Genomic DNA, 137,696 nt, shown 5'->3' with positions numbered 1-137,696 from the left:
AAAAAGACTAAAATCATCAAAACAAAAGTAAGAAACTAAGCATCAATAGCAGTTACAGTCCAAAAGCTAACCCAGCAAGTGGAGACTGAGGTTCTGGGTGAGCAGGAAAACGGGCCCTCCCAGAAGACCTCTCTCATCCAGGTAAGCATTCGGGCTGCTGCCTGGCTACAGAGAACCCTGTTGGCCCCAGGCTGTAGAGCAGTGCATGCGTTCTGGGTGATGACCAGTGAAGGACGCTTTCTTAGATCTGTGAGCTGATGCTGGACTCTCCTATCCTATCCCTCGTCTCCATAACTGTTTCTCAGAATGACGGGCCAAAAGGTACGGATTCAGTTTCCCTATCACGTGCAGTTAGGTAGAAATGATTAAGGAGGGTATATTAACATGTAATTAGAGCACAGAATCCCACTCTTAGTTTTTGAAAGGAACACTTACACATGTTACTGTGCAACACCAATGCCTAATGTGCCATAACAGAATAAGTAAACTGAGACAGACATGCTGGACTGGTATCCAATAGTAACAATGACAAACAACAACAATAATAATAGATACCATTTACAAAGCACTATGTGCCAATCATAGGTTGAGCTCTTTATATGCATTACTGAATCTGCACATCTCAGTGACACAGGTAATATTACCATCCCCATTTACCTCTGAGAAAACTGAGGCACAGAACGTTGAGGCCATTTGTTTTAGGTCACATGGCTCATAGAGAATTCATGAAAACAACATACAGAGATCATGGTGCAGTGGAAATAGCTCTGGATTGGAAGTCAAGAGACCCAAGTTCTATTTGTAATTCTAGCTCCTTGGTAAATACTTTTATTTCTCCAAGTTTGTTTATTCGTCTATAAAACCTGGAAAGAATGTGGGCCCTATCTGCCCTGCCACGTTTCCCATGGCCCTCAGATGATGCAGAAATGGTCTCCAGGGGTTCCTGAGGCTCTATGGAAGGAACACAAGACGTAAGAGGGGTAGGCACTCTGAGGCTACCAGGTGGCTGCAGGGGAGCTGGGCAAGGTTGGCGTGTCCCACAGCTGGAGCCAAAGGGAAACATGGCTGCTCCCTGATGGGTTGTGTCAGTGACTGAAGGAGTCAGGGTGAAAGTACCCACCAAAAGCACCCCATGAAAAGCACACACACGCCAGAGATCCCCACATTAGCAAAGCCACCAGCATCAGGCTAAACCAGAGTGAGACCCTAGATGCTTCCCTAAAGCCACATGAGGGCAGTTATATAAGAGCATGTCTAAGAAGACATCTGCAACCCTCTTCCTCCTCTTGCTCTCAGAGCCACAGAAGTTTTAAAAAATATATACAACACTCAGCTGTTACAGCTGGAATAAGTCTGTTCTTATAATCAAATGTAACAAGGAAGTTAAGGAGACACAGCATAATAATACAGTTGAAAGCAATGATGAGAAAAAAAATCCATTTCACATTTACACCCTCAAGAAGTTGAAATCTCTCAGCTTGTACAAAACATCTATGATAAAATAATTAAGAACATGGATAACAGGATGCTGTCAACAGCTCCCAAAGTTGTTCTATCCCTTTCCCACCCTTTTGTCCTTCTTTCCTAAGAACAGCTACCATCAAGTCTTTCTATTTAAAAATAAATATAACAATACTTTTGTTGCAGGACTGCTTTAAGTGTTAAACAGAAAAATATAAATGTTCAATAATGGCAGGTGCTATCAGTATTATCATCCTCCCAATGGAAGCATGATTTCTACATTGCTTCACCTTTTTCTTACATGCCTTCCATTTTAGGAAAATGTATGCGCAGTTTATATGTGGGCAATTAAAATCATATTTTTAAGTTCTCTAGGACAGTGGCTTTCAAAATTATTTTAGTCTTGGCATGATTTGCACAGAAGAAGTCTTGTGTGGAAATCCCATAATAAAACAGATGAAAAGCAAATCTGCTCCAGAAACAGAGGTGGTAGGTATCTTCAATATTTTAATTTAAGTTTAAGGTGAACAAATCTGCTCTCAGGAAGGGAGCAAAAGTTGGGGGGAAATGGAATCTACTAGAGATGATCAAAGAATTGTCTAACAAAATTTCTACTTTGTCTGCATTTATCTGACATTTTTTTTCTTTAGGTCCCTTTGAAAATAATAAGAACTTCAAATATACTCAAACAATACCTCAAATACATTTACAAAGTTTTTAAATTTTAGAGCGCCCATGTACTATTTTATCTTGCCATCAGAACTGCCCCATGAACCAAACAGGAAAGATGTTGTTGTTATTATTATTATTATTAACCCCATATTAAAGATTAGGCAATATAGCCACAATTGAGTTGGGATATTTTTAGAAATATCTGCAGGTAATTATCCAAATAGTTGATTGCATTCATATTTGATCTCATAAAACTGTTTTAGGAATGACAATTCACAATAAATTACTGAAATTATTTAGGTTTATGCCAACTGAATAAAAGAGGGAAAAGTAGGATATTACTTGGATTATAAAAGATTTTAATAACTGTTCCCTTTGCCCATCTCTGAGCTGATTTTGTTTTGCAAAATCACTTACTTGCCTAATATACCCTCAGGAGCTATTCAGTTCTCCTCTTCTGCAACAGCTACTTTATTTTACTTTAGACTCAGATAAAACCAAAATCACCCTTGGGGTTGGATTTACTCTTTGTTTATGCCCGACAGGAAGCCTAGCTAGGAGGAAGTTGAGTGTTGGTTAAGAAGTGTTGATTAAAAATAAGCAGCTAGGGCTTCCCTGGTGGCGCAGTGGTTGAGAGTCCGCCTGCCGATGCAGGGGACGCGGGTTCGTGCCCCGGTCCGGGAAGATCCCACATGCCACGGAGCGGCTGGGCCCGTGAGCCATGCCCGCTGAGCCTGCGCGTCTGGAGCCTGTGCTCCGCGGCGGGAGAGGCCACAACAGTGAGACGCCCGCGTACCACACACACAAAAAAATAATAAGGAGCTAATTACTTCTATGCAAACTACTTATGTATAGTGATTTGGAGACATGCAAGGAGGATCAAGAGAAGCTGAGCCATCTGGAATCCAAAGAACTGAAGGATCTGGGGATCCAGTCCTGCTCTGCACATTCCAAGGTAGACCATTTCTGGAGTGGCCACGTGATACACTCTGCAGACCCACCCCCCAGCAAAACAGCCATAACTGGTAAAAAGCTGTGTAAAAAATAACTACTTAGGGTCCCTGAAAATTGTCCTAATGTCATACAACAAATGAGGAAACATTTATTCAAGAAGATCCATGATATCTTGCTAAGAAAGTGAGTGTGCAGCACTTGAATAATACCTGCTCCCCTTCTCCCCACCCAGAGCTCTGTGTGATGGGAATTCCACTCTGGCGGGTGTGGCAAAGAAGACAAGTCTCCCTCTCCCCCAAGAGAAGCAGGCCATCAGCTCATCCCATTACGCCCAGTTTCATGCTGCGGAGTCTAAATTCAGAAGCTCCCTTCCACCTCATAAGGTGGCTGTTCTACCTCAGGTGTGTTAGGTTGAGGATATAGGGGGTCCCAGTGTCCCTTACCCCAGGCTGCTCACAGTGTGGGGTTCCATGCTGGGTGAGGAAAGCCAAGAAGACCAGAAGTTATGGCCCCTGCCCAGCATCCTTCTCACAAAGCACGGTGACACTCAAAGGACAGGGCATTTGAGCCCAGCTCTGGAGATTCTGCCCAGGGGAAAGACACACCATGAGAACACAGAGCTCCAAAGCTCTCCATAAAGGAACTGTCTTTATTTGGAAGAAGTGTGGGCAAGTGCAAGGCCAAGGCTGTTTTCAGACACAAGGAAGATTTGGTGGATAAGCACTTAAGAGAAGGCTAGTACCTCCCTAAAAACTAGGAGCTAAACCCTAGGGCTTGCTTGTTTACCGGAGAGAATCACAGAAAGAGATGGCTAAGAAAATCCCTCCTGGGGGAACAACGTTAAAGACTGGACTCAAAAAGTACCCCTGCAAAGAGGCACAAATTAAATTGGATGGTGGAACAATTTATGTTGTAGGGCACTGTTGCAGACACTAGAGCAGTCATCTGACAATCAGTGAAGCCTCACATCTGACTATGATGCTAACAGAGGCAGGCAGCCTCTGGGAAAGCCTTAAAGAAAGTGTCAGTGAAAGAGCCCCGCTAAAACCATATTACCCCAGGGTGAGGGTACATGCCCAAGGCTGTGCCTCTGAGGAATGACATTAGAGGTTTTATAACTATCAGTGAATATCACTGAAATAGTCCAAATGAGTTGTTAAACGAATTAACAAGCAAGAAAGAAACCACTGGCAGGGACAACAGTACCCAGAGTTGCTAAACATATGCAAAAAAAAAAACCCATAACACTGAACAGAAACTATCTGTGAGAGAGCACAGATGTTAAATTTAACAAAGACTTCGAAGCAGCCATTATATACATACGTTAGGAGAACTAAAAGAAACCACACTTGCAGAAGAGAAAGGGGTGATGACAAAGTCTCACGACACAGAGAATATCAGAAGGAGACAGAACTTATTTAAAAAATGGAAATTCGGGGCTTCCCTGGTGGCGCAGTGGTTGAGAGTTCACCTGCCGATGCAGGGGACACGGGTTCGTGCCCTGGTCCGGGAAGATCCCACATGCCGTGGAGCGGCTGGGCCCGTGAGCCATGGCCGCTGAGCCTGCGCGTCGGGAGCCTGTGCTCCGCAACGGGAGAGGCCACAACAGTGAGAGGCCCGTGTACCGCAAAAAAAAAAAAAGGAAATTCAAGAATTGAAAGGACAATAATTGAAATGAAAAAATGTACTAAAGGGATTCAACAAAAGGCTGGACTGGCAGAAGAATCAGCAAACTTGAGATAGAGATTATGTAATCCAAAGAACAGAAAGAATAAAGAACAAAGAAAAGAAAAATGAACAGAACTTCAGAGAAATGTGCAACACTATTAAGGAAGCCAACACGTGCAATGAGAGTACCAAAAGGAGAGGAACTAGAGAAGGACCAGAAAACATATTCAAAGAGCTAATGGCTAAAAACTTCCCAAATGTGATTTATAATACACACACACACACACCCCCCCAAGAAGCTCAACGAAAGATAAAGGCAAGGAGAAAATCTTGAAAACAGCTAGAGAAAACTAACTCATTTTGTACTAAGGAGCCCCAACAGATTAATAGCTGACTTATCAGATACAACAGAAGCCAGAAGGCAGCACAATGCCATATTCAAAGTGCTGGAAGGAAAAAAACAAACAAACTATTAAGCGAAAATCTTATTTCCAGAAAGAGTGTCTTTCAAAAATTAAGGTGAAATAAAGATATTCTCAGACAAACAGAAAAAGAGAATCTGTTGCTATCAGGCCCTCCTTGCAAGAACATTAAATATTCAGGCTAAAAGTTATCTCAGACAGTAATTGGAATACACACACAAAGAAGTGAAGAGCATCAGTAAATGTAATTATGTAAGACAGTTTAAATTCATATTTCTTCCCCTTTCTTTTAACTGATTTAAATATATACGGTATACAACAATATGGATTGTATTGTTAAGCCTATACATATATAAAGGTAGTATATTTGACAACAGCACAAAGAAGTTAGATGAAAACAAAGGTTTATCAGAATAAGAAAAATGACACCATATGGTAACTTGAATCCACAGGAACAAATGAAAAGACCAGCAATGATAAACAAGAAAATTATTATAACAAACTATAAATATATACTTGCTCCCCTAGCCTCTTTCAGCTTCTTTAAAAGACATGAGAATATAATAAGTAACAATTATAACAATGTATTGTTAGGTTTGTAACATATATAGATGTAGTAGGTATAAAATAGCACAAGAGGAGAAAAAGGGACTTTACAGAACTATAAAGGAGTAACATTCCTATATCTCACTGGAATTTAGTATATATCTGAAATAGATTCTGATAAGTTAAGATATATATTGAAAAAACTGGAGATGTAGGAGCCCCAGCCACTGCTTCGCCACAAAGATCAACAATCAGACATCTATCCACAAACAAAAACAGCTCTGGGAGAGCTCTGGAGTCCACTTAAGAAACTTCAGCAACACAGTAGAACAAAAATACCTGAAAGTAACTGCAGAAGAGAAGGAAGACAGCTTCAATTTTGCCTGCAGCATCCCATCCCCAAGCTGACGTTGCTCAATGCCAGGAGGGAACTTCCCAGCTAGAAAGAGTTCCCCTTGCCAGGAAGGAAGAGTGGAGTGAGTGACCAGTTTCCCTGGCATAATATACATTGTAAAAGTAATCTGATCAACAAATGGTCCTGGGACAACTGGATATCCACATGCAAAGGAATGAATTTGGACCTCTACCTCACACTATATGCAAAAACTAATTCAAAATGGATTCACACATAAATAATAGAGCTAAAGCATAAAAATCTTAGAAGAAAGCATAGGGGTAAATCTTCATGACCTAGAATTTCAATGGATTCTTCTATATGAAACCAAAAGATGACATAAAGTCTATCTTGTTTTAAATTAGTATAGGCACTCTCCTTTCTTTTGGTTACTATTCGTATGGAATATCTCTTTCCAACCTTTCATACTCAACCTATTTGTTCCTTGCATACAGCATATAGCTGGACCATGATTTTTTATCCATTCTGCCAATCTCTGTCTTTTGACTGGAGAATTTAATCCATTTACACTTAAAATAATTACAGATAACAAGGGACTTGATTCTGTTATTTTGCTATTTGTTTTCCCTATGTCTTATGGCTTTTTGCCCTCACCTTTTGAATCACGGTCTCCTTTTATGTTTAGTTTTTGCAGTAAAACATTTTAATTCCTTTCTTATATCCTTTTGTGTATGTTCTATAGCTATTTTCTCTGTAGTTACCATGCTGATTACACTTAATATCAAAAAATTTTAACACTCTAATTTGAATTCATACCATCTTAACTTCAATAACATACAAAACTCTGCTCCTATATAGCATCATCCCCATACTCTTTCAATTACTGATGTCACAAAATTACATCTTTATACACTGTGTGTCCAAAAACATAGACTAGTAATTGTTCTTCTTTATGCATTAGTCTCTTAGATTATGTAGAAAACAAAATGTGGAGTTACAAACCAAAGTTTCAATAATACTAGCTTTTAGACTATTTTTTAATGTATTAGTCTCTTAAATCATGTAGAAAACAAAAAGGGGAGTTACAAACCATTGTTACAATATTAGCTTTTAAAATTGCCTATGCATTTACCTTTACGGAGATCTTTATTTCTTTATATAGCATGAGTTACCATCCAGGCTCCTTCCATTTCAACCTTCAGGACTCCCTTCAGAATTTCTTCCAGGGAAGATCTAGTGTTAACCAACTCCCTCAGCATTTTTTTTGGGGGGGGGGGGTGGATCTTATAAAAGTTTTTTTTTTTTTTTTTTTAATATCTTCACTGGAGCACAATTGCTCCACAATGGTGTGCTAGCTTCCGCCCCACAACAAAGAGAATCAGCTACACATACACACACATCCCCACGTCTCCTCGCTCCTGTGCCCTGCCACCTTCCAGGCAGCCACAAAGCACCGAGTGGATCTCACCGCGCCATGTGGCCACCCCCCCACCTGCCATCCGCTTCACACCCAGCAGTATCCGTAAGTCCATGCCACTCTCCCACTTCGTCCCAGCCCACCCTTCCCCTCCCCGTGTACCCAAGTCCACCTCCCACATCCACATCTCCACTCCTGCCCCGCCCCTAGCTTCCTCAGAACCACTCCTTCTGATTTTAGATTTCATACACACGCGTCAGCATAGGGCAGCTGCCCCTCTCTCTTCGAACTACCTCACCCTACACAACAGACTCTAGGTCCACCACCCCACCACAAACAACTCAACTTCGTTTCCCCTCATGGCTGAGCAATATTCCATTGCACACATGCGCCACATCTTCTTCATCCATTCATCTGTCGATGGACACCCAGGTTGCCTCCATGTCCTGGCCACTGCAAACAGAGCTGCAATGAACACTGTGGCACATGACTCCCCCCGAACCATGCTTCACTCAGGGTACACGCCCAGCAGTGGGATTGCTGGGTCGCACCCTAGCCCTACCTTCCAGTTTTTGAAGGAACCTCCATACTGTTCTCCATAGTGGCTGTATAATGCAAGAGGGCTCACTCTTCTCCACACCCTCTCCAGCATCCATTACCTGCAGATCCTTTGATGATGGCCACTCTGATCCCTCAGCTTTTATTTATCTGGGAATACCTTAATTTCTTCCTCACTTCTGAAGGTCAGTTGTGCTGGATATGGGATCTTTGATCAATAGGGTTTTGGTTTTTTTGTTGCTTTTTTTCTTTTTCCTTTCAGCACTTTGAATCTGGCAGCCTTCTGGCCTCCACACTTCTCCATGAAGAACCTGCTAATATTCTTATTGTGATTTTAGCTCCATTTGTTACTGTCCAGTTTACTGTCTTCATGAAAAAGTTAATCATCAAATAGGTGACAGAAAGAGTAAGTGGTATTTGGCCAACTAGAAGTTAAGTGAGAACTCTGAGCTAAATTCTTATGCTAATTAGTGGTCAAGGAAAATGTTCTCACATAAGAAATAAACCCTGTTAACTGATCATTTACATCACATTTGGCACAGATCACAGCCCCTACAGATGGTTATACCTCAGTCTGGGTTGTAAAGACCATGAAAATACACAGGCTGCAGCACTTGGCTCCCCTACATTGATTAGACAAGACCTGCAACTACCATAAATAAAATCCTTAATACCATTGAAAATAGCCAGGATGGGATGATAAAATGAATAAAGGATGAGTAGAGGTTCCCACGAAAGCCAAAGGTCACCACTGATTTGCAGTGAACAACCTAAGATAGCTGAATCTTTTTGCGAATGAAGAAACTGAGATTTAGAAAGATAAAGTGACTGCCTGGTATCAGCTATATCACACAGCTATACGATTTCATCCTAGATAATAATCTAGACAGCTGATGCATGTACACATTTGCCTTCTTGCATATTTCTCTTCTCAGGAGAACCTACTATAGGACAGGCATTTACCAGGTTTTATATTATTCTCTAGTCCAAATCCGTTAAGTAGCTACTGGTATTCCCATTACATAGATGATGGTGAGCAAAGTCAGGTAATCTGCTTAAAGTAACAAACTTTAAATTTGTTACTTTAAGCAGATTACTTGTTAGTGGGGGAGCTGAGAGTCAGACCCAGGTCTGTCTAACCCAGAGTTTGTGACCTATTTCCTAAACCATATTTCCTTGCTAACCAGCAAGTTTGTGGTTAACTGCTTCATGTCCAAATTGATTAGGAACTCTGGGTTTGAATCAAACATTACCGCGCCATCTCACCTTCAGACAGGGGGAAGAAAACTCCTGACCAAGTGCACTCAAGCTTTCTCCCTGGTTCAATCCACAGGGCACCCCAGAAGCAGAATTTGCTAAGACCACAGACACAGAGATGTCAATCCTGACTCCCTGAATTTGGAAGAGTATATGATCTAGTCAATCATTCTACAACTACTTATGGTGGGAAGTTGGTGCCACAAAAGAGTTCCCTAGGAGAGCCAGAGATGGATTTAGTCTTCTAACACTACAGCTGAAAGCGACTGGAGGGATGATTCAGTCATTAGAGTTGCTCTCTGATGAGGCCACGAGGGAGTTTAGCCACTTCATTCCAGCACACTCCCACTCTGAGATGTTTTTAGTATCTACTCCTAAAGTTAACATGCAGTCCCCAAAGCCATAGTCTTTTGTAAAATGCACACTCTTCAGAGAACATTCATTTCCTGGTATCTAAGAGAAATATTTATGTTCCCAGCGAGGCACAAACAGATATAATCTCTGGAAGCATTTTCACAAGAATTTAAACACTAGAAACAATACAAATACCCACCAACAGAACTCTTACATGGATTATTAGACAGCCATACTATAGAATAATCTTTGTAAAGTGTCGGGTAAATCTGTATAGTTACCTGAAAATATTTCCAATGTTAAGTGAAAATGTAAGTTACAAAAAAAAAAAAAAGGTATATACCATATGATCCCCTCTACACAAACCAACACAAAAATGAAGCCTGTATACTTGTGCACAGTTAGCCCTCCATACATGGGTTCCACATCTGCAGATTCAACCAAGCACAGATCAAAAATAATAGGAAAAAAAATTCCAGAAAGTAACAAAAAGCAAACCTTGAATTTGCTGTGCACTGGCAACCATTTACACAGCATTTACATTGTATTTACAACTATTTACAAGCATTTACATGTATAGGTATTATAAGTAATATAGAGACGATTTAAAGTATACAGGAGGCTATGTGTAGGTTATTTGTAAATACTACGCCAAAGGGACTTGAGCGTCCACAGATTTTGGTATCCATGGGGGGTCCTGGATTGGAGGATGTTCTGCCCTCTACCTTCTCTCACACAAAGTTGAGTCAGGCACCACGGGAAAGCCTATTTTTTCTTGAATAGTTCAGGTAGAACAGGAGTCAGAGATGTAACCAAGCCAAGCCTTACTCAATAAACAACTCCCAAATCATCATTTAATTGGTCATCAATCTGCAGCTGCCTCAGAGCACACAGCTCATCCCCCCTCCCCCCTCCAACTAGTTCTTTCAAGACTAAAATTATTTGTACTTTACATTGTCGTACTTAGGACATGAGGATAAGCTCACTTTTAGTAGCAGGGGAGATGGTTACATGATTGAAGCAAAAGTATGTCTTGCTTCCTTTCCCCCTCCACCCCACAGAAATCTCTATATTACGCTGGGCACCCAAAGAGAATTCTACCTGGATATCTAGCATCCACCTTTTGGGGACGTCTAGCATCTGCACTCTCTTCCCACATTTGGGAAATGCCCAGAATTCTCCACTACCTGGAAGAAGCAGCCTGCTTCCTATCATAGAAGGTGGACGCTAAAGTACAATTAGTTAATAAACTTAGCTCCAAATCCTGGAACTCTGGATGATGTCCATTTTCCCCCTAACTCTGTCATGTTACCATCTCAGTCTTTTACAACCTATGGATTAAAATATGAAGTTGAAATCATCAACACACCCTTTATAAAACAGCAGGAGAAGGGGAGTGGAAATAAGAAGTAATTCAAATACACAAATATGCATGTGCTTCAGCAAGAAGTAATTTATGTATACGTTGCAATCCTCATTTCTGCACTTGTCACAAGGCCATACGTGGTTTAATGACTTCTCTATTTTACCAATTCCATTCTCCCCTTGTGTTCAGCCAAACCTCCAGCTAGTTCAGATTCCTTACTATGTATGGTGACCTCTTTAGGTAAGGAATCTGAACCACGAGTATTTTACCTAGATTGAGCTGTTGTCAAAAATCCATTAATTCTTACTACTTGACTTGGTAGGATAGGAACTGGTAGATTACCTGGAGCTCTGTGCAAATTCCTCTCTTCCATTAAGAGTATCAGCCTTTTTTTCTCTTGACAATCAGAATCAGTTAACACCAAAATCCCCATCTCTTTTTTTGTTGCCCATGTGTTAATTGGCAAGAGGAACCGGAAATGATCAGGAGGCATCCTCAAGTTCCAATTCAAGGGAGCTACTGTTATGTTCCCTGGTGGAAATATCTTTATAATCAACGAGAATAAGGCTATTCAGCTCATGTAAAGCCTCCATCCCTGCCGTCATGTGCTCTTTGTTCAGGATCCCATTAAGAGTATTAGAAAGATTAGGGAACGTACATTCACAAAACCAGACATTTTGGCTCCCCGATTAGCACTAGAGTGCTTTTGGGAGAACATTCATATGGAACACAAATTCTTACACTCTGGCCCTTTTCAAAAACTTGACCTTGGGCTTCCCTGGTGGCGCAGTGGTTGAGAGTCCACCTGCCGATGCAGGGGACACGGGTTCGTGCCCCGGTCCGTGAAGATCCCACATGCCGCGGAGCGGCTGCTCCCGTGAGCCGTGGCTGCTGAACCTGCGTGTCCGGAGCCTGTGCTCCGCAACAGGAGAGGCCACAGCAGTGAGAGGCCCGCGTACCGCAAAAAAAAAAAAAAAAAGAAAAAAACCTGACCTTCATAACTCTCCCCCAAGCATCCTTGTCACTCGGCCTCCAATCTTGTTTCATATTCCTATCTCCCAGAACCATTAGTGATAGTCAGTGATTGACTGTAGGTCCTTAATTTAAGTAATCTCTCCTTCCAGGCAAAATACTTTAACATACACTGGGAGGATTTTCACTTTTTCCTATGTTTCAGTGTCATCCCAATTGGGTCTGTAATTCTACAGAAGCCAGCTTTTAAGAGTTCACATATCATGCAGAGTCTTTTACAGGTAAGGTTAAATTTTCTTTTCTCTTCAGTCAACTGGTTACAGAGAAGAGTAAATTGCTGAAGGAGTGCAGGTTCCTTCTTGGGATTCCAGGATGAGAGTCACTGTAACTATCTGTGATGTGGTACCTTGTCTTCCCTTTACTCAAGATATTCTGGGCCTTTGAAATGGCTTAGGTTTGGGGATTGTGTGAAGAGCTGTAACTATCATGGTGCTTCAAGTCAGGTCTCTGTGCACCAGATCACATTCTGACATGTACAAATCCCATTTTTGGTTTGTGAGCTGCCTCATCGCATTGGTTCCAGAGACCTCCAGAGCACTGAAGTGCTGCTAAGACCAATCAACACGCTTGACCCGGCACATGGAATCAAATCAAAATTACATTCTCTTCTAAGTCTGCCATCTCCAAATACATTTACAACATATTCCTCACGCTTTACCATATGGCGGATAGCTATGTAAGTCCTCTCCTCCTGGGTTAGAGTTTGTCTAACTCTCCTGGCTATGCTGCTGTACACCTCTAGTCATTGGTATTCTGGTAAGAGAACATGCTATACGCTGACTTTGCCTTTCACATGGCATTACTCCTCAAAAAATGTAGATACAGCTAATAGATGGGGAAACTGGATTCTTGGCTAAGAAGGATCAGCAGAGGTTGAGGTAATCCAAGTCTCATGATTCCTCCCTTACTTTCTGTTCCACGTCATGGGTCCTCAGTACGTCTCAATCAATACTTGAACTCCTACATAAGTGACCTGGCAGAGCCGATAAATCAACAGCTTTTAATTTTGCAGTCTGGATAAACCTGTACAGGTTTTATTTATTCATTTAACCCCAATGGCCTTAAGAGTTGAGACTTTTTTTGTTGCTCCTGGTTTTTTTTAAGCACAGTCATAGAAAGTCACTGTTTTAAGTCAAAGATAGATGAACACTTAGATATCAGTCTACCATTCTCTTTCTTAAGCTGTTGAGAGACTGAATAGAATTCTGAAGCACAACCTGCCACAACCAGTCCAGGAAGTCAAACCGTCATCTATGCAGCAAGTGGCCCAAAGCAGCCAGCACTTGATTGATAACTGAGAACTTCTCTAATATTTGCCCGGCCTTCAACCGACACTTTGTTCCAAATAAACACTGGTGATATTTTACTAGTTTTTTGGCCACTGAGTGCCATAGCAGTCAGAGTTCCATCCCCAAATACTGGCTGCATTTTCACTGTCTTCAGCCCCAAGCAGGTCAGATAATCTCAAATTGCCTGACTGTCCTTAAAGTCTATTTACTGCCTGCAACTACTTCTGTATCTGCCAAGTTTCTGCCTCTAGCTGAGAAGAGAAAAATAAAATGAAATTACAAAGAGAACACTGAACAACTTTCAACCAACTAAAGAACCAGGCTTAGAAAACTGGTAGAAATGAAGGTTTGGAGCAATCAACAGTACACTTCCTACTCCTCCCATTTTCCTTCAAGAAAAGACTGATCACTGAGGACACCACTCCCGCTCACCACTGTCACCACTGGCAATGGATACAGGATGCCACAGCTGTACCACCACCTCCAGGGACTACGGAAACACATTGCTGTTGTGACTGCTGCTGTTTCCTACACCCAGAAAGGATTCTCTGTGGCCCCTCCTTCTATGTACAGCCCTTGATTCAAGAACTAAGGCTGATGCTTCCCACTGGTAAATCAGTACTCTTTACACGCCCATGCTCGGACTACAAGGGAACAGAAAATCCACAGCTGGGATTTTCAGCTTTCATTGGGGTAGGCTCTATTTGCTTCCCATACAGACTTACAAGGAAATTTTCAAACTTCAGAGTTTAAATGCCAGATAAACAGAAAAAAATGACAAATGTCAATTACAAGGAATGGAGGAGAGGCAGTCACTTGATTTCTTGTGTTAGGGAAGTGAAGGATCACATGAACCAGAACTAGAACTGAATCCCGTCAACATCCAGTAGCATGAGGCTCTGAACACCTGCTAATGTTATCCTCAGGGAGAGAAAGAAACAGATGTATAATTACCGTTATTTTTGTTTGTTTGTTTTTGTTTTTTTTGTTTTTGCGGTACGCGGGCCTCTCACTGTTGTGGCCTCTCCCGTTGCGGAGCACAGGCTCCGGACGCGCAGGCTCAGCGGCCATGGCTCACGGGCCCAGCCGCTCCGTGGCATGTGGGATCTTCCCGGACCGGGGCACGAATCTGCGTGCCCTGCATCGGCAGGCGGACTCTCAACCACTGCGCCACCAGGGAAGCCCACTGTTATTTTTTAAACAGTATTTTTTTACTGTGCTGTGCTTATGGTTAAAGTTATATAATTAAGAGTCTGATGACATTTGATGAAAAAAAAAGGGACATTCTGGACTCTTTTACTTGGTTTTTATTTCTCGGTCTGAAAGAGAGAAATGCATTTGATTGCAAGTGATTGATCTGGTAGCTCCCTTTTTGTGTCTTTTTGCTCTTTGTTCTTCTATATATTATGTCTGCAAGTAGGGCATATTTTTAAAATTTATTGTTCCCACATTTTTAAAAAACTTTATACCATTTCTTTTTTAGTCATGAGAGAAGTCAATTTTCTCCTAAGGAATTTTCAATTACTGTCGCAGCTGAGTCAGAGAACCTGCCTTTCATCTGTCTCCCCGATAAGCAATGCTCCTTATAAAGAAATCTTTCTCAGATCTTTTTTATTTCAGAACAAAGGGCATTTGGGGAGCAGCTTACTCAAAGTATATTTTCCATTCACGGAAGAAAAATACACCGTCCTCCTAGTTTTACATCTCTGATATTTCTAGTTTTTCCTTTAGTGCTATAAGCCCTGCTCTTGCAAATATCTGTGCACACCTTGTATTTATATAATGCTCCACATTACCGCAATTTTACAGACAAAGAAGCAGACATCCAACAGGATTAAATAATGTGCCCTAGCAAACAATAACCTTGCAAACAGCATGGGGCATAATCAGGATTCAAGGGCAGGTTCGCCTAACCCACATCCCCGTGCTTGCCAGTCTATTCAGGCCTGACATACATACACGCTCAGTAAATGTTTGTTGAATACAACAGGAGGTTGATAATTAGATCAAATGCATCAAAATATGTTCTATGTTCTCTGGGTAATCTCTGATTATGTAAGTCTGGGATACTTAAATCCGCTGATTAAAATTTGCTACTGATACTTACTAAGCGCTAGTGAAACATCCAGATTCCCTGGAAATTCAGGTAATTTTCATCGTTCAAAGTTTCAGAAACACTCTTTCAGCCAACCAGCTATCAGGAAAACAAGAAGCTTCAGTGCAAGGGGAATAGGATTAGAGGTCATGAGAGACTCAGTGCATATCCTGAACCATTTCATCTGGGTCTCAATGAAAGGTGAAAACATCAGTCACCTGGCAAGACAGTCTTCTCCTGTTATTGCAATAGCCCCCACCTTTGTTGATTTTTAAACAGAACACTGGGTGATTTCATTTCCCTTTTCATCTGTATATGTTGGTGTTCTAGAGACATGACCTAAAGTCATACAGAGCTATTATGCTTCTAGCACTTCTAGTGCTTCTAGCGCTGTACTATGTACCCCTTAGAGGCTGTATTAATGTCCAAGGGCTGCCAGAACAAAGTGCCATAAACTGGGTGGCCTATGAAAACAGCTTCCGGCGTTGCCAGCAATCCTCAGCCTTCTTGGCCTGTGGATGCAGCACTCCAGTCTCGGCCTCTGTCTTCCCCCGGCCTTCTCCCCTGTGTGTCCCAGTATCCCTCTTCTTCTAAGGACACCTCATCTTAACTTGATTACATCTGCAAAGGCTCTATTTCCAATTAAGGTCACATTCACAGATTCTGGGTGGACATGAATTTGGGAGGTGGGAGACACTATGCAACCCGGCACAGGAGTTAAGAAATACTGATTGAGAAAAGGAAGAAAATGTCAAAGTCTTACGCCGTGGTCTGTGCTGAGAAGGAAATGCAAGAATCTCTATGTGGAATGATCCCTTCCTCTGTCTGAGTTACAAGCTGACATTATTTCACTCCAATCAGAGAATATAAGCATCTCTCCGCATGAAATTCTTTTTGTGTTTTTCCTTCACAGTGTTATCACATTTTCTAGTCCACTATTTCTCTGACCAAGGTAACTAGATGCACACCTGCAGTTTTAACAATTTTCCCTACTCCACCCTTCATATTTCTGCAGCCTCTTGGAAGTGATGCATTTTGCCAGATAGACAGGCTTTCAAGAAATCCAGTAAGGCTTCTCAATTGCCAAGGATTCGTACTGAGTACTATTTCTGGGGAACCCCTAACCAGGTCTATTGCTATAAGAATTCAACTTACAGGATGAGCTCCCTTGCATAACTTCCTCCATCAGAGACATGACTTACATGAAATCTGTTTCAAATGAGCTCTTAGGCACTGTCACAGGGAGGAAAAGACACAAAATTGTCTGAAGGGGGGCGTGTGCGTGTGTGTTTATATGTATATAAAACTAGTGTGAGGCCAGGTCATGTCCGCTCCTGAGATTTGGGCATCCTGAGATTTGTCTAGGCTTACCTGGCAGGACAGGTGAGGAGGCCCCGGCAAATGCTTTTGTCAGAGTGACTGAGGATCCTCCTGAGAAAGGAAGCCAAGCCCAGACAGACTGGCTTTAGTTTTGGAGACAAAGGTGATTCAGAGTGCAAGATCTACCCACTGCCACTGGGCTGGGCTCTTCTCTGAATCATGTGATGGAGGTGGAGGGTGGTAAGAGATTAGATATAAAAACATAAATGTTTCCCTAAAGCCCCTGCGTCATCCTTAAACAAGTGCTAACTAATGGGTGCAATTCAAAATACAGGCCGCAAACTAGCGCCAGCCTGTGAACTGTTACAAGTCTGTGATAAAGTGAACACACAAACCGAGAGTGTTTAGGTGCTTTGATTCCAAGTTGACAGTGCTTCAACATCAAAGCACAAGATCCATGGATCTGTCTCACTCAACAGGGGGAAGGCTACAAGCATTAATATCATTCACCACTCATATTATTAGAAGCACTGATATAAACCACAGGGCATAATTGGAGGCAGGTGGACCCAGCGTTCACTTTGTGGTCTAGAGCTCTTTCTAGCCTTCTCTTCTCTTACCTGCATGTTCCAGCTTTGTGTCCTTCTGCTTACCTCCTTAAGAGTCACAAAATGATTTCTGCAGCTTGAGACATCACATCCTTACACCAAAATCCCCATGAAGGAAGGAAGGGACACACAAAGGCTTCTACTTCCTAAGGCCCTCTCTTCTTATTTAGGAAGAAAATCCTCCCTGGAAGCCCCCTGAAAAACTTTTCCCTGCGTTGCTCAGCTAAAGAGGAGACTGGGGTACCAGGTTTCTAGTAAAGAGTAATGGGAATATCATGACTGTCTTAGGCTGATTATAATATAGCCCCCGAAGCTGACACAGGGTCTGCCCTCCCAAGAGATCAGAGGATTTCCTCTTGCTACCCGAACTAATTACGGTTCTGTTAGAGAGAAGGAGGAAATGATAGACAGTAAACAATTCTGGGGACCCTCTGTTAAGATATGGGCTCCATGCGGGTAAACACGGCTAATCCTCAATGGTCAGCATATTCCTGGTATATACTGGGCTCTCATGACAACCAAATGCAATGACGAAACTAATGTATTCAGCCCACCATCTAAATGCTCAGTCTGTACGACATCAAGCGTCCAGGTATTTAGGAGCATTCCCCACCCCATCGCCCTCTTTCTCCCACCTCCTTGTCCCAGGTCTTAGCTAATGGAGGCATCACATTCCGTTTCAGTCAAGGTTTTGGATGGAACGATGTAGACTCTGACTCATGGCTCAGAAAGTGCTTCCACTTCACCTCATTAAAAAAAAATAGAGACACAGGTGTAGAGAACAAATGTATGGACACCAAGGTGGGAAAGGGGGTGGGGGCAGGTGGTGGTGGGATGAACTGGGAGATTGGATTGACATATATGCACTAATATGTATAAAATAGATAATAAGAACCTACTGTGCTAAAAAAACAAAAACAGTTCTCCCCAAATTCTAAAACCCTAAAAACGACTTTGTTTCATTAACACTCACTAAAAATCATAGACCTCAAAATTTGCAGTTTCAGCTTTGACATGTAAAGAGTCTGCAAGGTGTCACCCCTGTCCTTATAACAAGAAAAGGCTGGACAGACTGAAAAACTAAAGTCTCTTCTTGGACCACAGGGCAAACGGCCACCCTGAAATCTGGAGAGCCAGAGAAATCCAGACAGTCACAGCCAAGAACTGCTTACCTGGAGCAGAAGCTTCTGGAGTCACACTGGTGGGAACATGTAAATGAAAATTTGGATGAACTGCTGGAGGCTGAGTGTGCACCAGCTTGAGAGTGAGAACTTCCTTGGGACTGTGATGGGGGAGGGGCAGCGGCACACATTCCATTGGCTTTATCTCCATGAATCCCAATCCCACCAGCTTCACAGGATGATGAACAGCTGATATAGATACCCTCCCAGCTCTGGCATGGGAGATGAGGAGGAATGCTTGTGAAATTGGCCCAGACCTTTTCTATAACTATAGTCTTCTCTCCAGGGGGAAAGACTTTACCAGAGACTTGTCCTACAACTGTGGGGGTGGGGGGGTCATTCCTCTGATTCCTGCCCCCATTTAGCCTTCTTGTCTTACCTAAGGAGCATGGGGAGGGCAATTATACAAGAAACACTCGTGGTCATAGGTTACAGAACAGGTCCAATGAAACAGACTTGGAAGATTCTAGAATGCGCCTTCTCCCAAGTAGACCACCACACCAACGGAGCCCCAGCATAATAAGAGTGAGTTATAGCTGAAAGGGCTGCGGGAACATGGACTCCCTCCGGGTAGAACTTAGAGAATCCCAAAGTCAAGAAGGGACACGTAATCAAGGACAATAAAAGAATTTGAAGCACCTGGCACCTACAGCAAACATCAATCACTGCCCAGACCCCAGCCAGATGAGCATAAAACCTCACACTCAAGGCCTCCTGACCTCAGTTTCTATTACCCAACACACTGTGCCCAGATTTCAACAAAAAAATTACTCCAAAAGGCAAGAAAAAAACAGTCTGAAGAGCCAAAGCAAATAACAGAACCAACCTCAGAAATGACAGATATTTGAATTGTCCAGTCATTAAAAATAAGTCTAATATTTTAAGGTCTATAATGGAAAAGGTAAACAACATGCAAGAAGAGATGCGTCTCAGACAGAAACTCTAAGAAAGAACCAAAAGAAAATCCCAGAATCGAAAACACTGTAATATAAATGAAGATTACCTTGGACGAGCTCAACCGTAGACTGGTCACAGCTGAGTCAGTGAGCTTGAATACAGGTCAAAAGTTCCCAAACTGGAAATCAAAAATAAAATATTAACAAAAATAACAATGAACAGAACAAGTACAAAAGGCACAACTATGCATAATGGAAATACCAGGTGAATAATAAAGAGAAACAAGAGCAAAAATAAATTTTAATTTAAAAAAACCTATTTATTTTGAAAAATAAAATTTAAAAATAAATTTTAAGAATTAAAAGTTCAAAATGTATGACAGCCACTAAACCCCAGATCCAGGAAGCTCAGAGGAACCACAAAACAAGCAAATAAACAAACTCACAGCCCCAAAAAACCCCAAACCCAGAAAAAGCCCATACCTAGATATACCATATTCAAACTGTAGAAAGCCACAGGCAAACAGAAAACCTTGAAAGAGTCCAGGAGGTGGCGGGAGGTGGGCGGCCTTACCTGCAGAGAACCGATGGTAACAACTCTCCGACATCCAGCCCACTTCTCCCAGAAACCAGCAAAAGCATTTATTTATTCCTTTTCCCCGGGGTTGCAAGCAGGCCCCAGATGGGCCTTGGCCTGGGCGCGCGGAGCGGGGTTCCCCAGGAGGGCAAACAGGGCACGGCTGGAGCTTTGGGGGGTGCTATGTGGCCTCAGGTGCGTGGGGAGTCGCCGGGAGAGGATGAGCTGGGGTTCTGCAAGCACCGCTGGCAGCTCACGGAACCGTGAACTCAGGCCCGAGGCTCTGCCGCTGCACCCTCTCTTCCCAGAGGAAGCCTCATCTCGCGGGATCTCGCGGGATCTCGCGGATCTCAGGGTTCTACGATGCTCAGGTGGGGAGTCCTGGGATGAGAGACACCTGGGTGCTCTGGGTGCTGGAGGGCGCTGGTCCCGGACTTCATTCTCAAGGATTTCGCCCCACGCCACCCATCAAGCAGACCCCAGTCCTCGCCAACGCCTCATCCACCCCTCCCCACGGCCCTCACCTCAGGGTGAACACCTCTGGCCCAAAGCCTGTGCAGGGGCAGGACTGCCGTGGAACAGAGAGGCGAACTGGGCATGTGCAGGCAGCAAATCCAGAAGCCTTCCACAGGACCGTTTGGTGGGAAAACTAGTCCAACCCGTCAAGGTCCAAGGATGCAGCAACCCTAACGTGTGGACAGTGAGACCAGTTGTCCCTCCAGCACCTGCGAGGTGGCGTCGGTTCGTCCTGGGAGGCCTGTATCCAGTGAATTATCCTTGAGAAGTGAAAGGGAAATGAAGACTTTCTCACCTGGTAAGGAATTCATTACCAGTAGAGCTTCCCTGAGAGGAATGTAACAGAATTGAAGGAAGAAATATAGATAGCTCTCTAGTAATACTTGGAGACTTTAATACCCAATCTAAATAATGGATAGGACAACCAGACAGAAGGTGAGGAAGGAAATAGAGGGCTTGGACAACACAATAAACCAACCAAAACTAACACACATATACAGAACACTAATCAAAAACAGTACAATAACCATTCTTTTCAAGAGAAATGAAACTGGAACATTCACAAGTGTGTGGAATTAAACAACACACTCTTAACCAATGGATTAAAGAAGAAATCACAAGGGAAAGTAGAAAATACTTAGAGATAAATGAAAATGAGAACACAAGATACCAAAAGTTATAGGATGCAGCAAAAGCAATGCTAAAGGGAAAATCTGTAGTTATATGTGTTACATTTAAAAGGTTAAACAACAGGGTCTTAAAAACCTACATAATGTATGATTCTAATTAGATGACATTCTGGAAATGGCAAAACTATAGAGATGGTAATCAGGTCAGTGGTTGCCAGGAAATTGGAGGAGGGGTGGAAAGTTGACTAGGTGAAGCATAGGAAATTTCACAGGGAGTGAAACTATTCTGTATGATACTTTAACGGTGAATATAAGACATTAAGCATTTGTCAAAACCCAGAGAACTTTATAGCACAAAGAGTAAACCTTAATGTATACAACTTTTTAAAAAGTCATTTGAGAGATAAGGGATCCCAGGATGGAATGCAGAATGTGACCAAAGAATCTAAATACATTATGAATGTATGAAACGATTTCACTGAAGAAAGTGAAAGAATAAGATGCTGACCTAAATAACTTTGGAAAGGAATGGTTCTTAAGACTAAAGGCAAAAGGAATTATACATAAGCACTGTACTCTAGCTGATAAAGTTTTCCCCGTGGGGATATGGGTTAACCGTTCTAAAACCAGGATACTGGAATTGAACAATTAAGTAAATGGATGCGGAATAGTGAGAGCCAGGTTTCTCACTTTTGGAGTGGGAAGTGGCAGGTGAACAAGAGCAGGAGGCTAGAAGGACTGTGGTAATGGACTAGAGATGGAGACATCAGTATGAACTCATGTTTAACTTAATTCAGATACAGCTGATTACGTATAGAATAATTATAGATGTGTGTACATACACAGGTTGGTATGTACATATGTACCTCCGTGCCCTGTCAGCTGAGAGGGCCTAGAAGTAATGGCAAACACTCCAGTGGCAACAAACGTACCTACCACCCAGATCTTGGTTTCGAATACAATTATCCAATAAAAGGAACCAGAGCTCCTTGTAGAAATGATTGATTCTGGGACTGGGCCAGAAGACATGCAAAATGAGCCTAGAGCATATTGTAGTTAATGCCAAAAATTAAGAAAGTTTCAAAATTTTTTAAAAAATGCAATGATAGGAGTATATTAAAAGGACATAGAATCCAACCGAAAGAGCTTCCAATAACCAAAGCTGGAACAGTTTGAGCAACAAGATAAATATAGTAGTGTAAAATAAATATACATGACTCTACAATAATAAAATTGCTTAAGTGAATAAATAAGGGAGAATAGACAAATCTCCCAAGCAGAAGAATTCTAAATAATTCATGTGCATATTCTGCCCTCAGGAAGATCGAACATAACTCACTACCCTTAAGCGTCAGCTTCACATAGTGACTTTTTTCCAAAGAGTACAGTATGGAAAGGAAAAAATAATAATTAATTATAGTGGAGAAACCTGACAGACGCTACCTCAGTCAGGTGATCAAGGTCAACATCAAGAATAGGTTATACTGATGGTATGTACCCTTGACACAACTTGATGAGGTGGCACTTTACTTCTCTGGTTTTCCTCCCAAAACTCATTTTCAGTCACGAGAAGAACATCAGAAGAATCCCAACTGAGGGACCATCTACAAAATACATGACTGGTAATTCTTAAAACTGTCAAGGTCAGCCAGAACAAGAAAGGACGAGAAACTGTCACAAGCCAGAGGAGACATGATAGATAATTTAATGTGAAATCCTGAATGGGCTCCTACAACAGAAAATGACATGAGGGAGAAACTGAGTAGATCTGAATAAACTATGGACTTTAGCTGTAATAATGTTTTAATATCGGTTCATTAGTTGTGACAGATGTACCCCACTAATGTAAGATGTTAGTAATAAGGGAAACTGGGTGTGAGGTGTATGGGAACTCTCTATATTATGTTTGCAATCATTCTGTAAATCTAAAACTGGCTTCATTAAAATAATTCTTCCTGGGCTTCCCTGGTGGCGCAGTGGTTGAAAGTCCGCCTGCCGATGCAGGGGACACGGGTTAGTGCCCCGGTCCGGGAAGATCCCACATGCCGCGGAGCAGCTAGGCCCGTGAGCCATGGCCGCTGAGCCTGCGCGTCCGGAGCCTGTGCTCCGCAATGGGAGAGGCCACAACAGCGTACCGCAAAAAAAAAAAAAAAAAAAAAAAAAAAAATTCTTCCTCATATCTGAATGAGTTGCAAAATAATGGATAACCAAAGATCACTTTAGTAATAAAGGTTACTTATATATGTAACACACATTAAGCATTTTAGTACAGGTTTCACATGTGCTTTAAATAACATTTTATTTCATTAAAAAAAAGACCTGTATCAGATAACATTTAATTATATATCCATTGACTCACATTGAGGAAAATAAGTGATTGCATGAAACCAGAACTGTTGAAGAAAATTTAGAGCAACATAGAGATGACCACAAGGTCAGCAGTTGCACGTGCCCGTCAGGAATGCCAGCAGACAGCCTGCCCGGTCTTCCAGTGACGTGGTTCTTCAGGGCTGTGCCATCCTGTAGCTGTGCCCCACATATCCCAAAAGGAAACTTGCCCGTGGGGACCACCGTTAGAATATTCCATAGCATGCCTGTCCTCCCCTCACAGAGTGTTTCTGGAGGCTTGAATATTGACTGAATTTAACTTTGTGATTCTTTAACTCTTAACTCCTTATGAAACGTCTAGATTCTCTTAATGAACGATAAACAGCTTGGGTATTGGATGTTAGATATTTTTCTCCTTTTCCTTTTTAAAAAAATTTAGTCGGGAATTCCCTGGCAGTCCAGTGGTTAGGACTCCGTGCTTCCACTGCACGGGGCATAGGTTCAATCCCTGGTCGGGGAAATATTAGATCGTACCTGCCACAAGGCACGGCCAAAAAAACAAAACAAAACAAAACAAAAAATAACAAATTTAGTCAATAAAGAACTATCTCTGATCTCTTACTTCCTAATAGCAAAATTACAATTCAACCAGCTTTCAAATACAAAGGTATTGCTATATATTTCTGCATTTCTTCCCTCTGCCTCCCATTTTCAGATATTTGGGACAAAAAGGATGCCTACTTAGAGGATGACAATAGAATGGATTCACTTGAAAAGCACACATGTTAAATGATATATAAATTCTCATTCCAGATCTTCCTGATGAAAATTAAAATATTTGAACAACCTTCAACACATCCAATTTAAGCAAGTTTAGGCAACAAAAGTGGTTTTTTTCACACCTATAGCCCTATCTACACAGCATCAAGCGATGGGGGCTTCTGGATTGTGTAAATCACTCAGAGATAACAGTCACTAGTTCTCAACGTAGAGATCACCATAAATGTAGTTTCATGCCATGGTTACATCTTCTTCTAAAATGACACCAACAAGTGGTCTATTTTGTTTATTCGATTATTGAAACTTCCCAGGTCTCCACTTTATATTCCCTGGCAGTGCCTGAGGTTGCAATATTTTTAATCCTTCCCAGATCAAAACCATACACCTAGTTAGCCCTTTCAGAGATAATTTAACAAACCTATCTATGATCTTCAAACAAACATATCTATGACATTTTCATTTTAATGGCATTTTCATTTTGATGACAGCTCTTGGAAATTTTATTCCAGAGGTTATCTTCCTTTTTTCAGATTTCATTGCCTTTAACTGAAGAAAGATGAAAATGTGAATTCTTGTGATTACAAAGCCAAGGACAAATGGTCTGGATCAACACTATCCAGTATAAATGTAACAGAAGCTGTTATGAAGTTTCAAATTTTCTAGAAGTCACATCAAAAAACATAAGAGGTAAAATTAATAACATACTTTAACCCAACACATCAAAATATTATGTCAACATATAATAAATACTTTAAAATTCTCATCAAGATATTTTAATTCGGGGCTTCCCTGGTGGCGCAGTGGTTGAGAATCCGCCTGCCGATGCAGGGGACACAGGTTCGTGTCCCGGTCCGGGAAGATCCCACATGCCGCGGAGCGGCTGGGCCCGTGAGCCATGGCCGCTGAGCCTGCGCGTCCGGAGCCTGTGCTCCGCAACCGGAGAGGCCACAACAGTGAGAGGCCTGCGTACCGCAAAAAAAAAAAAAAAAAAAAAGATATTTAAATTCTTTTTCATACTGTCTGAAATCTTACGTGTTTTACATCTTTATTTGGACTAGCCACATTTCAAGGGCTTAATAACAATGTGTGCCTAGTGGCTACCATCTTGGATTGGGCACTTATAGACACAGTGGTAATTAAGAGGAGGGAGCTGAGCTTGGATGGTTTAAGAGTTGAAGCCAACATGACATAATGGGGAAAATGTGGGGTTTAGTTACCAGCATTCAGATTCCACCTTCCACAATTAATTAAGAACCTTCAGAAAAACTTCCTTAAATGTTTGCACGTTTGTCAAGTAGAGAGCGTGTTACTTCATCGGGTTATAGATAAGATTAAATGAGAAAATGTGCATAAATCTTTGGTTACACTGTAGATATTCATTAAATCTTATCTTGAATCCTTAAGAGGGAATATATCCTGTGAATTTATTAATTCTGCAGCATATATTTATTAAGCAACTACTCAACTGTTACACATCAGTGAACAAAACAATTATACCTAGAAAGTAGAGGAAGACAGACAATAAAGAAATAAAATATGTTGTAGTATGTTGGAAGGTAATAAGTGCTAAAGGAAAAACAAAACAAAGTAAGGGGAATCAGGTATGAAGAAAATGTGGCATCGTTTTAAATAAAGTGGTCAGGCTTATTGAGGGGGAGACATTTGGGCAAAGACTAAAAGGAAGTGAAGGAGTTGACTATGTAGATTTCTGAAGGACAAGCATGCCAGGAGGGGGTCGGCTGGAGCAAAGGCCCTGTTTCCTGGCGTGTTTGAGGAACAACAGGGAGAGCAAAGGGTGGAGTGCAGGGAGTGAGGGGGAAAGAGGTAGGAAAGAAAGTCAGAAAGGTCCTGATCATCTGGGGCTTGGGAGCCATTGTAAGAATTCGGGCTTTCACTCCAAGTGAGGTGGGAGCTACTGTAAGTTGTTAAGTGGGGACTGACATGCTCTGACTTGTAATTGAGATGCATCGCTCTTACAGCTGGGTTGAGAACGGGCTGTGGGTGGTGAGGGCAGGGGGCAAGCAGTGCTGGGAGTAAGGGAAGAAGCATAGAGACTGGGGAGGAGCTATGGTAGTCATCGAGGAGAAACTATGGTGGCTTGGACCAGAATGGCAGCAGAGTAGTAATGGAAGGGCTGAGAAGTGGTGAGTCTCTAGATCTATACTGAAGGTACAACCAACAGTATTTCTCAGTCGTTGCGTTGTGGAGTATGGGAGAGAAAGAAGCATTAAGAACAACACCAGCATTTTTAAATGATACAAGTGAACTTATTTACAAAACAGAAACAGACTCACAGACATAGAAAACAAACTTATGGTTACCAAAGGGGAAAGGGTGGGGAGAGAGAAATTAGGAGTTTGGGGATTAACAGATATATACTACTATAAATAAAATAGGTAAATAACGAGAACCTACTATATAGCACAGGGAACTATATTCAATATCTTGTAATAAACTGTAATGGAAAAGAACCTGAAAAAGTATATATATATACATATATATATAACTGATCACTTGCTGTACACCTGAAACATTGTAAATCAACTATATTTCAATAAAATAAATAAATCAATTTTTAAGAAATAGAATGACACCAGCATTTTAGAATAAGAGACTATATATTTGTCACTAACAAGTGAGAAGACTGAAGGAAGAGCACTTTTGTGGGGGAAGAGCAAGAATTCAATTTAGGATGTACTAGGTCTGAGATGTGCTTGTATTTCCCAGAACAACAGCCACAGGTGAGAGTTTAGAAGAGTCCCTCTCTGGGGAAACCAATAAGCCACGGAGAGGAAGACACCTAGGGGTCCAAGAGTGGGAAATCTCTCATCAAAATATCCCATCAGATCACTTTGCTGAGAAGCTCATCAGTAGATAGGCGTTTGTCAATTCTGAAGCTCATTTTTCCATTTTAAGAACTTTAACACTTTTTAAGATGCATTTTAGAATAGTAAACGTTGTACAATCATCCTTGGCCACGGGACAGTCATGAGGTAGACAGTGTGAAGCTAGTTTTTATTCCTGATAACGAGACTAACTCAACACCGGCAACCCTTCATTGAATATTGATGTAACTAAAAAATATGACCTAAAGATATATGTGGGACCTGAATCCTCTGTTCTGTTAAAGTTGGAAGTCAATACATAATGTTCTACACCAAAAGAATAAAAATAAAAAAGCAATAGAAGCTATTTTTCATTATAAACCGTGTGGCATCACATTCTTGTACAGCATTGCTAAAAATAAAAAATAAATGATAACAAATAGGACAGGATATAATGATGCAACATTTTTATGCTTTGAGTCCTTTCAGAGATCTGTCCTTCCGAAAGCCACCTTCCACACCATTACTAGAAGAATATTCTAAAACTTGCTTACATTTTGACTATTTCCAGAGATCCGTTTGGAAAATTCTGTCACGAAGTTTTCACATCTTTATACAAACCAGAAAAGCAGTGTTCAAAGCTGTCATGGGGGTGGAGCCTTGAAGGAAAAGAGAAATTCCAGGAATCCTGGAGACCCAACAGGAAGTGAATCAATCTGCCGCTAGATTCCCTCAGGTGGGGGGGCGGTCAGCTCGGACAGATGCTGCTGTAATCGTCACTGACTTGAAGAAAGGTACTCTTGAGTCTAGCAACTGAGGATTCCTTGCCAACTCCACAGCCCACTGACAGCTGCTGATAGACCCACATGTGGCCCACGTGGAATCCTCTGGGGCTGGTGGAGTGAAGCATCAATCTTAAGTAACTAGAACTGTGTTCGTTGTTCACAGCAGCTGGAGCTGGGTCCTGGACAGGGATTCACACTTTTTGTTGTTCTACTGATCTATAAATCAGAAACCTATGATTGATCAATATGGCAAACCAAGCAATACAATCTTTTCTAAAGGAGAAATTGGAGGGAAAAAATAGCCTAGGAATGCCAAGTTGATCTGATGCTAAATAAAGGGAAGGATGTACATTTACAGTGAAAGTAAACTTTGAGTTTCAATGATGAAAATAAGAAATTCAATCTGCTGAAGTTGTTGAGGCAAACTAAAAACAAAAAAACAAAGGAAACAAACAAAAACCAACAGCAAAAAAAGAGAAACGTATGTTTGTTTCATCAAGTATCCAGAAAGATTAGATAATCTGAAAAACAACCTTAAATAGATGTAATCAGTTGTACATCCCTCAAGGTGGAATGCACAGAAATGTTTGTTTCCAGCTACACGATGTCTTTTCCATAAGAAGAACAATGCAACCACAAATCTTTAGAGTATGCATAAATGAATAAATAAAGTAGGTAAACACAGAACTATTCAAGAGAGCAGAACAAGAAGTTAGAAAAATGAGAAAAAGAGGAAAACCGTTAAGTACATAGGGCATGGATATAATAATGGGAGAAAACACAAATCCCCTGCTATCAGAAAACTATATTTCAGAGGATCAGGAAAAAACAAACCCCAGTGCAGCAAACCCAAAGCCCAAAGCCCAAGGACAGTGTTAACAGCATAAACAATTCTTTTTTGGTGGCGGGGGTGGGGGGGTGGGGGGGTGGAATGAGGATTATCACTGCTGGTATCACTCTGGTCAAGAAAACCTCCTAAACGAACATCTTTTTTTTTTTTTTTTTTTAACGTCTTTATTGGAGTATAATTGCTTTACAATGGTGTGTTAGTTTCTGCTTTATAACAAAGTGAATCAGTTATACATATACATATGTTCCCATATCTCTTCCCTCTTGCATCTCCCTCCCTCCCACCCTCCCTATCCCACCCCTTAGGTGGTCACAAAGCACCGAGCTGATCTCCCTGTCCTATGCGGCTGCTTCCCACAGAACCAATTAATTTGGAGGTAGCTGTATTCTAAGAGTATGACAAAGAAATTCATCCATTAAATAGCAAACTTTTCTAGTGACTTTTCTTTTTTGAACCCAGCTATCCCACCTAGTGGGAAATAACTGCACTGGGGGAAATGGTTGACAAGCAAGTGGCTTTTCTAAAACTTGGCAGGGGGGATATAAAGCTGCATTCCTTTTCCAGCCTGAGAAAATACCTGAATGCAATGACTATGTTCCACAGTGTCACCTAGTGGTCTTGAGGGACAGGATCCAGAACTGAGGCAAATACTGGTACTGTACGGTTGGTTTCAGAAGCCTGTCATTTCAGACAGCAGCCTTCTCCTTTGATTGGGGGAGGGAGGGGAGCAGAATTAATAGCTGACCTCAGGGCTCTGTGGTGAGGCGAAAACTCTCAAGGCTCACCTACACTGTGTTTCACAGCACTGACCTCAATTGCTTTTACAAGCCTAAAGCCACAGCTTTGAAATTGGGTTTCCACTTACCTGATGTGAAACATCTCCAATGGGTGTTTTTGACATTTCTCTCTGAGAACCAGATAGCGAAAATATCAGATAAATAGACGCATGATTTTATGCAAGTGTCATTTCTGAGTTGTGTGGAAATGAGTTGTACACAAATAGCCTCATCTCAGGTTCCAGTCTCACTGTGTCTCCAGGCTGGTTTGTCATTTCATTACAAGATAGTGGGCCTCTCTGACACGGAAATGTTTAGTTCAGGACAGTCTCCTTTGTTTCCAGAATCATCGCAACTGACTTGCCTGCCTGCAGCCTGGGCCCCACAGCATTTATCACCCACAGCGCTTCCAGTCCACTTTCTAAAACATAAACGTGATTGTGTCGCTCCTGGCCTTAGATCCTTTATGCTTTCTCTTTGCCCTCCGCAGAAAGTTCGGATTCCTTCAGGGACATGCAAGGCCCCAGACCTCACCCTGTTTACCTCCCAGGTAGAACCAGCCACTTCCATTCACACTCCACGCCTGGCCAGACTGAGCCCTCCCAGCGCACACCTGGGACCTGGCCTCTGGTGCCCCACTGCTACAACACTCTTCCCCATCCTCCTTTACCTGTGTTATTCCTGCTCATCCTTTGTCCTTCTCCAACCTCAAGCCTGGGTTATTGGCCTCTCCACAGTCCCCTAGAGAATTCCACACGTGCTACATCCATAATGTGATACATAATACTCTGTATGATAAGTACTCCTCCATCAAACTACTGACTCCTGCAGTGCCTTACAGCTCCATAGCTCTAGCGCCTGGAACAGTGAAAGGGACATAGTCACTCTTGATAAATACTGGAATAAAAGAAGGCACAAATGATTGAGTCAATGCCCTGCTCCTCTGTCCCCTAGCATATCCAGCCAATCAACTTAGTTCCAAATATAAATGTGACCTGATGCCTAGTGGGACTGGCCTGTGACTATTAAACCACAGAGTCATAGACAAGAAAGTGTGACACATCCTAAAGAGAGCCCACAACAAGAAAAGCCAGATGTCCATCCCCCACCCCAGGCCCTACTACAACTAACCACCACCTACATTCAGCATCCCCCAAGTCTCCTCTGAGAAGAGGTCCTGGGAGAGGGAGGAAAGTGGCCATCATTAGCCTTATGGGGATGGTGGTATTCCTGTGGGGTTTATCCCTCTGCCTCCAATATCAAGGGAAGGAGGAGAGTCCTAGGCACCCACGTGCATCCATGAGGAGTGCCAGCAAGAAAGGACGCCCAGTTCTTGTTCCCCAACTCGGTGCTGGCTGAGCATGGTGAGAGAGCTCCTGGGAAAGTCTGGGGTGTCCTCAGGAATAAGGATGTAAAAATATGGAAACTGGGGTTTGCTTCTCAGGTGGATATTCCAAAGGCAGGAGGCTTGACGGTGGGGCCCACATCAAGGAAACGGTTTAGTAAGGAAAAAGGGGCCTCATTATAGTAGCCTAGTGTGCCTGGAAAGAAAAGGACAGGCGTGGACACCGTCACGCTAATTCCTCATGTCCTTTGGTCCCATGAAGGAGCTTGGAGTAGAGGACCAGACACAGGAGGTATGGAGTGGCCAAGATGGACACCAGGCCAGGAGGGAGTCCCCCGCTGGGCAGTGTAAGTAAATGTCCTGCCTGAAGGGATCCTCAGCAACAGAGAGAGCCAGAGAGACACTCAACACCACGTATCCATCTACAGCGACCACTGTGTCAGCAGAGGACACCCAGGAGCAGGTGTAACCTGAATAAGGCCAGCAACACTCCCTGCCACCAGCATCAGCCAGTGGATATAAGACATTCCTTATCTTCTCTGTGATTCCTTTCTTCCTCCTTCCAAGTTAGGAGGGACTGGTCCTAACTGAGAGAAGCGTTATTGCAGAGGCAGACCATGCACCCCACCACCTCCTTCAATTCCAAGCAGATGGGTTTACAGGTCAAGCCTGTGCTGGGATGTAGGAGCCAGAACAGGCTAGGTGCAGAATAGGCTGCAGCATCTCAGAAAAGTCCCATGTCTCAAAGGCTCAACATAGCAGGTTACTTCTCACTCATGCTGTTTCCGAAGCACATTGGCAGGGGGCTGTACTCACAGTGGTCACTCACAGACCTGGGCTGAAGGAGCCTTCGCCTGGACACGTACTTCCCTCACCAGCATAGGAAGGAAGGGGATGCAGCAAACCATGCACTAGCTCTTAAGACTTCTGCCCAGATGTGATCCATGTCATTTCTGCTCGTATTTCATTGGCCAAACCCAAGTCACATGGCCACCCTAAGTTCAAAGGCTGTGGAGTTCTTTCCTGCCATGTCCTCAGAAGGAGGACGAGAAGATTCTTAAACAGTTCTAATGATGACCACATTGGGGGGTAGGGGAGAAGAGCTTCAGAATGCAATCCAAATCTCGTTTAAGCTTGAGATGTTGAACCAGAGTGGATTATAATATCTGAAAGTGAACAGAAAGATCTAGAATCTGCGGAAGGGACATTAAGGGACCACGAAGCATGATGCCAAAGAACACAGTTGGTGGTAATGCTTAGAGAAGAGAAAACTGCTCATGTGTAGACTTACTCAGTAGATGTTTCTTTCAGTTCTTCACAAAGAGTCCCGTCCTCTACAGCAATGGGAACCAAACTCCAAGGAGGCACTGAATAAATCCTCACTCCTCAGCACATTGTTTGACAGCCTCTTTCCCCTGTCTAATGTCTATTCCAACTCCTATCTACCCATGCTTGTTTGAGCTAAGGAATATGTGCCCGTGTGTGGGGGGAGGGTATGCAATTCTGAAATTTCTTGAGAAGCAAAGTATTTTCCAGTAAAAATGTTACATTGGCATGCAGAGGAATTACTTAGAAATTAACCCTAACATCCTGGATCCGTGCATGAAAATTCTCAAATATCTAAGGGAATTATTTCACTTTAGAAAATTCCTATTTGAATTATTTTCACTATATTATAAACACAAAATTCATTCTGATTCCTTTACGTTTACCTAAGTTGAGTAGAACCCTAATTCAAATATGAACTCCTTCTAAATTGCCTTTATGAAGAAACTGGTGGCTTAGATTTTTCACTTTGCCAAGTGGAAAATACCATCAGATGCTTAGAAAGGCTCCCAACAACTTGACAGACAGTGATTATTTCCATTTGTTGAAATGTTTCCAATTTGTTGAAACTGGTTTTTCTTGATTTATTCCCTATCAAATAGTGGTACGGAAAGAATTTTTAGTGTCAAGGATGATCTAAGGAAATTAACAATTTAATATATTTGGTATTGAATAAATGAGAAATTTTTATATTCTTTTCACTTGTATCAAAGTAAAGGAGGAAAGCCATGTAATAAAATGTGATATAAAGTTTTATTTCAGATCTTATAGAAAAATTTTGGAGGCAATAAATTTTTACATTATGTGTCAAGTATTTTTGTTGAACTAGTAACAACTCTATTAGCAGATGAAAATTTTCTCTCATTGGATGTATCAAGCCTGCCAATCTCCTCCCCAAAGAAATTTATACAGAGTAGTTTTTATACTTATATGAAATAGAGACTTAGTGGGCTTTGTAAATATCTTGAGTGGCCTCTGTAAATATCTTCATAGAAGATAAACTCTGGTTCATACAGAAATGGTCCTTTTGCCATTAATGTTGGAATTTCCTTTCTTGTCCCATTCTAAAGCTATTTTATGATATCTGAAAAGGCCTCTCATACGTTGTACAACTCTCAAGATAACTAACTTCAGAAAGATCTAGAGGGTGGAGTGAAAGTATCCTTTCCATTATATCTGCTGAAATGTTGAGCACTAATTACTCACATATATTTGATTTATGAAAGTATATTCCTCATGCTCAAATTTTTGTTGGAACCAAACTGAAGTATGGAATTGGAAGTCTTGTATTCTAGCTCTCTCTTGCTCACTAGCTGTGTGATTATGAATAGAATCTCTTTTTCTGGGCCTCAGGTTCACATTTGTGAAATTAGTTGAACTAGATGATTTCCAAGATCTCTTAATTTTCATAGAGGCTGAAAGTGATTAAATGTATTAGCATGTAAAAATTGTACTTCACATCAATAGAATATTTTCTTCTCTTGAACTGCCAAACGATTTTACACTTCAATGATGCAGAATTTGCATGGAGTGCTCTCTGCAATGTTTTTGAGCCTGTGCAAACTCATAAAAATACCTTCATTGAATCTGTTGGTAAGAAGTATTAATCATATTTTTCTTTGAGATTAGAACCTGAGGAAGTGTCTGTTAGATTAGCACTTGATTATAGTTTCAGTTATACATCCTCTAGCCAACATTTCCCAAAATGTATTTCCAAATTGCCTTTATGAAGAAGTTGATGGCTTAGAAATTATCTCACTTTTCACAGTGAAAACCACCAGCTGATACTTAGAAAGGCTTCAGATGCCAAGCTTGATTGACAGTGGTAACTTCCATTTGTTGAAATTGGTTTCTTTTACTCTACTTCTAGCTCTACAGTGAGTTAACAGATATTCTGCTTTTTAAAAAGGAGTCTTGTTGGCAACTAATTTGGAGAAATGATGGGCTGACAGAGTTAAACCAGTCTCCTTACCATGTTCAGACTATTAAACTTGCTAATATGATTTTCATTCTCCTTTACAGGAGTGGAGTGCGCTGTAAAGGGAGGGGCCTGCTGCCAGACCAGTAGGTAACCCCCTGCACACCCCACTCCACCCCCCAACACAGCTCTCACGGTGAGTAAGAAGACAATGTGAGTTTTGGCCGGAGCAAGTCTTTCTGCACCAGGTATATAGATACTTAGCCAAAGCAGTTTTGTTATGAGAAGTAGGGCAGATCTTGAACCAGTCCAAACATGTTCGATTCATAGTTCAATTTAAGCCATTTACAGTTCTATCTAAAGAAGGACTCTTTACAAAGCAGAGCTAAGTAAAAATGGAAAGGACTCTTTCTGGAGGCAGTGGGTTTCGGTCCTGGGACATGTCCACGCAGAGGCAATCTGGAATTACAGGAAACAGGTACTCTGAGCATTTCCTGTGGGAAAGGTAGGATGTGATGTTTAGTTCAGGAACTGATATTTGCTTCAGCTACCTTGTGAAGGGCAGGAGCTTACTCAGTGACAGGCTTCATGGCAGGGCCCTGCCATCCAGTCATTTTGCTGGGGGTGTGGGTTGATACCCATGTGGTAGGGGACAGAGCTTATCTGTATGGCCTCTGGTCTAGGCTAAATAAAGGCCAGGGAAAGGAGTAGCATTCTTCCCTGAGGTCTAGTCCTAATTCAGCAGTGCCCACCTCTAGCACCATGGACACCTTGCCCAGCCTGGCCCCATGTACTGTCCACAGGACAAAGTTTAATAAACAGGCAGCAGTATTTAGGGGCTAAGAGCATGGCCTCTGAAGTCAGACTCCCTGGGTTGGACCCTTGAACAGGTGTGTACTTTCTGTATCTTAGTTTCCCCATCATAAAATGGACATGACCTTAAGAGCTGACCCAGAGTGTCGTTTTGAGAGACAAATGAGTTAGTCCATGTAAAACAATTCACAAATGTCATCATAATATGTAATACTTAGCATTACTACAGAAGATTTAATTTTTGAAGTAGTATTTCCAAACCTATTATCTCACTTGAATCTCATATAACAACCCTTTAAATTAGGTAGGGCAGATGTGGAGTATTATGCTTTTTTTTCCCCAAGATATGGATATCGAGATACAAAGCAACTGAGTGACTTAGGTCATTAAGAGCTTTAGAATCAGGGAGAACTCCTTTTGAATCTGAGTCTACCAAATCACTAGCTCTGTGACCTTTAGCAAGTAACTTAACCTGTCTGTGCCTTTATTTCCTCATCTCTGAAATGGGCATAATAATAATATTTACCTCACAATGTTGTGGTGAGAAACCAAAGCGTTAGTACATGTAAAAGCACTTATAACAATGCCTGGCAAGTAAGAACTAGTCATTTTAATTGTTGCGTTTACTATTTCTCCCCTCTGATTAGTTATATTATTTTCCTACTGCCCCAGTTCTTGGTAGAGTACTTGATACATAAAAGGTGATCAATATTTTTTTTGAATGAAAATGCTATAGGATGTCAGAAGAGATCATGAGACCTAGGGAATTCTAGAAGGTTTTATGAAGGAGATGGGGCTTGGGTTGGTTTCATTTGTGACAGAAAACACTTCAGTATTTTTGAAGGTGACAGAAGAGAGATTATATATTATACATATACTCCTGGATTACATATTTTACATTTTCTCTTGGATTTAATGAATTCTACATTATTTAATTTCCTCCATTTCTAGTTAATTAATGGCAAAACCTGTACAAACTGCATTATAAAACCTAGCTTTATCTTACACATACCTTTTGTGTGTTTGTTGTAATTTCCAGTTAACATAATCAGAAATCAAACTGAATTTATCATCATTATAAGATATGAAAAAAAATCATACCAAACAGCCTTAGGGATATTGTTCAGCTGCATTACAAAAAATGACCCACGATAATTTCACAGAGAACTTTCATTTTATCTAAATTTTACTTTTGTTAGATGAGTCCAATTATAGCTCTGTTTCTCTTAGTAGCTTGGGATTTTTTTTTTTTTAATAGTCTCCAGGCAAAACCTCTATATTTAATCTGCCTGGAGTGAAACTCCTTCTTGCAATGTCAGAAACAGTTGAGTTATTAGTATGCTTTTCACCTACCATTTGCTACCAGCCCTAGAGCATCTTGATTTCTTTGTTCAGATGTCTGCCACTGCCCGTGGGGGTACATTAAGCGTATTGTAATGTGATTAACACTGAGCGTTCTTCAGAAAGCAGAGGTTTTCTTCCTCTTTTTAACTCTGTATCTGTAGCCCTTCCCACACTGTGCCACAATATCCAAACAAAAATGAAACAGCACAGGCAACCAGCTGCACATCTGACCGCTCTGATGTTGGTGTCCAGATCATGTGATCATTTGTAACTCTGCAGATGACCAACACCTCATCACCTGAAATCCACGCCATCACGCTTGACCTCTTGCTGCTCCTCTTGTTGCTGTCTGTAAACCCCTCCCCACTCCCTCTCATCCTTTGATGATTTCACCAACTGTGCTCTTTCTCGCTCCTGTCATCAATCTTAACAACTTCAACATCCACATAGACAACTGATTCAGTATCCTGGTCTCTCAAATCCTTGGGCTGTTTGCTTCCAGCGATGTGTTCATTCTTCCCACCTCAGCAGCTCTTCTGGAATCTTTAAAAAGCCCTCTGCCTGATAACCACATCTTTTCCTTCCAGGTTTCCTACCCTGAGTGTCCACTCCAGAAATTCTCAGACCTACCAGAGCATCGACCTGATCCTTTCCTACTACCACGCCCTTGGGCTTGTGCCCCTTCTTACTCAGCATAGCTTCCATAGATCATTATTAGAAACATAATCCTCTCACGCCTCCCTCCCTAACTTCACTGGCCTTGCAAAGCTGAAACCCTACTTAAGCCCCACTATGCATCTGCTTCCCACCTGCACCCAAGCAGCTCAACAATGCTACGTCAAATATACAATCAAGCAGCGTTGTTTCTCTTTGAGTATATAGTGGCAACTCAGATGAGCACGCTTTCTATTATGTGTGCTTGTTCACTCTCCAAAAAGATAATTTCCTGTCTTCTCCTTTCTGCTCAGCTCTACTCATCTCACACACACACACACACACACACACACACACACACACACACACACCTGTTCTCTCCTCTCTGCAATCTTTGCTTTCACCAGTGAGCCTGCTTCGTGTGCTACTAAAAGAAATACACAATCAGATACGCACAGTATTGATTGACTTTACCTGGACAAACCTAAATTAAGCTTTGCTCTTAGGTACAATGACAAATCAAGATAGAGAACATGTTTAATAAAAGTATAATTACATTGTTTTGTTTATCTGACTTTGTGAATTGACAACATTATATCTTCAGTAAAAGCGGGATATCTGACAGTCTTTTAAACCTTCATTAAAGAATATTTTTTAAATATTGCTACAAGATAGTATAATTAGCTGTGTTCCTATCTGGTTGAATAAAAAGAAATCCAGCATTATCTGAAGGATCAGTGGCAACTAAAGATGATCTGTAGGGCCATAAAGCTATGTTCTTGGATCGATCTCTTTGATATCTTATGGGTAAAGGTACACAGATACTAAAAAGTTGGAGAAAAAACTAATATGCTGGATGAAAAAAAATGTTGAAAAGATTTGATGTGCTAAAAAAATAGGCTGAAACAAATAAGATAAAATTTAATAAGGATAAATATAAAATCCTTCATTTACCTTTAAAAACAAATTTGTGATATAGTGCAGGACGGACAACACTGAATTAACAGAAATAAATGCACAGAGTAGTCTTTCATTAACAAAGCAATAGGTTCATCGCCAAAAAAAAATTTATGTTCATCACAAAGAAAGCAATAGACCAACCGTCCTATGCACAGGCCAGACCTCAACTGAAAGAGGAGATTTAATTCTGGGGACTTTATTTCGAAAGAGTTGTAACATCTACAGCACATCAAATGAAGGGGAGACAGGGCAGTGAAGAATGGAGACCTTGTATGAAACACCACTCCGAGAGGCTATGGGTGGATCCTGCAGTGACCGAAGGACAAATCCAAGGCTGTCTGGCATAACTGAGTCAGGTGCCCTTCATAAGAAAAGTTCGGGGCTTCCCTGGTGGCGCAGTGGTTGAGAATCTGCCTGCCAATGCAGGGGACACGGGTTCGAGCCCTGGTCTGGGAGGATCCCACATGCCGCGGAGCAACTAGGCCCGCGAGCCACAACTACCGAGCCTGCGCGTCTGGAGCCTGTGCTCCACAACAAGAGAGGCCGCGACAGTGAGAGGCCCGCGCACCGCAATGAAGAGTGGCCCTCGCTTGCCACAACTAGAGAAAGCCCTCGCACAGAAACGAAGACCCAACACAGCAAAAATTAATTAATTAATTAATAAACTCCTACCCCCAACATCTTCTTTTAAAAAAAAAAAAGAAAAGTTCATATTCCAGCTCTGCCAGTGATGCACCTTGTGAACCTGGGGAAGTGAGTCCCATCTCCAAGCTTCAGTAGCTTCATTTACAAACAAATTATGAGATAATCTTATTAACAACTGTGTCATGAGAAATGGTATGTAAACTGAAGGAGATAATCCATTAGAAGCACTCTGCCCATTCCTAGAACACAATAAATGTTAAATAAAATTTGTTCTTGGGCAAGGGCAGAGCTGGTAGGAAAAGAACACATTGTCACCCAGGAGCCCAAAGTTGGTATTTTCAAAGTTCAGTACTTTTTTATGTTCAGAAAATATTGCTCTATTTTATCAGTTAATTTGGGAGGATTTTTTTTGTTACTGCTGTTTTTCCAACCCAGATGATTTTAGTCCTGGTTAGGGGGAAAGTCGAAAAGAACGATATGTTTTTTCCACATGTGAGCCTGAGGGCAGAGGGACAGAAGTGTCTGAACGCATCAGGTGTCATGGTGATGAGAACCACGAAGGGGTGACATACACAGGGGCACATTGTCAGAAACTACTTGGTTTCTGTCCCCCAGAGTCTCTTTTTGAAACCTTTGCTTCTGTCTTGAGGATATGTTTTGTCTTTACGAGGGGGGCGTTTCCTTACCTGCTGCATCAAGAGGACTGGATCCTGAGCTTAGGGACAGAAAGTGACATCCTGTGGGAGAAAGTCAAAATGGCCATTTGACTAGAGCTCCCGCCACTGTGCAGCGCAGCCCAGGCCGAGCTGGGAGCCTTCCTATCACCGTTCAGGAATTAGGCTTCGGGGCCTTACCTCTGCAACAAATACAGCGCTTTTGTCATCGACCCTTTCCAGTTGGGTCCTAACAAGGGTCCTCCTGCCCTGTGTCGCCGGCACCAATGAAACGAGTTCAGAATTTGGTTCAGAAGCAGAGGAAACCTTTCCTCTTTGATCAGAGAACGGAGAGACGAGCGCTGCCACGCTATAGCAGACGTTTTCCGGACAAACAGCGGGTGGGGCTGCTTTATACGGAAATCGGAAATCGACTGCAGGGAGGGGAGGAGGAGGAGTCTTTGTGAGTGGGCGCAGGCGCAGTTGTGCTGCTCTCGCTCCAGCTCCAGTGCCCGGCACCGCCTCTCTGCACGCCCCGCTGCCGCCATCTTGGATTGAGTGTCGTGTGCGGACGCTGGGCTGGGGTGTTAGCACAGCCGTTTGTTACCGGGAGCTCTGGTGTAGAGTGCCAGCTGTGACGCCTCGGAATGCAGCACCCTGTGAGCCAGTGAAACTAGACTAAGCACAAAGGAAAAGAAAAGGTTAGACTTTATTTTGTTACCCAGATTCTATTTTTATTTCCCGGGAATTGTGAATGGGCTTTGCCGGTGACGCTTATGACCTGCATCCCTCTCGTCGGTGTTAATCATGCTCTTCCTAGACTTGGCCCATCAGAGAAAGAGAAGTGCTAGTCGCTCCTCCTTCAGGAAGAGCACAGCTGCAAAGCTTGCCGGAAGCCTGTTTCTTGGTCCCCGGACCTCCTCTGATGGGCCCTGCAAGGCTGCTAAGCGTGTTTCCACTCTCCCCTGTATCTTCAGCTTCCCAGTCTGTCTTTTGAAAAAGTGCTTTTCTTGCCTTCTTCCAGCTCTGGCTTACATCACTCACTTTATTCTGTCCTTTAGAATCAAACTTCTTGAAAAAGCGGTCCTCAGGGCCCGGTAGATGCAATAGCATTGGCTTGCTCTGCTCTTCAGGCAGGTGGTGGTGTTCATTTCATCACTATGTTCCATGACTTACATGCATGTTACATAATGTTTTTTTTTTTTTTTTCTGCGGTACGCGGGCCTCTCACTGCTGTGGCCTCTCCCGTTGTGGAGCACAGGCTCCGGACACGCAGGCTCAGCGGCCATGGCTCACGGGCCCAGCCGCTCCGCGGCATGTGGGATTTCCCGAGACCGGGGCTCGAACCCGTGTTCCCTGCATCGGCAGGCGGACTCTCAACCACTGCGCCACCAGGGAAGCCCCATAATGTGCTTTGAACATATCAAATAAGGCAAAAGAAAAAAAGAGCAGCCCCATGAGTTCCTGTTGCCTCATTGCCTGGTCCTTCCTGACCCCCCTGGAACCTGGAGCCCTCCCCCAGCACTCCACTGAAACTGCTCTGCTAATGTGACCCATGGCCTTATGTGTCTGTGCCCATTTCACAGGAATTCTCTGAGGTGTTTGATGGAATTAGGACTCCATGTCTCTTGGCACCCTTTCTTGTTTTCTGGACAACCCCTCTCCTTCCTAGTTGGCCTCTTAATCTTTTCCCCCAGAGTCTCTTTTCTTCTACTTAGCCACCTGTAGTTGACCTTACTAGCACCCCCTGCAGAGTGTGATCTGTAAATTCTGCTCTTCGGCACACTGCTTGTTGAAGAGGCAAAATGTTGGGGAAAGGTGAGCTGGGCTTGGGAAGGGGACTGGCTGGAGCGGGGCTGGGAATTCTTCTGGAGGCTGTGGCTCCCTCTGTGAGGGCAGGAAGGTGGAAGCAGGGAGTGGATGTACAGTTGACCTTTAAAGAGTGCGGGGGTTAGGGGCACTGACCCCTCTGGACAATGGAAAACTCAAGTATAACTTTACAGTCATCCCTCTGTATCCACAGTTCTGCATCCATGGCTTCCACCAGCCCTGATCATGTAGCACTGTAGTATTAGGCTGGCCAAAAAGTTAATGTGGGTTTTTCCATAAGATGTTACGGAAAAACCTGAACAAACTTTTTGGCCAACCCAGTACATATTTGTTGGGGGGGAAAAAAAAACCTGTCTAAACTGACTATACTGCTGAACTGAATGAATAAGCATTTTCAGAACTCTAATGGAAAACTGATGAATTCATAAAAGTGGTAACAAAACATCAAGATAAAAAATATTAATTACATGGGACTGAATGAACTGATGAGGATGATTATAATTTTTGTGACTTTCTGTTTGAATAAAAAAAAATCCCACAAGGACTCAGAGGCAAAAAATATACAAATCAATTTTCACTACAAAGTAAAGGAGCTGTTACAGTGGAGGATTACTGGACTGAATGTCAATATTATGACATAGTATGAGTGTGTTTCATGTTTGGTAATTGCAGTCATTGTTGCTTTTGTTGCAGTCATCCATTTACAGTGCTTGGTGTCAGTCTATTTATTTCTTGTAAAAATAAAATACAGTGTGTGTGTGTGAAAAACAAAACAAAACAAAACAACCTGTCTTTATGGGCCCTTGCAGTTCAAATCCATGTTGTTCAAGGGTCAACTGTATACAAAATTCACAGTCTATGTGGCAACATTCCCAGCAGAAGGACGTTTTACTCAACTGTGTGAGCGTCAACCTCCATTTGACTGTAGGTCTGAGGCAAGTGGGTGATTTAGACCTGGTTTAGTCTTAAAAGTGTTTTCATGAGGCCTTTTGTTTTTGTTTTTGTTTTTTTGTGGTACGCAGGCCTCTCACTGTTGTGGCCTCTCCCGTTGCGGAGCACAGGCTCTGGACGCACAGGCTCAGCGGCCATGGCTCACGGGCCCAGCCGCTCCGTGGCATGTGGGATCTTCCCGGACCGGGGCACGAACCCGTGTCCCCTGCATCGGCAGGCGGACTCTGAACCACTGCGCCACCAGGGAAGCCCTCATGAGGCTTTTTGATAACTGGATAAAATCTGAGACTTCCAGATCTCAGAAGGTGTAGTCAGGAAGGCAGAGAAGGGGAAGAAGCTTTACAAATATAAACATGTGAACCTGGCTTGAGGGAGGCCTCGGCCACAATAGAGTTCTTATCCCCAAAAGCAGGCCAGAGTCAGCCCTCTCTGCTCCATGACAAAATGCTCATGTCTTAGCTTATTAAAAAGTCAACTGGGTGCCTGTATGGGGGACCCTCACTATTCTCTCCAGGCAACCGACACAATGTAGAATGGAAGCAGAAGATTGCCTTTCTCTTTCCTCCTGTTACCACCTTAAGCTCAGAGCAAGCAATCAGTTTTCAGTTTTTCTCTCCTGTCGGGTGCTACCCAACCCCTTAGATCTCCAGATTGAAATCAGTGGGAGATCATCCAGGCCCCAGGTCAGTCAGCAAGGAGAGAAGCAGGGGGGAGAGAACACTTGGGAAAATGCTTCCTTTAACTTAAAATGTTGATCTAGTCTCTAGCTTTCCTACCAGAGGTCTCTACTCCTGTCTTGTGAGGTCTGAAAAGGACTGAAGACTGAGGGGCAGAGTAGGAGGATAAAGGAATCTAAGTTTGCATGTTTCTAGAAATCCATCCTGAAGGTCAATCAGTGGCCTATCTCCAGGGCCTGCTTCGCTCTCCTCTTTTCACCAAGTCGTCCTACCCCCTCCACAGGCTGCCCCAGGCTGTGCTGTGCTGCTCTGCCCAAGTCCATGGGACTCAGGCACACAGCTGAGACCCAAACTAACACTTGATGGTACTTCACAGAAGACTTGGGGGAATAACACAACTTCAGATGGAAACAAGGTGAATGTCTTAGCCTGCTCAGCTGCTCTAACAGAACACCACAGACTGAGTGGCTTAGAATTTCTCACAGTTCTGGAGGCTGGCAAGTCCAAAATCAGGGTCTCTGGTGAGAGCCCACTGCCTGGTTTGCAGATGGCCATTAGAGGCGCACAAACATACATTCTGTAGCTAGGAGCCTTTTCTCAGAGTCTGCATGCCCCAAACCCTCCAAATAGGCCCTCGTGGTTCCACCTTTTCTCTGACCCTGGTATGATACTAAATCTTGCTCCTCACATGGGCAGTGGGCCTCTCCTTGACAAATGTCCCTCCTGCATAGTGTCTAGTTGCCAATATGAAGAAAATGACAAACTCTCCCAATAGATGTAACAGTTGGATAAATGGAGAGATCCACTGAGTTCTCAGGTGGGAATACTGAATCTTTTAAAGATAACGGCCCTATTATCTTAGAGGATTAATATGATTACAATTTAAAAGTCCCAAAAGAGTTCTGGAAATTTGCAAACTGATTGAAAATTACTGAAAAAATAATCAGGCAAAAATTGCTTTAAAAACATGAAGTGAACTACTGGGTTTCAAAGTCCATCTTAAAGAAAGCTAATGACAGTGATGATGATGATAAACTATCATTTCTTGAGCACTTGTGAGGTGCTGGGCATTATGCTAACCATTTTCTGCACATTATCTTTTCTAATCTTCACAATAATGCTGTGAAACAGGCGCTATTATTATCCATATTTTACAGAAGAAGTGATGGAATTAAAGTGGTTGTTCAAGATCACTAACTTCTTCAAGATCAAACAGCTAATCAGCTGTGAAGCCAGGGTCTGCCTAATTCCTGGGCTTGTCTCTTCACCCCTCTACACTGACATGGAACCCACATGCTACTGATGAAAGAATAGGCAGATGGAGCAATAGAATAGAACAGAATGCCCAGGGTAATTTTCTTAGTTAAAAGTGATGAAATAAGACACCAGGAAAACGTCTGTGAAAGTAACCATGCAGAAATTTAAGTCTATATTGTTACAAACACATAACACCCAATACACATACAAATGAAAGCTAAAACAACCAAAATGACAGCAAATAATAACAGAGTTGGAATGGGGTTAAGGTCAGAATTGCAGTCTGCAGCTGGGAGAGGAGAACAAGTGCAAGCAGAAGCGAGCTGAGGATGAAAGAAAACCTGGAAACACTTGGAGTAAATTTCTAGCTCAGTATCAGCTGCCCTTTGGCTTATTTGGCTGAAAGCATCAAGGATAAAGCAGACAATGTGTGAGAAGCCAAATTAAAACAATAAGCTACTCGCTCTTAGCCACCAAATGATCTCCCCTCCTACGGATCCACAGCCCCAACCCAGGGCAAATGAGTGACCCAGATGGCAGACTGCCATCTTCATGCTGGGGCACAATTGTTACTGGATCAGGGGTGGGTGAGAGCCACCCCCCCCACAACCAGCTGCCCACTGAACATGCTGTGGAAGCGCCAGCAGGAGTGACCAGGTGCCCAACCCTGACCTTCCTTATGTTCGAGTCCAGGAAATGCCCCCACCGGGTTGACGCCCAGGTGGAGGGTAGCAGTGGTTGCAGGGACAGAGAGGGCCCGGGGCTTCATGGGGTGGAGAGCATATAGCAGAGAACCCATCGTGGGGAGGCGGGGGTCCACGGGAGCCAAGCTCCAAGCCCTCAGCATGTGCTCCATCGTCCCGATGGACGTCACTTATAAAACACAAATTCAAAGATGAAATTATTAAGAATTTGGAGGCTGCAATCACAGAGCATTAAACCCCAAGCACAGGGTTCTTCTGAGCATGGGCCCCTGTGGGACTGCGCTGGTCCCAGGCCTTGGGAAGAGCTGGGTAGTTGAGAGAGACCTTACAACCCCTAAAATAGCTATAGAAATATTTTAGGAAAACGTTCACAGACCCCCTGGTCTAGAGGATTCTAATAGGTTATTGGATTTGGCGGGGATCTGAGCTTTTCATTGGCTTGACAATTTTGCAACTCTATAGAGATAGAAGTTAATTCTTAGAGGGCCAACAGTCATGCTAACCACGCCTTTCACGAGGTGAAGATGTGATTGGCTGCTCTGTGCAAGAGGCTAGTTTTGCGTCTAATCACAAGTGCACATCTGCGTTCCTGATTGTTTATGTCTGTGTCTACTCTTTGGATTTGTCCTTGCCCCTCCCACCTTTTTTACAACTTACTGGAAAATGAACTAAATGAAACCTTTGACACATGTTCGTTCTATATTTGTAGGGCCAACATGATTCATTTTTCTGAAAAAAGTTATCCTTTAACAGAATATTGTTATTTATCCTTTAACAAAGTATTGTTATTCTTCCTTTGACAGAATATTGTTATTTATCTGTTGATTTTCCTTTGTTCAACTTGAGAAAATGTGTGTTCAGTATCAGGAGTTGAAGCAGCTTTTTTTCTTTTGCTTTGTTTTGTGTTTAAGATTGCGTGTTAAACCTTTCAGCGGTTGCCAAATAGTGAAAGAGGAAAATTTACATTTTCTAAAGTTTTATTTTACCACAGTGTGGTCCCCATGGGCTGGGAGGTGTGAGGGTAGAATGATCAGAAGCCTGACCTGTCGGCTGAGCGATTGTTCTGGGCAGCGAGGTAGGTGCACAGGCGCGGCTTGGGGGTGGAGACTTCCTGCTCTGCGGGGTCTTCCTCCAGGAGGACAGGTCTGACTTGCCCTAATCTCCTGCTGGCGGTGGGGTGAGGCGTAGGGGGTGAGGAGTGGGGGAGGGAAGAGGCTGCCGTGGGCGGAACCATCCCTGCTGCTGTTTCCTGTGTGGGTAATGCAGCACGACCACTGTCGTCATGAGCCCACTGCCGACCTGTGTCAGTGAAGACTGGGGCAAAAGTGGGGGAAACTGGTGCGGTTAAGCAGGTATCACCCCTGCACCCCGTGGACTGATTGATGGCCGGCCTTCTCTTCCGGTGTCTGAGGTTTCCCAGGGCTCGTTGGGGTCCCTTTGGGGGGTCCTGTGCACTCATTTCCTAGGTGAGGTCTCTCCTTTGCTCATGTGGAAATGCGAGCAGTCTTCTCTGGTTCCTGCTATATAGTCTAAAAATGATTCGTTATTTTCCCCTTGTTTATAGTAATGTCCCTAATTTTTCAGAGCTGATACGGGATTTCCTCTTAAAAATTTCCTCTTAATTCTTTGCCAATTTCAGTGGAATTAAGGAGAAAAACAAGGCAAATCAGTGGACTCAAACAGTTATCAATCTACATTTCTACTTTTTAGCTTCTGTAAATAGCGACGATGTCATCTTCATATTTGGATGATTTTCTCAGGATCTAGTCTCACAGTGAGATTACTGATCTATGCATATTGACATATTTATGTCTCTTGATATATAATTACTAAATTGCTTTTCTAAAAGGTCAGCTCCTTTTCCAGTGACTTCAGCGATATATGAAGGTACGAAACGGCAAGACTGTAGCTCATTGTGAATGTTTTCCTCCCTATTTTGATAGCTAAAATAGTGTCTGGCGCTTATTTTAATTTGTCCACCTTTTATTCTTTTGAGGAAGAATCTGTTACCTTCACATAAGCTGCAGGGATGTTAGCAAGCTCTCCTGCTTGCTGGTTTCACCTTGTTCCATTATATATATATTTTTTAATTATTATTTTTTGATTTATTTTTGGCTGCGTTGGGTCGTCTTTGCTGCGTGCGGGCTTTCTCTAGTTGCAGCGAGCAGGGGCTACTCTTCGTTGCGGTGTGTGGGCTTCTCATTGCGGTGGCTTCTCTTGTTGTGGAGCACAGGCTCCAGGCACACGGGCTTCAGTAGTTGCAGCATGTGGGCTCAGTAGTTGTGGCTTTTGGGCTCTAGAGCGCAGGCTCAGTAGTTGTGATGCATGGGCTTAGTTGCTCTGTGGCATGTGGGATCTTCCCCGACCAGGGCTGGAACCCGTGTCCCCTGCATTGGCAGACAGATTCTTAACCACTGTCCCACCAGGGAAGTCCCTCCGTTATATTTAAATTAAAATATTCAGTAGCTTCAGTTCCCTTGGATGATGAAAACCTAGTGCCCACTGTGACAGATCTGGAGACTTGATATTTTTCGTCTAGTCAATTCTTATTACAATTTTTTGAATCAATGGAATTCCCAGTCTCTCCCATTTCTTACCTCATGTGACCTCATCACTCTGTCCCCTTTTCTTCATTCCCCTCGAACACTCTTCATACGAGGGGCAGCAAAAGGAGGGCTGGAACTCGCAAGTAAACAAAACCTCTTAGGACGGCAAACAACCTAAAAGTTAAACATGAGACATTTCTATCATAAAAGGGCACAGCTGGGATCTCCCTGAGGGTCCAGTTGTTAAGACTCCACGCTTCCACTGCATGGGGTACAGGTTTGAGCCCTGGTTGTGGAACTAAGATCCCACATGCCACGTGGGCAAAAAAAAATTTTTTTAATTAAAAAAATACTTATCTCATTTACTTTAATTTACTTATAAAAAATAAAATAAATAAAAGGGCCCAGCCATTCCTGCTCCTCGGAAATTCTCATTGATCCCTTTCCTTCTTCGATCCTGGTTCCCTGCATCTGGCTGGCCTGCCTCTTCCTGGCCGCACCTTGTCAAGCTCCCCTCTCTCCCCTGAGTCCTGCGCTCCTTGCCCTGTGCTTCTCAGAGGCCTGTAGTCCCCCTCTCATTTCCACCTGGCCATGTCCTAGGGCTATCGTTTCACAATCTGAAATGGCCCATTTAGTGTTTTGCTAAACAAACGCAGTTTTCTCCCTGAGTAATTATGCCAATCACTTTTAACCATTATTTTTTCCTCCCTTTTTCTCCAGCCATATTTCCTCTTTTGTCTGTTTTCTGCTCAGGCTCTTTGCTCATTTATCTACTGATGTCTTAATGTTTCTCTTATTGGTTAATGCCCTCTTTTTGTTCACTTAAAGATTCTTGAATTAAGAAAAAAATCATAATTAACAGATGTTCTCTTTACAATAAACAGAAGGTACTATTTCTTAGTTTCTGAAGAAAATTACTTTCTCCTGGAAGAATCAATAAATCTTTCAAAAGATTCCATATATGGCTTCAAGCTAAAAAGCAGAAACTCAGATCCCATTTTATATATATATATATAATCAGAAGAAATTTCCTATAATTGTGTTTATTTATCTCTGGTTTATCTTGGTAATCAGTATCACATTGTTACCCATAAAAAATACAATAGTCAATATCTGAACTTTACTAGACAAAACAAACATCTTTGCTTTGAATATTAGACATGTGTTCTTTTATTTTGACTCTTATACTTAATAGTTTGAAAATCATCTAGTTCTAGAAAGTTACTCTATCAAACTCAAATCTTTGGCCGTGTCTTTGCAGAAGTTACCTTATCTTGCTGTTTATTATATCTCAGATGAAAAGCGGTAGATTTTTAGAAAATGCAATTCATAGTTGTGCACGTTATATTTTCTTTTAAAATCTGAGCAGCTACATGGCCAGTGCAAATTAATAAAAATGCCCAGACCTTTACCAGCGTTTCTCAAGTCTTCCGCAGTATACATGCAGTGACCCTTTGAGGAAAGGGGAAGTGCTCTTTACAAAAAAAAAAAAGAGTCAAGAATGATGTACAAAGGCAGACTATAAAGAATCAATGGAGAATCAAAATAGATAGAATATAAATGAAATAAATATAAATATTCAAATGTATTTTATAAATTTAAAAATCACATCAAAATAAAGGGGTTTGCCAAGGCTTCTCTGGTAGCGCAGTGGTTAAGAATCTGCCTGCCAATGCAGGGGACACTGGTTTGAGCCCTGGTCCGGGAAGATCCCACATGCCACAGAGCAACTAAGCCTGTGCGCCACAACTACTGAGCCTGGGCTCTAGAGCCCGCGAGCCACAACTACTGAGCCCACGTGCCACAACTACTGAAGCCCACATGCCTGGAGCCTGTGCTCTGCAACAAGAGAAGCCACCACGATGAGAAGCCCGTGCACCGCAACGAAGAGTAACCCCCACTCACCACAACTAGAGAAAGCCCGCGCGCAGCAACAAAGATACAACACAGCCAAAAATAAAAACAAATAAATTAATTAATTAAAAAAATAAATTAAATAAAGGGGTTGCCATGTCAAGAGCTTGAAGGTGAAAGTAATTCTCTGCCACCAAATCTGTGTGACTAGCTTTGGGCTTCTGTCAAAGGGTTGATGTGCATCTCCTGAGCAATTAGCAGGCTGCAGAAAAACAATGAGACTTCACGTGCCTTAGATCGCAGGTGGAGCCTTAACCCCATCTCCGAATGGTGGTTAATGAATTCCAGCCTTTTCTGGAGAGGCCCCTCACATCATCCTAGGCAGCAGGTTGACCACCTGACTTTGTTCTTTATGAGCTGCTCTCCAGCAGAGAGCCTGCCAACATACAGCAAACCTCTTATCGACACTTCAGCTCCTTGCATCTGCCCATGCATAAGGGAATCATTCATAGAAACTGAACAGACCTGCAAACTATCTCCAGTAACTTTCAAGTGCTGGGAAGGAAACTATAGGTCTCAAGAACACAGACAGTATTTTCAGGTTTTCTTTAACTTTGGAGGCCAGGTCATTGAAAGTGAAGAGAAGATTGATAGGATAGAAGTGAAAACTTGCTTTCATGGATGCTGTCAGGGAATGGGATTTGCAGAACACGCTTTCTACCACTGAGCTACACCCCTGTTGTGTAGGAGTTTGCCTTTCTAGATTATGGCCCAAAGTTCCCAAACAATGGGTCTTTAATAAGGGACAGTATGATTATCCTGAAGTCCAGGAAAAAAAACATTTTTTCCCTTTCATTCCAATTTACAAAGGCTAATTATCTGAATAAGAATTCTCTTTCATCAATTTGGGTGTAAATTTTTAAAAATGCTCGGCAACCCTTGATATCTGAGGCCATACTAGCTTGTGGGAAGATAAATAGAAGTGTGATTAGTATTCTTGTCGTCAATGAATATATTCTTTGGTTCTGAGCCTAAAACAAAGGACGTTGAGAGCCCAGCACCCGCTGCATCATCTCCCACATCCTAGCCTTTGCCAGGTAGATGGGTGGCTTTTCCTCTCTTGTTGTGTATGTGATGTTGGTGGGGGGTGTCAGGTGTGGAGGTGTGCTGTGCAGAGAGAACAGAATAGGTTTGTCTCCTGCTGTCTGGAGCATCTAGCGCAGTTCCTGGAGCATACTTCCTACGGGTATGGTGAGGATGCGTGGAGTAATAGGAAGAATTGTAGCATTGTACAAAAAACCCTGTTTCAGGAGTCAGATGATATGGTTTCAAATTCTTTCACTTCCTGACAGCATAACTCGGCAAATCACTTAACCTCTCTAAATCTCCAATTCTTCAGCTGAAAAATAAGGATAATAATAGTCTCTTGTTTTGAAATGTTGACTCCTTACCAAAAATAGGATAAGTCCAAATTCCTTATCAGTACATATAAGCTTCATATTTTAGCTTTGAACTAACCATTGCTGTCTCTTATCTCTTCCTAATGCACCTTATTCTCCAATCCGACCAAGCATCTGACCTTTTCCTAGTAGGACAGTAGGACACAGAAGGATCCCTTAATAATTGGTGTCTCTTAGACAAGGTAACTATTTTTCTGCCTTGTAAACTCCTTCTCACTCTGTTTCTTTCAGAAATCTCCTGCCCTTTCTGATTTCTCTAATTCGTGGGAAGGAGTTAGATCCTCTCCTCTGAGTGCACAATGAACTCTGAGTTTTCTGCTCTCTACCAAATATCTGTTTTACACTCTTTATGCTATAACTTCTGAGCATCTTGAGAGCAAAATACGTTTAATTTATCTTTGTCTACCATCTCTAGCACAGTAATGGTACACAACGGACTATCAATTAGTGTTGAATGAATTAAGTTCTTCCTTATGTGTTTTTTAACATGGTTTTTTAAAAACTAAACTTAATTTGACAAATAGTCTTATATAAGAGTTCACCCAGTAGCTCAATTTGATCAATGAGTGAGGTAAATGAATCTTCTTACTATTGAACATATTCACTGATGTTCAATTGTGTACCTCGAGGCTGGTTGATTCTAACTTAGCTCATAGAAGAAGAAAAACAAATAGCCAGTAAACATATGAAGAAAAAGGTTCAACTGAACTAATAAACAAAGAAGTTAAAGTATAACAGCAAGATATGAAAAACAAAACAAAAACAAACCCAATGGAAAAAGCAAAAAAAAAAAAAAAATTAAAGATACACAATTCTGGTTAGGGTGCTGTGAAACAAACTCTAATACATTGCAGGTGGGAGTAGTGATCTAATACTTTCGTAAAGCAACTTGATAATATGTATAAAGAGTCTTAAAAATCTTCATGTCTGTTTTGAGTAGTCAACTTCTAACAATTTCTCCCAAGGAAATAAACAGAAATGCAGACAAAGCTGTGTGCACATAGATCCTCTGCACACCATAGTTTATGATAAAAATTGGAAACAATCCAACTGGGAAGAGTTAAACAAATTAGTATATCCATGCAAGAAATATTATGTAGTCACTGAAAATAGTGAGTATCAAGAGTCAGTAATAGTGTTGAGAAACATTGAGGTTTGAAAGCGCATCATCAACTTCAGCACAAAGATGATGGTACATAAGCAGTCCATAATGGCAACGGCACTTTCATTGGGTACCTTTTATTTATTTATTTTACTACATTTTTCCTGTCTATTTTCAGTTTTCTGTAATGAACATATATTTTATAAAAAATTAAAGCATTAATTCAAAATTAACACACTGAACTTATCAGAGAGCTACAATCGTGGCCTCAAGTGATTTCTTCCATAAATGGATCCTCTAGCCATCTTTCCTTTAAGAGCACTCCTCAGGCAAGGGCTCACTATTTAAGCTGAACTTTGAAGAATCAGAAGGGGTTTGTCAGGCAAGAAAGGGGAATAAATGGCCTTGGCACAGGACATGGGATATCTTGACAATCAGTCTTTAGGAATTGCAGAGTGGGATATGAGAGATGGGTCTGAAACAGACCGCAGGTTCATGGAATGTAGGGCGCTGGGGTCTGTGCTATGGAGTTTGGACTTAAACCTGCTGCTTGTGAGGAGCCTGTGGCTGAGCAGTTCTGCTCCTAGGTATTGATATATACCCAACTAAGTACACACATACGCTCACCAGAAGACACATACACAGATGTTCATGGAACCACTGTTTGCAGTGGCCACAGACTGGAGCAGTACAGAAGTTCATCTGTGAAGGGTAGTGGATGGATCTACATACAGTCTTTGGTGGAAAACAGTGAGAATGGATGGAGGTTTAGTTGCAAAATTTAGTTGAGTTTTGCAGCTGTGGTGCTGAGTGAGGAAGGCTACTCACACAGTGGAATGTGTGCGTGATTCCACTTGTGTGGCGTAAAAGAACAGGCCAAAAACCATATGCTTTTGAAAGTCACGGTGGTGGTTGCCCAGTGGCAGTGGGCATTGATAGGAGGGAGACGTAGGAGGGGCGGTCTTTGGTGCAATGCAGTTTCATAATCTGTGTCTGCAGATCACATGAGTGCATTCACTATGTGAAGATATATTCAGCTGTACGGTTAAGATTTGCACACTTTTTTGCATGTTATACTTCAAAACTATTTACAAAAATAAAATATGTTAAAATAAAACCAACTCTGGAAAAACTTTTCTTTCCTGCTTCTCCACTGCAACATACATAGTTGGAAGTCCCAGCTTCCTGACTACAAAGGTCTGGAGGAGTTGAACAGCTGTCTTCTGCCTTCCTAGCTCCCAATCCATCAAAGATCCCCAACCACTCAGGGCTCCAAATTATTGTACCTGGCTTTTACTTAATCAATAGAGTAGCAAGGGGAGAAAAGCTGTAAAGGTTACCTTAGACCTGAGATAATGGCTGGTCTAATCCAGGAAAATCTGCAGCTGCTTCTCTGTTTTTAAAATTCCTCCTTTGTAAACAGATTCCATTCTGCCCCTAAGGAGTGATAACGTGATGAATCATACCCCTGAGGCAATCCAAATTACAGTGCCTGGCTTTCCTCATCAGGCTGGACTTCTATATTGCCAAGTAATCCAGATGTTTTTCCCTATTTCGGTTTAAAAGTTGTTACTATTTGCTACATACTTACTCATAAAGGATTTCATTTCAAGCAAAAATTATGGACCAGCCCCTGCAAGGTGGTTGGAGAATTTCTTACCCAGAAAGAAGCTACATTAAAGTCATAAAATCCCTTTGGGGCAGCAAAGTCATCTCAGCTCTGTTTTCTGGACTTAGTTCTACTTTCCAGAGTCCTTTCTTCAAATCTTTTCTTTAGATAAGGTGACCTTAGCAGACCCTGATGGTTCTTCCTCCAGGTAATATGTTCTCAACACAGAGGAGCCTTGTGGTTTATTGAGAGCACATGTTCCCTACTGTCATCACTCCGTGTGTTGGCTGTTCCATGCACCAAAGCCACGAGCAATGACAAAGCTGTTAAGCTAGAGAAATTGCTCCCAAATGTCAGCATGCCAGCTCTTCTCTCTTAGCACTCACTATACAGAGGTTTTCATTCACTCCTGAGTTCACTCACTCAGTCCCTCCACATATAATTTATTGAGCATCAGCTATAGCCAAGCATGTTGGAGGTACTTGGGATAGATAATGAAGAAAACAGTCCCAGACTTTGGCCTTGAGGAACTTACATTCTAAAGACGGGAGACTGACAACAAATATATAAATATATAAAATGATTGTGGGTGGAGAGAGGGCTAAGACGGAAAGCAGAGTGACGGGAGGTAGCGGGATGGCGTTGGATATTTTGGATAACCTAGTCAGCAGGGCCTCTCTGAGCCTGGACCTGAGTGAAGTGAGAGCTTTAACTCCACCAGGATCTGGGGAAAGCGCATTCTGTGAAGAGGAACAGCCTGTGGAAAAGTCTGAGGGAAAAGCGAGTTTGCTGGGTTCAGATTTGCGGATCAGTGTCCAGCAGGTTGGCCACCTCGATCGGTTCCAAGGTTTACTCTCTGAACTAATATCTACTTAAATGCCCTTCAGCTTCTTCTTGGCAGTTTGCTCCCCAAAATGGATTTTTCTTCTGACCATTTCCAGAAGCGTGTCATCTGGGGAGTACTGTCGGGAATGTCCGCCAAGATCCCATCATCGGTGCCTTCTGGGCCTTCCTTTGATGGCAGGCTAGAACACTTAGCACGGGGGCTGTATAAATCCATCCTTTGAAGAGCCACCAATGATAACAAGCTCCTTCTGGATTGTAGCATTGGGTGCCTAATGGCCATGCTCCAAGAGCCGGGAATGTGTTCAAGGATTCAACACAGTTCCAGGGCTGACTTTGGATGCTGGCTCTGCCTACCTCAAGCAACTTGACCTCTCTGTGCTTCAGTTTCTTTATCTATAAAATGGGGGCAATAATAATAACCACCTCATAAAGTTATTGTGGAAATCACTTTAAGTAATATAAATGTTTAATATCATGCCTGGTACATAACAAGGGCTTCATAAATATTAGTTTTTGTTGGAACCATCATTCCCCTGTCCTAACCATCTTCCACACTGCTGACAGACATATCTTTCTTATTTAATAACTTTATTTTATTTTACTTTATTTTATCTTCTTCTTTCTTTCTTTCTTTTTTTCCTCCCTTTTATTCTGAGCCATGTGGATGACAGGCTCTTGGTGCTCCAGCCAGGCATCAGGGCTGTGCCTCTGAGGTGGCAGAGCCAAGTTCAGGACACTGGTCCACAAGAGACCTCCCAGCTACACGTAATATCAAATGGCGAAAATCTCCCAGAGATCTCCATCTCAACGCTAAGACCCAGCTTCTCTCAACGACCGGCAAGCTACAGGGCTGGACAGCCTATGCCAAACAACTAGCGAGACAGGAACACAACCCCATCGATTAGCAGAGAGGCTGCCTAAAACAATAATAAGGCCACAGACACCCCAAAACACACCACCAGATGTGGACCTGCACACCAGAAGACAGATCCAGCCTCATCCACCAGAACACAGGCACTAGTCCCCTCCACCAGGAAGCCTACACACCCACTGAACCAACCTTAGCCACTGGGGACAGACATCAGAAACATGGAAACTACGAACCTGCAGCCTGCGAAAAGGAGACTCCAAACAGTAAGTTAAGCAAAATGAGAAGACAGAGAAACACACAGCAGGTGAAGGAGCAAGGCAAAAACCCACCAGACCTAACAAATGAAGAGGAAATAGGCAGTCTACCTGAAAAAGAATTCAGAATAATGATAGTAAAGATGATCCAAAATCTTGGAAATAGAATGGAGAAAATATAAGAAACGTTTAAAAAGGACCTAGAAGAACTAAAGAGCAAACAAACAGTGAGGAACAGCACAATAAATGAAATTAAAAATTCTCTGGAAGGGATCAATAGAATAACTGAGGCAGAAGAATGGATAAGTGACCTGGAAGATAAAATAGTGGAAATAACTACTGCAGAGCAGAATAAAGAAAAAAGAATGCAAAGAACTGAGGACAGTCTCAGAGACCTCTGGGACAACATTAAACGCACCAACATTCGAATTATAGGGGTCCCAGAAGAAGAGAAAAAGAAAGGGACTGAGAAAATATTTGAAGAGATTATAGTTGAAAACTTCCCTAATATGGGAAAGGAAATAGTTAATCAAGTCCAGGAAGCACAGAGAGTCCCATACAGGAAAAATCCAAGGAGAAACACGCCAAGACACATATTAATCAAACTATCAAAAATTAAATACAAAGAAAAAATATTAAAAGCAGCAAGGGAAAAACAACAAATAACACACAAGGGAATCCCCATAAGGTTAACAGCTGATCTTTCAGCAGAAACTCTGCAAGCCAGAAGGGAGTGGCAGGACATATTTAAAGTGATGAAGGAGAAAAACCTACAACCAACATTACTCTACCCAGCAAGGATCTCATTCAGATTTGACAGAGAAATTAAAACCTTTACAGACAAGCAAAAGCTGAGAGTGTTCAGCACCACCAAACCAACTTTACAACAAATGCTAAAGGAACTTCTCTAGGCCAGAAACACAAGAGAAGGAAAAGACCTACAATACCAAACCCCAAACAATTAAGAAAATGGTAATAGGAACATACATATCGATAATTAACTTAAATGTAAATGGATTAAATGCTCCCACCAAAAGACATAGACTGGCTGAATGGATACAGAAACAAGACCCGTATATATGCTGTCTACAAGAGACCCACTTCAGACCTAGGGACACATACAGACTGAAAGTGAGGGGATGGAAAAAGATATTCCATGCAAATGGACATCAAAAGAAACGTGGAGGAGCAATTCTCATATCATATAAAATAGACTTTAAAACAAAGACAATTACAAGAGACAAAGAAGGACACTACATAATGATCAAGGGATCAATCCAAGAAGAAGATATAACAATTGTAAATATTTATGCACCCAACATAGGAGCACCTCAATACATAAGGCAAATACTAACAGCCATAAAAGGGGAAATCAACAGTAACACAATCATAGTAGGGGACTTTAACACAGTACTTTCACCAATGGACAGATCATCCAAAATGAAAATAAATAAGGAAACACAAGCTTTAAATGACACATTAAACAAGGTGGACTTAATTGATATTTATAGGACATTCCATCCAAAAACAACAGAATACATATTCTTCTCAAGTGCTCATGGAACATTCTCCAGGATAGATCATATCTTGGGTCACAAATCAAGCCTTGGTAAATTTAAGAAAATTGAAATCATACCAAGTATCTTTTCCAACCACAACGCTATGAGACTAGATATCAATTACAGGAAAAAAATCTGTAAAATATACAAATACATGGAGGCTAAACAATACACTACTTAAATAACCAAGGGATCACTGAAGAAATGAAAGAGGAAATGAAAAAATACCTAGAAACAAATGACAATGGAAACACGATGATCCAAAACCTATGGGATGCAGCAAAAGCAGTTCTAAGAGGGAAGTTTACAGCAATACAATCCTACCTCAAGAAACAAGAAACATCTCAAACAACCTAACCTTACACCAAAAGGAATTAGGGAAAGAACAAAAAAACCCAAAGTTAGCAGAAGGAAAGAAATCATAAAGATCAGATCAGAAATAAATGAAAAGGAAATGAAGGAAACAGTAGCAAAGATCAATAAAACTAAAAGCTGGTTCTTTGAGAAGCTAAACAAAATTGATAAACCATTAGCCAGACTCATTAAGAAAAAAGGGGAGAAGACTCAAATCAACAGAATTAGAAATGAAAAAGGAGAAGTAACAACTGACATTGCAGGAATACATAAGAACATGGGAGATTACTACAAGCAACTCTATGCCAATAAAATGGACAACCTGGAAGAAATGGACAGATTCTTAGAAATGCACAGCCTTCTGAGACTGAACCAGGAAGAAATAGAAAATATGAGCAGACCAATCACAAGCACTGAAATTGAAACTGTGATTAAAAATCTTCCAACAAACAAAAGCCCAGGACCAGATGGCTTCACAGGCGAATTCTATCAAACATTTAGAGAAGAGCTGACACCTATCCTTCTCAAACTCTTCCAAACTATAGCAGAGGGAGGAACACTCCCAAATTCATTCTACGAGGCCACCATCACCCTGATACCAAAATCAGACAAAGATGTTACAAAGAAAGAAAACTGCAGACCAATATCCCTGAGGATCACAGATGCAAAAAATCCTCAACAAAATACTAGCAAACAGAATCCAACAGCACATTAAAAGGATCATACACCATGATCAAGTGGCTTTTATCCCAGGAATGCAAGGATTCTTCAATATATGCAAATCAATCAATGTGATACACCATATTAACAAATTAAAGGAAAAAAACCATATGATCATCTCAATAGATGCAGAGAAAGTTTTCGACAAAATTCAACACCCATTTATGATAAAAACCCTCCAGAAAGTAGGCATAGAGGGAACTTTCCTCAAAATAATAAAGGCCATATATGACAAACCCACAGCCAACATCGTCCCCAATGGTGAAAAACTGAAAGCATTTCCACTAAGATCAGGAACAAGACAAGGTTGCCCACTCTCACCACTATTATTCAACATAATTTTGGAAGTTTTAGCCACAGCAATCAGAGAAGAAAAAGAAATAAAAGGAATCCAAATTGGAAAAGAAGAAGTAAAGCTGACACTGTTTGCAGGTGACATGATACTATATAGAGAGAATCCTAAAGATGCTACCAGAAAACTACTAGAGCTAATCAATGAATTTGGTAAAGTAGCAGGATACAAAATTAATGCACAGAAATCTCTAGCATTCCTATACACTAATGATGAAAAATCTGAAAGTGAAATTAAGGAAACACTCCCATTTACCATTGCAACAAAAAGAATTAAATATCTAGGAATAAACCTACCTAAGGAGACTGAAGACCTGTATGCAGAAAATTATAAGACACTGATGAAAGCAATTAAAGATGATACAAATAGATGGAGAGATATACCATGTTCTTGGATTGGAAGAGTCAACATTTGCATATTTGCAAATCCTATATCTAATAAGGGGCTAATATCCAAAATATATAAAGAACTCCTTCAACTCAATAGGAAAAAAAATTCGATTAGAAAATGGGCAGAGGGTCTGTATAGACATTTTTCCAAAGAGGACATTCAAATGACCAATATGTATGTAAAAAGATGCTCAACATCACTAATCTTCAAGGAAATGCAAATCAAAAACCACAATGAAATATCGTCTCACACCTATTAAAATGACTACTATAAAAAAGACAAGAAATGACAAGTGTTAGGGAGAATGTGAAGAAAAAGGATCTCTTGTGCACTGTTGGTGGGAATGTAAATTGGTGCAACCACTGTGGAAAACAGCATGGAGTTTCCTCAAAAAATTAAAAATAGAACTACCATGTAATCTAGCAATTCACATCGGGGCATTTATTCAAAGAAAACAATAATTCAAAAAGTTATATGCACCCCCATGTCCATTGCAGTTTTACTTACAATAGCCAAGACATGGAAAGAACCTAAGTGACCACCAGTGGATGAATGAATAAAGAAAATGTGGTATATATGTATATATAAAATGGAATATATTCATCCAAAAAAAAGAATGAAATCTTGCCAAGTTTTACAACATGTTTGGACCTTGAAGGTATGCTAAATGAAGTAAGTCAGAGAGAGGCAAGTACCATATAATCTCACTAATATGTGAAGTTTAAAACAAAAACAAAGAAACCAAGCTCATAGATACAGAAAACAGATCGGTAGTTGCCAGAGACAGGGAGGGAGTAAGGGTTGAAATGGGTAAAGGTGTCAAAAGGTACAAATCTCCAATTATAAAATAAATAAGTCATGGACATGTACACCATGATGACTATGGTTAATAATACTGTGTTGTATATTTGCAAGCTGCTGAGACAGTAAACCTTTAAAGTTTTTATCACAGGAAAACCAAATTTTGTAACTATACATGGTGAGGGATAAGTAGACTTATTGTGGTGATAGTTTCACAATATATACAAATATCAAATTGTTATGTTGTACACCTGAAAGTAATACAATGTTATACGTCAATTATACCTCAATTTTAAAATATGTATGAAAAAGAAAGATACTCTCAATGGAGACCAATTACCTGTGAGAATATTTGGGCTAAAATATTACTGTTTTAATTTTTCAATATTAAGAATAAGCTAGAATGAAATATATCCTTAATTTAGCAAAATTTTCTCTGAGCTTGACACTTAGCATGTTTCCTGGGTCCTTGCCATCCCCATTCCTACCCCCAGGTGGTTTGTAAACAAGTCAACCAATTTTGAAGCCTGAAACCAAGCTTGCGATCTTGCTTCTAAATGAGCTGTTTGATTTCTGAGAAAGGGGCACAAAGGTGTCTATGAAAAGCACAGTTTTCCTCAGTTCTCACGTTCATAATACGCCAGGGGTGGGGCTTTGTTCCCACACCCACTGATTCTCCCACACCAGCTGGGTGTCCTACAATTCCATTCATTTCTAACACTAAACAGAGTTATCACAGAGTTATCAGTTTAGTGTTATATCTAACACTAAGCAGAGTTATCACCGCCCCCTCCTTCAGATGCCCATCACGAGGGTTGAGTCCTCAGGTTGCCCACCATTTATGTCCTTCTTGGCTAAAATTAGAGGTTCCCATGACCCTCTCCTTGGGTTCAGTAATATGCGTAAGCAGCTCACAGAACTCAGGGAAACAGTTTACTTACTACTGCTGATTTATTACAAAGGATATTTCAGTGGATACAGATGAACAACAGGAGAGAAGTGTTACATCGGGCGAGGTCTGGAAGGGTCCTGAGCACAGGAGCTTCTGTCCCTGTAGAGTTGGAGTGCGTCTTCCCCCAGCTTGTAGATGTGTTCACCAACCTAGAAGTTTCTCTGAACCCTGCACTCTTAGGGATTCTTTTATGAAGGTTTGATCATTTATTTACTCAGTTGCCAGCCGCTCTCGCTTCTCCCGAGAATGGGAGGTGGGCCTGAAAGTTCCAAGCTTCTGATCATGGCTTGGTCTTTCTGGTGACCAGCCCCAATCCAGGAATCCATCAAAAGTCACCTCATTAGAACAAAAGACATTCTTATCACGAGGAGATTACAAGGGATTTAGGAGCTTTGTGTCAAGAACCAGCATCGAGGAACAAACGTTATCAGGAACCAGGGACGGAAGCCAATAGATATTTATTTCCTATTATTTCACAAAAGGTTTGTCCCGATCTCAATTTCAGCAGTGCCTGTCTTACCCATTCATCCTCTTTTTCAAAGATCTCCTTTTTTGTTTTCACAATTATTTTACAACTAGTCACAAGGGAAAGTGAAGACTTTGGGGAAGAACAAGAATTAATTACAAGAAACTCCATAATACATTTAAGGTTCCCTGCCCTTGTGTGTCCCTTCCCCAGAAGGGGGAAGGTCTTAAGGAAGACCTGTTGGGTGGTCTTAAGGAAGATCTGTAGGACTTCTCCCCTCAGGGAGCCTGCCAGCAACCCCATTTCCTGCTATAGAATGAGAAGGGGGATAATCATATCTGTTCTGCTTCACACTGAAGGATGATGGGGCGATCAACTGACAATAGGTATTTAAAAGTGCTTTGGTAACTATAAAAATCTCTATTCAGATAGAATGGATTGGTATTTGGTTTCCAAAATAGGCTGCACTACTAGGAGGGAGAATGTGTTGATATTCCCTGTCAACATCCTGGCAATCATTTTCCTCATTAAAAATGGCTAAGTTGGCGTTCTGCTTCAACTTGAACTGCTATGGGTTTGGACAGCATCGCCCTGTTTCCCAGAGTTTTATTGCTCTAGGTTAACTCAGCCACAAAAGAAGCTTGAGATTTCAATTCTGCCAAGCTGACAGAGCAAACGGAAGTCATGCGTCTTTTCTCACCACCATTGGGAAATAATCCTAAACGAGAATCTTTAAAGTGGGGCAAGTGCATTAGACAAGGAGCTGAGATACATGGGCAGTGCTGAAGTGACCTTGAGGAAGCCATTTGAAGTCTGTCAGCCTGAATTTGTCACCTGATAAAAAAATGGGGTGAAAAATATTAATCCTGCCTATTTCAGAGTTGTTACGAAGATTCAACGAGGTCTGTAAAGACACTTTGCAAAGTATAAAGTGGCCTATGGAAGTGAAATATTATCAGTTATTGTATTTATTGTTATATAACTGAATTACTAATTAGAAAAGGGATCACGTTAAAACCGAATTGAAAAGTCAGGCGTTTCTCATAAAAGCCAGTATTTGAGGAGGTCATAAAATAACAAGGCTAATAAACCATGGTTGAAATGTATTATCTCATTTACTGCTCATAAGAACAAAGCTCCCAAGAGTAGGGGAAAGTCTCCCACTTTGATTCTTCAAACTTGAGATCAGGCATACCTTTTATATTACAGTGAGCAGATAATTACGGAGGAATTACTATAACCGACTCACTTTAATGCACCATGGACATCAAGATCTCTGCCACTGAAGAGCTTAGAACTTAGAAGACGAATGAGAACATCTACCCAAAAGAGCAAATAATGTCACCACACTATATAGGCAGCAATAAATTATATATTGTGAACAAAAACTGCCTCAGAAATTGAGAAGAGGGAGAAATCTCTGTGAGCTGGGAAATTTGGAAGAGTTTTGATGAGAAGGCAGTGGGACTTTTATCAGGTCTTGAAGGACACATTATATGTATTTGGACAAACATAGACTCCTAGGCAACCACTGCAGGCAGGGAGAACAGTATGTGAGCAGAGGTTGTAGGTGAAAAATCATGGATGCATTTGAAAAGCATTAAGGTAGACTGAGTGGCTGGAGTCAAGGAAGCATGAAGCGGCCAAAGGAAAACAGGGTTGCAGGTTTCCCAGCTTTGCTTTGTCTCCATCAGTAATTCAACTCCAGGGATCCTCCATTCCCAACATCAGCCCCAGCCCCGTCATCACTCCTACCCCATTTGCAGTGACCTCCCAAGGGAGTCCCAGTCCACTGTGTGGCACACATATACCATCTCAAGTTAGGAAATGAACTATAGGGAAGACACCTCAAAGGAGGAATATTCTAAGATAATACTTGTGTCAAAGCATTTTTTCTAATTGTAATTAAGTATCTTTTCGTTAGGACATACCTGTTCTTGATTTATGTAACGTGGTTAAGCTTAAAAACAATGATCCTGAGTGTTTAAAGTAAACCTTTTAGAGCCTAGTAACTTGGGAAAAGAAGCAAAGCAAGTTTTGCTTACTTCAATGCTGCTCTCTTAAAATCATTTTTGGTGCTTTTCTAATAATGATGTTTAGTTAGTTCATCAAGTAGTTAAGAGCAATAAAATAATTTTTTTCTCTCAACTTATAATGTCAAAGAGAGAAATCAACCAAGATTTAAAAATAATCTCTTTTTCTTTTCTGAGAACTATAAAACAGTCAATTTATCACTTTACTCATGGAGTACATAAATCCTAAAATTCTTTTCAGCAAATAAATTCTTTTATGGAACTAAAACCATTGGAATCTAAATGTATTTGAGCTCCATGTTGTATTAATTTAAATGAAGGAAACAGTGAAAAAGAAAACGAAAAAGAAGGCGATGAGAGGTGGTGAGAAACAGAGATTAAAGAGAAAGATTGATGAAGGAAATATTCCCCCCTTTACACAATCAGCAAACGTTTACTGAGAGTCTACTCTGCACCTGGACCAACACTAAAAAGGAAGAGGGGGAGGAAGAAGGAAGGAATAATAAACAACAGCAGCAAAGGAGAAGCCCTGTGGTTTCTGGACCAGAGGGAGTCCAGGGTGGACTGCTCTTCTCTAAAGCTGTGCTGCCTAAGGTGCTGTTACCTGGAAGCTGAACCTTCTGTCCTTCAACATTTTGTTGAGTTAAAATCTGCAGTTCATTGGTCTCCCAAAGCATCATTAAACCTTCACAGACTCTTCTCAAATTTGAATAATCCCAGCAATAAAATTGCCCTGAGGGCTGCAGAAGCCGCTGTGAGGCCCACACTCACACGGGGGATACTTGTCAAGATTCAGACGAACTAGAGTTGAAGCCAGATTTGGCCCATGGGCTGGAGATTTGCCAAATCCAAAGTAATCCAACATGTTTCTCCAACAAATATTATACAATATGTGATCATGTTCTGTGTTCAGAGTTTCATGATCCTAATCAAAAGTTACGTATTTATGGAATGCCAACCTGTTTATATTCCTAAGACACGTTAACTGAAAAGTGTTCAATTATTCAATATAATTGAATATATAATTATTCAAATACATAATTGGTGCCTGTTATAAAATCCAACAGATTCAATTTGCTAAACTTAGTACTTAGACAGTTTTTAAGCTACAGAACTACTTCAACATATGCTAAAGACAGACTCCGCCGACTTATCAGAGTCTCAGTGCTTATTTCAGCAAATGAGGTTTTTTGGTTTATTCAATGGCCAGACTTTCTGGATTGTTAACACTATTTTGCTCTTCCAGTTTTTTCAGACTCAGACTCGGAGGATTCTCTCTCCCCTCCCCCTCCCTTTCACTCTCCTCCTCTCTCTCTCTCTCTCTCTCTCTCTCTCCCTCATACATACACACATACTACATACACATATCCTCCTCTATTTCTGTAGTGTTCTGTTAGCAGTGGCTCCTGAAAGGGACAGAAAACATGTCTGAGAATGCAAACCAAGGAAAGATGAAATATATTCTGCTTTAAAATATTGGAGAAAGAGTTTTACAAAGCTGCAACTTTCTAATTTAGCAAAAGTGTAAACTTCATATTATTTACCATTTAGAGCTTTAAGCAAAACAAGAAAAAGAATTGTGTAGATTTAAAATATATATATTATTAGAGTTTATTTGCATTTATTTATTTATTTTACTGGAACTGCAAAATCTTTCTTTATATAAATTAAAGGATATGCTGTATCATGAAACATGGTTTTCCTGATATTTTAGGGCCAAATGTTTTCTAGAGAAATGTATTTTTGGTTTTATAATGAAAATCAATGGGTCTTATTGACTCAATGGAAAGACATGTATTTTACAGATACTATTGTTGGGAATGCAGCTATTTCAAGATTCTGTTATACATTAAGAATCTGAAGTTTTGGCAAGATTTTTTTTTTTTTGACAAGACAGTTCCCATGGAAATTCTATAATGTGGGATCTCTGTAATAAAATAGAACCCAGCTAGTGGCCCCTGATTTGCCTCCTACCAACCTGTCTTTAAAATAGTCATGAAAACAAGAACAAGGTATAAAACTGGTGCACCAGTAGAAGCTAGAAACATGGGTCACCATTTATGGGAAGAATTCACCTGTCCAAAGTGCAGACGGGGCCCTCGGGTAGAAGAGCGGGAGTGAGCGAGAACAATATGGCACGCCACATGTCTCTCTGTGAGGTCCCCACTTCACGGCTAATGGGGACTTTACTGGGCAAGCATGGACCGTCAGCCGTTTAGATCACAGAGTCTCTTCTTCAGGTAAATGAGCTCTTTAACAAATATAGTAAACCCTTCCCTCCTTAGAAAAGCTCTTTCTATTTAATTTAGGGACTATAATTTCCAATGACACGATAAAGCCATGGGTAGAAGTGGCAGGAGTTGTTCAAGCAATATAATTCAACATTATACATATGTATATGACAAGGACTGTGATAAGAACTCAGGATAAAATGATGATGAAGTAATAGTCTTTGCTATTGAATATAGTGGTAAAGTGAACAGACACGAATTACTATATAAAAAGCCTCCTAACACTGTGGTAACCTAAATGGGAGGGAAGTCCAGAAGGGAGGGGATCTCTGTATGTGTATGGCTGATTCATTTTGTTGTGCAGTGGAGGCTAACACAACATTGTAAAGCAACCATACTCCAATAAAAATTAATTTTTTAAAAAAAAAAAAGCGTCCTAAAAGAGGTTTCCTAAGACCTGCAAGCTAAGGAAGGGTGCTTTAGAGATTGCAAGTTGACCATTGCAACATCCCTCTCTCCTTCCTTCCTAGTAACTTAGCCCTGCTTTTTCGTTTGCACGTTTCCACCTGGAATGAAAGACTGCATCTCCTATTCTCGGTGTGGCATGAGCCCTTGTTGACATAGCGAATCTACCAAGCCAGCCTGGACAACCAACTTTCCAGAATTATTTTATGTGAGAGATGGTTAAATTTTTCTTTTACACCATTATGTAGGGGTCTAACAGGTGAACCCCTAAATATGATACAAGGGCTAGTCAGAGGCGGAGAAAAGGAAGAAAGTGCTGCTTGGAAGAAAAAAGCAAACGATGGAAGACCTCTGAGAGCAGAGCACTCTGCTATTGTAGTTTTTCGTACCCTACTTCTAGTAAAGGAAGACCTAAAATCACAGAGCAGCTGCTTCTCATTCTAATAGAGCCACAGTAGATAAATGAAACCCTGGCCCAATACATTTAACAGAAAGACCAGCACATCACCCAGCATTCTAGTAGGCAATGAGCTAACACAACAGTGAGGGTTCCCATGAGAAAGCACCAGTAGTAAGCATATATATATATTTTTTTTCTTTTATTACCTTTGCATTTTGATTCATAGTTAGAAAGTCTTTCCTTATACCTTAAAGAAGAATTCATGTTGTCTTCTAGTGCTTGTGTGCTTTCATCTTTAACCTTTTGAGCTCTAATCCATTTGGAGTTAATTCTGATGTTCAATGTGAGATACAGATCTAATTTTATCTTTTTTCCAAATTGCTCTCCTATTTTCTGGTCTCTCCCTCTTAACCCTGTTCCATCGTTCACACCACTGCTTGACCTGTCTCCCCAAAACATAACTTCCCACACACGCTTCTCCTGCTCAGTGGCCACAAACAGCTTCTTGTCACCTGCTGCATCAAGCCCAAAGCCTTCATGCCAAAAAAATTAAAGCCCTCTATAATATTTACCATCCAGCATATTCAGTGCATCTCCATAATCCTAGACTGTAACAATTTTCTGGTCTTTTAAACTTAAATGTAAGAGTTAAAATTTATATAAATACATACACAAAATTGGTATATAGGCTATATTTTTTAAAATTTTTATTGTATATAATCTACAACTCAGTAAAGTTAAAATATATAAATATATACCTGTTATTGTACACAACATTTTGGTTTACATTGCGTATAATAGAAGAATGAGTTAGAAGTGATTTTCCCCTGGGAAGATAGTGTTTTACAGAGTGCTCTGTTCAGACCATGAGCTCATTTAGGACCCAGAGGTCTGTCCTGGGAAAGTCTTAGAAATCAAATATCTCCATTTTATAAGAAACACAGTTGCATATTCTGTTTTAATTTTTTAGGGATTTCCTGTATGTATCTGTTATATCCACTGGCGACTTCATTGCTACATTTGGTAATAGTTACAGAATTATAATTTGAGTTTCAGATTTTTTTCTGAAAAACTTCAACAGCAAAAAACTGAAGGTAAAAATTGAACAACATAAAGATAAGGAAATGACAAAAGAACTCTGCTATAAGAAAGTCAAAATTCTTTGGAAAATTTTATAGGAGTTTTTTGGGGAAATTTTATAGGAGAGCTAAATATTTCTTGAGCACCAGTTCATGTAAATGTCATAGTAGTCTGTGATGATGTAAGCTTTGGCCTTCCTCAAAAATCAGCATCCAGGCCACTGCTGGGAAAACTGCTGTTTATTGCTGAGCCTTGGATTGTTGTTCTGTTAGCAGTTGTCTGTATATGATCCTGCCTGGTATGGTTGTGTGACTTCCAGAATAACTGGTTATTAACTGTCTCGAATAGAAAAATAACACTACCAGATGTGAGATGAACAAAAACTGTAATTATTATCAACATATTTTTGGGAGCTTTTTCATTCTCTGAGCTTTCCGGAGCAGAAAAGAAAAAAATGTATATAAGTATACAATTCTGGATTTTCCCTTTTCTTCCATGGGCTTACTCTTAAGTATGGCTATGACATTTGGAAACATCTCTTTATTTTAGCCTATTCTTCTTCATTGTTCTCCAGTGTACATGTTCAGTTCATAAGTTCTTGTTATCAATTGTTCTACTACTTCCTTCCTCTTGGCCTGTTTGCTTTTCAAATACTGTACTCTGATGAAGCATCCCCTCCCTCTACCATCTTCCTATGTCATATGTGTGTCTGTGTGTGTATACACACACACATATATATGTTAAATATGACTAAAAGAATGGGAGATGTCTTAAGCCTACAGAGGCATGTGGACAGGAAGAAAGTATTGATTCTAGGCAGCCTGCTATGCTGCCTGACTCACATAAGAACTTTAGGCCACTGTTGGCACTAGCCAGTGAAATCATTTCTCTTTCTCTCTCTCTCACCTCAGCTCCTATCCAGGCTGCCTTCCAGAGTCTCTTTGCGCTCCCTTGGTTCTTATCGGAGCTCAGGGGACTCCTAAAATACCTAGAGAAGTCATCCTTACATGCATCTGCCTCAGGGACAGCTCTGTGATTTAATAGAGGATTTTAACCTTTATCTAGCCCTGTGCTTGGCCCTACTTATTTGGATTCATCAACTTGATTCTGAAGTTAGCTGCTGTATCAGATCCCACAACATAAAACTTTTCGATATTTTCACGAAGTTTAGTGTTTACTCCTATTCGTCAGTTTTATGTGCCTTAAGTGTGCATTCTAAAATCCAGTACCATTGTATTGACAGGATCTAACTATTTTCTGCATATGTGCTTGGAATATCCATGTGTACATATAATGACGTCACCTACTCCCTGTGATATTGTCATTTTTTTTTCCGTAGATCTTTTACTTTGGTTTACCCAAATGGAAACCAGGTATACTAGTCCTATAATGAATGTTCATTAGATGGTAATCTGAAATTAGCTGTGTGTAGCTCTAGTGCCTTAGAATTTTAATGACTTTTAAGTAAAGCTTCTAATGAATATCTTCTTATATATATGTATAGCAACTATATGATTAAAAATTTTAATTGTAGCTTTTCAATCTCTTTGTTTTAAAGTATTTTAGGTAGTTATTCTATGAACGAGACTCCTTGTTTCCCACACCTTACCTCTTTCCTGAATTCTAACTTCTGTTTCCAACTGTTGGCTAGACATTGCTATCTGGATGTGCCTCAGGACCCTCAGGTCCAGCACATGGAAATATTCAGTCAACATTGTCTCTGATAAAACACTCCTCCTCCTGGGTCTGTTACCCAGTGGCTCAGTTTAGAGATGTGAGAATCACCTGAGGCATCTTTCTCTCCCTTCCTTCCATTGCTCACCATATCCCTTCAATTTTACCTCCTAAGTATATCTTAGATTTGTTCCCTCTTCTCTGTTCCTTCTGTCTTGGTCCGTGCCTTCCTGGGCTACTGCAGTGGATCTAATGGGCCCTCCTGCTTCCAGACTGTGTCCTCTCCAGCATACCCTCCACACAGTGGCCAGCCCACTCCCCCTTCTATTTGGTTAAAGCTTCTCAACAACTCTCCCTTTCCTGCCACATAAAGTCTACGTTTCTTCCCATGGCTTAAAAAGCACTTCCTAAGCTTGTCCCTGTTCCACGAAAGCATTGGGCATCCTCCCACAGCCCCGTTCAGTCCACCCTCTGTAAGGCCACACCCCTCCCACTCTTCAGCTCCAACATAAGTAAACTCAGTAAAGGTTTGTTGAATGAATAAGTCCACAAATGAAATGAAAATATCCATCATGAGTTAACAAAGAGGTGCTCAAAGGTGAACAGTGTTAACTCTGCTATCCAGAAATTAACCGGTTTATTACTTATTTAGGGTCTTCCGCTCACTCTCCCATCTGAGGCCAACAATTGGGGCACTTATCTGGATACTGCATCCAGCTGTCAGAATGTAAAATTATAGAATGAAGAAGCAGTGCACAGATCAGTGTTCATACTCAAGCAAAAGGCAAAATAAGAGAACAGGATGAGAATAATGGCCGTCACGAACATTCGGGCTGATTTGAGGGCATTGGTAGGCTCTGCCAGGTTTGTGTTTCTATGATCCTATAAAACGAAGGGCTGGCATAATGAATGCGAGAAGAATTTAGATAAAAATGATATGTGGCTTTTCACTTTACATCCAAGATCATTACTCAGCAATATACATGATTGTATTTTATAAATAAAGTTCCGTTCATTCAGGGTAAACTCAGTACACAGACCTGAAAATTAAAACATTCACCAAATAGTGTTCTAATTTATTTTGTTACCTGAAGCTTTAAAATGAAGGCAATTAGAGACCACGGTACAGATGCACTAGAAAATAGCACCTATTTGTTTATTTAAGCTCAGTCATATTATACAGAATTTCAGAAAAACAAAAGAACTTAGTAACTTTAGGAATGATTTTGTGAATAATGAAGGGAATGTCACCTCTGCAAGTAATACCTGAATAATTTACTCTAAGAAACTTGGGAATAATATATAATGTAAAAGACATTCCAAAAGAAGAAAATTTCTTCAAATAAAAACAGAATTTGTACACTAATTTATTCCATATATGTAGCACATGCTGCTAACCCAATATCCTCAGTTTTTGTCCTGAAAAACTAAGATCAGGACCAATGACTTCCAGATCCATCTGTCTGAGTTAGGGTTTGTTGTGGCAACCAAAACAGCAGCAATAAGATAGAAGTCTCAGTGGCTTACAACAGTAAACATGTATGCCTTGGTCACGGGCCTGCGGGTCATCTGTGGCTCTTCTGGGCTTGGCTGGACTCAGGTTCAAGCATGCTGCACGTGACTCTCGTTCTGGCTAGGGAGTGCGGGGGGAACCCAGCCGCACCACACAAGCAGGTTTAAAGCCTCTACTGGAACGTGGCACGTGCTACATCTAGTCACATTTCATTGGTCAAAATCAGTCTCACAACAAAGGCAAAAGGCAATGCAGCAGAGAAATATACACTACCTATAAGAGGTACTGCCAAGTCACGTGGCAAAAAGTGGGAGCGCATAATCCTTTTACAGAAAGTGGAATAATCGGGAATGCTAATCTAATGTACCACGATATCTCTCATATGCTTTTTGAGTAACTGTCCTCTTTTTGGTCTGGCCCTGTATGTGTGGGCTGTTTGTGTGGGCTGTTTGTATTCTCTCAGTCTCACTCAGGTACAAGAATCTGCTTTACTTCCTTCTGCCATCAGCCTGACTTGAGAGTATCTTAATACCTCTGTAGAATAGCTGACATGACTTCTTAATCTCTCAATCCGTTATATTCAAGATGTGCAGAGCACAGGTTTCATCTAATGGTCTTTGCATCTCAAACAGATTGTTCCCTTCTCTGAAAGGCCATTTAACCTCTTATCTGTATCCTTCATTTGAGTTCTTACTTAACTTTTTAATATATCTTTTGCTCCCTTTAAAATATAGTTTTCCTAGGAACATGGTTTTTAGTTGCCAGTCATTTTCTCTCAGAATTTAAATGCTATTGCACCTATGCTGGCTTCCCTCATTGTTGCTGAGAAGTCTGCTAGTATTCTAATTTTCCCTTTGTAGCTCACCTGTTTTTTCTCTCTGCTTTCCTTTAAAGCCTTCTCTGTGTATTTGATATTGCCCAATTTCAACTCCAAATGTCCAGATGTGGATTTATTTTTATTTGCACTGCCTACTAGAAATTGTTCTTCCTATATCTGTAAATTTTATATTTTATCATTTCTAGAAAATTCTTAGTCATGATGTCCCCCAAATATTCTCACAATTCACTCCTTCTGGGACTCTAATTAGCTGTATGTTGAAACTTTTCACTCTTTCCTCCTAACTCTTAACTTCTTTAATTTTGTTCATTCCCTGTTTATCTGTACTACATTCTGGATAATTTCTTTACCTCTTTATTCCAATCTACAACTTTTTTCCTCAACTATGTCTTAATGACTACTTTTACCCATCCATTGAGTTCTTAAGTTCCACAAATATGTTGTTCGTGTCTGAAAATTCTCTTTGGTTCTTTTGAATGATTTCTTACTCATTTTTGTGATTCCATGTATTTCTTCCTGTAAACATTTTATATTCCATAACTGATAATGTCAATATTTGAAGTTCTTGGGGTTCTAAATCCATTGCTTTTATTTCTGCTAAGTGTCACCCAAGTGTGCTTGGTTGATCTTTGATAATGAGCCTATATTTGGTTGATGTTAATCTGGGTAAACCCTAAGGAACTAAATTAAGGATGTTTTCTACAGAGTTTGTGTTTCTATTTCACGGTGCTACAGGGTGCCTCTTTGACATTGCTCAGCTTAATCCTCTGGGGAGGCAGAGGCTGAGCCCTGAGACCTTGCCACTGACACAGGCTTTGTCTGAAAGTTGGTCTAAAACTTGATATCCGCATTTGTTTGCAGGCACGTCTTGCCTTTTATGTTTGTTTACTGTTTACTTGTTTACTGTTCTGCATTGCCGTTTCAGCATTTTGTTTTTGTTTTGTCTTGCGCTTTTCCTTTAGACTTAATTCTTCTCATTTTTAACACTCCAGAAATGCAGTGAAAATTGTTTTATGCAGGAGCTATTATTTTCAAGCAAGAAGGCTTTTTCAGAGTATCTAATCTACCATCCTTCCGGGAGTGGATGTCTTGGTGATATTTTTTACTCTGTGTTTGTAGCTATGCTCCTAATCACTGAGCTTGCCAAGAGTTGAAATTCCCAGATAAATGGAGCATGACTTAAATTATTTTAAATGTAAAATATCAGAGTTAGAACACCTAACTGACACTTCCCCTCTCAAAATGGACCCTATATCAGGACTGGTTTGCTTAATTGACTGCACTCTATGCTAATGAGATTATGTGATTCAGTTAGGTTTGCTCTGTCTACAGAGTGCAAATAAGTCTGCTACCATTGCTGAAAAGGTTACTCAAAATATCAGTCTTACTGAATGACGAGTTAATGATATAATCTCATGAAGAAAGGTTAACATAATCACAAATACTTAGCTGGTATAGCTGAATATCTAAGGTTTTACTATAGCTTCATATATGGAGGCTATTCAAGTGAACATTGCCATTGTTGGCCTAATATCATGAGCGTGGGATTCTTATATTTATTATTCTATAATTTATCTTTTTGGAGAAAATCTTATCTATTAATATAATTCCTTCATTGACTATCGTATGTCCTTTCCCTCAAAACAGAAAGTGATACTAAACAGCTAATGCATAGGTTTTGTGAATGAAAGACTAGAGACTGTGGAAATAAGAGGCATTTAACAAGCCTATACAGTGTGAGTGTTTACCAAATATCTTGATTGAAAATATTGATTTAGCAAGATAGTAACTTATAGCTTATATGAAAAACAATCACACACTTCTGAAAGTGAGTTAATATCAGGGTTTTCTGACCATATTTAAATTATGTTCTGGATTTCAGAACTTTATATGTAACAATGGCTTCTAAGATGTGAATAAAAGTTACAGTAGAGGCTAAGAAAATGCCCCTACCTCTCTGCCAACCCCGCCCCCCCACTATTAAACTAGGTAATTAGTCATTTCAGTAAATAAATTCCCTTGAATTAGCGAGAATTCTATTGAATTATGCTATTTATTAAATATTATATTAATATGAGCTTTTATACTGTTATTGCCAAAAATATGAGTGCTACCCACAGGAGATTGGAATGAAGGAATAAACTGATTCAGGCAAGGATCAATAAAATACACTTGTGCAAATTTGAAGTTAATATCCAGGGATGAATCAGTTTGTACAAGTCTTCCTCTCAGCTCTGCATGAAGCCCTCTCTGGAGCTTCCTTACCAACTGTGTCTCCAAGGAAAGAGTAAATCCATTCACCCTTATTTAAACACATATATTATATCCTTGTGTACCTTTTAACCATTTGGGCTTCAGTTCAAATGCTGGATACTCATACTAAGTAAATCAAAGTTAAAACGTATTAAATGAAACACGTTTCAGTACTTGCACTCTCCGTCTTTAGAAACCAGTAATGAATGAGCCTAACATGTTCTTAACTATTATTTATAATTATGGAGTTCTGAATTTTTTATGTTAATATTTCAAAGATTAACTTTGAAAAGCTTAACACAAAGGGATGGTGATTCAACTTTTTAACAATTTAAATCTATTTCTAAGGCTTAATATTCACGAAGAAATCGAAATTAAGTTCTTTGAAATCTTGACATTTCTTCTTTCTCCAAAAATTGTGTTTTCATGGAGTATATATTTAAACTTCAAATAAACTTGTGATGGGCAATTCATGGTATTTAATTGCACTTAAAAATTCATGCTTAAAGTTTCAGTACCAGAAACTAGCACCCATCATCTTGTTAGTAGAACACAAAATGTAAGAAAAACTGATCACTCTGAATTTTTTTTACATGAACTAAGGCAAATTTTATCCAAAAAGACCTCGAGGTTAATGAAGAAAAAAAGGTGCTTGAAATATAAGAAAAAACCTTGAAATACTTCTTTTCATTGTTTTTCCTTTATTTTCTTTGTTGCTTTCTCTTTTGGTTTGAAAAATAAGATGAGAACACATCTAAATGTATCTGGAAAAAGTCTTAGGGAATTTAGCTCACTTCTTAAAAGAGAAAAGAACTAACTACATTATGTGATAAATAAAATATTTTCTATTTGAAATTCCCTTTGAATCTTTATTCTATCAAAGGCTGGAATGAAAGCAAGAGCAATGAAAACCCCATCTCTTATGATTTGTGATGACAATAGCCATTTGTCACAGGATAGTTTTTCAGTGCTGTTTCAGTGTTGCTATGATTAATAACAACATATAAGAGAACCTGTATCATTCCCTTACAAAATCCTATGTCCAAATCAGAACTACAAAATGTTTCATATGTCTACATAGACATTTCTCAGAATTTCATAGACAACAAAATTCTACAATGTCCTTTTGTAGACTCTTTATCATTACACTAGGATCAACTGAATCCTACAACCAAAGTCCCTTTCTATACTTTAACTTGCACTAACTATGCTGTTTTAAAAGCTGCTTTCAGGATGTAAGAACTGAATTATAATTAATATTTTCTAATAGGTATGCAACATGGGATTGAAAGCAAGAATAAAATTATCCATTTTAAAAAAAGAATATGATTATAGAGGAAGTAAATGAAGTTTAAAATATTGTGTGAGGGCTTCCCTGGTGGCGCAGTGGTTGAGAGTCCACCTGCCGATGCAGGGGACACGGGTTCGTGCCCCGGTCCGGGAAGATCCCACATGCCGCTGAGCAGCTGGGCCCGTGAGCCATGGCCGCTGAGCCTGTGCGTCCGGAGCCTGTGCTCCGCAACGGGAGAGGCCACAACAGTGAGAGGCTTGCGTACCACAAAAAAAAAAAAAATTGTGTGAATGTCTTACAATAAGTAACTATTAAACACAGGGCCGTATATTTTAGTTATTACTTTCTGTATGTCATTTGAAAGCATTTAAGTGCATTTGAATGGAAGTAGGAGTTCTTCACGTATTTGCCAGTGAGTAGTTTTTTTGTCGCTTTTTTATTGCATGAAAAATACGCTTGCAAAAAGTTTCGTCACCTTTTCAGTGTAAATCTATATCCCTTTCTATTTGAGAATTTCTGTATATGTTTGGATTTAAATTAAGAGCAAATTGTACTACATGCTCTAAGGGGAACATATTTTTAGAGTGATTTTAAAAAATGTTTCTTATCTAATAATACCAGAGTCTTATATATGTCTCTCTGTGCATACTATAATAAATTAATGACCCAGAATACAACTGTAGATTTAAAATAAAATGAAACCAAAAAAGAAAGAATGAAAAAGATAGGCTGCATAGTGACAAAGACCGTCTCCTCTCGTGCCAGTAAAGTTCTAGCTGTTGAGCATGCTCAGACACAGGGGAGGCACTGAAGTTACTATATCAGAACTCCTTCTGAGGTTAAGGAGCATACATCTAACAACTCAATTGCTGTGAACTCGTTGTTATTTTTCTGGTATTAAGCGTCTCTTCAGCCGCAGATTGATTGCAATGTTCCTTCTACTTCATTTCATCATTCTGATGGATGTCAAAGGTAAGGCTACTGCTTTCTTGCTTGAATGAGTGCAATTCCAAAAGAACAGAATACTTCTACTTGGTTCTATCATATTTTTAATACACTCATTGCAGTGTTTGATAAACAGACATCCAGTTTGCATTGTCATTATCACTAGTTGCCTATAGTCCTATCCTAGCAATTTCTAGATGCAACAAATTTTTCATGGAAACTTGCCTTTAAATGTTGTTAAAATTGTAATAAGATAGCTTTAAAAAACAATGTTGAAGAAATCAGTTATAATGGAGAAATTTTTTTTAGTATTTGAAAAAATGTATGACAATTAATAACTTAAAATTTTGCCTTATGAAATTTCAACCTGTTGAAATCTGTTCATAAATTTTATATAATTGTTAGTTGCTATGTTTCGTTGTTAACATAGTTAAACTGGGACCTGCAAAGCCGAAGGCAAATCTAAAAATCAGTATCTCTCCCTAAGAGCAAACCTATGTAAAATAAAATAATTAAAAATGGACAAAAGTTACCTATTCAGATAATTCTATTTTCTGTTTTTTATTTTTAAACTTTTCATTTTAGCCAAAATGCTCATTTTCAAGTTGGCAGTATTTTTATTGTAAAGCTGAAAAAATAAAATAAAATTTAATCTTCCCCTGGTTTTAAAGAAAAATATAGACTTGTTTTGTTATGAGCATGTCCACTTGTAAATAATCTATTCATCATACCCAAGGCATGTTGGGTTTATTATTATTATTTTAAAATGTATTTAAGTTCATAGTCTTGCTTAAAGACTTTTGATAAACCTCTGACACTAAAGTTAGAATTCAAAATTATTTTTCTTTTCTGAGAAATTCGTTTTAGGTTTTTAAAATGTTTAATTTTATTAAATGAAGTCAACTGAATATTTTAAATATTGAAATAAAATGCAGTATTTATGAGCAGTGATTTAAGAACTTCTAACAGATAAAAGATTTTTTAATATTTAAATTTGTTTGAATTTGAAATACTAAAACTTTGTTGCAAATTATTTTAAAATATTTTAATACATGTAACATGATTTTTGTCTTATATTTTAATCTTTCTTACATGAAAACTTAAGTGTTATCTAAGGAGAAACAATCTATGAACTCATTTTGCAGGTAATACAGTTGTAGAAAGCAGTCTACTCTTGATACAAGGTCTTCTTCCCTCAGAAGTTAATGCGCTATGCACATTTATAATATTCATTTCTTTATGATTTTTAAGGATAGACAGTTACAAAATAGGTTCTTGGATTCAACACATTTCATAGAGGTTATCTATGCCCTTAAAAAATTCTTTAATGTACAAGACTGTAACTATAGTTAACCAGTTTTAACTACTTTTGCTTATGGTAATGCATCTAATTGATTTGCCTTAGAAAAACAAAATCTTTATGAGAAGAAAAATATCTATTACTAAAATAATGTTTCAAGATTTACCACAAAGTAATGGTGTTCTTTAAAAAAAAGAAGAAAAGAGGGTTTCCCTGGTGGCGCCGTGGTTGAGAGTCTGCCCGCCGATGCAGGGGACACGGGTTCCTGCCTCGGTCTGGGAAGATCCCACATGCCGCGGAGCGGCTGGGCCCGTGAGCCATGGCTGAGCCATGGCCGCTGAGCCTGCGTGTCCGGAGCCTGTGCGCCGCAACGGGAGAGGCCACAAGAGTGAGAGACCTGCGTACGGCAAAAAAATAAAATAAAAAAAAAAAAAGAAGGAAAGAAATTTTAAACATGATTTTTTTTATTTCTAAGTAAATGTCATATTTAAAATCCATAGTATCAATCTGATATTTGATTGTAATTCCCTGGAAATTTTTACTTTCTAATTTTATATTATTTTCAATTGATAATTTATATTTAAAATCATTTATTTTCAAAGTTAGATATGTTAACCAATGCTTTGGTATCTTATTCCTACTTATAAAAATAATAATTTGCTATATATATTAACAAAATTTTTTTCTTTTTCACAATAAAATTAGAGTTAAATTAGTTAAAGCAGTTAAAATTATACAGTTAAAGCAGTAAGGCTCTTTATCGTAAACAAAGAAAAGTCATTTAGAATTATGTAAGAGTAAAAATTGCTTTTTAAATTTAAATGAATATTTGTGATAGATTCTTAGACCAGATCTAAACAAAGGGAAAAGTTAACAATTATATGATTGTCTTTTCTCTTCTGGCCATGATCACCCTTGCATGCCTAATGAATAAATGTTACAACCATCTTAAGCTACAGACATTAATTGATAAGTAAAGATAACATGTCTTATTATCACTTTTTTCATGTATTTTATCATCCATTTATTCACTGGGTATCCTTGTTAACCAGCTTCAAACTCCCTCCAAAAAAAAGTTTTTTATGGACTAATTATGAACAGTATTGCAGACCAAAAAACATGGGCTTATATGGGAAACTGAAAGCATGAAGTATTGAGAATGCTACTGGATAACTACCAGTTGCTACTTATTCAAATAATTTGCTAACCTTGAAAAAGGTAGTCATCAAAAGCAGGGCTGGAGCAGCATTTGGACGTGAACAGTATTTGACTGCCCCCTAATGGACTAGTTCAAATCTCGTCTTGGTCCTTTCTCAGTAATGTCCGTTCGACTTGGATGCTGTGACTTAAGAAAACGTTTTTGAACTAAATTTTAATTTCACACAATTATATCCATGCTGCCGATAGCTGTGAAAATCAATTATATTGCAGGACAGTCATACTGAGAGGCCAAAGCAGCACCACTAATGAAAAAGAAACTCACCTGCTTCAGGGCTGAATGGAGCCTGCTGTGAGGGCAGAGGAAAAATATCAGAAACCCAGAAGTTAAGGCCATTTGAGATAAGTTATCTCTAAAGGCACTAACTAAATACATCTCACAACAGATGTTTATTCATTTGTTCATCTTACTGTGAATGAATGTGACCAGATGCAATAAAAGATTTTTAAGGACTCTCACTTGAAGTGACAAAATTGGCTGTCACCTGAATTTTAAAGACGAAAATGGGGATGTTGCTTCAAATAAGCTGACGTTGAAAAATGGCACATTCGTCCTAAGAAGTTGTGGCTTGAATAAAATTCAATCAACTAAGAATAGTTTTTGTGTACATAGTTATATGATGATAAGTGCACAGACTTTTTAGGAGTATATGTATGTTTGAGAACCAAAACAGCTTGGTTTCCTCGTTTGGTAAAAATGTCACTTACCATTCATCTGGCAAAATGAATGTGCTTGGTTTATATAAGAAATCATAGTGGAGGGCGTCCCTGGTGGCGCAGTGGTTGAGAGTCCGCCTGCCAGTGCGGAGGACACGGGTGCGAGCCCTGTTCGGGGAAGAGCCCACATGCCACGGAGCAACTAAGCCCGTGCGGCACAAGTCCTGAGCCTACGCTCTAGAGCCCGTGTGCCACAAGTACTGAGCCCACGCACCACAACTAATGAAGCCTGTGCCCCTAGAGCCCATGCTCCGCAACAGGAGAAGCCACTGCAATAAGAAGCCCGTGCACTGCAACGAGGGGTGGCCCCTCCTCGCCACAACTAGAAAAAGCACATGCACAGCAATGAAGATCCAACGCAGCCAAAAATTAATTAATTAATTAAAAAGAAATCATAGTGGAATTAGAGGAAACATTTTTAAGTGCTTTGTTCACATGCATCAATTCTTCATCCCTATAATTCTAGATGTTGTGTGTGTATAGAAAAAAACTAAGGTTGCAATAAATATTGTTCTCATCAGTGGTATATCACTTTTTTTTTGCCCAGGGAAGTTCTGTGTTAATAGAATATGTTTGATAAGGGGAAGATAATGTTATCTCCCAGTTCCCCAGGTATGAATTCTTTCTTTTTTGGAGGCCTGGACGTTTTCATGAAGTTGGAGGGGTTTTTCTCCTGCACATGTCTCCCTATGAGTGGTCTCAGAATTGCCTCAACAGAGTCCACTGGAGTGTTCAGTTCTGAGCCATAGTTTATGAGTATCTCAGGGATTTTACCTTGTGGGTGATCCAGTTCCAAATCTCATGCTCAGTTTGCAGAGGTACCACCACTGCTTTCCCTACTGGCCATGGGCAAGGGGCAATATTCAAATCACAACCTCAGGTGGTCAGCAGAGGCATTTCATCCCCCATGCATTGTTAGGGGCTCTGTCCCAGCAGGTAGCTTCACGTGGGTCCCAGCCTCTGCTGGTCAGGCTGCATTCAGCCACTTTCTCAAACAGGCATGGGAGCCAGATCTAACTGCTCATCCAATCTAGGCTCCTGTCAACCAAGTGGGCTTAGCTCCTCTCACAACAGCAGCTTTTTCTCTGTTCACGTTCTGTGGAGATTCTCTCTTCAATAAACTGAATATTCCAGTGAAAAAACATAGTAACAGTCTTCTCTATCTTTGGAAAAGTAAATGTTGTGGGAAGCATATTTAGGATTTGCTCACAATAGATCATCTTTGACCCAAAGCTCAGAAAAGAAGGTAGTTTTTAATTCTTCAGATTTTGCTTAATCAGAGACTGGACGTGAAAGGGCATACACACCAGAGATTTGAAATCATGAAGGGGTTAGGATAGGAGAGGCAGCAGAGTGGCAAGGATGCTAGATTTAGGGGTGAGCCAACCTGTGTTCAAGTCACAGCCCTGATCCTCTGAAGCCTTTGACCTTCAGCATACCAGAGAACCTCTCAGCCATAGCCAAACATAGGTGCAATTACTGAATTGCTAAGAATCACTTGTGATGATGGTAAAGGAATAGATTCTAGGACTCTAGCCCCCCCATAGATCTGACAAGTCTGGGGTGCGGTGTGGGACTCTGTACATTTAAGAAGCATTCTAGGTGGTCTGATGAATCTGCCCCATAGGTCACACCTCTGGAAACACTGTTAATTGCACTTAGCACATCAAAATATGAGTAGGCTTTTTTTTCTGTAAGGGATGCTAATTCCTTGTTATACTCTTTGTGCATACCAGGATTGTTAATTGGATTCACTTGGATTATTTGACATGTTAATACTACCTGAGAAGTCTTATTTTCTCACTTTTGGGGGTTATAAGGACAAATTAAGTATTCAGCAAGGGAATAGCTGATCTAATGATCAATATACTGACTAAGTAGACAGTAAAATTCAAAAAAGTATAATTAATACACAAGTTTAGGTATAAAGTAGTCTTGTTGCTAATTAACACTCCCTCCTTAAGAAATAAGAAATTAGTAAACCAACGACACAGTGGTTTTGCTGAGTACACAAGAAATTAAAGATGTTACAAACAGATGGAGAGATATAGCATGTTCTTGGATTGGAAGAATCAACATTGTGAAAATGACTACTACCCAAAGCAATCTACAGATTCAATGCAATCCCTATCAAACTACCACTGGCATTTTTCACAGAACTAGAACAAAAAATTTCACAATTTGTATGGAAACACAAAAGACCCTGAATAGCCAAAGCAATCTTGAGAAAGAAAAACAGAGCTGGAGGAATCAGACTCCCAGACTTCAGACTATATTACAAAGCTACCATAATCAAGACAGTATGGTACTGGCACAAAAACAGAAATATAAATCAATGGAACAGGATAGAAAGCCCAGAGATAAACCCACGCACATATGGTCACCTTGTTTTTGACAAAGGAGGCAAGAATATACAATGGAGAAAAGACAGCCTCTTCAGTAAGTGGTGCTGGGAAAACTGGACAGCTACATGTAAAAGAATGAAATTAGAACAGTACCTAACACCATACACAAAAATAAACTCAAAATGGATTAAAGACCTAAATGTAAGGCCAGACACTATAAAACTCTTAGAGGAAAACATAGGTAGAACCCTCTATGACATAAATCACAACAAGATCCTTTCTGACCCACCTCCTAGAGGAATGGAAGTAAAAACAAAAATAGACAAATGGGACCTAATGAAACTTCAAAGCTTTTGCACAGCAAAAGAAAACAAATGACAAAAATACAGCCCTCAGAATGGGAGAAAATATTTGCAAATGAAGCAACTGACAAAGGATTAATCTCCAAAATTTACAAGCAGCTCATGCAGCTCAATATCAAAAAAACAAACAACCCAATCCCAAAATGGGCAGAAGACCTAAATAGACATTCCTCCAAAGAAGATATACAGATTGCCAACAAACACATGAAAGGATGCTCAACATCACTAATCATTAGAGAAATGCAAATCTAAACTACAATGAGGTATCACCTCACACCAGTCAGAATGGCTGTCATCAAAAAGTCTAGAAACAGTGTTGGAGAGGGTGTGGAGAAAAGGGAACCCTCTTGCACTGTTGGTGGGAATGTAATTTGATACAGCCACTATGGAGAACAGGATGGAGGTTCCTTACAAAACTAAAACTAGAACTACCATACGACCCAGCAATCCCACTACTGGGTATATATGCTGAGAAGACCATAATTCAAAAAGAGTCATGTACCACAATGTTCATTGCAGCTCTATTTACAATAGCCAGGACACGGAAGCAACCTAAGTGTCCATCGACAGATGAATGGATAAAGAAGATGTGGCACATATATACAGTGGAATATTACTCAGCCATAAAAAGAAATGAAATTGAGTCATTTGTAGTGAGGTGGATGGACCTAGAGTCTGTCATATAGAGTGAAGTAAGTCAGAAAGAGAAAAACAAATACCGTATGCTAACACATACATATGGAATCTTAAAAAAAAAAAAAAGGTTCTGATGAACCTAGGGGCAGGACAGGAATAAAGACGCAGATGTAGAGAATGGACTTGAGGACACAGGGAGTGGGAAGGGTATACTGGGACGAAGTGAGAGAGTGGCATGGACATATATACATTACCAAATGTAAAATAGATAGCTAGTGGGAAGCAGCCACATAGCACAGGGAGATCAGCTCGGTGCTTTGTGTCCACGTAGAGGAGTGAGGTAGGGAGGGTGGGAGGGAGACTCAAGAGGGAGGAGATATGGGGATATATGTATATGTATAGCTGATTCACTTTGTCATAAAGCAGAAACTAACACACCATTGTAAAGCAATTATACTCCAATAAAGATGTTAAAAAAAAAAAGAAGTAAAGGAGAACTGCTCACTGGCTATGCTTGGTCTGAAATCACTTTGAATGACTTTTCATTTTCAATATTATATAGTATACCATTGATAAATATACCACAATTTTTATCCACCTTATTTTTTTCAAGGACGTTTGTATTGTTTCCAGTTTGGGGCTCTTATAAGTAATGTTTCTGTGAATATTGCTGTCTGTCTGAGTCTCTTGGTGTACATGTGCATGCATTTCTTTTTTTTTTGCGGTACACGGGCCTCTCACTGTTGTGGCCTCTCCCATTGCGGAGCACAGGCTCCGGACGCGCAGGCTCAGCGGCCATGGCTCACGGGCCCAGCTGCTCCGCGGCATGTGGGATCCTCCCAGACCCGGGCATGAACCCGTGTCCCCTACATCGGCAGGCGGACTCTCAACCACTGTGCCACCAGGGAAGCCCAGCCTCTACATATTCTTAATGGTGACTTTGTTTTATTTTTATTTTTGGGTTAACAGAAGTTCTGAATTTTAATATAGTCTAATTTAGCTATCTTTTATGATTAATGCTTTCATATTTTGTTTATTTCCCTTAAAATCCTACCCTAAAGTGATGTTTTTTCTCCTATATTATCTTCCAGAAACTCTATTGTTTCACCTTTAATCTTTAGATCCGTAATCTACTTAGAGGTGACTAACTCCCACTACTGCTCTGCAGTGCCACTTGGTCCTAAAGCAAATGTCCGTGTGTATCTGTATTTTTCTGAACTTTCTGAATTATTGTATCATTATCATAAGTCCTGATATACAGGTAAACAGTTCTCTCACCTTGTGTTCCTTCCTGTCCTTTATCGTCACCATATGCCTTGGAGAAACAGCTTATCCGTTTCTACGCACACGTACATACATATACACGTACACTCCTGGATTCTCATTGGAATTGCTGTGAACCCATAGATCAATTTGAGAAAAGAATTAACTCCATTTATTTAGGTCTTTTTCTTTTTAATGTCAGCTTTTCAATTATATATATATAAGGCTGTTTTTTTAAAAAAATATTTATTTATTTTTATTTATTTATTTCCTTTATTTTTTTGGCCGTGTCGGGTCTTAGTTGCGGCCCATGGGATCTTCGTTGTGGTGCTTGGGCTTCTCTCTAGTTGTGGCATGCAGATGTTCTCTCTAGTCGTGGCACGTGGACTCCAGGGCACATAGGCTCTGTAGTTTGCGGCACACAGCTGTCTCATTGAGGCACGCGAGCTCAGTAGTTGTGGCACGCGGGCTTAGTTGCCCCGGTGGCATGTGGAATCTTAGTTCCCCGACCAGGGATCGAACCCGCATCCCCTGCATTGGAAGGCGGATTCTTTACCATTGGACCCCCAGGGAATTCCCCAGTTTGAGAGAATTAACTCCATTTATTTAGGTCTTTAATGTCTATCAGTAATTTTATATACTTTACATAAATGTCTTGCAGGCTTTTGTTCGATGTATTCCTAAATATGACACAGTTGATGCTATAGTAAAAGTATTTTTTAAACATTTCACTTTCTAATTGTAGATGATATATAGAAATTAAATTGATTTTACAGAAACTTTGATAAACTCTCTAGCACTAATAATTTATTATTTTGGATTTTTTATGTTCACACTCATATCATTCATGAATAATGACAGTTTTATTTCTTGCAACTTGTATATGATTGATTTGCTTGCCTTGCCTACATTTGCTAAGTCCTCCACGACAGCCTTGAAAAGATGTAGTAATGATGGACATCCATGCCCTGATCCCAACCTCAAACTAAATGTCTTCAGAAAGTTACCATTAAGTATATTATATGCTATGGGGTTTTATTATAGAATATTTAAATATTTTATATAGAATATTCTAAAAATAGAATGTTTTCTGTTTTTAGTTTGCATAGTTATTTTAAAGTCAGGATCAGATCGTTTCCTCTCTGGAGCTTCTGTTGTAAGCAAAGTTAAAGACAAGTGACAAACTGGGAGAAAATATTTGTGAGTTACAGAACAGAGGGCTAACTGCCCTGAAGAATTCTGGTCAACATTGCCAGATTTGGTTTTCTCACACATAGTTCCAGACACTGTGTTCCAGGCCACTGCTGTCAGGAATGAAAGTTTCACCAGTCCGTGAGCAAAAATAAGTTCGTTTTTTTGTAAAGCTAAAAACTTGTATTCCTTTCAAAGGATTGTCTTTTTTTCTGTGCATATATTCTCTCAAATTTTTAGCAATAAAATACCGTTTTTCTTATAATCATTATTATAATGGTGGTAATTTAGGTTTTTTTAATGTTCTTGTTTGACAAACTAAAATACTAGAAACTCTTCGCAGGTCCCTCTAAATTCTCTAATTGATTTGATTCTGACCCAATGCATATCAGTGACATTCAGGATATTGACAAAGAAAAAAAGAGCCAATGCATTAAGGAGATGGGTGGGAATAGAGACAGGGCCATTAGAGAGTGTGGAGAAGAAGGAAGTAAACCAGGGCAGTGAGACATCACAAAGCCAAGGGAGAAAAGGTTTCATCCGGGTGAGTGTGGTTGGCCGTGTCAAATGCTGCAGAGAACTATGTAAAATGAAGACTATAAAATATGTCTGGTGTTAGTAACAAAGAGGACATTAGTGATTCCAGTGGGAAGGATTTCAGTGGAGCAGCACTGAATGCTGTGAACTGAAGAAAGGGTGGTGAGGAAGTGGAAACAGTGGCTAGTATGATCTTTCTGAGAAATTTAACTTTGAAGAGAGAAGGGTGTCTCAGTTCCAGTGTGACTAGAATAGGATTTGGGTTGGTTAGTTGCTTGGTTAGTTGCTTGCTTGCTTGACTGGTTAGTTGGTTGATTGATTTGTTTGTTTTGAAGATGGGAGATGATTGAATAAGATTAGTGTGAACAGAAAAACCAGTGGAAAGACAGGAATATTGGAAATACAGGAGAGAAAGGAGATAATGGAGAGAGATTCTGAGAAGAGGAGATGAAGTGGAATATAGAACACAGATGCGAGGCTTTCCCATGGGCAGGAAGGGAGCCCATCAACCTTTGTGCATCATAAAAGAAGCGTCCAGGGCCTCAGCCTTGTACTGTGTGGCTTCTACACAGCTCAACACTAGCAGCTGTGTGAACAGTGCCCCGTACTTGTGCGAGGTACATCCTGCCCAGTCATATGCAGCAGCCTAGGATACAGGTAATGTGTAAGTTGATTTGACTAGAATTTGAGAGAATTACCACCAAGAAGAACAGCCAGTGAAAGTCCCTAGAGACAGCAGTCAACCACTCAGAGAGGAACTGGAAGAGAGAGCCATGAAGGGAAAAAGCTATCATCTTCTCTCCTCTGCACTTTTCCCTTGCCCAGTTTCTATCAGGTGTCACCCTGTCTCTTTCATAATCACCCTTTCCATGTTCTTCTTCCCTTCATCCACCACAGTGTTCATTCTGAGTTCATTGTACACAGGCAGATTTTAGGAAGAAGCCAGTCTCTCAAACTCACGCAGAACAAGATAGGAATTTAAATACTAAAAGACAAGATATGAACCTAAAAGAATGCATCCCTTAAAATGAAGCTTAAGCAGTTTACTGGTCAGTAGAAGAGATGTTTTGGGAAGAGAAATCTTTCTTGTGCCTGCGTATACCTTAGACCCCACCAAGAACCATGGTGTTCAGTTTGTGACCCACACATAAAAGCACCCAGCCAAGGGGGATATAGGATGGAAGTCCATCCCTGGTGAGGATGATGTTGGCAATTTGAAATTCTGGTTTTCTCCTATTTAAATCAACACATATTGAACCTATACTCTGTCCCACATAGTTAAGCATCATTTCCCCAAATCTGTCCAAACATTGGGCAATAGTCTGAAGAGGGAGATGGGGCGATGGTTTCTGCAGAAACTCTGTGCGTAGGATCCTGAAGGACATTCACCAGTCAAAGAAGAACACTACAGAAAATAGGGACTTAGAAAAACTCAGTTAAGGTAGGAATCCTTGAAATGGGAAGAAGTTGGGGTAAATGTGTGCATGCAACTGGATCTGAATTCTACACATACTGACTGATATGGCCACACAATATTGTCAGAGCTGGGAGGACTGAACAGTCGCATAAAGGGACAAGATTTCTAACTTCAAAAAACAACCACCAAGAGGGTAATTTCTCTCCACTCACCTTAACATAACCACTTTTTAAGGCAGACTTTACTAGTTTCCTTCAAACAAATAATGAATTGGGTGCCCTAGAAAGGTGAGGTTTTAGTGGTGCTCAGACTCTTCCCAGAAGGAGGGGGGCGTCCAGTAGGTGGACTCAGCGAATGAACTGGTTCACCTTTGCTTCACTGAGTAGCGCTGCTGCTCCTCTTGGAAATCCTGCCACCTGAGCTCCAGGTGAGAATGGACATTGTCTGCCTTGTTGAGGTAGCACGTAGTACGCACTCAGCTAAAATTTCCTAGATGTTAAATGAATGTTTCTTCCTGTGCTACAGTAACTGGCTCTTTAGAGTAAATGGCAGAGGCTCCCCTGCATCCGAACTGGATTAAACTCCACTAGGAGCAGTGCACGCTGGGAAATGGCCTCACTGGCCAGGTTCCTCTGGGCTCCCTGTGGGTGGTGGGACCTTCATCCCTGGCAGGGCTATGGAGAGAGTCTCAGCCAGAAAACCAGGCTGAGATGATAATGACTTTCTTCAGCTTCATACAGGACAAGCACTGGCAGAGAATCAGAGAAAGCAGAGAGGGTCTTGATCACCTCCGTCGATTCTCAAACTGAGCACCTGTAAGATCATTCTCACCGGTAGTTTCCCAACAAGGAAGGGGTTTGTGGGCAGCAAAGTATGTCCTTAGGCAGCAGTCAGTTGGTTTCCAAAAGCTATCAAGGAGTCATTTTAGAATCCCTTTGCACAGATATGTCCAGAACATTGACCAGAAGAGAGACGAGAAAGACCATTATGGAGAAATGTTCTTTCATATGTTCAAACCTCCTCTCAGCTGTGTGTTTGACACAGGTCCCATAGAAACTGCTGCAGAAACTACTGACACAGCTTGTATGTAGGCATCCTCCGTTTTTATAATCCCCGAGTTTCAGTAAAACTATCTCCACTTCCACAGATGGCAGGAGGAATAGACAGCATAATATGCTGTCTACAGATGGGTATTGATTCTTTTTCAGTATGCGCCAAATACAGCAAGGATTCTTTTTTTTTTTGCGGTACACGGGCCTCTCACTGTTGTGGCCTCTCCCATTGCGGAGCACAGGCTCCGGACGCGCAGGCCCAGCGGCCATGGCTCACGGGCCCAGCCGCTCCGCGGCATGTGGGATCTTCCCGGACCGGGGCACGAACCCGTGTCCCCCGCATCGGCAGGCGGACTCCCAACCATTGTGCCACCAGGGAAGCCCAGCGGGGATTCTTAATCATTTTCTAAATTGTATAATAACCGAACGATAAATACCTTGAAGACTAAAAAAATACTTTCTCATCAAAATAAAAATATTACCCTGCACCTATGGGAATTCTACATTTTTAAAGGGGCTATTCCTTCAACTCTTCTTTTATTCCTAAATCACCCATTAATTCATTTGTTCATTAAAAAAATTTTATTGAGCACCAAGTAAGTATGAGGCACTAGGTTAGGATTTAGGATACAGAAGGCAAGGGGTAGGTAGGGAATAGATTCTATTTATTTATTTTCCTTCCACACAAAATTTATACCTTGAGTCGTTTTCAGGCATGTTCCATTCTGGGGTGAAAATGTAGAATTTTGAGAAATACAGTTGGTAGGTGCCGTTTGTACATGGTCAGTCTTTCTCCTCCCCTTTCTTCACCCATACTTGCTAGGTGAAGCCCATTTTTTCCCCAGGGAAAAGGAAATAATCTTGATCCTTCTTGTCTGTGACACTTGACTGTTTGTCTCCCTCGGAATGAGTCTGCATCTGTGAGGATGCACATTCAGTTGAGTCCAACCCTCAGAGAACTCAAGGATATCTTCATGATAAAACCCTATAACGGAAGACGATATTCCACCTTCAAAATATCTTACACAGCCTCAGTTTTCTGTTTCAAAATTGTCTTTAATCAAATGCTTAATCACCTCTTCTAGATCGATAAAAAATATTATTAGGAAGTTGTAAGGACTTTTTTGTTGCTTAATCATTTACAAACCCCCTTCAGCTTTCAAAAGAGATTTGAGGCTGCTTAAAATAGAAAGCATATATGTCACATGGCTTTTAAAATAGAATAACATGAAGAAGTTGGAGAAACTTTACTATAGTCCTATTATTTCTTTCATAGAAGTCATATAAAAAGATCGTGCAATTCTAAGGCACAGCAACCTTCCATTAAAGTCCTCATTTTCACTTGGCATTGAAATTGCCTGTATGCCAACATTAACCAAGGGTCTACCGGGGGCCAAGCACTCTTCAGCACTTCACAAGCACTAACTTGTCTGGTTCCTGGGATATTATCACTACCCCTATTTTAAATATGAGAAAACTAAAGTTTAAAGAGGTTAAGCAGCTTGCTCGGAGTCACACAGCTTGGGAGTGGCAGAGAGAGTTATAATCTGGGTCTGATGGTCTCCAGAGGACTTCATTACTAAAGAATATTTTAAGATAGTGGGTCCCATGCCATTAGTGGCCCGTGAGATCAACCTAGTGAGTTGTGATGCCTTTTCAACTGAATAAGATAGAATAGCAATGATCAGAGTTCATCCACTGTAGTAAAAGGTAAGTAATATTTCAAGAAATTTTGCTTTCTGTGTGTGTGTATGTGTGTGTGAGTTTGTCTGCCAGACTGTGATGTGATACCAAACATTTCTAACTGCGAGTTACTATTTTAAACAATTCTAAAGCTGCTACACTAAGAAATATTGACCCTCATTCATGTTCCAAACACAGGAGGACATCTAGTTTTTATAAATCTGCCCTCTGTAGAAATCGTTATAAGAAAGAAGTTAAGAGATTTTAAAATCTATGACTCAGCATCCCTCTCCCTGTGTGAATAGGCTTAACAAGCCAAACCCCAGAGCCACACAGCAGAGAGTTTTCCTAAAATAGTCAGACCTGACTGGTCTTATGCCCAGTTGCTCATACTAAATCATTCATCGACCACTGCAGCAGAAGCAGAGAAAATGGTTCTTGCTTTTGTAAAAACAAATCCAGTGGGTAGAAAAGAATCTGAGGGCCACACTCGCCACTCAGGGCAGGCCTAGTGGATGCAGCAGCAGCAGCTCCCATGGGAGGATGGACACTGCTTCATCCGCCTGTGCCCAGGAAGGGGCCAGATGCTGCTCTTTTATGTGTTTGCTGGGTCTTGAGGGTCACCACGACTAAAGGACTAAAGCTCAAAAAATCAAATAATCTACTCATCCTCTCTAACAATATCACTAAAAGCTTGACAATGCACCGTAACTCAGACATAGCTTCAGTGCCTGTAGCAAACCCCTGCCCTCTTACAAACGGCATGATTCGTCAAACAAGGAAGGCCAGCAGCCTTCACCGACTTTAGGAGAGCCTGGTGATCCGTCTCGTGGGAGAACACCTCCGTGCAAGGCAGCATTTGCTTGGAGCGCCCAGACCTCGCCAGGGTGTTTTCCCAAGAACCAGAGTAGAAGTGCCTTCATATTCTCAGCCTTCATTCCTCATCTTTACGTGGAGATGATAATACCAGCAACACAGAGTTGCCGTTGGGATTAAGTGAAATAATTAAGAAACGCCCGGCACACAGTAGAAGATGCTCCACGAAGCTTGGTTCTCTAGTTCTCTGCAGTATCAAAAAGCCCCGTGCCCCCAGCCCAAGAAAATTCCTGGACATGACGCCAACCTTCAGTGGTGCGGTTAGGAAAACTTTGCCAACAGCCCTTGTTCCCTTCAATTAGTCATGATGAGTATACTACTACACTACTCTCTGCCTGAGTCTGCATTCTCCTTAAATCTGTTTCTGTGAAGTTTCATCTTGCGCTCCTCCCCCCGCCACTCACATTTTATACCCTTGACTCATTTATTTTGCAGCTGGGAGTTTGTACCTCTTAATCTCCCTCGCCTATTTCTGTCCAACCCATACTCCCTTAAAAAAAAAAATAATAACATGACTTGCAAATTTTTACTAAAGTATTTACAAAAAAACCACATCTCTTTATTTTCTGGAAAGTACTCTTTCAAAATTAAAAGTGTCTCTTGCATCTAAAATTCTGGAATTTCTTTGGTCATCCTATCCACAGTTATAGTAACTTTGTAAATGTTAATTATATTTCCTTCCTGTGCTTTCTCATTCAACCCAGCAGTTGTTCAACTCTCATTCATTTTCTCGTACATTCCCAGCACAAGAAGACTATTTTTAATTCACCCTCATAGAAGACTTATGCTCCTTGAAGTGCAGGTTCCTGATTACCCCTAGCAAGACGGTTAAAAATGGGCCTCGGGGGTCAGAGGGTTGATCAAATCTACCTGTGTGATTTTGCATTCCACTTCCCTAACCCTGAAATAGGAAGGATACTATCACCCACACATAGACTTGTTGAAGGAATAACTGAGATTAACCACTGTGCAAACTACCTGGCACACAATAAGCCCAATGAGTGTTAGATGTTATTACTCAGTATTATCTCTCCTTGTTCCAATGCGGTTCTGGATTTCACTGTCATGCACACTTAAACTCTCCTTTTGCATGTGTATTTTCATTATGTCACCTCAAATCTTCCTTATAAAGGATTAATAAGTAAATAAATCCACCTATTTGGTCCTGTTAGCTCATAGTTTTACCTTTTGGTTTCCAGGAGTGGAAACCAAAATTAAACAGGTCTTTAATTTCATACAAAAGTAGGACAATGGCTTTGGTTTTGTTTACCATTGCCTTCCTGAAGCAAATTCAAAATGAGCCTTGATTCCACTCTTGGTATAGCTGGTGTTTGGTATGATTGTGATTATTTTAAATGTTAAAATTATAACATTATATTTTTTTCAGAGAAACTGTACACTAAGAATAACACCAGACAAACTCAACTCATAGCATTTTGTGAAAATTAAATGGAATAACACAAAAAGAGTTTGGCCATGTTAACAAGCTCTTCTCATTACGTAAGACTTTTGTCCCCTCTTTTTCATAGATTTTGCACTGACCGAAGGAAGTACAATCACTGCTTTGTGCCCAAAAGGGTACTTTCCCTGTGGGAACCTGACCCAGTGCTTACCCCGTGCTTTCCACTGTGACGGCGTGGACGACTGCGGGAACGGAGCTGACGAGGAGAACTGTGGTGAGTCCTGGGCTCAACTCCATACGGACGCCACCCCTTGTGAACCGCCCAAAACTGTGGGTGGATCAGATGCTAATGGTGATGAAAAAGGGGAAAAGGGGATTTGGTACTCTATAGGGAATCCTATTGTGACACAACTAATTGCTTCCCAATGGATTTGTGATAATTACCAGAATTTTCATATATTGAAGTTGCTTAAGTCAGAAGTGTACGTATTACAAAAAGTTGTATTTGATGAAAAAATAAAATTATTTAAAGTTCTCCTTGGATACCCATATGTTAATTTTAAATGGCTTACTATGACCACTTCCCTATGGCTTGGTAATTTGATTCAGCTTCAGGAATATCCTTAAAGGGCACATGGGCCTGCCTAGAGAATTAAGTTATTCAGTAGACCTATATCCAGTGCCCCTTGTGAGCTCTCCAAGTCACCAGGGCTCAGCAGACTCAAGGGAGCCTCAAAAGCCTGCCCTCATGCAGTTCACAGGGACCGTGTGAAGAAGCAGGACAGTAACCTTGTACGTAAACAAATTAAATAATTTCAGAGAGCGATAAGTGCCATGAAGTATACAGAACAGGATAACGGGATAGAAAGTGAGTTGGGGGAAAGGCTACTTTAAAGATATAGCCAGAAAAACCCTCTCTGAGATGATGACATTTGAATTGAGAATGAAATGAAAAGAAGAAAGAAACCATGAAATATTCTGGCGAAGTTCCAGGCAAAGGAGACAGCAAATGCAAAGGCCCTGAGGCTGAATGAAACAAGACAATGTGTTTGTGGGAAGGAAAAGCCCGATTGGCTTGGGCGGAGTGAACAGGGATAAAGAAGAGGTAACAGGGATCAGATCACGAAAGGTCTTATAGGCCATTTTAGGTCTGTATATCAGGACTGTACATGTCATCTAATCTAACCCGTGTATTTTTCTCTCGAAGAAACTGAAGCCAAGAGAGGTTGACATGTCTAGTTAGTCACAGAGTATACGCTAGAACCCAGGTCTCCTGAATCTGAATGAATCCTGTGTGATTTATACCACACAGAACTGCCACGCCTTGGCACTGCCCAGCTAGCAGTCAGAGGCGACGGCAAAGTCCAGGAATGCCAGTGTGCAATGCCAGTAGAATCTGCTCTCCTGCCCCAGCACCGCTGCCTTCACCACCTGTGAATCACTCCTACTCAGCCTGTAGGGTGCAGTTTAGGTGTCCCCTCCTGCCCTGAGAAGCTTGGCTTTCCCAGCCATGCCTCCCCACCCTGAAGCGCCACCCCAGGTCTAGGACAAGCACCCTTTCTCTCTGGGTATACCCGGACGACTGTACTAAGGACTGCCTTGTCTTCACACTGTACTTCTCTCACTAGACATAAACCCCTTGAGGAGAGTTCTCATTTGTTTTGGTGTCACCAGATCCTAGAACAGTAGAGTACGATCAGTGCTCGTGGTGGGGCAGCTCTCTCTGGACGCCAACGGCAAGTCACTCAAATTCTTGGCCTTTCCTCTTTAGTGGAAATCTTAGACCGTGCATGTTAGCTGCCTCATGAGGGTGTTAGGAACGCAAATTAAATAATTCATGTAAAGACATCAAATAGAATAATTTTAAAAACCACTGAGGTTATCAGCAAGAAATAAACTAAAATTTTCAGAGATCAAAGGGACCTGCAGGCAGTTATTTAAATTTACTTTTCTATTTGTATGAACTTCAGTATCATACATCATACTGTGTTTTATCACTTTAAGAGCTTATGCCAAAGTAGTGATGCTTCAAAAATCAAGCCTTCTTTTTTAAAAGAATACAATTTTATTGCAGAAAACAGAAAACTTGGCAAATAAGCAGATTATATGATCTGACAAGTTGAGAAAATGTTTTTCTCATTAGGACTAGACAGACTTTATTAAAAGGAACTTGGTTTTTTCCTTATTAAAAAGGTCAGGTGCCATAAACTTTGTCAGAACTCATTACATATGTCAAGTATGTATCTGCATACACGTATGCATATGACAAAATAAAATTCAGATTATATTTTCTTCTGAGGACCTCAAAATTAAGATCAAACATTTAAAATGTCAGCATTAGAAACAGGTGATATTTTTCAAGATGGATACACGTATGGAAAATAATCATCTATTTTCATTATATATTTTATGATACACACATTTAAATTATTTGTAATTGCAGAAAAAGACTCCAGACGTTTGCCTACCTTTCCCTCCCTTGTTATCTTTCTATTACTTAAACAAATTTTTAAAATTGATTTCATGATCAAATTTTTATACTTTTGTTTTGTAATTTGATATTTTACTTCTAGAATAACTGACGCATGTTCATCGCCGTGTGTTTCACAGGAGACACTAGTGGATGGGCGACTCTGTTTGGCACAGTCCATGGAGATGCTAATAATGTGGCATTAACACAGGAGTGCTGTAAGTGGTATTGGTTTGAAGACTCAACCTCAGCTTTGCGAGCAACATTATTTATGGGGCGTGGATTTATATGGGTAGTGTGATAAATTCCCTTTAGAATTTCAATTTCAGTTCAGTGTATTTCAGTGGTCTGTTATCTGCAATTGGGACTGAAAAGATAGAAAGAAGAAAACAACATGCTCCATTCATGCTCATTCTGTGTATTAGCCTGAGTACAAGAATACATAGGTACTGAATACTTGTGACAAATAATAAAGATCTTACTCCCTTTGCTTACTTTCTTTAATAAAGATATTAAGCACCAACTACTTTCCAGGACCTATGTTAGGCACTGAGAGTGCAAGGATGACTAAGGTCCTCAAATACCTCACACTGTTGCAGGAAAGACAGACCCTTATAGAAGCAGGAATGGTACAATATTTGTGCGAAACTGAAGGAAGGATGTTTGCACAAGGGAATGTGGAAGCCCTTTGGGAGAAATGATGGCTGTGCCAGGGATGGGGAGAAATCCACAGACAAGGTGACATTGAGATGGGCTTGGAAGTCCTTGGATGGAGGGAAGGGGAAGAGGTGACAGGATGAGCAGGGTAGTACGATCTGCACAACAGTGGGGTCAGTCAGAGCCTGCTTCACATTCATTCTAGTACATGCGCTGGAAGGGTGGAGCCAGGCCACACAGGGTTTGGGGTGCACTCTTTGGAGTTCAGCCTCTATCCCAGAGATAGAATTATATCTCTCTCTATACACAGATTATACTATATGTTAATGTATTATTATATTACATATAATATGTATATACATAGATATAATTATGTAGGTATATGTACAATTACAAGCATACATTAGTATGTATACATGATATATGTATATGAAGTCCATATATTAAATACCACACTATAGTATATTATGCACTTTATAATACCTGGTTATAATTACCACTTATTATGTACTTTATTATACACAAGTATATCGTACATAAAATTAGAAATTGAAAAGAGTAAACTAAAAAGCTTAAAAATAAATATAACTGAAAACTCTAACATTTTCTTCCGGAACCGCAATGGGTCATCTTGCACACATGCCATTGTGGAGATCACTGCTGTATACAGGGTGTAACCGCCGAAGTTGTGAGCTTATTTCCATTTAGTGCAGAGGAAGAGGAAGTGATAAGAAGTGTATGTGAAGATGATTCTTCTACCAGACTTTTAAAGAATGGCTTAGAACAGTGTTCTCGCCCTGAGACAGTCCTGCCCCTGGAGAACGTTTGGCAATGTCTGGAGACATTCTGGGTTGTCACAGCTGGAGAGGGGTGGGTGACTGCTGGCATCTAGCGGATGCAGGCCAGAGGTGCTGCTGAACCTTCTACAGTGCACAGGACAGCTCCTCACGACAGAGAATGATCCTGATCTGACCCCAGTGTCAACTTTGCCGAGGTTGAGGAGAAAGCCTGGTGAAAGAGACACTGAACATTATGTTTCTTGCAATGCTCCAGACTAATACTAAGAACCTGAGCCCAGAAAATACCTCTGGGAAGAGTGAGGTAGAGAGAGCTTCAAGAGGCACTTCAGAAGAAGAATCCAGAGGTTGGGGTTTGACTGACCTACAGGTGAGGGAGTTACACTCACATTTCTGGTTTAGTCAACTGGCTCAGCTTGGAGTACGCGAAATTCTCTTATTGGTAAATAAGAGCTTCCAGTGCTAGGCTTTCAATCTAATAATGTAACCGCTATTTTCAGTGTCAATTAAACATTGAAGCAAACGATCAGGAGTTATCTTTAGGAAGCTGAGATGATTAGCATAAGCCTGCGAACTCCACAGAATATTTTCTAAACACTTACACACTAGAATGCATCTTCTGGATTAGGGAGGCGCTCAATAAAAGTGTGTTGGATTTACTAAAATTTGGTGAAATTGATTTTAAAGATAAAGTTTGAATAAAAGTGATCTAAAAGAAGCAGAGCAATTAGAACTTATAATCAGATTTAAATAAATAATAAATGTAAACATTTGAAAAGAACTCTCACTTCTTTTAGCTCCTTCAAGAAAAATACCCACAGGATCAGAGGCAACATCAAATGCTCCATTAATATCATCCCCCAACTCTCCCTCTCTCTCTCTCTCTCTCTCTCTCTCTCTCTCTCTCTCTCTCACTCTCACACACTCTCTCACACACACACACACACACACACACACACACACACACGAGTCATTGTTCTGTGGACCAACTTGGCCTGGTTTCTCCATAGATTTCTCATATGCCATTATTTTAACAATTAACATAATAACTACATAATATATAAATAAAAGAATTATGTGATAGTGTTTATATATTATTAATATATTATGATAAATCTTACTGATTATGGTAATATGCCATTGCATTAATAATTACGTGAGTTCCTTCAAGGTAAATCCTAAAGTGTTTTTCTTCCTTCTGAATGCTTCAGATAGATGGATCTTTGGTCCTTTTCTGCTTTACAGTTTCTCTACAACTTTTACCTACCACGTTAACTTCATAGTAATGAAAAGCTAAGAGCCAGAATGATAGGGTGTCTGGGTTGGCTGATTTCACTAAGGCACAGTGATGGCCACTGCCCAGCCTGCATCTCACTCTTGTCGCAGCTGTAAGAGAAGTTTGAAAGGGGGAAAATAATTGAGTTTGATTTTAACCAACAAGCATTTACTGAGCAACCTCTTTGTGCCATTCAATTAAATGGAATTGACTCAGTTACACCCATTAAAGATTTACTCAATCATACTCATGTTTTTCATTGAGAAGAACTTAATCTTGTTCACCATATGCTTTTATGCTATTTAAACATCCCTGTGGTTTCTTTCTAATCCCTTGTTAAATGCCTCTGAAATGACCACTGGAAGCTAGAACTGAGATGAATACCACATGAGTCTATATTTGTTTTTGGTTTTGTTTTTCATACTTTATTTATTTATTTATTTTTGGCTGCATTGGGTCTTCACTGCTGTGCGCAGGCTTTCTCTAGTTGTGGCGAGCAGGGGCTACTCTTCTGCAGTGCACGGGCTTCTCATTGCGGTGGCTTCTCTTGTTGCGGAGCACGGGCTCTAGGCACGCGGGCTTCAGTAGGTGCAGCACGCAGGCTCACTAGTTGTGGCTTCTGGGCTCACGCGCAGGCTCAGTAGTTGTGGTGCACGGGCTTAGTTGCTCTGCAGCATGTGGGATCTTCCCAGACCAGGGCTCGAACCTGTGTCCCCTGCATTGGCAGGCGGATTCTTAACCACTGCGCCACCAGGGAAGTCCCAAGTCTATATTTGACTAGGAGAAAATTCTTGTTTGCTTTTATTATGGACCAGAATAAGTTCATTTAACAAGATGTGAATGTTATACATTCAATGGAAAAAGAACAATGCCAGTTACTAGAAATAAAGTCATAATTAAAGAGGGGTTTTTTTTCCTATTGAATCGTTACTCTTTTTGCCCCCTAGTTTTAAATCAGTACCCACAACGCTGTGACTGCAAAGGAACTGAGTTGGAATGTATAAATGCTGGCTTGAAGTCTGTGCCAACAGTTTCCAGCAATGTGACATTACTGTGAGTAAAATTCAAATCTTGATATTTGCTCTTGAAGTCACATGAAAACCGTGTAGTCTAATCTAACCTCTGTTTGTTCTGTTTTATGCTACTTATATATTAGCAAAATCATAGAAAGTCCCTTTAAAACCACCAGCCATCAGAGAACTCTGCACACTCTTCTCCAGGGAAAAAATGTTTTAAACATTGTATGTGTTTAAAACAGGGTATCGTTTAGCTCACAAACGTCTGTGGCCTGGAGTTATTTTCAATTTCCACTTCATGTATTATTACTAATATGCCAGTACTATACAAGTAAAAATAAAAATTTGAAAAAAAAGAAAGGTACTCACTGATTCTATCTCATTTTAAATAGTGGTAATTTGTCCAGGACTTTAAGGTATAAAAGATCCACGAAGTTAGCTGTGACGTAATTGTGCAGGTTTTTCTGAACTCTGCATAGAAGTTTTGAGAGCCTCAGGAATTTGCCTGCGGACATATCATAATTTGGGCATGCATAAGTTGGTTAGGATTTTTGTTGTGTTTTGTTAAATTATCTAGAGAAGAAAAAGTTAAATCACCATAGATGTTCCAATCTGTTATATTGCACTAACTGGCTAACCTTGTCAGATATTTGCAAACTGTTTTCATTTTGCTTTATGGACTTTCCCTTCTCACGTGAAGGTTCTTATGTATTATGGGCATTTTCAAACGTGTGTGATGTAGTAATGGAGCATCATCAAGTATTCTCAAGCATGCAGCTTCTAGGGAAGAGTTTGGTTGGTCATAAAATCCATAATAACGTTTTCTTTCCATGTTATTTTAGGTCTCTTAAGAAAAACAGTATTCACAGTCTTTCAGATAAAGTTTTCATCAAATACACAGAACTTAAAAAGATGTAAGTAGCTATTAATAGTGTTTTTATGGGAAAATCTATGGGATGTTTTGTTTAAGATGTTTTTAATCTAAGAGTAAAATGAAGTATAAGGTTGATTACCTTTATCATTAAAGTTATTTTTCTAAATGTAATTAAGATTAGACAATAAAGCATTGGAAAGTATGCTTTCTTTCCATTTCATGATTTAAAATAACAACTGGTTTTACTTAAACCTTCTGTAGAGAGTTAAACTGGATTGAGCATCTCAGTAAGAAAATACATAGTTCCACGGTTTTACTCCAGATCATTTGGAAAATGACATTGCCGATTCAGAGGCACTAGATGCACTTTTTAACCTGGAAGAGTGTTAGCATAGACTAGAACCATCGTTTAAAACATACAATGATAGGATATGGACTGTCTCCCAGGACAAAAAGAGCAAAAACTCGATCTTGGTGAAATCGGTGATATTAGCATATCTGAGGAAAGAAAATAGCAAATAGGACAAGGTCAGCCATGAGAAACAAAGTGTCAGGATGCTTCCAGCATCATCAAAAAAAGAAAACCAGGATCTGAGAGATACAATCCCTAGAGATAGTCTCTGTTGGGGGCAGGGACGGATTGTGCATCTCCACCATAACTCCCATGAACTTTACTGTGACACTGTTCATATCAAGATGGAGAATCTCTTTGCTTTGATTCCCTGCTCATCAATCAACCTTATGATGACTAATTAACTTCCTAAATTATTCATACTAAAGTATCTGGGAGGTTACCTTGGATGGGGAATAATAACATTCTTAGTTATTAGTGGAATGGAATACATCCTATTTAAATAAAGCAATTAGGGAATTCCCTGGCAGTCCACTGGTTAGGGTTTCACACTTCCACTGCAGGGGGCATGGGTTCGATCCCTGGTCGGGGAACTGAAATCCCACATGCTGCACGGCGTGGCCAATAAATAAATAGATAGGTAGATAGATAGATAGATAAATAAATAAAGCAATTAAATATTCAACCTCTTGAGAGTTTGTTTACTCCGTGTCAGTCCCTCTGAGCCTGAGTCACTCTGGGATAATGGAGAGGTCAACTTTCTGCGCTTGCCAAGGTGATCATTAGACTAGATTAGAAAATTAGCAAGACAATGTTGTAAGGCCCCTAAGTAGTACCATCATCTTACAATTTTGCCCTTTAACATTCAGAATAGAAGGGAAAGTTTCTAGAAATGTGATATATATTAAAATCCAGGATAAAAAATAATCTGATCCTTTGCTGATACTGGACAAACACATTTGGTTTGAAATGCCATCAACAGTTCTGTGCTGCTCATGAGTTTAGGTACAGACTCCCTGATACAAGAAAGGAAGTCCCTGAAGGAAGTCCATTAGCGAGGAAGAATCTTGTGTGAACATAGAGAATCATGCCTGTGTTTGATTGTAGCCTCCGTGATTCAGTGAGCTCCTTCTTCTCCATCCTGGAGAATGTGGTCCTGTTGTTATTGTCCCCTGGAGTAGCTATGCATTGGCTCTGGGGTTCCAGATTCCTCTAGAGAAGAAATCTTAACTATACTGCTTCTGGTCTTACTGGAAATGCTTAGAATCACAGCCTGTTCATTTCTACAAATCAGTATTGTCCTTGCACTCCCTGAATAATGCTGAAGGGAAGAAAACTAAAATAGCCTAGCAGAAAGGAAGGAAAAATATTCATGTTTTAGAGTAGCTGTTTAAAACTATTATCTAGAGTCATAGAAGTCTTATGAATTCCTAGTTAAGTCTTCTCATTATTTACAAGGTAACTAAAGTCTGCAACAGTTAAATGACTTACCTAAGATCTACAACTAACTAGTAGAAGAGCTAGAATTTACAGCCCATATCTTCTGATGCCCAGTGCAGTGTTTATTCTACAATAACCAGAAACCTAGAGATGGAAAGAAATTGCTCTAGCATCTAACTGAATCTTCTACCAACACATACTCTTCTTTCCCACGTAGGACTCCCTTCTATATCTTTTGCCCCCGAATTTGGGGGAAGCTGACTTCTGGGGAGGCAGAGGTATCACTAGAAGGTTAAGCAAGGAGATTTAAAATTAGACTTCACAGGCCAAGTCCTTCCCTGGACCACTGATTCATAGCTTTGTTGTGTGTCAATACTTCTCTCTCGGTATCTGGTAGCCCACTGAAGGGAAGAACGTGGAAGCGCTAGTGATAATACAGGCCCCAATTTTCCCTAGTGAAAAAAGGCAGAGATTTTTTTCCCACCAGATTGCCCAGATCAGCTGGCAGTTTCTCCAGTTAAATGTTGAATTTCTCCTAAGCCTGAGAAAACTTAGGTACCACAGCATAACCTGAGTATCACTCAGCAGGGGTTCTCTTAATGCAAGCTGTTATTTGATGCTTTCGAGGCAATTTGATTCTCCCAGAGACTCAGAGAGAAAAAAATTATAAGACTCTTATCAATAAACATTCACCAAGTGTCTCTTAATGCAAGGCACATCAAGGGGGATTAAACGCAATTTCTTACATCCATCTATCACTTTTTAAAGTTGACAAAGACTTCCAGCATTTGGAATTCTCATTTGGACTTTGACCCTCAAGGTCTGTGAGGTAGGGCAGACAGCGTCAGGTTCCTTTCAGGAATGAGGAAACTATCCTTGGAGGAGAAAGGTTGTTTGAACAAAGTCAGCCAGCTGACAAGTATTAGAACTTGGCTTCAAAGCCAGACCTCTGACTGTAGTCCTCTGGAAGTCCACCCACATGGGCCAATCTCAGAATATTGTTACCATTGATGAAAGTGTCCAGAAAACAAACTTTGGTTTCAAAATAACCGAAGTTCTTTATAAACATTCTTCAAATATCCTAAAGCAGTTCATAAGCCCAGCAACTCTTCTTTAAATCTCCTTCCCCTCCCCCATCCCCTTTTCATACCACTCAGCTCCTCCCATCACTCTCCGGAACCCGCAGAAAAATCTCCCCAGAGTCAGGCAAGCCCTTGTCCTGTCCTGTCCCTTTTCTTCCTGATCCCGCATTACAACAGTCCAAACAACCAACGTAGCAAAACACAAACCGTCCGCAGGAAGAGGTGTCAGGGGAAGGAGGAAACGAGATGGACAACCCCAGAACTCTTGGTAGAGACAGCAGGAGGGTAAAAGCTGGCCAAGCCCACATGTTCGTTCATTCTTTCAACAAATATTTATTGATACCTATGAGGTGTCAAGGGTATAGCGGTAAACAACACATATGAAAAGCCCTCTCCTCAAGGAGCTCAACTTCCAATGGAGAAAGATAAAAACGCGTAGTGTGTTAGATAGCGATTATGGGGGAAAAAATAAACCAGGAGGGAATTAGGAGGTGCTGAGGGAAAGGAATTTCAAACGATATGCAAATAAACTGTCCTGTCACATAACGCTACTACTGCCCAAAACATCTGCAAAGCTCCCCGTGATTCTGAGGTTTACCCCAGGAGATCAGAACACACCCAATAAGTCTTCTATGTAACTCCTCTGATATTCAAAGACGGCCATTATCACCATGCACCCCACCCCAGGTTTCTCCCCATGCAGCCTCGAATCCTTACCTTCTTCCCCAAAGGGCCTGGTTTCAAATCTGTTTGTCACTCTGTATATGGTCACCTACATATTCCTTACGTGTAGTATCTAGAATAAATGTAATATTATCACTTGTATGACACATACAAGGGCAGAACAGGGGGAAGCTAGCAACCCTTCCTTTCTAAACTCCTTATGCCCTAAGGTTACATTTGTTCTTTTTGTGGCTACTTCATACTCTTAACTCCTAGTGACTGTGTCTCTGAAATCCCTCATCCTGTACCACATGCATAACTGACAAGGGACGGCTTCTCCATCCTGTACGTGTGCGCTTCTCCATCCTGTACGTGTGCGCTTCTCCATCCTGTACGTGTGCGCTTCTCCATCCTGTACGTGTGCGCTTCTCCATCCTGTACGTGTGCGCTTCTCCATCCTGTACGTGTGCGCTTCTCCATCCTGTACGTGTGCGCTTCTCCATCCTGTATGTGTGCGCTTAGCACCTGAGAGCTAGTCGTGGCACTTCAGATTTATCCCTGTTCAGTTTCACCCTGTTACATTCAGCCTTTCTTACCAGACGGGGAAGATCTTTTAGGCTCATCCAACAGATTCACTCTTCATCCCAGCGCTCTGTTATCTGAAAATAAGGTGAGCCGTCTTTACCTAAGTCATGGAGCAGAATATTGAGCAGGACAGTGCCAATATTCTTTATTTTGTCTATGAAAGCATCATAAAACCACTTAATCAATGCCTGGTAGACATATAAGCAAAGTCGACCACACATTTTTATCTGATCAGTCTTTGAATGCAGAAAACCAAGTTGGTCTGACGTGCCCTGTTTTTCGTGAACTGCCCTGTTCCTGTTCTCTCTGAGGTGCTCACGAAGCAGCATCACAATATCCTGTCCTACGACCTCGCCCAGAACCAACTTCAAGCTCATCCAACTATAGCTTGTGAAATCGACTTACCTTTTGGAAAATCAAAACGGCATTTGCCACCTTTAATTTTCCAGCCGCTCTTCCTTTTTCCAGATTCCACTGATCACGACTGAGTGTACGCATTTTCAGTGTTTCTCAGTTTCTAGGAGAAATTGTCCAAACCAGAGGCTTTAACTCATTTTGATTAACTTATTCTACCATTTTGGGCTTTCACTGCCACAATGCTCTATCCTATTTATTCACTTCAGTCCTGAGATCACCTTCGTTGACCAAGAAGACAAGAACAACGTAGGAGTTGAGAATTTATATTATTTTATTATTTCATGATAATATAAAACATGTCCCACACAGCAGGCTTGGGCTTTTCCTTAGCATTTTCTTGTTTCCAAAATATCACTAGAAATTCGTTTCTACTGCCCATTGTATTCTTCACTGTCTGAGTTTTGAACATGTCTTAGGTCATTCTTTCAATTATGATTCCATTTTGTGAACACCTCACCTTCATCCTTGGACTTTGAAGAAACCCCTTATTACCATCCTATCCTCTTCCTGAACTGGATGGTCCTCTGGCTCTCTCCTAGCACCATGTACCGCCACTGCCAGCACCCCTCATTGTCACATACGCTGAAACATATATGAGGATCAGTGTGCATTTGTTAAAGGAATGATGTGTAGGACTAACACACAGGGCTAAAGAGAAGGTGGGGCGCATCTTCAGCAAGGAGGACCAAAAAAGCATAAGCAGAAACACTCGAAGGATGTTAGGAAGAGAGTGACCAGGGAAGTTTGTCTAAAGGAAAAGAGTTCCCACAGGAATGATGGAGTGTATGCTGGAGAGGTCATTGAATCATGATTGTAGGGCCTTTGAACGCTAGGCTAGAGCATCTGGGCTTTATTCTGTTTGACCAGGGAAAAGACATGCATGAATATGTGTTTTAGATTGTATTGAGCTTATAAAGTTGATATGCATCTTTAAGTGGTATTGGGATATATCCTAAGGGATCACCCAATTTAACGTCAAGTGCGTCTCCGGTCTCGCATGCTCTAAATGTTCACAGTGAAATTAAGGTCATTTAGGCATCCAGAAAAAGAAATTCCTAAGTCAAAACAAAATGTTCATTGCTAGATGAACAAATGTCACTTATCTGAATGCTTTCACTAGCGATCAGTTTATTCTTTTTAATATTCTTTTAAACTTCCTAACATTAGGGGGTAAGAAGCAATTTAAGATGATCTTTGAGAGAAAGAAATAAAATACAGTTTATGAACTTGACCATAGTACTTCATCACTGCTACCACGGAAACCAGCAGCAGTTCCTCTCCTCACTGTGACATAAATTTTATTTAAATTAGGAATTCCTTCTTAAACTGGGTTCCTGTTCAACGCAATCGTTGGCAACAAAATGTAATTCAAGGAGTCTGCCTGGCTCATGAATACAAAATGTTGCATTAAAAAAATAGCCTATAAACATGCATGCTATTAAAGCATTTATTTGCTTTAGTTTCAGGTACATAAATTCCTGGCGTTTCTGCTTGAAAAGTCCTGACAGCTGAAACAGCAGGAATTCATGAACCAGTAAGTTATTCTTAGAAAAACCATTCAGTGTAAAGTATATCAAACGGGCTCATATCTCAGCTGTGAAGAAAAAGAGGACACCACTTGCCAAATTGTCATGTTTCCAAATTTCCCCTCATATTCACCAAGCTACTATTCTGTAAAGAAGAAAGCAGATACTGAAAGATCAAGTTAAAAAATTCAGCAGCCTAAGTCTGAGATGAGAGACCTGGGACTCTAGTTCTCCGTGGGGTGCCGGCAAACTGGCTAAATAGAAGACTAGAGCTTCTTTATTATTTAAGAAGTTGGAGTCTTAACTGGTGTCAGTGAAGGCAGATAGACTGAACATATCAGATGAGTCGTGCAGATCAAAGGAACAAGGTCAAATTCACAGTTTACAGCTGCCCCCATCTCTTCAAGATTGACAGGTGTAGGTAAAAGGCGCAGTGCACTTTTGACTTAATGATCTTAAATGAAATGTAAATAACACTAGTTAGGTAGTAAATTTTATATTTAAGAGGAACTTCAAATATGTAGAGTATTGTATTCTTTTTCTATTTTCATTTGCTATTGTAATATAATTCCCCATATTAACTTTCATTACGTCACTGTAAGGGCTCTGAAAATGCTAAGACAGATATCGATATGTATGGGTTCATTCTAGTCATAGCAGAACTTTAAAGCAAAAGCAGAATTTATGCTACAGTGTGAAGCATCTCCTTACAGACATGTTGCAGCAGGGAGAGGGGGATGGAATGGTACGAGTTCTTACAGGGTTTCAAGTTTACTTTGTAGGATTGAAATTGTTGCTTTGTGTGTCACTATAATTGTAATGCATGTGCTCTGTAGTACGCAGCTTTTCCACATGGTGGTACACAGAGAAAATGACAATATTTGGGATAAAAGATGGGTTTGTTAATAATTGGAAGCTAATCTTGGCTTTACTTTGCCACCTTGTGGGCTGAGGACATCGATATCCCAGCACAGCTACAACGCAGTCATGACTCAAAGGCTGGGAAGCTTCGCTGGGAATAATTGTGGTGTAACAAAATTCAGACTACAGCCAGCTGCTGAACAAGCAAAAGATCTACCAGTAGTTTTGCAGTGAAGTATCACAACAATGAGAAAGTGTAAAATATTTTAGGAAGCAGTGGCGGTCCAGTGGTTAGGACTCTGCACTTCCACTGCAGGGGGCATGGGTTCAGTCCTTGGTTGGGGAAACTAAGATCCCACAAGCCACGTGGCCAGAAACAAAACAAATCAAAACAAAACTTTAGGACCCAAATCAAATCAAAATAAGAGACAGGGAAGCCACTCAGAAGATTACGTAGGCATTAGTTACTATTGATAGCGTATTTCCTGCCTAAAGTTGTTTAGAAAATATGAAATCAAGGCTAACCTCCCATTGTATTAATATACTGAGCACAGGAAATGGAAGTCGTTTGCTTAGATACTCCTGAAAGTGCTATTATTGAATCCATACGCTCTGCTAGATTGCTTCAGCGGTTAAGTAGCTCATGGCCCTGTGGGCTGAAGTTGGTACACTGGCCCCAGTTCAGCCACTGATGCCATTTGCGACCTTGAGCCCCTCTCTAACTAGCCGCACCCTTCTCACCCTGCATCTTGAAACAGAGCGAGACTTGCCCTCTCCTCGTTTCATGGGAATAGAATGAAGAGAAATGAGGAGTTGAAGGTGGAACTCTGTACTGAAAGAGTGAGAAAGCTTAGCAGTGAGAGCCTGGCTCGTCTCACGTGGTGGGCAGCTCCTGCGTGTCACAGAAGGACGGCCACCAGAATACCAGTTTGCAGAAATAAGACTAGTTCTGTCCCCACACACAGCGTACTGGACCTCAGTGGTTCAAGTCAGAGACGTCGGGGTCTCATCGCACGGGCGCTGTCAGGACAGCAGGCACAGCTAGGCTCATAGCCTTCTCTCATTGCTTCTACCTCCCAACATGAGAATAAGACAGGACTTTGTGAGCCAGGTGCACAAATTGTCTTCAGGTGAAGAAACAACCTAACAAATACGTGAACCATAATCACATGGCTCTTCTATCTTACTCCTACCAGATTCCTTCAGCATAATTGTATTAGACATATATCCAGGAAAGCATTCTTTGGACTACATAATCTGCAAATACTGTGAGTAACTTCTTTATAATTATGAGTACAATGTTAAGTAACAATTAAAAGGGTAGAATGAGTGGTACTTTTTTAAAGGCTCGACTTTGGATATAGAGACATGGGAGAAATAAGTTTTCACAAAGTACAGTGTAATTAGTTATTACACTGAAAGAACTGCTAAAAAATTCCAAGTTTTACCAGAAGACAGGTATAAAGGCTCTCTTTAATCTTGTCTCCTCAAGTTTGGGTCATTTCCACAAATAGAAAATATATAACTTACCTATACACTTTCTTAAAATGTTAGTCTACTAAGGATGTGACCAAAAGGACAAAAGCGAAAATCACCTCACATATTTATTCTGCCGTTACACTCTAACATAATGTAATGTCCCAATACATTGTCTTTGGCGACTTTCCTGGTCCTGGCCCTGGTGCTCGTCTCACTGGGCCTTGGGTTATCTGTATCTCCTGCCTGTTCTTTGATCTTCTGGCCTCTGCTCATCCAGTAGAGTGCTTTCAGAAACAGATGTCCAGTAATTGTATGTGACTAAAGTGGGGTATTAAGTTTGCCTCATTTACTCACGCGTGCTGTTTGTAGATATCTCAACCACAACTGCATTACAACTCTCAGACCTGGAGTATTCAAAGACTTACATCACCTAACTTGGCTGTAAGTATTCTAGCTTTTCCTTCCCTCGGATCACAGTCCTAATGATAGTCATCAAGGCTCATAGTTTCCATCTGTTTATGTATCTTGTTTATTATACTTATTTTTCTGCTTGTCACATAACCTGGAGCATGTTACCCGAGCAGTTCAGATAATGGCTTGCCAAATGGTGGTTGTGTGAAGAGAAGTCAGTGCTACGTTTTTTCAGGTGGCCTCTGCGCCCAGAAGTCGGCTTGCTAAGTCATCCGTCCACCTGGTGTTTACCTATAGCAGGGTGTCTCAGCCCAGCTCTACTGGCATTTTGGCCCAGATAATTCTTTGATTGTGGGGAGGGGGGCAGTGCATTTTAGGATGTTTAGTGCCATCTGTGGCCTCTACCCCACTAGATGCCAACAGTACTCGTTCCCAGAGTTGTGACAATCAAAAATGTCTCCAGACAGTCCCAAATATCCCTTGGGGGAAAGAGCGCCCTCTGTTGAAAACCACAGACCTAGACAGTAAGCAAGATAAGGCCTTTCTTGATTTCCAGAGAATTCATAGAAAAGACTGAAAATATGTGAGCTTGTCGTGTTTCATCACTTATCAAGCTGAGCCACCAGCTCCATCCTAAGGAGTCTCACATCAGAGGTCTGTGTTTCCATCAGGAAAAATGAACAAAGGGCAGTTAGAAGGCTGTGTCAGTTTTCCCATTTTCTGTAGGCCAGCCTGGTCTAGGGGAAAAAGCTAGGACCTCAGCTGTATCCAGATCCTTGTGTATGCCGTGGCCCCATGCTGAATGTTGCGGACAATTTTCTTGATCTTCCTAGGCCTCTCTTTCCTCCTCTTTATAATCATAATTCCTTTTTTCTAAGAGGGATGTTGTGAGAATTAAATCATGTACCATATATAAAGTGTCACATGCAGAATGCCTGGCATATAGTAGGTGCTCAGAAGGCCCCTTCTCCAAATCCTACCCTCAGGTACCTCTGAAAGTAAGAGGAAATGGTACCTGGCTTCAAAGGCAACGAGAGAAAAGAAGGCATATTTCCTCTTATCTATTTTTTTTCTAGGAAAATACCATATAGAATTAAAAACAGTGATTTGAATTTATAAGTCTTTTCACTCTTTCACCCTCAAAGCTTCTAATAAGTTTGTTGGCATAGGCCCCACTAATTACATCATTTAAACGCCGTGAGACCAAGGAACCATTTGTGATTTCCTAAGAATTTTTTTTCATTCGTTTTTCATTCGGTCAATCAGTAGGTCAAAGCATTTATGGAGCCCATAATCAGCCAATAGCTAAGTGCAGCTTGTCTGGACCCAGGAACCCAGAGGTGAAGGTTCTTAAGTCCAAAGGGAGACGGATACAGGGAGCAAAGGCCATCGGGATGGACTTGATAAATCCTGGGATGGGGATTATGGGGGTTTGGAGGAAAGTGCTGCCCCAGCCACGGGGTGAAGGAAAAGCTCTCTGGGAAGAGCCCTGAGCCAAGTGTGGACAGACAGGAAGGAGGAGAGCAGGTGTTGGGGGGAGACAGGGTTGCACGGCCTTTTATTTCTTCCTGGTTTAATTTCGCAAAATGTACGTAACATTGGAAATGTTTGTGATGTGTTTTGTCAGAATTCTAGATGATAACCCCATAACCAGCATTTCACGGCGGTTGTTTACTGGATTAAATTCCTTGTTTCTCCTGTAAGTGTTCATCTACCGTTTAATCCACCTGCCCGTAAATTGCAATGACATCTAGAGCTAGCTTACAAAAAGAGCTTCAAGAAAATCAAGCCCCCTAAAATTCATACTAGTCAAAACCTTTCCTGTATTTCAAGCCACAGTTACTGTTGCTACTTCCTGTCCATGGCTCATGGTATATTTTAAGCCGACTAGTTCAATTCCTTTTGATCTCCTTTAATTTCCTTTAGTCCTAAGGCATGTTCTGTTTTGTTTTTTTAAGGCATGTTTTTATTTGCAGTGGTTCATTTTTATCTCCGTACTACATTTAAATTTGTTAGAGTCTTTCAGGAGTTCAGCTCCAACTACATTTTTAACAAAGGAAAACGTGTCTTTGTCCAGCAAGAGTAACTGAAAATTCCAAAATCTTTGTCTTAGCAACTAAGCTTTTCTCATAATTACATTTTCAGTGTTTATTAATATACTGGGATGATTTATCAGCAGGGGATTATTATGTTCCTTTACAGTTGATCATACAGCATCATTAATTTTCCATTTGTGAAAAGGGACCACAGTATCATAAATTAGTCATGCAGCTTAACATGCTCATGGGTTGTTTTCTTCCCCAAATGCCTCCCACTATCACTTCTTAGATTTAATGCAGTTTCCAATGTGGCCTTTTAATATTGTAAATGATTAACATTTCTCTTAAAATGAAACTTTGGATGTATGATGCTGGAAATGATTGCAAATTTGAAGTTCACAAGGAAAATTACCATGAACTTCAAAATTATTACCCAGTGTATACTTTTGTTTCATCTCATAAAGTCAAACTGTTTCATATTTATTCCTAGGTTATGTATCACACTTATGCATTCATAGCTTCTCTGACATCTGCTCCCTTATCCATGCCACACACATATCTAGAGACCATTTTGAAGAGGTAGCTATGTCTATATTCTTCATCCTAATATATTGATTTTAGCATACAAGTTCCCAAACTGTGGAAATAGTAAAAATACTGTTCTTAAAGTGGCATATCATTTCGTTTCTAATTAATGTCTTCTTTGTGTAAAGGTCTATGGTGAATAACTACTTAGAAGCCCTTCCCAAGCAGATGTGTGCCCAAATGCCTCAACTCAACTGGATGTGAGTATGCACTTAGCAGCTAATTTGTTATTCGCCCAGATTCAGGAAACTAGCCCTGAAGTTAATTCACAATTACACAAAAAGCTCATCTCTGCTTTTCTTTCTAAAACTAAAATCTGATCGTGTCACTTCCTGGTTGAAACATCTTCTGGGAATCCCCACGGGTGTGAGGGTAAAGTTCAAGCCTCCCAGTTTAGCACCAGAGACCCGTTGTCCTCTATCCCTTACTCCACCTGGTCTCTTTGCCAGCCCCTTCTCTTGTGCCTTCCTTTCAGATACACCAAACTACTGCTCCTTCAGTCAGTTCCCTGAACACATGTTGTTCCTTCAACTTGAAAGGTCTTGCTTCTTTATTCTCTGACATTTCCTTCAAAAGTCAATTTAAGCGTCACCTTCAGGAAGCCGTCTCTGACACACCCACCAGTTCAGTGGCTGCCTCTGTGCCCCGATTATGACAGGAGAGCCTCCACCACGCCTCCCCTCCTCCCACTGCACCGCTGTCTCAGGGCACTGTCATCATAGAACCGTCTGTTTACCTGTTTATCCCCTACTGTTCAGTAAATTCTGTGATTTTATACCCAGCACAAGGATCAGCACATAATAGTGCTCAAAAAAAGCTCTGTAAATGAACGTGCTAAACCATTTCCACTCCTTGGTAGCTTTCAACCAATACACGTTTAAGCCATTCATTTGGTTTCACCACCACTACCACCATTCCACCATGTTCATATTCACGGTCTCCTGAGACAGGCAGGGTTGGCACAGGAGCGACTTCCTGTCCTGGGAAAATGCCGGTTGTACTGTCCCCCCAGAACTCTCCCCATTGTCAAATCAGGGGACTCAATACCCATAATATGATAAAATTTTTGTACCTCAGCTTTGGATCCTCTCTGAACTAGCCTCACTTGTTACAACGCTATCAGATGACCTTGTGTTTATTTACTGACTTAAAAAAATATTTACATACCTGTTATCAAAAGGCTTTTAAGGCAATGGGGTCTCACGTAAGTGTGCTAAATGTTAAAAATGGGAGTGATGGGACTTCCCTGGCAGTCCAGTGGTTTAGACTCCATGCTCCCAATGCAGGGGGCACAGGTTTGATCCCTGGTCAGGGAACTAAGATCCCACATGCCGTGCAGAGCTGCCTTAAAAAAACAAAGGTGGGGGAGGGGGAATTGATGATCTGAAAACCATGAGAATAAAACTCATGAAGAATAGGTGGAAAATACTTAGAAACTAAGCAAGTACATCCACACAATGGGAAAGCAACAGGAAGGAGTAAAGTTAACAGAAAAATATCAGGCCTCCAGCCTGTACCCATCCCGTCCCCAAAATGGGCATCAGCAACGAGGAGGAGACCAGGAAGCAGCATCCAAGCCCTGGGTTCTGGGGACACTCATCTTCACTCTAGGCTCCCACAGACACGAGGGAAAAAAGAGACACTCAGTGAAAAGATGTCGTTAGCAAGACTGGCTGACCGCAAATGAGAGCTGAGAGGTCAGACCCAAATCGCCCCAGTTCAAAGGCAGAAAAAACCCCACCTTGGCCATGCTTCTCCTCCCTCACTTGCTATCAGCGAGGACTGTTGCTCACGACTGCGAAGTGTTATGAGATGTAAAAACATTTTCCCTATTCTACTGAACAGTATTTGGACTTTCAAGGGACTACACTGTTTATTATTTGCAACTGCTCTATTTTAAGAGTGAGAAAAATAGCTGAGTTCCTGCAAGACCTCCAAGGTGGCTTTAAAATAGGATTTTAAAGGCAATGACAAAGGAACTGGTGATATTAACGTGAACATGAGAAAGGTTCAGAGGCAGCAAAACAGCTATTGTCGTGTACGGGAAGCCTGTAGGAAGCCAACGGTAAATGGAATGAGGAGAGTTGGCAGAAGAGCCGATCCTCTCCTTCCTTGGCGCTGCTGGAAGCGGCCATGTCAGAGTGTTCCTGAGGTTGTTCCCTGATGATGTGGGTGCTGCTGTCATAAGGTTCACCTTGGCAGAACGTAGTCTCTCCACCAGCGCTTCTCCAACGTCAGCGTACAGCGCAAGCAACGCAAAGACTTAGGACAGACCGCTGGGCCTCAGTCCTAGGGTTTCTGATTCAGTGGGTCTGGGGTGGAGCCTGGAAATCTGCATTTTGACAAGTTCCCAGTTGATGCTGGGACCCGGGACCCTCAGAGCAGCACTGCACTCAGCATCCGCATCACGGAGGGAGGTAGAAAGAGCCGGCACTTTCCTTCACACAGCTTGGGACTCCCCATCCTGACTCTGGCATCCAGTATTTGGTAGACAGTTTGGCCTGAGTTTCTCCTGCAGCAAAATAGAGACGCAAATATCTACCTGACCCTGGGGGAGGGGAGGGGAGAATATAGCGATCTACGATGCCACGACTAAGCGTCTAGGCATTAGATTCAGATGGATCTGAGTTAGAAGGTCAGTTCTACCCCTCAATAGCTGTGTGACCAGAAGAAAAGTAAATTTCCAAGATCCTCGGATTCCTCCTATGTTAAATGGGAGGTAATAATGCCAACTTCGTAGGAGTGTGTATTATGCACTCAGAACAGTACCTGACACTATAAAAGCCCAATTAATGGGAGTTACTATTATTATAGTACAAATTTTATGCTAATTAATAGCATGGTATCTGGCACAGAGACACATTCACAAAATGGCGGGCTGCCCTTTCGCTCAATTTTATTAAGTTCTAACACTAATTAGAAGGGGAAAAAGATGCAGAGTATTAATTATACTGACCCTGCAATAAGTAGGAGGAAAGCCTAAAACTTGGAATGAAGTAAAAATAAAGTTCAGAGCTGTTATATCACCAAAAACTGCCTTTAGACATATGATTTGTGCAAAAACATTAAAAATATGTTTCCTCCATGCCTTTTAGGGATTTGGAAGGCAATGGAATAAAATACCTTACGAATTCCACCTTTCTGTCGTGCAATTCACTCACAGTGCTGTAAGTATACAATGTAATTCAGTAAATGAGGGGAAACCCAGTAGCTTTGGAAATCGAAAGAAAATATTGGCAAGGAATTTTAAAGTATGTTTTGTTTACAGCCTTGGTCTGAAACTGAAGTACTAGAAAATGTACACATGGATCTATTGACTTGGATGGTAGGGCCAAGCCTTATGTTTAGCTGCCAACCATTTAAGCCTCCTTCTTTCTGAGGGCAATCATCGTTTCTGTGCACTCTCTCTGCTGAACTGGTACCTAACCCCATGGTCAACAAGGAAATGAGATAATGTATGTGAACGTGGTTACTGCTAATGACACTTATCACTTGATGTCTCTCTCTTTAAAGAAAACAAAATTTTATGCTAAAGAGAAGAGCCTCTAATGTATTCTGATTGGCCAAAGGTTCTGCCTGGTGATTCTGATTGCTGACTGTGTTTTTTATGGGGGCAGGAAGGCAGATGGATCGGTTAATTGGCACATTTGCACTGGTAAGCTTAAAAACACAAGAATGTGGTTTTGTTTTCATCATAGTTCCCCATATATAGTAAGTACTTAGTAATGTTTGTTGCTTGGATGGGTGGTTGGAAAAGAAAAATCAGAGCACATCCATTTGTAGTAATCGAACCACTTTTCTCCAACAGACTAAGAGATAAGGCTGTTGCCAGGTTGCATAGTTATCAATCAGATTGAAGATTAGCATATTTAGTAAGAAAAGAGGCTGTCCCACATAGGAGATGCAAAGAGTTTATTCTTTGTCTCATGGATAATGAGAGAGAACACTGGAAGATAAATACCATCCACGCCTCCTATTTGCCATACGCGGGCCTCTCACTGTTGTGGCCTCTCCCGTTGTGGAGCACAGCCTCCAGACGCGCAGGCTCAGTGGCCATGGCTCACGGGCCCAGCCGCTCCGCGCCATGTGGGATCCTCCCGGACCGGGGCACGAACCTGCGTCCCCTGCATTGGCAGGCAGACTCTCAACCCCTGCGCCACCAGGGAAGCCCCACGCCTCCTATTTTATAACACCATGTAGCTTTTGAATCACCTTCATGCTCATTATCTCATTTGTTTACACCCCTGTAAGGTAGTTAGCTGACGACCCCCTCTTTTTTGCCGTTTGTCCTGGAGGATTCCATTTCTAGACAGAGAAAATGTAAAATCGCTGTTCCCCACCAAATTTAAAATTTGTTTGTGGCCCAGATGGTGTTGGTTCAAGCTTTGCTCTTTTTCTGGACGACTTCTTATAAGGAATGTGCCTTACCCAAAGATCCTCTCAAAGCCTTCACAGAACTATTAACAGGGTCCACATTTGACATTGCATATGTGTACGTTGGGAAAGAAACACCTTCTAAAGTAATCAGAATCCAAAGGAAGCGCAGCTCCGTAAACCACACTCAGCGCCTCAGTTTCCTTACGGGAGCATGTCCTGGAGAGAGCCTATGGATACATCCTCTGTAAGAAACTCCTGCCTGTGTTCCACACCAGAACATGCCTTGCTTTGAGACTTCAAAGGTGGCTTATTAAATTACACACGGATCAGTGGCATCTCCCAATGAGAACTGATTACTACAGCAGACACAAATCAACAGTGCTGACTCTTACCATGTCTTACAGGTTTCTGCCTAGAAATCGAATTGATTTTGTTCCAGAGAAGACATTTTCTTCATTAAAAAATTTAGGAGAACTGTAAGTAGCGTTGTCTACTAGGAAAATATGATTTTGCTTCTTCAGGATTACAAATCTAAATGACTAGTGAGACTGCTTTTCATTGGTAGCAATCAAAATCCTGTAGACTACTGGATATTCAAAATCAATTAAGAAAACCAACATTATCCTAAAAGCAAATTAAAAATCAGACAGTGGGCTTAATATGGATTTAGCCTACTCTAATTTCTCTGCCCATTTTCTTTGACTGATTTTATACATATGTGTGTTTGGGAGTAAATGAGTTTTCCATGGCTCCTTAAGCTCAGGGATTCTCCTCTCTAATGTCTGGAGTACAATTAATTCTCAATATATGCTTGCTGAATGAATAAATGACTGAAATAATACTAATCAATTATAACTAAACAAAAGAATGAACATGCTTATTATCCCTTAAGATATAACTTCCAGAGCAGATGATGCAAATAGAAATGTCTAGAAAGAGGCTCATTGCAAAATATTCAGAGAGCTCATGTACATTTTTCTGTTCAAATATATGTTGTGTAAATCTAAACCTTTTGAGAATCATCTGTCTTGCTATTAATTCATCGCTACCCGCATAATGGTGTATCATTGGCATTTAAAACTGTCTGTTACATTACAAATAGTGGTGATTAGGGTAGAGAGCTCCTCTTCCTGATATGAAGTCTAAAAAATGGAAATTAATTTCTTAATCACCTTCTCCCCCATTCTTTATACCTTGCTTTGAAATCCAGAAAGGATTGTGAAAAGTAGTTCAATAAGAGGAATTTGAAAACAATTCACAAATAATTAAGATAATTTAATCTAATGAATGAGTATCATAAACCAAATCCACAAGTATTTAAGTGCCTATAATGTGCAAAGCACCGCATTAGAACTAAAATATTATCATTCTACGGCAAAAAATTAAAGACAGCTCACTCAGAAGACCGCTCACTGCTTTCTCACAGGGGCATTCCTGATCAGACCTTGGAGGATGGATACAGATTTGGGTTACGGGGGTGGAATGGAGGAGCAGCCCAGGACAAACAGGAGTGTGTTTTTATACAAACTAAAGGAGACAGTGGTATGGAGTCCACATTCTGAACATTTTCCTAATCCTCTTCTTATACTATACTTAGGCAAAGCCAACCCCCTGCCCCCGCCAAAAGAAAGAGCCTAAATAAGAGACACTGCCTTTCTTCTTTTAGGGCCACCAATAATTCATTCCAATCCAGATAGCACCAGTGTGATAGAAGAAATTCAGAACCCAGTAGAATTAACTTGAACAAGGCATTTACGTTTCTTAAGTTTACAAAAATGTTAGATAATTTTACTGTGCCTTTTTGACCACAAACCCCTTCTGGAGAGGAATAAGCACTTAGATGAGGCCACTCAGATCCTTTTCGCACAGAAGACTGTACTTTATTTTTCAGGGTAACACTTTGCAGGACGTTCTCCAGGTGTACAAGGTCATCGTCATCTTGTTTTGTTGTCACTCTCCCTCTGATCTGTGCACACCCGTGGCTTTCTTCTGCGCCGTGACCCACTTGTGCTCCTTGCATCCGGAGCACCAGATCAGAACACCAGCTGGCAGGCTGTCTACACTTGGATGTTATGACAGTCCCTCAAAATCTATTTGTTTAAGTTAATTTGCAGATGACCCTTACCCCACAGCCAGCTTCTTCCCCTAGGCTTGCCTGTCTTGGTGGAGTCTGCATTCTTGCTGGCAGCCTGGCTAGAAGACTGTTCCCTTTCCTTCTAACTCTATTTACACTTGATGTCCTATCAGACCGTAAACCCTGCCAGTGCCTCCTTCAACCCGTATCAGCTCTCACCCGGTCCAGGGTCACAGCCTCCTGCCAGGTCTCCCTCCTCTGAATCTCTGGCATTTCATTCTTCGAACAGAATTATCATCCCATAACCCAGGGCATATTTTCCCACTGTCCTGTTTAACATTCTCCTTCCTTGTTGCCTGCCATAAAGCAGAGTCCTTGACATAATTCTCAAATGTTAACGTTCAGAAGAATCACAAGGAATGCTGGCTTTAAATGCATGTTACCAGGCTCCCTTCCAGAGATTCGGGTGTGATAGTTCTGGAGTGGCACCAGGAAAGTGCTCTTATTATAAGCATCTTCCTTGTTTCCGATGCCTGAACTGTACTCTGGGAAATACTGCCTTGGAATGCATTCATGGCCTTCCCATTTTGTCTCCAGGCTCTTTTCCAGGCTCACCTCCTCTACATCTCCCCATCCTTTCTATCCTCCACCCACATTGGACGACTTGCTGACTCCTGGAGATGCATCTGTTTCTCTGGTCCTGCGTAATCCTCACTTGAAAGTCTGCTCTTCTTTGACTCCACCTATAAAAATCATCAAACTTTGCTCAAACGCTTCCTAATTTCCCAGGCCAAGTTTGATGATTCCTTCCTCTGTTTTTCCTCTGTACTTGTGTAATCACACTTGTTTCATTCTTTTGTTTCATAATCTAGTTGTTTACTCTAACTGTAAGCTTTTTTAGAGAAAGAACTAAGTCATAGTTATTTGTGGCTCCCATATATCCATCAGGAGCACCAAAAAATCAAAAATAGATAAGATCTTTTGTTTGACTCCTAGGCGATTTCACATCTGTTTCACTTTTAACATCTTTTCTGGCTCAGAGGATATTTTGGACCCTTCAAGATTCCTGATTCCTTCTTATCCTGACAAATCTCTTTTTCCCATTCTGTAGGGACACTGCCCTGCAATTCTTTCTGGATTGGACAGCCCTATTATATTTAGATCTCAATTCTCAATTTCTTCTAAAAAAGAAGTACCATATAAAAGTAGACTAAAAATATGTGAACTTATCCATTCAAGATCATCTGGGCAGATGTTATGTGGTCAAAACTCTCTTAGTTGGAATGCACAATGAGTGGAGACATAGGTCTTGATCTCAGAAAGCTTCTAACGTAGTTGGACAAACAAGATACCACATACATGAACCGAATATGAATCACAGAAACAATGAATGGTTGAAGGTACAAAGAGTACCTAAAACAGAGGGAATTAATCAAAGTAGACATTGAAGCCATGTTGGGAGTGTGTTGGGGAGGGGCTGAGAGGAAACTCCAGATGGGAACTGGATGAGCAAAATGTCACCTGTCTGAAAGCGATGGAAAACATATCCATTTGGCTGACTCACATGACTTTGTTGGGTAACAAGCTATCAGGTTGGTTAAATTGGATTGTATTTTCTGTTACATCAGATGGGATGATGACAGTTGTGAGAAGTGATAACTATGTCATTTATTTCCAATGTAATGGCTTTGGGTTTTCACTGTCACCAACAGGGACCTGTCTAGCAATATGATAATGGAACTACCACCCCACATTTTCAAAGACCTGAAGCTTCTTCAAAAACTGTAAGTCCTTCTTCCCACTGTCATCAGATTTAAATGGCAACATCTTGAGTTTCCAAAATAATAATATCCTCATGCTTGTTTCCTCCTCCCTTCTAACGGTACAAAAGGAATCTGTCGTCCAATCCTCTTTTGTATCTCCACAAGAACCAGTTTGAAAGCCTTAAACAGCTTCAGTCTCTGTAAGTCAAGTGTAACCATATGTTGATTATAATTTTAGTGTGTGTGCTTTACCTAGGACCACATTTATTTTTAAACAGGTATTTGACACACAGGAGGGCTTTTAATTTGAGCATGCATCCTCAGACAGTTGTTAATATCATGATTACCATCAAGTATGTACCGAATGACAACAAAATCTCATTTTTTACCATTCAGTGTGTGTCAACACCATTTCTGTGTTTGAAGCTACATATAGCTCCTTCCTGAAAACAGAATTCATATGGAAAAATCTCTTACAGTTTTCACAAAGAATTAAATTTGCAATAGTTTTGTTACTAAGCAGTCGGTAAAAAAAAATAGCAAATTATATAAGACTTCTCTATTTTTTCCCTTTTTCCCTTTCTTCTTTCCTACAACAGTCTACTTATAGCAATCCTCAGAGCATGCTTTTTACTTTTCAATCAGTAAAGAAAATATTATCCCATAAATATGAACATTCAGACAATTAATATTGTTTAGTATTTTAAAATTTCAAACATACTAGATTTTAAATGGTGGCAAGAACTCTGCCAGTTGTTCTTTGAACCGCGTCAGTTCCTCTCCCATGAATAGCCATTGCTGGTTAAAGTTTGGTTTTTTTTTCCCCACAGAGTGCATATTACTTTACCTCATCCCAGCCCAAAGCCTTTCTTCATTTAATTCCAAAGACCAATCCTTAATATCGCTTTTTATTCTTGCTAAATAGTTTTCTGTTGGAAATTAATACAAGATTTAGATTCTCAATAGATATTAGTGGACATCCAATGATGAAAAAGACTTGGTTCCTGCTCTCAAGAAGCCAGAAGATGTGGACAAAATGATCTTCCCTTCACTCACTACGTACTGAATTCCGAAAGGCAAAGTATCAAGTTACACATCGCGCCTTTCTGAAAAGTCAAAGTAGTAACTATTTACCCCATACTTCCCTTTCTTCATTTCTTTTCTTTCTTTAATGTCTCATTTTCTTTTTTCTAAAGATTCATTTATACATTTATTTTACAAACATTTATTAGCCACCAACTTAATCATAGCACTGTCTTGGGTACTCAGTATATAGTAGCCTCTGCTCTTTTGAAAACCACAGACTATTCATCAAATAATCACATATCCATGTAATGGTAAAATTGTGATAAGTTCAGGAGAAGCTAGAGAGCAAAAGAAAGAAGGGGGGGGGCGCGGAATCCTTTAAAAAGGACTCCAGAGTTTCCTGCAGGAGGGGCCCTGTGATGATTCAGTGGTAGAATTGTTTCCTAAGTCTCATTTCTGACCACCAAGGTCCTCTATAAAGGACTCAGTATGCAAAGGAAAACTCAGAACGTTGTCCAGAAATCCTTATTCAGATTTGCCCAAAAGAAGCTGAGTGAGAATCAAACATCTTTCAAAATAAGCCTTTAAAAAGCAAAAGGTTTCTATCTTTTTAGATTATCCTCTTTCCGTCTATGTTTCCAGAGAACATGGCAGGCTCCCTTAATTCATGCCATCCTGAAGTGTCTTCTAAGAATCCATATTTGAAGAAGCTTCTGCATAAATGAAGAGTGCTAGGGGTTATCATTGGAGCCCTGTGTGGACATTTTATGGGGTTGGAGGAATTACAGGAATTGTGCTTCCCACTGTTGTCTTAGAAAATGATCGTCCTGAATCGGAGTTCCTTTGATTATTGCTTCCATGGTTTTCTACCTTGAAGATACATAGGCCAGGAAGAAATTACTGTATTTAAATCCAGATTCTGACAAAACTCAGGCTGAAAATATCAAGTCCTGCCTGAAACCCTCTAACTCATATTTCGTGCTTTATAAAATCAAACTACAGAGCCAGTTTCACAATCATACAAATCACAACTGTCATTTTTAAATCAAAGAAATGAATGAACGTGTTTTATTAGAAGGTTGTTCTGCATATGAAAGTGATAAATCAGCTCCAAGTTACCGGAGGCATAAATAGAAATGGCAGTTTTCTAAGACAGTTTATTGTAAAATTTTCATCCTAATTTGAATTTATAACAAGATTTTAAAGCATGGTTTTTAAGATTGACGAAGAATACAATGATTTAAAAGTTAAATCCTAAAAACATGAAGCCTATTGTGCATATTTTCCAGAGACCTGGAAAGGATAGAGATTCCAAGTATAAACACACAAATGTTTCAGCCCATGAAGAATCTTTCTCACATGTATGTATGTATGAAAGAATGGGGAAAAAAGTATGGTGAAATGTTGCCGATGTTCTCTTTTAAACTGTCTGATGTATCACTGCAATGTGGGGTTTTTTAAGTTAATTAATTTATTTATTTATTTTGGGCTGCATTGGGTCTTTATCGCTGCACGTGGGCTTTCTCTAGTTGTGGCGAGTGGGAGCTACTCATTGTTGCGGTGGCTTCTCGTTGCGGAGCACGGACTCTAGGCGTGTAGGCATCAGTAGTTATAGCACGCGGGCTCAGTAGTTGTGGTGCACGGGCTTAGTTGCTCTGCGGCATGTGGGATCTTCCCGGACCAGGGCTCGAACCTGTGTCCCCTGCCTTGGCAGGTGGATTCTTAACCACTGCGCCACCAGGGAAGCCCCTGCAATGTGTTTTTATGCAAGAAAAGTCTTTTTATTGAGAACTTTTTAATTTTGTCACCTTTGGTCCCTGTTCAAATAGAGCTCAATATTATGATGGGCTGATACGAATGATACTTCTCTCTGGAAACATGCTGTTTATCCAGTTGAGGCCCAATAAGAGATTAGGGTACCAGAATGCCACATATGACACAAGATGAGGTCACTGGCTAATGATACTCAGGAGACCTGGAAACATTAATTCACCTCGCATGAGTGAGCAGTCAGCTACTCTAAGTTTTGAGCCCTTAAGAGGAAAGGTGCTATATAAATTCCAGGTGTTGTTTCTGTTACTGAGTGCACTGCAGAACGGAGGTAATTAATCTTTATAGTAGTTCTGATAAGTCACATTAATATATTTGGCTAAAGTGCACTGTGTAAGTTGTCTTAATATAGGAGTTTATGACATGATCATTTCTTTATCAACTGTGTAATCTAATGTGTTCATGACTTCAAAAATCAACCATTGTTATCCACAACAATAGGGAGGATTCGATGTAAGATATCAAGTTGGGATCAGCAAGGGGCTGAAATGGTTGGTGTGAAGGTGACCTTTTGGGAGACTATTTTGTTTATGTCTATGCAGTGGGTGTGATTACCCAAAGACAAGTATCTGATGTATATCCACGTGGTTTTCATAACTTCTCTTTCTGTGGCTCTAGTCGATAAATATTTCATGAGGCTCTCATTTCCTTGCTGCAGGCAGAATGTGAAGTCTCCTTAGAACAGAGAAATTCAACCTTTGTAGAACTTGATGGAGAAGCTGCTGCTTTAAATATGAACCGCAGGTTGAGGTCAAGAAGGACCCAACAAGTAACAGAAAATGTGTGAACTTAGTTACTTCCCTACTAAGTGACCTAGCGATTCTTCTTTCATCTTCCTTGCCCATCATTTATTGAAACACGTCCACCTGCCAACCAGTGCCCTGGTCCCAGTGGGAGGAGAGGTTGGACCACCGTAAGCTACCTGAGGGCAGGGATAGCCTTCAATATCTCTGTGTGACATACCCAGCTCTAAACCATGCATCATTCATTTGCCATCTAACAAGTATTTGTTGAGTACTTCCCTCATGCCAGGGAGAACACAGGGATGAATGGGAGAGAGAAGTGTCTGCCTCACAGAGCTTCCATTTAGCTTTGGGAACCAGAAAGTAAACTAGTTAACAAATTAATCATTAAGAAATGCTGGGAAGGAAAGGATAGCAAGATAAAGGGAAGGAAGGAGGATGTAGGTAGTTCACCTACAAGTCAGAGACGTGACAGTCAGGCAGCCCTGAGTGGAAGGAGACAATTCTTCCTGGAAGATTCTTCCAGCAAGAGAGAAAAGCAAAAGCACTGCAGTGAGAAGGGGGTGAGCCTGGCTTGTTTCGAGAATTAGAAGGGAGCTGACGTGTCTGGGTGGAGTGAGCACGGACGGGAAGCGCTGAGGCGGATCAGGGTAGCCAGGGGTCCAATCATGGGAGGCCTGGAAGCCGGGGCAAAGTAAAGCTTTCTTTTTTTTTTTTTTTCCCTGCCTCTTTTTTTTTTCAAATTTTCTTCTACTTTATTTTTATTTTCACTTTTTTTACTGAGATATAATTGACATACAACATTATAGTTTCCTGTGTACAACATAATGATTTAATATTCGTATATATTGCAAAATGATCACCACAGTGAGTCTAGTTAACATCCGTCACCACACATTGTTACAAATTTTTTCTTGTGATGAGAACTTTTAATATCTACTCTCTTACCTACTTTCAAATATACAAGACAGTATTATTAACTATAATCACCATGCTGTACCTTATCTTTCAAATGTTTTTAAATTGTTGTATTATATTGAACATCAGAAGTTTTTAAAAAGTGCAGAGGATATAGTATTCATATGTTGAGAACATTGGCTTTTTAAAATAAAACAGTTAATTGCTCTTTTAATTGTATCCAATGGAATTTTTTTTACCAAAGCAATTTTATCTACATATATAAATGTAAAAAATATATAAACAAACTTTCTTTAACTTGCTAGTTTAGCAATTGACTGGGCAGATGACAAAAAGTATTAGATGAAGAGAAAAGAACTAAAAGAGGTGGTGAACGAATATAAAAATAAAATGAGTTTTATGGGAGAAAATCCTAAACATAACAGGTTTGGAGAATGGCAGTAAACCAAATGATCTCCCCAATTCCAGCCCTTCAAGATTCCACACACTTAGACCATAAACACATTGATCACAGACAGGCCTGTATTTTTCTCTGGAAATGGAAATGGTCTAAGTCCTTCCAGGCCCTATTAAGGAATCTGTGTTTAAGGCAGCTGCTTCTCCTCACTTCAATGAGACTGAATTCTAGTCTCAGGGACCTTCCCTTCCTGCCTGTATCAGGGAAAAGAAGGCTAGTTTAAGTGAATATACTTAAAACTAAGTACGAGACAGGAATGTTTTTTGTTTGTTTGTTTGTTTTTTGCGGTACACGGGCCTCTCACTGTTGTGGCCTCTCCCGTTGCGGAGCACAGGCTCTGGACGCGCAGGCTCAGCGGCCATGGCTCACGGGCCCAGCCGCTCCGCTGCACGTGGGATTTTCCCGGACCGGGGCACGAACCCGTGTCCCCTGCATCGGCAGGCGGACTCTCAACCACTGCGCCACCAGGGAAGCCCAACAGGATTGTTTTAAGTGAGCTACTCCGTGGGTCCCTTATATCCCAAACTGAAGCCCCTGAATGTTTGCTAAAGATCAATTTAACAATGACAATCTACTTTTTTGTAATACCCTAGACAATCACCCAATGTGATGGGGAAAAGTAGAGTCCTGGAGATTTCCCATGCTCATGTCCTCCCCTGACTTACCTCAGACGAGCCACAGCAGATACCTATGTTCTTTAGGTTCTTCACCTTTAAAGGAAGAACACTGCCTAGAGTAATGTAATATTTAATGAAGAACTCTGTAATTACATAATCACTACTAAACAAAAATAACCAAGCCTAGGGGCTTCCCTGGTGGCGCAGTGGTTGAGAGTCCGCCTGCCGATGCAGGGGACACGGGTTCGTGTCCCGGTCCGGAAAGATCCCACATGCCGCGGAGCGGCTGGGCCCGTGAGCCATGGCCGCTGAGCCTGCGCGTCCGGAGCCTGTGCTCCGCAACGGGAGGGGCCACAACAGTGAGAGGCCCGCGTACCGCAAATAAAATAAAATAAAATAACCAAGCCTAGTGAAGCCACATACCTAACACAGCTGCAGCCCCAATAGGACTGCAACTGTCGTTTCTGTGTCATTGCTGTAAAGTGACTCTTTTTTCCCTTTGACTTTAGTTATTTCAAAAACTTTCGATACTGCTCCTATGCTTCCCATGTCCGAATATGTATGCCCTTGACTGACGGCATTTCTTCATTTGAGGACCTCTTGGCTAACAGTATCCTCAGAATATTTGTCTGGGTTATAGCTTTCATAACCTGCTTTGGAAATCTTTTTGTCATTGGCATGAGATCTTTCATTAAAGCTGAAAACATGACCCATGCTACGTCCATCAAAATCCTTTGTTGTAAGTATGTTTCCTATATAAATGAATTAAGGATGTCTTCGGAGAGCTGTGCTCTAGATTATATTGGCATTCAGCAAATGGCGTTTAATATGAATTATATATGCTGGGCAGTTTTTTTAAAGTATGAAGGTACTATTGTTCTCTTTGGCTACTCTTTTCTGGATTGCATGAATCTGCAGTGAGTTATGTCTTCAAAATGGGGTAACAGGGAGCCGATGAGTTAAGGGATGGATTATAGAGGACAGGTTGTGGGTTGCAGAACTATGTTTTGTTTAACCTTCAATTGCAATAGCATCCATGCTCCTCAAGCCCAGAAAATTATTCCTTTTATTAACTATGTTAGTAATATCTTCTACTGTTTAAAACCTAGACCCCCCCCATTCCCCTGCAAATTATCTCCCCACCACCATTTTTTTCAAAATTATAAAACAAAGATGCAGTGTAGTACCTTAGAAATAGTACACCTTTTGAAGCCCATTGGCTTCTAGGCACTATTGTAGGTTTTCCGTTAGTTCATTTAATACAGGAAGAAGGAAGCAGACCTAAATCAGAAAACTAAGACGGAGATGCTGGAACTACCAACATACATTCTATGACTCTTCAATAGGTGCGGACTGCCTGATGGGTGTTTATTTGTTCTTCGTTGGCTTCTTTGATCTAAAATACCGCGGGCAGTATCAGAAGTACGCGTTGCTGTGGATGGAGAGCTTACAGTGCCGCCTCCTGGGCTTCCTGGCCGTGCTGTCCACCGAGGTCTCCGTCCTCTTGCTGACGTACTTGACTTTGGAGAAGTTCCTGGCCGTCGTCTTTCCCTTCAGTAACATCCGTCCTGGAAAACGGCAGACCTCGGTCATCCTCATTGGCATCTGGATTGTGGGATTTTTAATAGCTGTGATTCCATTTTGGAAGGAGGATTATTTTGGAAACTTTTATGGAAAAAATGGAGTATGTTTCCCACTTTATCATGACCAAGCAGAAGATATTGGAAGCAAAGGGTATTCTCTTGGAATTTTCCTAGGTAAATTATATTTTTCATTTCCTGGACAAACGTTATTTTTGTAGCAATACCATGGGTTTCAGTAAAGCCATAGTTCTCCGTTTCAGAAAGTAAATAAATACAGTCAAGCCTGTCTCCTTTTTTAAAGAAAAGTCCTTGCTGTGCATTTATAGGAGGTTTTATTAAATTTTTTATTATAGAGATTTAGTGTGGAAAGCAAACACATACTGTCAGGATCTCTGACTGATCTTTTTATTATCTGTAAGACCCTTTGATTTCACGTTCATACAAAGTGACAATGCGCTGGAGGAATTCTAGTTCACTGCCTTGTCCTGTGACGCTACCAAGTTATTTGAGCTCATTTTTTTTACAGTATAGATATGAGCTAAATAAATAATAATAAAATTCTTGAAACTGACTAGCAGGAGATTATCTGAATGGAAATACCAGGAGGGTTTATTACCTTTTGTAAATGCAGTTCCAAAGTCCGCAACGGAAGGGTGCTTAATAAAACGCTTCGCTTTTTAGTTTTCTTAATTCTCCCTAATTAAGGAGGGAGAATGAAGGGTTTTAGAAAAGAAAACGCTACCTTTTCTATTACAAATGAATGAGAAGTTTAGCCCTTAAAGACTAAAAAGACTTTTAAAATTGTCTAGTAGGTATCTCTCTTTCTTAAAACTAAGGCCATTCCCATGTCCCCTCTTTAACTAGGGCAGTATTATCATTTTGATTCTCCCTTCTCATCTTGTCCCCTCAACTAAGAAGTCAATAAGCTCCATCATCCTTTCGTTTTTTTTAATATTCGTTACCTTTTTTTTTAATTAATTAATTTATTTTTGGCTGCTTTGGGTGTTCGTTGCTGTGTGCGGGCTTTCTCTCGTTGTGGTGAGTGGGGGCTACTCTTTGTTGCGGTGCACAGGCTTCTCATTGCGGTGGCTTCTCTTGTCGTGGAGCACAGGCTCTAGGCGCACGGGCTCAATAGTTGTGGCTCGCGGGCTCTGGGGTACAGGCTCAGTAGTTGTGGTGCATGGGCTTAGTTGCTCTGTGGCATGTGGGATCTTCCCGGATCAGGGATTGAAGCTGTATCCCCTGCATTGGCAGGCAGGTTCTTAACCAGAGCGCCACCAGAGAAGTCCTCATCCTTTCTTTTTCATCAAATACTTTTCCCTCGAAATACACCTTTGCCTTCTCTTTCTTCCAGTCTCTACCTACTGCTGTCACCTTTGCTTAAAGCCTTATGACCTCTGCCCTGAATTATTACATTAGCCCTCACTGGTCTTTTGGCTTCTGGGGTCTTCTCTTTCCTTCTTATCTGTTCACTACCTGAGTACCAAAAGGACTGAGTATCTTCTGCTCAGAGACTTTCAGGAACTCCCTACAACCAAGGACAAGTTTAAATTAGTCACTTAAAGCCCATCACAAAATGGTCCTAACCACCCCTCCCAGCTATTCTCCATCTATTCCTTCTCTTCTTCCTTTGAAAAAGAAAACACTTTATTTGCACCATTTTAATAATACTCCTCAATAAACCCTAGTTGACAGCCATTTTTTCGTGGCTATGGCACACCTACAATGTTGTAAGCCATTCCTGGCATAGGTGCACTTCGTGGAAACCCTCTCTCCCTCACACACACATATGCACACACACTACTGTACGTTCATTGGTTCAGACAGGATTTATTAAGCACCTCCTATAGGCCAGGCACTATTTTGGGAACTGGAGAAAAAACAGATTGGCCCCACAGATCTGCAGCCAGAAAGAAGGATGAAGACAAGGAAACACGTCCTCATGTCACAAGCTGACAGATGCCACGAAGGAGGAGTACAGGATGTTCTAGGAGCCCCAGATCTGAGGATCAGGGAAGACATCCCAGTAGAAATGAATCCAAACGGAGGCCCAGAGGATGAGGACACATTAGCCAAGTGAAGGCAGAGGTCGTGTTCCAGGAGCTAGAGACCCACAGCCAGGGAAAAGACCCGGATAAAGGGCAAAAGAACTATCATCTATTGAGATGATCATATGGTGTTTCTCCTTCAATTTGTTAATATGGTGTATCACATTGATTTGCGTATACTGAAGAATCCTTGCATTCCTGGGTTAAACCCCACTTGATCATGCTGTACAATCCTTTTAATGTGCTGTTGGATTCTGTTTGCTAGTATTTTGTTGAGGATTTTTGCATCTATGTCCATCAGTGATATTAGCCTGTAGTTTTCTTTCTTTGTGACATCTTTGTCTGGTTTTGGTATCGGGGTGATGGTGGCCTCGTAGAATGAGTTTGGGAGTGTACCTCCCTCTGCTATAGTTTGGAAGAGTTTGAGAAGGATAGGTGACAATTCTTCTCTAAATGTTTGATAGAATTCACCTGTGAAGCCATCCGGTCCTGGGCTTTTGTTTTTTAGAAGATTTTTAATTACAGTTTCAATTTCAGTGCTTGTGATTGGTCTGTTCATATTTTCTATTTTCCTGGTTCAGTTTTGGAAGGTTGTGCATTTCTAAGAATTTGTCCATTTCTTCCAGGTTGCCCATTTTATTGGCATAGGGTTGCTTGTAGTAATTATCATGATCCTTTGTATTTCTGCAGTGTCAGTTGTTACTTCTCCTTTTCTATTTCTAATTCTATTGATTTGAGTCTTCTCCCTTTTTTTCTTGATGTCTGGCTAATCGTTTATCAATTTTGTTTATCTTCTCAAAGAAGCAGCTTTTAGTTTTACTGATCCTTGCTATCGTTTCCTTCATTTCTTTTTCATTTATTTCTGATCTGATCTTTATGATTTCTTTCCTTCTGCTAACGTTGGTTTTTTTTTGTTCTTCTTTCTCTAATTGCTTTAGGTGTAAGGTTAGGTTTTTTATTTGAGATGTTTCTTGTTTCTTAAGGTAGGATTGTATTGCTATAAACTTCCCTCTTAGAACTGCTTCTGCTGCATCCCAAAGGTTTTGGGTGGTCCTGTTTTCATTGTAATTTGTTTCTAGGTATTTTTTGACTTCCTCTTTGATTTCTTCAGTGATATCTTGGTTATTTAGTAGTGTATTGTTTAGCCTCCATATGTTTGTATTTTTTACAAATTTTTTCCTGTAATTGATATCTAGTCTCATAGTGTTGTGGTCAGAAAAGATACTTGGTATGATTTCAATTTTCTTAAATTTACCAAGGCTTGATTTGTGACACAAGATATGATCTCTCCTGGAGAACGTTCCATGAGCACTTGAGAAGAAGGTGTATTCTGTTGTTTTTGGATGGAATGTCCTATAAATATCAATTAAGTCCATCTTGTTTAATGTATCATTTAAAGCTTGTGTCTCCTTATTTATTTTCATTTTGGATGATGTGTCCATTGGTGAAAGTGGGGTGTTAAAGTCCCCTACTATGAATATGTTACTGTCGATTTCCCCTTTTATGGCTGTTAGTATTTGCCTTATGTATTGAGGTGCTCCTATGTTAGGTGCATAAATATTTACAATTGTTATATCTTCTTCTTGGATCGATCCCTTGATCATTATGTAGTGTCCTTCTTTGTCTCTTGTAATACTCTTTATTTTAAAGTCTATTTTGTCTGATATGAGAATTGCTACTCCAGCTTTCTTTCGATTTGCATGGAATATCTTTTTCCATCCCCTCACTTTCAGTCTGTATGTGTCCCTAGGTCTGAAGTGGTTCTCTTGTAGACAGCATATATACAGGTCTTGTTTTTGTATCCATTCAGCTAGTCTGTGTCTTTTCATGGGAGCATTTAATCCATTTACATTTAAGGTAATTATCAATATGTATGTTCCTATTACCATTTTCTTAATTGTTTTGGGTTTGTTATTGTAGGTCGTTTCCTTCTCCTGTGGTTCCTGCCTAGAGAAGTTCCTTTAGCACTTGTTGTAAAGCTGGTTTGGTGGTGCTGAATTCTCTGAGCTTTTGCTTGTCTGTAAAGGTTTTAATTTCTCTGTCAAATCTGAATGAGATCCTTGCTGGGTAGAGTAATGTTGGTTGTAGGTTTTTCTCCTTCATCACTTTAAATATGTCCTGCCACTCCCTTCTGGCTTGCAGAGTTTCTGCTGAAAGATCAGCTGTTAACCTTATGGGGATTCCCTTGTGTGTTATTTGTTGTTTTTCCCTTGCTGCTTTTAATATTTTTTCTTTGTAGTTAATTTTTGATAGTTTGATTAATATGTGTCTTGGCGTTTCTCCTTGGATTTATCCTGTATGGGACTCTCTGTGCTTCCTGGACTTGATTAACTATTTCCTTTCCCATATTAGGGAAGTTTTCAACTATAATCTCTTCAAATATTTTCTCAGTCCCTTTTTCTCTTCTGGAACCCCTATAATTCGAATGTTGGTGCATTTAATGTTGTCCCAGAGGGCTCTGAGACTGTCCTCATTTCTTTTCATTCTTTTTTCTTTATTCTGCTCTGCAGTAGTTATTTCCACTATTTTATCTTCCAGGTCCATTATCCATTCTTCTGCCTCAGTTATTCTGCTATTGATCCCTTCTAGAGAATTTTAAATTTCATTTATTGTGTTGTTCATCATTGTCTGTTTGTTCTTTAGTTCTTCTAGGTCCTTGTTAAATGTTTCTTGTATTTTCTCTATTCTATTTCCAAGGTTTTGGATCATCTTTACTATCATTACTCTGAATTCTTTTTCAGGTAGACTGCCTATTTCCTCTTCATTTGTTAGGTCTGGTGGGTTTTTATCTTGCTCCTTCCCCTGCTGTGTGTTTTTCTGTCTTCTCATTTTACTTAACTTACTGTGTTTGGGATCTCCTTTTCACAGGCTGCAGGTTCGTAGTTCCCATTGTTTTTGGTGTCTGTCCCCAGTGGCTAAGGTTGGTTCAGTGGGTTGTGTAGGCTTTCTGGTGGAGGGGACTCGTGCCTGTGTTCTGGTGGATGAGGCTGGATCTTGTCTTTCTGGTGGGCAGGTCCATGTCTGGTGGTGTGTTTTGGAGTGTCTGTGGCCTTATTATGATTTTAGGCAGCCTCTCTGCTAATGGGTGGGGTTGTGTTCCTGTCTTGCTAGTTGTTTGGCATAGGGTATCCAGCACTGTAGCTTGCTGGTCGTTGAGTGGAGCTGGGTCTTGGCATTGAGATGGAGATCTCTGGGAGATTTTCGCCATTTGATATTACATGGGGCTGGGAGGTCTCTTGTGGACCAGTGTCCTGAACTTGGCTCTGCCACCTCAGAGACACAGCCCTGACGCCTGGCTGGAGCACCAAGAGCCTGTCCTCCACACGACTCAGAATAAAAGGGAGAAAAAATAGAAAGCAATAGAGAAAGAAGATAAAATAAAGTAAAATAATATAAAGTTATTAAAAGAAAAAATAATTATTAAGAAAAAAATTTTTTTAAGTAATAAAAAGAAAACACACACACACAAAACGGACAGACAGAACCCTAGGACAAATGGTAAAAGCAAAGCTATAAAGACAAAATCACACACAGAAGCATACACATACACACTCACAAAAAGAGAAAAAGGAAAAAATATATATATATATCTTTGCTCCCAAAGTCCACCTCCTCAATTTGGGATGACTCGTTGTCTATTCAGGTATTCCACAGATGCAGGTAACATCAAGTTGACTGTGGAGATTTAATCCGCTGCTCCTGAGGCTGCTGGGAGAGATTTCCCTTTTGCTTCTTTGTTCTCACAGCTCCCAGGGGCTCAGGTTTGGATTTGGCCCCGCCCCTGCCTGTAGGTCACTTGAGGGCATCTGTTCCCCGCTCAGACGGGACGGGGTTAAAGGAGCAGCTGATTCGGGGGCTCTGGCTCACTCAGGCCGGGGGGAGGGAGGGGTATGGATGCGGGGCGAGCCTGCGGCGGCAGAGGCCGGCGAGACGTTGCACCAGCCTGAGGCACGCCGTGCGTTCTCCCGGGGAAGTTGTTCCTGGGTCATGGGACCCTGGCAGTGGCGGGCTGCACAGGCTCACAGGAGAGGAGTTGTGGAAAGTGACCTGTGCTCGCACACATGATTCTTGGTGGCTGCAGCAGCAGCCTTAGTGTCTCATGCCCGTCTCTGGGGTCTGCGCTGAAGCCGCGGCTCACTCCCGTCTCTGGAGCTCGTTTAGGCGATGCTCTGAATCCTGTCTCCTTGCGCACCCCGACACAATGGCCTCTTGCCTCTTCGGCAGGTCCAGGCTTTGTCCCAGACTCCCTCCCAGCTAGCCGTGGTGCACTAGCCCCCTTCAGGCTGTGTTCACGCCGCCAACCCCAGTCCTCTCCCTGCGATCTGACCTCCAAAGCCCGAGCCTCAGCTCTCAGCCCCGCCCGCGCCGGCGGGTGAGCAGACAAGCCTCTCGGGCTGGTGAGTGCTGGTCGGCCCCGATCCTCTGTGCGGGAATGTCTCCACTTTGCCCTCTGCACCCCTCTTGCTGTGCTCTCCTCCGCGGCTCCGAAGCTTCCCTCCTCTGCCTCCCGCAGTCTCCGCCCCCGAACGGGCTTCCTAGTGTGTGGAAACCTTTCCTCCTTCACGGCTCCCTCCCACTGGTGCAGGTCCCGTCCCTATTCTTTTGTCTCTGTTTTTTCCTTTTTCTTTTGCCCTACCCAGGTACGTGGGGGAGTTTCTTGCCTTTTGGGAGGTCTGAGGTCTTCTGCCAGCGTTCAGTAGGTGCTCCGTAGGAGTTGTTCCACGCGTAGATGTATTTCTGCTGTATCTGTGGGGAGGAAGGTGATCTCCGCGTCTTACTCTTCAGCCATCTTGAAGCTCCTCCCTTATTTTATTCTTAACTAAACTTTTTGACAATAGGCCTGAGATAAATTAATTTTGTGAAATTCTATTTATGTGAATATATAATGAGATTCCATGGAATATGAAATCTTTTGGATGAAAACAATGGAACACCTTGAATTTGTAGAATTTTTCCCTCGACTTCACCAGTCTTACATACAGTCTAATCAGATGAACATTTTTTAAATAACTTTGAAATTATATGGGAATTTTATGTTCACTATAAGGAATAAGATGATCAGTTTTAGGATTTTTATGATAGCAAGAATATAACAGAGCAACAAAGAAGTCAGCATTATACGATAATGATAAGTGAGAATCTTCTGAACATATTTGACCCTAAAAGAGTAATTTATGTAGTTGAATTTTTAGTTTTTCTGTTATTCCTTGTTTTTCTAAAACAAGTCTCAAAGGTTCTGAATTTTAGTTTAGATTACTGTGGGCAATCTGAAGAAAAAATAAAAATGTATTTTAGTCCTATGTGTTATTTTTTGAAAACCAAAAATCATAAAAAATAATGTTTCTGAGGCTGTTGTCTTCTTGATATTCCAAGGATATCTTTTTCATATTTATAAGTTAAAGGGATAGGGGCGTATTGATTTCTTGAGCTGTGCATGTGATTACAGTAATCCCTTAAGGTTTGAATTTGCAGAGAACTAAAAATGAAATAGCTGTTTTCCTGCTTTAAAAAAGCTAAAATTTACCTCATGATATACGTAGATCTGAATTTCAAAGTCTACAATTCTTGGAAAAGTGTTTATGTATTTAAAATATCTTTTTGATCTGGCAAACCCAGTTTTTTTTAACTTGTTCCAGTTTACAGCCTTGGATTCAGGGTTTTAGCTGATTTACCACTGGGCCTATAACAAGAATGCTTCCTGGAAGTACAGGGGAGGGGAAGAGGCACCATATTGAACATCTAAGTAGCACAGTATTTCTACTGTTGATTTATACACCTGAGATGTTAAGAGGTGTGCTTTTCCCAACAGGTGTGAATTTGCTGGCTTTTCTCATCATTGTGTTTTCCTATACTATTATGTTCTGTTCCATTCAAAAAACTGCCTTGCAGACTTCAGAAGTGAGGAATAACACTGGAAGAGAGGCGGCCGTCGCAAACCGTTTCTTTTTTATAGTGTTCTCTGATGCCATCTGCTGGATTCCTGTATTTGTAATTAAAATCCTTTCCCTCTTCCGGGTGGAAATACCAGGTCAGTCCCTTCTGTTATTCCCAAGTACGTTGTGCTTTCTTATGCCCTTTGTTTGACGAGGCGAGAATACAGTCTGTCACATATAGTAAGTTCTCCATAAATACCTACAACTTGAATACAAAGGTTTAGGATTTCCTAAGTGTTTTATAATCAGTATTCTAAGATAGGAGCCGAGTAATGGTGCAACCCAGACAAGAATAACAAAAACACAGGAGACAGAGGAAAACTAAGTCTTAGTGTCTTGCTTCCACTTGGGCTACATAGTGATGCTTCACCAAGAGTACCTAAAACAACACAAAATATACGTGTCCAGGTTCCACCCTGGGCCTCTGAATTTAGTCTATAGGGGCCAAGGCCTCTACATGGGTGCTTTGTGATTCTAAGGTGCACACCCCTGATTAAGAACCACCGGTCTATTTCATGGCCCTAGCCACGTGGTTGTCACACTGTGCCCTGTGGAGGTCTAATGTTCCATGAAAGTGCCTATCTAAAAGGCCACACCCCTACTTCAACCAGAGAAAATCACCTTTCATTAGTTAGGATTTTGCTTGAAGGCCTTTCTGGGACCTAGAAATTGTAGCCATCCTAGGGTCCACCCAGGGCTTTTGCCCAGCCCTCAGGGAAACAAACTTTGGGATCATCTTCAACTCACTTTTTCAGCCTATTGCAAATCTATTTGGAGTGTTCCTCCAGGGCAGGAATTGTCTTCTTCATCTTGGTAGAAGATGTTTTCAGGATTTGTACCAGAGGAACATCTTTAACAGTCATCTTATTTTATTCTTAACTAAACTTTCTGACAATAGGCCTAAGATAAATCGATTTTGTGAAATTCTATTTGTATGACTTTATCATGAGATTCCATGGAATATGAAATCTTTTGGATAAAAACAAAAGAAGTGTCGAGCATGGGGTTGACACATCAGAAGCCCTTATAAAAGAGTGATGAATGTACAAGTAACAAACACCTGCAACTATTTATGTCCCTCTGCCTTGCCAAATGCCTCACTGCAAAATGACATACAACATTTGCAGCATCCCCTTAACCTATGAGCTTAGTCCCACAACAAGGTTTTCTGATAGCAGGGGTGGTAATCATTATTCCTGGAGAGAGTCTAAGACGTTTTAGATCATGGTATGGAACTAGAACAGGAAAAAAAATCATGAAAATGTTGTTGGGCCACACATTGGTCTTTCTCTACATTTTATAGTTCAGTCCTTTGAGGTTCGTCTTGAATACCTCAGTGCACCTAGGAGAGAAGTCTTTACCACACTTGACTAAGCCCCTGCTCGCTTGCCCAACTCCCCATGGTGTCGTAGAAATTGCTACATTCATGGACCTAAATGGCCGCTGTCCCCACCCTCCAAGAACTCTGGGGTCTGCTCCATCATGGTAGGTCACTGAGAGTACATGGGGTCAGCCCCAAAGATAAGCTGGCTTCAGCCCTCCCATCTCAGGACTTACCTGCTAACCTTACATCAGTGAGTCATCCTGAGACAAACAGGAAGTCTCATTCCTGATCACAACCTCCTTTCGGGACACAACAGACAAAAAACAGCTGACTGTTTTTCTTCAGTCACAAACTGTTCATATCTAATTTTTTTTTAAATTAAAGACAGATAATATAGTAATATAAAACTTCATTTAATAAATCTAAGGTATGCTAAATACAAACGTATTTCTTCCGTATTCTTTCCAGTTAAAAAGAAATAAGGAAAAGAAAGAGAAGACGGGGTGGAAAAGAGGAAAGGCAAACATAGAAAAAGGAGAAGGGAGAGATCAAAGGGAAGGAGGAAAGGGCAGATAAAGTCAAAGACGTGGAAAAGTAAACCGGAGGAAGAACAGACGGGATGTAGGGAACAGAGCAGGGCTAAGAGAAGAACAAGCAACAGTGTCTGAAGGATAAGAAATTTACAGGATGGGAAGGGAAGGAGGGGGTCACAAAGGAGAGGGGGAGAGGAAGGATGCTAGGCTTATGTCCAGCTCTCACCTGAGATGGCAGTTCTCAGACTTTTGAAGATGGGGGAGGAGACAGCAGAGTGTGGTGGGACTGGAGAACCCCAGGTTCTGAAAATGGTTGTCCGCAGAGCCGGCCCAGTTCACTGACTTCAGTCATGTAAGTTATCGTCAGCCCCTTTCACAGATAAGGCAGTTGAGGTCTGAGGAGCTTAGGGGATTTGCCCACAGTCACACAGCTAAGAAGTGTGTAACCCTGGGAGCAGGCTCTGTTTAAGGGAGAAAATAGATTTCATCCTAACCAAGCAACTGATGTACCGTCGGCCCTCCGTAGCCCTGCGTTCCAAATCCATGCATTTCAACCAACTGCAGACGGAAAATATTGGAAACAAATTTCCAGAGAGTTCCAAAAAGCAAAACTTTAATTTGCCTTGTGCTGGCAAATAGCATTTACATTGTATTTACAACTCTTTACATGGCTGTACCTTGTATTAGGTGAAGTAATCTAGGGATGATGTAAAGTATACGGGGGGATGTGCATAGGTTATATGCAAATACTATGCCATTTTATTTAACGGACTTGAGAACCTGTGGATTTCGGTGTCTGTGGAGCTCCTGGAACCACTTCCATGGTGGATACTGAGGGACAACTGAATTCAGAAAGGACACTGCCATCCAAAATTTCTCCTCACTTTTTCTGGCATATTTCCCTTAATATTCTATTAGCCTTTGTAAGCCTTCACACAGAAGGAATTCGTTGAGTTTGGAGATATATTCTTTTTTGCTCTTCAAATCTTCTGACTGCACTCTGAATATAGCAGCGGGGATATGAGGGCGGGGCAGGAAGACCTTCAGGACTGAAATTCAGACCAAGGTCAGAGCTGACTCTGGACCAGAACCTTCTAGTTCTGGACACTGTCCTATTGATTATGAATTATTTCCTCATTTTCTTATTTTTCTATAAGAAAGGGCAATGAAAACAAGAAGAATACATTATGTATCAATTTATAGTGTATGAAGTGTTTTCACATATCTCCTCCCACGTTGTTTCGTAACAACGTGTGAAGTCGTTTCTGAAACTCAGAAAAGTCGGTGGTAGGACCTTGAATTCGTAGCTCCCGTGCTCTTCCAGCAGAGAGCTTTTCCATGAGGTGAGAGACGACATAAACGAGCCACGTAGCCGTCTCAAAAGTAGCTTCGACGATAAAATGTTATGTGTCTTGTGTCTATGAAAACCTCAGCTTTCTTTCACACTTCGTTTCCTTCTCAGAAACAATCACTTCCTGGGTCGTCATTTTTTTCCTCCCAGTAAACAGTGCCTTGAACCCAATCCTCTACACTCTCACAACCAGCTTTTTCAAAGACAAGTTGAAACAGCTGCTGCACAAACATCAGAGGAAATCGATTTTCAGAACTAAAAAAAAAAGTTTGTCTACATCCATCGTGTGGGCCGATGACTCGTCTTCAGTGAAACTTGGGGTTTTGAACAAAATAAACCTCGAGGAGAATATAGTGAAACCAGCTTCCTAGTACTGGTTTTGGAGCACTGGACTTTCAATGGACTACCTAAAAAAGCACAGCATTTGGAAGATGACATCTGCAGTCCTTTTCATCTTTACCAACGGCGACCCTTTCTGCACAGACAGCACGGCAGGATGATGTCAGGCACTGCATTCCGGTGGCAGCTGTACTGTTTATCAGCTGGGCTGAGAACTGTACCTGAGAGTTCTCCTCACCGACATGCCTGAAATGCACAAGTGAAGCCATAAATAGTAGGCTGATAAGCAGTTGTTCTCTAGCTCGTCAACGCGGCCAACCTACCAGCGGATGCCCACACGTTGGCGCTGCGTGGTCTGTTTTTAAACTGAATTGTGCTGTCCATAAAATAAAAACAGTCATGACATCTAACACTAGCGTGACGGGAATAGCATAAGCCTAACATCTCTCTCCTTGCTTTTTCAACGTCAAGTGAAATCATCAGCATCCTGCTGAACTGATAGCGAAGGATTTCCGAGATGTCCACCCACCTCAAGTCCTGCCCTATGGAGGCCCGTGGATTAGTGGCTTTGAAAGCAGAACTTCATACAGGTTCGAAGTCGAACATATGACCAGAGAGGCACGCTGACCATTTGCCTAGTACCATTCACCTTTTCAGCTTGTATTTAATGTGAGAAGAACTGAGCTCTCAAAATATTTTTCTTAAGGTTGCCCATGCCATAAAGGAAAATTGGGCACTCCAACTGCCAAAAACTACATTTTAATATGTTTTAAAGTATAATTTCTTAAGAGCGGTATC

At 40.8% G+C, this 137,696-nt stretch overlaps 1 protein-coding gene across 1 annotated transcript; it reads left to right on the top strand.

Annotated features, from left to right (window-relative positions):
- Positions 1 to 75,402: 75,402 nt before the first annotated feature.
- On the top strand, positions 75,403 to 136,930 carry RXFP2 (relaxin family peptide receptor 2; the record flags this gene model as incomplete). Its single annotated transcript, XM_082675831.1, has 18 exons — positions 75,403 to 75,480; positions 91,580 to 91,726; positions 94,063 to 94,140; positions 97,600 to 97,705; positions 98,511 to 98,582; positions 106,665 to 106,736; positions 107,317 to 107,388; positions 108,986 to 109,057; positions 110,111 to 110,182; positions 113,078 to 113,149; positions 114,764 to 114,835; positions 118,146 to 118,217; positions 118,325 to 118,396; positions 120,512 to 120,583; positions 124,297 to 124,526; positions 125,134 to 125,544; positions 133,228 to 133,446; positions 136,671 to 136,930. The coding sequence occupies exons 1-18, from the start codon at positions 75,438 to 75,440 to the stop codon at positions 136,928 to 136,930; spliced, it is 2,214 nt and encodes a 737-aa protein (XP_082531957.1). The 5' UTR covers positions 75,403 to 75,437.
- Positions 136,931 to 137,696: the final 766 nt, after the last annotated feature.

The sequence above is a fragment of the Grampus griseus genome (genome assembly GCF_964374135.1).
Source record: "Grampus griseus genome assembly, chromosome: 18".
Classification (NCBI taxonomy): Eukaryota; Metazoa; Chordata; class Mammalia; order Artiodactyla; family Delphinidae; genus Grampus; species Grampus griseus.
The sequence above is the reverse complement of the archived record's forward strand: the minus strand, read 5'-3'. Positions and strand labels throughout refer to the sequence as shown.